At 49.4% G+C, this 144179-nt stretch overlaps 2 protein-coding genes across 4 annotated transcripts in view; both read left to right on the top strand.

The window, feature by feature from the left end:
- LOC144607267 (E3 ubiquitin/ISG15 ligase TRIM25-like) overlaps positions 1 to 1083 on the top strand; it is a 14523-nt gene extending 13440 nt beyond the window's left edge. The window contains exon 6 of the mRNA XM_078423992.1: positions 1 to 1083. This exon is cut by the window's left edge and continues 1336 nt beyond it. The gene's annotated coding sequence lies outside the window, so the exon portion shown is untranslated.
- A 49136-nt stretch (positions 1084 to 50219) lies between these two features.
- On the top strand, positions 50220 to 142662 carry nrtn (neurturin). 3 transcript variants are annotated; one of them, XM_078423516.1, is made up of 3 exons: positions 50220 to 50293; positions 129283 to 129484; positions 142216 to 142662. In XM_078423516.1, exons 2-3 carry the CDS (start codon positions 129310 to 129312, stop codon positions 142659 to 142661), a joined length of 621 nt encoding a protein of 206 aa, XP_078279642.1. In that variant the 5' UTR covers positions 50220 to 50293; positions 129283 to 129309; the 3' UTR covers position 142662. The 3 variants fall into 3 exon arrangements, with proteins under 3 accessions (XP_078279642.1, XP_078279644.1, XP_078279643.1); XM_078423518.1 differs by lacking the exon at positions 50220 to 50293 and adding an exon at positions 108486 to 108529; XM_078423517.1 differs by lacking the exon at positions 50220 to 50293 and adding an exon at positions 109060 to 109155.
- The last annotated feature ends 1517 nt before the right edge of the window (positions 142663 to 144179 follow it).

Genomic DNA, 144179 nt, shown 5'->3' with positions numbered 1-144179 from the left:
CTGGAGAACATGGATAGGTGACGTTTCGGGTCGGGACCCTTCTTCAGTCTCGATCCAAAACGTCACCTATCCATAAGTTCATAAGTCATAGGAGCAGAATTAGGCTGTTTGGCCCATTGAGTCTACTCTGCCATTCAATGATGGTCGACCTATTTTTTCCTCTTAACCCCATTCTCCTGCCTTCTCCCCATAACCCTTGACAAAATTATTAATGAAGAACCTGTCAATCTCCGCCTTATCAATACCCATTGACTTGGCCTCCACAGCCGTCTGTGGCGATGAAACCGAAAGATTCACCACCCTCTGACTAGAGAAATTCCTCCCCTTTCCTGAGGAACATTATCCATGATCTCCAGAGATGTTGCCTCACCTGCTGAGTTACTCCAGCACTTTGTTTCCTTTCGTGTATTAACCAGCATCTGCAGTTCTTTGATTCTACATCCTAATCCTCACAGTGGATTTCCACAGTAAAACACAGGAAACTTAACCCAGCTGCCAGCAGCATTCAGGGAAAGTTCAAATACTGACGGCGTCTAATCAGGGAGCAAAATCAAATGGGTGGTGCAGCGGTAGAGTTGCTGCCTTACAGTGACCTGGGTTCGATCCCAACCACGGGTGCTGTCTGTACGGAGTTTGCACGTTCTCCCCGTGACCTGCCTGGGTTTCCCCCGAGATCTCCGGTTTCCTCCCACACTCCAAAGACGTGCAGGTTTGTAGGTTAATTGGCTCGGTAAATGTAAAAATTGTCCCTAGCGGGTATAGAATAGTGTTAGTGTGTCGGGATTGCTGGTCGGCGCGGACCCGGTGGGCCGAAGGGCTTGTTTCCACCCTGTATCGCTAAACTAAACTAAAACTAAATATCTTGACAAGCAAGAAAATGCAAACAAAAGTGGTGACATCGAGAAAGTATTGATTAGTTGGTTGCCCCAGTCACAGATTATCGATTGTTTTATGACTTTTTTTTAGTTTAGTTCAGAGATACAGTGTGGAATCAGGCCCTTCAGACCTCCGAGTCCACGCCGACCAGCCACCCCCACACACTTACACTATCCTACACACACTAGGGGCAATTTACAATTTTACCAAAACCAATTAACCGACAATCCTGTACGTCTTTGGAGTGTGGGAGGAAACTGGAGATCCTGGAGAAAACCCACGCAGGTCACGGGGAGAGAACGTACAAACACCGTACAGACGGCACCCGTAGTCGGGATGGAACCCGGGTCTCTGATGCTGGGAGGCAGCAGCTCTACCCGCTGCGCCACCAGGCCGACAGCATGTTTCATTTAAAATGGGAAGAACAGATTACCCAAAGATGACTTTAGGTTTAGACTTCCATTGACTGATTCTTAAAAGCAAATAAAGTACGATTTGCGAGCCTTCATCGTGTGAACATCTTTTGAATCCATCCGGACTTTAGCCCATGTTCTTGGCTTGATGTTCTACCATATCCCACTGCATTTGTTCATGTTTAGTATCTGAAGTTTAAGCTTGTTGTCCTTCAACCCTCCTGAGCTTATTGAATTATTGTCCTTGAGAACTTTCCAGTGGAAAGTTTGAGTGGAACGTTCTCAAGGACAATAATTCAATAAGCTCAGGAGGGTCTCCTTCCAGATTCACTGTCTTCCCCATCAGGATTATTACCGACTATCGGGCGGTCACGGTGGTGCAGCGGTAGAGTTGCTGCCTTACAGCGAATGCAGCGCCGGAGACCCGGGTTCCATCCCGACTACGGGTGCTATCTGTACGGAGTTTGAACGTTCTCCCCGTGACCTGCGTGGGTTTTCTCCGAGATCTCCGGTTTCCTCCCACACTCCAAAGACGCACAGGTATGTAGGTTAATTGGCTCGGTAAATGTAAAATTTGTCCCTAGCGTGTGTAGGATAGTGTTAGTGTGCAGGGATCGCAGGTCGGCGCGGAATACTCCGGCACTTTGTGTCTTTTCTTAGTAAGCCAGCATCTGCAGTTCCTTGTTCCTACGGGGCAGCTTTTGAGTGTCAAGGACGTGGTGGCCTGGTGGGGCATCATAAACGTTCCACGATCTCCACCTGCCAATGTGGTATCGCCAGACACTCTTTCTAATCTATTGGAGCGAGCAATGGGGATTTGATCATTTTGAGTTTATTTGGAGTGAATTTGTTTCGCATTCTTTCAATGAACACCAGAGGGCGGTGTTGCTTCTCTGAAAGCATCCTAACATTCGGTCACAATCTGACACGGTGGCGCAGCGGTAGAGTTGCTGCCTCACAGCGCCAGAGACCCGGGTTCGATCCCGACTACGGGTGCTGTCTGCACAAAGTTTGTACGCTCTCCCCGTGACCGCGTGGGTTTTCTCCGGGTGCTCTGGTTTCAGAACCAGGGGGGTCACACAGTTTAAGAATAAGATGTAGGCCAACAGACAATAGATGCAGGAGGAGGCCATTCGGCCCTTCGAGCCAGCACCACCATTCAATGTGATCATGGCTGATCATTCTCAATCAGTACCCCGTTCCTGCCTTCTCCCCATACCCACTAACTCCGCTATCCTTAAGAGCTCTATCCAGCTCTCTCTTTAATGCATTCAGAGAATTGGCCTCCAATGCCTTCTGAGGCAGTGAATTCCACAGATTCACAACTCTCTGACTGAAAAAGTGTTTCCTCATCTCCGTTCTAAATGGCCTACCCCTTATTCTTAAACTGTGGCCCCTGGTTCTGGACTCCCCCAACATTGGGAACATGTTTCCTGCCTCTAACGTGTCCAACCCCTTAATAATCTTATATGTTTCGATAAGATCCCCTCTCATCCTTCTAAATTCAAGTGTATACAAGCCTAGCCGCTCCAGTCTTTCAACATACGACAGTCCCGCCATTCTGGGAATTAACCTAGTAAACCTGCACGCCCTCAATAGCAAGAATATCCTTCCTCAAATTTGGAGACCAAAACTGCACTAGGCAATAGACAATAGACAATAGGTGCAGGAGTAGGCCATTCAGCCCTTCGAGCCAGCACCGCCATTCAATGCGATCATGGCTGATCACTCTCAATCAGTACCCCGTTCCTGCCTTCTCCCCATACCCCCTCACTCCGCTATCCTTAAGAGCTCTATCCAGCTCTCTCTTGAAAGCATCCAACGAACTGGCCTCCACTGCCTTCTGAGGCAGAGAATTCCACACCTTCACCACTCTCCGACTGAAAAAGTTAGGCCATTTAGGACTGAGATGAGGAAAAGCTTTTTCACCGAGAGAGTTGTGAATCTGTTCAATTCTCTGCCGCAGAAGGCAGTGGAAGCTGATTCACTGGATGTTTTCAAGAGGGAGTTAGATCTAGTTCTTAGGGCTAACGGAATCAAGGGATATGGGGAGAAAGCAGGAGAGCTTGTATGTAGAGGGTAAAATTGCCCAATCATCCTGATCTGTGAACTATTACCAATGGTTCCCACACTGTGTCTCTAAACCACACGGAGGGCTCTTCATGTGCAGGAAGGAACTGCAGATGCTGGTTTAAACCTGGATAGACAAAAAGTGCTGGAGTAACTCATCTCAGGCAGCATCTCTGCATTTCGGGTCTTCTTTTAGTTTAGTTTAGAGATACAGCGCGGAAACAGGCCCTTCGGCCCACCGGGTCCGCGCCGACCAGCGATCCCCGCACATTAGCACTATCCTACACCCACTAGGGACAATTTTTACATTTACCAAGCCAATTAACCTACAAACCTGCACGTCTTTGGAGTGTGGGAGGAAACCGAAGATCTTGGAGAAAACCCACGCGGGTCATGGGGAGAACGTGCAAACTCCGTACAGACGGCGCCCGTAGTCGGGATCGAACCCGGGTCTCCAGCGCTGCATTCACTGTAAGGCGACAACTCTACTGCTGCGCCACCGTGCCGTTCTCCAGTCAGAAGAAGGGTCTCGACCCGAAACGTCACCCATTCCTTCTCTCTGGAGGACTCTTCGTATTACCCTGCAGCGGCTTGGCAAACAGGTTCTCCCCGAATGTATTTATCACTGCACTGGAGAGCAACTGCAGTACTCTACATATATGAAATATTCACCTGGTTTAAACCATTTAATTTACGCATGATCTATTTTTATACCTTGCTTCTGGTCATTGGTGAACTCGGCATGTTACTGTCTGAAGTCTGAGTCCCTGCGCGAGATACAGTCCCATTTCTGTGCTGTACGCTGACGCATTCTACCAACAAAAATATCTCTTATATTTATCTTTAACTAGACCAAGTGCACCCATTGGGCCCAAACCTCTCCTGCATTGGTGCAGCACCCTCTCGTCATCCCCCCACCCCTTCCCTCTCCCATCCTCCCTCCTCCCCCTCCTTCCTCCCCCTCCCTCTCTCCTCCCCTCCCCCCCACTCCATCCCCCTCACCCCCCCCTTATCCTCCCCCCTCCCCCAGGAGATAGATTTAAATTTAAAAATGTGAATAACTTTAAAAATATAACACCGATTTCAATGAAACTTCTTCCATTAGCACCAAAGGGGACGACGGTGAGAATGGTGGGCCTAAAGTTGTATTGTTTTGGCTGTAGTTCAGGAACAAACAAACAAGAGTCTTAGTATATAGGTGACAGTGCTATTTGAGAGCATGCGGAAATGAGGTCATAAGTCGCAGGAGCAGAATTAGGCCATTCGGCCCATCAGGTCTACTCCGCCATTCAATCATGGCTGATCTATCTCTCCCTCCTAACCCCAATCTCCTGCCTTCTCCCCACAACCCCTGACACCCGTACTAATCAAGAATCTATCTATAAGAAAATAACTGCAGATGCTGGTACAAATCGAAGGTATTTATTCACAAAATGCTGGAGTAACTCAGCAGGTCAGGCAGCATCTCAGGAGAGAAGGAATGGGTGAAGTTTCGGGTCGAGACCCTTCTTCAGACTGAATCTATCTATCACTGCCTTAAATATATCCACTGACTTGGACTGCTAGAAACTGCTGATGGGGTTGGTAAATACAAGTTCTTCCACCACCAATCTTCCACCCTCTTGACTAAATAAATTCCTCCTCGTCTCCTTCCTGAAAGAACGTCCTTTCATTTTGAGGCCCTGCATGTATTCAGTGGGGCAGGCCCCTGAATCTCACGCATTGATTAGCACCATCTCTGCTGCAATGAGCGCTGTAAATAAAATCAAACAAAGAAGTGAAGAAAAGCAATTTTGCAATCATAAAGATATTTGTGATAAAATCAACAGGCTATCTATCCCCCAGTGGAAATGGTGTGTGAGGTATTTAAAACACCTAATAGCCCTCCTCCCAACCCTTCCGAATTTGGCGGAAAGTTTCCGCTTTCTTATTTCATTTCCGCCATTCCGATTTCGCCTCACATTTTTCCGCAAAGCAGTCGGTAATTGCAATTTGTCAGTTCGGTCGCTCGGGGTTCCGCGAGAAACACCCCCCCCTCGACGCGCCCTGGAAGTCACCCCAAAAATGTGGCACCCAAGCTGGGCAAGGCAGCCAATCTCAACCTCATCGGGACTTCCACAACCGATCGGTGGGTTGAATTTGCAACCTGCGACCGGGGCTCTGGAACTCCAGCCCAGCCGGAGCCAGCACATCTATCCCCAAAGCCGACTTCCTTGGCCGGCTGGATAATGGGGTACTGATTGAGAATGATCAGCCATGAGCACATTGAATGGCGGTGCTGGCTGGAAGGGCCGAATGGCCTAGTCCTGCAACTATTGTCTATTGTCTAAACCAGCAAAGTTCTGGAACCAAGAGTGCCAGAAATTAGTGGTGGAACTGTAGTGAGTAAATATTAAATTGAAGTGTAAGATTATATAACTATATTCATTAATTAAGACGGGGTCAAAATATAAAGCGCAGCAGAAAAGCCAATTATCGCCTTTTTGGGCTGAATATCAATTATTGTGTGAATTTACTTCAACAAGCACTTCCGTGTGCTTAGTCGAGTCGCATATATATCAAGTCTTTCTTCATAACATGGTCATAGATTTTATGACTATTGTTCTTTTATTCAACACCAAGAGAATTGGGATGTGTAAGGAGAAAGCAAAATGGAAAAAACAAAACAATTTTTTCTTTGTGTTGCAAAAAGTATTTCTGTTCATTAACCTTTCTGTAAAGAGCAGAATATACTCATGATAGGCCTGACATTGTACATGTAGTCCAAGAACTACAGACTGTTGGAAATAATAGTCGTTTATCACACGTGAATGTAGCTCAACGTGCATACACTTTTTGGGGGTTTTTTTCTCTGAAAAGTTGCATGGCGCGCCATATTATGAATTTTGATGTAAAATTCTGAATTTTGGACATCAAAATTATGAATTTGTAAAATCAAATGTTGGGAGGTCTGTAATAGGCTGTTCAATTTGGAGGCCGAAGAATCCTCAGAATATGAATTGAATTTAAATTAGTTTTTATTAGCCAAGTGTGTACACACACAAGGAATCTGCCTTGGTGCTCTGCTCACCAGTAACAACGCCACATACAGTAAACAATTAAGAACAAAATGTTATCATCTCCAGAAGAATTAAAATTTGTGCCCCCTCATAGTTGATGGTACATGGATAGGAAAGCTTTAGAAGGACATGGGCCAATCGCACGCAGTAGGTTGGGGTATCTTGGTCGGCACGGACTCGGTGGGCCGAAGGGCCTGTTTCCACGCTGTATCCCTAAACGAAACAATCAGGATTACGTGATTATGCTCGTGCGTGAGGCATGAGGTCATAAGTGATAGGAGCAGAATCAGGCCATTCGGCCCATCAAGTCTACTCCGCCATTCAATCATGGCTGATCTATCTCTCCCTCTCAACCCCATTCTCCTGCCTTTGACCTACGCAACTGAACTGTTATGTTTGCTTCACGAAAACAACAAGAAACAATCAATGGCAAATTAATCAATTAAAGTCTCTTGCCCGGAGTCGGGGAATCGAGAATCAGCGGACATAGGTTTAAGCTGAGGGAGGGGAAAGATTTAATAGGAACCTGAGGGGTAACTTTTTCACACAGAGGGTGGTGGGTGTTTGGAACGAGCTGCCGGAGGAGGTAGTTGAGGCAGGGACTATCACAACGTTTAAGAAACATTTAGACAGGTACATGGATAGGACAGGTTTGGAGGGATATGGGCCAAACACAGACAGGTGGGACTAGTGTAGATGGGGCAAGTTGACCGGTGTGGGCAAGTTGGGTGGAGTGGCCTGTTTCTACGCTGTAAGACTCTGACTCAATGTAACCCTTATTTTAAAGTGCCTTAGGGTATTGTGAGGATGTAATATTGTAAGGAATGGAACGCTAATAGCTATACCTCATGATGTTGTTGAAAACTTTGGTGATTCACATGCTCGGTATTGCAGGGAAATAGCAGGGACATAGTTGAGCTGCTAATCACCGTTCACACTTGGCGGGTTCGTTCAGGGGGGTGACGTGTTGGCTCGGTGCCTGCGGTTCTCAGCTACCAAACGCAATGTAGACATCTCCCAACACAAAGTGCGGTGAAGACACCAAGTGCTCATCTCCCAGTCAACAGCCCCAAAGACATTCACGTGGGTCGGCTAAACGTGCGGGGGGGGGGGCGGGGGGAAGGGAACTGCAGATGCTGGTTAACATCGAGGACAGACACTAAATGCCGGAGTAACTCAGCGTGACCAAGCAGCATCTCTGGAGAGAAGGAATGGGTCTGAAGAAGGGTCTCGACCCAAAACGTCAAGAGTCTGAAGAAGGTTCTCGACCCCAAAACGCCACCCATTCCTTCTATCCAGAGATGCTGCCTGTCCCGCTGAGTTACTCCAGCGTTTTGTGTCTGCCTTCAGGTTTGTAGGCTAATTGGCTTCGCTAAAATTGTACATTCATAAGTTCCTAAGTGATAGGAGCACAATTAGGCCATTCGGTCCATCAAGTCTATTCTGCCATTCAATCATGGCTGATCTATCTTTCCCTCTTCACCCCATTCTCTCCATAATCCCTGACACCCGTACAAATCAAGAATCTATCTATCTCTGCCTTAAAAATATCCACTGATGGCCTTCACAGCCTTCTGTGGCAAAGAATTCCACAGATTCACCACCCTATGGGTGTGTGTAGGATAGCGTTAGTGTGCAGGGATCGCTGGTCGGTGCGGACTCGGTGGGCCGAAGGGTCTGTTTCTGTGCTGTATCTCTAAACTAAACAGCTTTACTGGGCAATGGGGGGGAGGGGAGTGGGGTGGGATATAGCTCTACACATCATGCTTCGAACATCACCTCAAAGCTAGAAAATCAAAAACAATGTTTGAATAGGAAAAAACTGCAGATGCTGGTTGAAACTGAAGGTGGACACAAAATGCTGGAGTAACTCAGCCGGTCAGGCAGCATCTCGGGAGAGAAGGAATGGGTGACGTTTTGGGTCGAGAAGAAGGGTCTCGACCTGAAAAGTCACCCATTCCTTCTCTCCCGAGATGCTGCCTGACCCGCTGAGTTACTCCAGCATTTTGTGTTTACAATGTTTGAATTGACATTTGATTATGTGGGTACCTCTATTTTTTCTTTATAAAGTTTTTGTATTTTATACCGAACGATAGAATCTACAAACTTTTTTTAAAAACGAATAAAACGTGTTTTATTTACTTCTGTGTCGAATATTTTTTTTGGAGAGTGCAGTGGTGTGAAATTCTCTGTTGTGTGACAGAATAATGTAAGTGCTGGGGTTACCTATTGGGTTATGAAGCTACACTTTGGCACGCTGGAGAACACAAGGCTGCACCCGGTTCTGGATGTGAATGTGCTAACTTTCACGTGTGTACCACTTCAGTCGGCACAGCGCGTAGAGTTGCGGCCTCACAGCGCCAGAGACCCGGGTTCCATCCCGACCACGGGTGCTGTCTGCTGTTCACCCAGTGACCACGAGGGTTTTCTCCAGGTGCTCCGGTTTCCTCTCACACTCATAACGACGGGAAGGTTTATAGATTAATTGGCCTCGGTAAAATTGTTCGTCGTCTCTAGTTTAGTTTAGAGGTACAGCTCGGAAACAGGCCCTTCGGCCCGCCGAGTCCGTGCCGACCCAACGATCCCCACACACTTATACTACATCATACACACACTAGGGACAATTTACAATTCACGCTAGTGTGTAGGATAGTGCAGTGTGATCGCTGGTCGGCACGGACTCGGTGGGCCGAAGGGCCTGTTTCCGCGCTGTATAACGTATAAAATCATTAAAAGGACTGGGCAAGTTAGATGCAGGGAAAATGTTCCCAATGTTGGGGGAGTCCAGAACCAGGGGCCACACAGTCTAAGAATAAAGGGGAGGCCATTTAAAACTGAGATGAGAAAAAACTTTTTCACCCAGAGAGTTGTGAATTTGTGGAATTCTCTGCCACAGAGGGCAGTGGGGGCCAATTCACTGGATGAAATTAAAAGAGAGTTAGATAGAGCTCTCGGGGCTAGCGGAATCAAGGGATATGGGGAGAAGGCAGGCACGGGTTACTGATTGTGGATGATCAGCCATGATCACAATGAATGGCGGTGTTGGCTCGAAGGGCCTAATGGCCTCCTCCTGCACCTATTTTCTATGTTTCTATCTCTAAAGTCCCACATCATCATGAGACATAAATGGTCCTTCAGGGCACAATGGACCTGAAGGCAACACACCAACCAGATTGAGGACAGAGTACAGGGTGTATCGAACGTGACAGGACAAAAATAAAACATTTATCTGCAGTGTTTCATATTTTGTTGACTGTAATAGTTTGTATTTCCATAGTAATCAGCGGCCTTGACTGGCGGGTCTCAGCCTGTTTATAAGTGATGCACAAGAATTCCCCTTTGGTGGAGCTTGCGTTTTAGCCGTGATGATACTGGTGAACTACCAAAATAATGTCCGCAGTCAATGATCACACTCCTCTTGTGCTGGATCATAGAGTGTGATACAGTGTGGAAACAGGGCCTTCACCCCAACTTGCCCGCACCGACCAACATGTCCCAGCTACACCAGTCCCCACCTGCCTGCATTTGGCCCATATCCCTCCAAACCTGTCCTATCCATGTACCTGTCCAAATGATTCTTCAACCTTGTGACCGTACCAGCCTCAACTGCCTCCACTGGCAGCTGGTTCCATATACCCACCACCCTTTGTGTGAAAAATATCACCATTCGGGTTCCTGTTAAATCTTCCCCCACTTCCTCACCTTAAACGTCTGTCCTCTGGTTCCTGATTTCCCATCTCTGTGCAGGAGACTCTGTGTGAGTCCACCCCATCTATTCTCATGGTTTTTGCGCACATGTCATTTTGTCATTTATGGTTTTAAATTATTTTTTAGTTTAGTTTGGAGATACAGCACGGAAACAGGCCCTTCGGCCCACTGGGTCCGCGCCGCCCAGCGATCCCCGCACATTAACACCATCCTACACCCACTAGGGACAATTTTTACATTTACCAAGCCAATTAACCTATAAACCTGCACGTCTTTGGAGTGTGGGAGGAAACCGAAGATCTCGGAGAAAACCCACACAGGTCACGGGGAGAACGTACAAACTCCGTACAGATAGCACCCGTAGTCGGAATCGAACCCAGGTCTCCGGCGCTGCATTCACTGTAAGGCAGCAACTCTACCGCTGCGCCACCGTGCCGCCCTAATCTCTGTTGGGATTACAGTATTGAGTGTAAATCTCCCCTCTCCCCTTAATTTACAAAACAATCTATGTGCAGGAGAGTTTTCGTTTGAAAGATCTTTTAAAATGTGATGAGGGCAGATTGCCCTGAAGTCAAAACAACCTTGCCTCTTGCAATCACTGTCCAGTTTGGTTGGATTTTTAAAAAAACTTGGAGTAATACCAAGCAGTCATAGAGCCTCATTAATATAGCAAAATGTCCCAGAGCACTCTGGAGGAGTTAGCAAACAAAAATAGTCAGGAAAAATGAATGGTTTTATAGGGCGGTAGAGACGAGGTTCAAGGTTTCACGGTCAGTTCATTGTCACGTGTACCAGTTAAGGTACAGTGAAATTTGAGTTACCATACAGCCATACTAAGTGAAAAGCAACAAGACACACAGCCACATAAAAGTTAACACAAACATCCACCACAGTGAATTCCACATTCCTCACTGTGATGGAAGGCAATAAAGTTCAAACTTCTTCTTCTTTGTTCTCCCGCGGTCGGGGCTGTTGAACCGTCCGCAGTCGGGGCGATCGAAACTCCCCGCGTCGGGACGGGTTGAAACTCTCTCCGCGGCGTGGAGCTCCCGAGTTGGCCTCTTCTTACCAGAGACCGCGGGCTTCCCGACGTTAAAGTCCACAGGCCCCGCGGTTGGAGCTCTCCACAGTAGATCCCCAGCAAAGGATCGCAGCTCCGCGATGTTAATGTCTGCCCCGCGCCCGCGGCATGAAGCGCCGGGCCGGTCTCCAGGAAAGGCCGCTTTGCCTTTCCTCGATGTTAGGCCGCAGTGGGGACGGAGATACGACACGGAGAAAAATCGCATCTCAATAGACAACGGACAATAGGTGCAGGAGGAGGCCATTCGGCCCTTCCAGCCAGAACCACCATTCAATGTGATCATGGCTGATCATTCTCAATCAGTACCCCGTTCCTGCCTTCTCCCCATACCCCCTGACTCTGCTATCCTTAAGAGCTCTATCCAGCTCTCTCTTGAATGCATTCAGAGAATTGGCCTCCACTGCCTTCTGAGGCAGAGAATTCCACAGATTCACAACTCTCTGACTGAGATATCTCCGTCGAGGTAAGAGATTGAAAAAATATTTCCCCCAACCCCAACCCCCACGTAAAACACACCAAGGACCACTAAAACATACTTTATAACACGAACTAAAAATAACAAAAAGAAGAAAGGACAGACAGACTGTTGGTTCGAGGTTCGATCCCGACCACGGGCGCTGTCTGTGCGGAGTTTGTACGTTCTCCCCCTGACCTGCGTGGGTTTTCTCCGGGTGCTCCGGTTTCCACCCACACTCCTAAGAATCATCGGTTTGTAGGTTAATTGGCTTCTTTCTGTAAATTGTGAATTGTCCCTAGTGTGTGTAGGATAGTGTTAGTGTGCGGAGATCGCTTTACATTGTGGAACTCCCCTCAAACCCTCTCAACCACCTTTCTCTTGTTCTTTGTCACCATTGTAAACGTTAGAGACACAACGCAGAAACAGGCCCTTTGGCCCACCGAGTCCGCGCCGACCAGCGATCCCCGCACACTAACACTATCCGACACACACTAGGGACAATTTTGCATTTCTAGCAAGCAAATTAACCTACAAACCTGCACGTCTTTGGAATGTGGGAGGAAACCGAAGATCCCGGAGAAAACCCACGCAGGTCACGGGGAGAACGTACAAACTCCGTACAGACAGCACCCGCAGTCGGGATGGAACCCGGGTCTCTGGCGCTGTGAGGCAGCAACTCTACCGCTGCGCCATCGTGCCGCAATTATGCAATTTGTGATTCCTTATGAGAGTGTTAGCGCTTGCTTCAAACTCAAAGCCAGAACCAGGGGTCACACAGTTTAAGAATAAGGGGTAGGCCATTTAGGTCTGAGATGAGGAAAAACTTTTTCATCTGGGTGAATCAATGGAATTCTCTGCCACAGAAGGCAGTAGAGGCCGATTCACTGGATGTTTTCAAGAGGGAGTTAGATTTAGCTCTTGGGGCTAACGGAATCAAGGGATATGGGGAGAAAGCAGGAACGGAGTACTGATTGGGAATGATCAGCCATGATCAGATTGAATGGCAGTGCTGGCTCGAAGGGCCGAATGGCCTACTCCTGCACCTATTTTCTATGTTTCTATTGTGGATTTGAGTGCTTCACAGCAGCGGTGATTCATGTCAATGTGTTGTTGTTATAAACAGCATACAAGAGCCCAATAAGCAGGAGATAAATGCTAGAATCTCTTGAAGTGCTCCTGTTATAATTACTGTGTTTTTCTGCCATGCAATAGACAGGAAGGATGGTTCGGTGATTAAAAATACTGGTTCGTGAATGTGATTTATAAATACACCGGTATTGGTTTTTTTTGGGGGGGTTGCTAGGAGACACAAGGTTGGAGATAGACACACAAAAAAGCTGGGGTAACTCAGCGGGACAGGCGGCAACTCTGGAGAGAAGGAACGGGTGACGTTTCGTGGTCGAGACCCTTCTTCAGACTGGTTGGAGCTCGTGGGGACCGGGGCTGGGATCGTGGTGCCTTGGGCTGGTAAAGTCAATAGACAATAGACAATAGACAATAGGTGCAGGAGGAGGCCGAATGGCCTACTCCTGCACCTATTGTCTATTGTCTATTGTCTATTGAGGCCATTCAGCCCTTTGAGCCAGCACCGCCATTCAATGTGATCATGGCTGATCATTCTCAATCAGTACCCCATTCCTGCCTTCTCCCCACACCCCCTGACTCCACTATCCTTAAGAGCTCTATCCAGCTCTCTCTTGAATGCATTCAGAGAATTGGCCTCCACTGCCTTCTGAGGCAGAGAATTCCACAGATTCACAACTCTCTGACTGAAAAGGTTTTTCCTCATCTCAGTCTAAATGGCCTACCCCTTATTCATAAACTGTGGCCCCTTGTTCTGGACTCCCCCAGCATTGGAAACATGTTTCCTGCCTCTAATGTGTCCAACCCCTTAATAATCATATACGTTTCGATAAGATCCCCTCTCATCCTTCTAAATTCCAGTGTATACAAGCCTAGTCGCTCCAGTCTTTCAACATATGATAGTCCTGCCATTCCGGGAATTAACCTAGTAAACCTACGCTGCACGTCCTCAATAGCAAGAATATCCTTCCTCAAATTTGGAGACCAAAACTGCACACAGTACTCCAGTTGCGGTCTCACTAGGGCCCTGTACAACTGCAAAGCGTAAAACACAAGCAAAAATACTGTCTGGAGAAGAGTCTCGACCCGAAACGTCACCCATTCCTTCTCTCCAGAGATGCTGCCTGACCCGCTGAGTTACTCCAGCATTTTGCCTCTATCTCGGAGAAAGCCCGCCATTGGTGGAGCGGGAGCGCGTGGCCGCTGGCTGGGCGAGGTCACGTGGGGCGCGGGGCGGCGACGTCACCCTTTGTCCCTTATTTGGGAGTGAGTCAAGTCAAGTCAATTTTATTTGTACAGCACATTTAAAAACAACCCACGTTGACCAAAGTGTTGTACATCAGTTCAGGTACTGAGAAACCAACACACAGTGGCACACAAACATAACAGCACATACATAAACAGTTCACAGCGCCCCCTCAGAGGGCCTCAAACGCTAGGGAGTAGAAATAGGTTTTGAGCCTGGACTTAAAGGAGTCGACAGAGGGGGCAGTTCTGATGGGGAGAGGGATGCTGTTCCACAGTCTAGGAGCTGCAACTGCAAAAGCGCGGTCACCCCTGAGCTTAAGCCTAGACCGCGGGATAGTGAGTAGCCCCAAGTCGGCCGACCTGAGTGACCTGGAGATAGAGTGGTGGGTTAGAAGATTTTAGATATGGGGGAGGGGGATGGGGGGGGCTTTGTAGGTGAATAGGAGGAGCTTGAAGTTGATTCTGCACTGTACTGGGAGCCAGTGGAGAGAGGCCAGAGTTGGGGTGATGTGGTCCCTTTTACGGGTACCCGTCAGGAGTCTCGCTGCGGCGTTTTGGACCAATTGCAGGCGGGACAGTGGTGATTGGCTGAGTGAGGGAGTTGGCGGGCCCAGGCGGGCAGCTGGCTCGGGCAGAGCCCTCTTCCGCCCTGCAGGGTGCCCAGCGGTCCCTGGACGTGCGGGTCGACCAACGTGCCCGCGGCCCTCTCCTCGCTCGTCCACCTGCGAGGCCGACATTGAGGGGGCGCGGTAGAACAGTCCCGGGGCCAGATGTTACCAGCGGATGCTGGGGATGTGAAGGACGCTTCGAACACGTGCTGGAACCCTTTCCCACCCGTCCACCTGCCATGACACAGCTCACAGTCGAGTATCCGGTTCAAATCTGGCAAAGTGCACAGGGCCCATTATTAAAGTTTCAAACGCTCTATCGTTGAAGCAGCCTGTTCAATATCCCGTGACTTCATCTGCTCTCAGTGGCAGTGTGAGAGGCTCCTTGTAATGTAAACCTAGACATGGAAAACACCAACACTCCCTTCCAAACATTGAACGTAACAGTGCAAGAAACTTGTGTGAAACCAACTCTCTCCTTAAATTGTCTGTGGAAAATTGCAATCATCCCGCCTTTCAAAAATAATCCTGTCAGAAATCACAGGCTTTTATTCAATTTTGTGTCCTGTTGTGGTTGAACTCCACGCAATGGCATTCCGGAATAAAATTCCCCGGCTTCCTCCCACATCCCCAAAAGACGTCTGGGATTGTAGGTTAAGATGCACTGGGAGCAGCCGACTGACCGGCCGGGCCACACCGCCGGGAACGCAGAGAGACCCGGGTTCAATCCCGCCGACGGGCGCTGTCTGCACGGAGTTTGCACGTTCTCCCCGTGACCTGCCTGGGTTTTCTCCGGGTGCTCCGGATTACTCCCACACTCCAAAGATGTACGGGTCTGTAGGTAAATTGGCTTTGGTAAAATTGTAAATTGTCCCGAGGGTGTGTCGGATGGTGTTAGTGTGCGGGGATCGCTGGTCGGCATGGACTTGGTGGGCCGAAGGGCCTATTTCCGCGCTGTCTCTCTAAACTAACCTAAACTAAACTAAACTAAACTAAACTGTTCCTGATGCCATTTTGTTGAGTTGTCATAAAACAATAAATTCTGTCAGCAATTAGTAGGGGTTGCCAACTTCCTCACTCCCAAATAAGGGACAAAGGGTGACGTCGCCGCCCCGCACCCCACGTGACCTCACCCAGCCAGCGGCCACGTGCTCCCGCTCCAACAATGGCGGCCGCCCGGGCCGGGAGGCGGGTTGCTACGCAACCCCCGTTAGGCGGCGCCCGGGCCTACACCGTCCGAGACTACAGCAGCCCCCAGGCTACAGTGTCCGGGCCTACAGTGTCCGGGCCTACAGTGTCCGGGCCCACAGTGTCCGGGTCTACAGTGTCCGGCGCTACAGGGTCTGGGCCTACAGTGTCCAGGCCTACAGTGTCCGGGGCTACAGTGTCTGGGCCTACAGTGTCCAGGCCTACAGTGACCGGGCCTACAGTGTCCAGACCTACAGTGTTCGGGCCTACAGCACCGTCCAGGCCTAATACGGGACAAGGGCGGTCCCATACGGGACAAACCCAATTTAGCCCAAAATACGAGATGTCCTGGCTAATACGGGACAGTTGGCAACCCAAGTAAGAAGACAAGAATCCTCTGCCAGATAGATAGTCCACATCTCCCAAACGCTTTGGAGGAGGAGGCAGTGTCCTTGGTTGAGTGGAGACCTCGACAATTGACTGTCTGCTGGGCTGAGAGTTCATTTTGCAGGTAGATTGGCAGATTAGCAGCCAAATGCAGTCAGGCAGCAGCCAGCATTTAAAGATATTCAGTCACAATTGAAGCCTCCATTGCCTTGGGATGTGACTGCCAAAACCGAAGGGATTCAGTGTACAGCAAACTTGCTGTCAGTGCATCTCCATTTACAAGCCCCTGTCAGGAAACAGTGGAGTGTGTTGATGCTGTTTTGAAATGAATAAACTCACGACGGACCATGACAGGTCAGATATGGAGAGGATGTTTCCACTTGTGGGAAAAATCCAGGACTAAGGTCACTATTTAAAATTTCAGAGAGAGATGATTCAAAGTATTTTTAGAATTTAGACTTTTGGAGAGACAGCGCGGAAATAGGCCCTTTGGCCCACCTGAAACCGCACCGACCAGCGATCCCCGCACACTGACACTATCCTATACACACACACACACACACGCGCACACACACACACGCGCACGCGCACGCGCACGCGCACGCGCACGCGTACACGCACACGCACACGCACACTCACACATGCGCACGCACACGCACACGCACACGCACACGCACACGCACACGCACACGCACACGCACACGCACACACACGCACACACGCACACACACACACACACACACACACACACACACACACACACACACACACACACACACGCACACACACTAGGGAAAATGTTACAATTTTACCAAGCCAATTAACCTACAAACCTCCAAGTCTTTGGAGTGTGGGAGGAAACCGGAGCACCCGGAGAAAACCCACGCAGGCCACGGGGAGAACGTGCAAACTCCGTGCAGACAGCACCCGCAGTCAGGATGGAACCCGGGACTCTGGCGCTGTGAGGCGGCAACTCTATCGCTGCACCACCGTGCTTGGCTAAAGGGTGAAAGCAAGATGCTAATTTTCTTTTTAATTCCCTCCTTGGTCAGAGACCAAACTCCCTCTTGTGGCACTGCGGACAGCTGAAGGTCTGGGTCGGGTGCTTTGCTCAGTGTGTGTACGGAGCGGTGATCTACGGCGAGCACACACTCACGTTAACTCACTCCACACGCCCGTGGGAATGTATCACGCTCACTCAAGTATCATCAGCGCATTGGGAAGGTCGAGAACGTTGGAGATAATCTGGGTAGCACTCTGGAACAGATCGGGTAGATGCACAGAGTCTCTTGTCCAGAGTAGGGCAATCGAGGACCAGAGGCAACACGTTTAAGGTGAAGGGGAGAAGATTTAATAGGAACCTGAGGGGTAACCTTTTCACACAAAGGGTGATGCGTGTACGAAACGAGCTGCCAGAGGAGGTAGTTGAGGCTGGGACTATCCCAACGTTTAAGAAGCAGTTAGACAGGTACATGGATAGGACAGGTTTGGAGGGATATGGACCAAATGCGGGCAGGTGGGACTAATGTAGTTGGGACATGTTGGCCGGTGTGGGCAAGTAAGGCCGAAGGGCCTGTTTCCACGCTGTGTGACTCTATGACTCTCAGAAACCAAAACTGAGATGACACTGTGCATGTAGCATCTTTCTATCCAACTCAGGGCAGGTCCCATCACACAATCTATGCTGTCCGCCTGATTCTGATCACCATTTCAATGGCCAGCCAGCGTTACATGCACCTTCTGTTTTGTCTTTGTACAGAACGTCGCCGCAAGGTTTAATTTTTCGATCGCCAGGGTGGCGGGCATGGATGGCATGCTGATGTAGTGCTGGGAGGAAACGGCTGTGATGGTCAGAGAGTCAGAGAGTCACAGAGACAGAGACACAGAGACACAGAGACACAGAGACACAGAGTCATAGAATCACAGAGTCACAGAGACACAGGGGCACAGAGACACAGGGGCACAGAGACACAGAGACACAGAGACACAGAGACACAGGGGCACAGAGACACAGGGGCACAGAGTCATAGAATCACAGAGTCACAGAGACACAGAGACACAGGGACACAGGGGCACAGAGACACAGAGACACAGAGACACAGAGACACAGAGTCACAGAGTCACAGAGACACAGAGACACAGTCACAGAGACACAGTCACAGAGACACAGAGACACAGAGACACAGAGTAACAGAGACACAGAGACACAGAGACACAGAGACACAGAGACACAGGGACACAGAGACACAGAGACACAGAGTAACAGAGTCACAGAGTCACAGAGTCACAGAGTCACAGAGACACAGAGACAGAGAGACAGAGAGACACAGAGTCACAGAGACACAGAGACACAGAGACACAGAGACACAGAGTAATAGAGTCGTAGAGTCACAGAGACACAGAGACACAGAGACACAGAGACACAGAGACACAGAGACACAGAGACAGAGAGACACAGAGACACAGAGACACAGAGACACAGAGACACAGTCACAGAGTCACAGAGACACAGAGACACAGAGACACAGAGACACAGAGTCACAGAGTCACAGAGTGATACAATGTGGAAACAGGCCCTTCGGCCCAACTTGCCCATGTTGGCCCCTGGTGACCGTGTGGGTTTTCTCCGGATGCTCCGGTTTCCTCCCACACTCCAAAGATGTGTGAGTTTGTAGGTTATTTGGCTTCTGTAAATTATCCCTAGTGTGTGTAGGATAGAACAGGAATATAGGGGTGATCGCTAGTCAGTGCGGACTCGGTGGGCTAAAGTCCTCTTTCCACAGTGTATCTCGAAACTAAACTAAACTAAACTAAAGATAGACACAAAAAGCTGGAGTAACTCAGCGGGTCTGGCAGCATCTCTGGAAAAAAAGGAATAGTTGACGTTTCGGGTCGAGACCCTTCTTCAGACTGAGCGTCAGGGGAGAGGGAAACGAGAGATATGGACGGTGATGTAGAGAGATATGGAACAGATGAATGAGAGATGTGCAAAAAAGTAACGATGATAAAGGAAACGGGCCACCGTTAGCTGTGGGCTAGGTGAAAACTAGTTACAGACAATGCGACTCAACAAGACGACGTTGAAACTGGTACGACTTGGGTGGGGGGAGGGGACGGGGAGAGAGAGAGAGAGAGAGGGGATGCCAGGGCTACTTAAAAATGAAACTATTTCCTGGGGTATCGGAATCAAAATTGTCTACACTTGGGTGCAGGGTGACGTTATTGAATGGAGACGTTGGAAAAATCTTATCATTGAGAGCCAGCAAACCTCACACCCGTTACTAATCGTCTAGCTTTCCTTCCCCAATCCCACACTCAGTCTGTGGAAGTATCCTCACCGAAGTGTCTGAGAGATCTTGGACACACGAACGTATTTTGATAAAGCCTGAAATGAACGGTTTCTGATCAGAGTCATGCCACCAGGAGTCCCATGTGGAATGTAGGGTGGCGTGGCGGTAGTGTCACTGCCTCACAGCGCCGGAGACCCGGGTTCCATCCCGACCACAGGTGCCGTCTGTACGGAGTTTGCACTTTCTCCCCCGTGACCTGCGTGGGTTTTCTCCAGGTGCTCCGGTTTCCTCCCACAATCCAAAGACGTGCAGGTTTGTAGGTTAATTGGCTTGGTAAATGTAAAAATGGTCCCTAGTGGGTGTAGGATGGTGTTAATAGGTGCAGGAGGAGGCCATTCGGCCCTTCGAGCCAGCACCACTATTCAATGTGATCATGGCTGATCATTCTCAATCAGTACCCCGTTCCTGCCTTCTCCCCATACCCCCTGACTCCGCTATCCTTAAGAGCTCTATCTAGCTCTCTATTGAATGCATTCAGAGGATTGGCCTCCACTGCCTTCTGAGGTAGAGAATTCCACAGATTCACAACTCTCTGACTGATAAAGTTTTTCCTCATCTCCATTCTAAATGGCCTACCCCTTATTCTTAAAATGTGGCCCCTTGTTCTGGACTCCCCCAACATTGGGAACATGTTTCCTGCCTCTAACGTATCCAACCCCTTAATAATCTTGTACGTTTCGATAAGATCCCCTCTCATCCTTCTAAATTCTAGTGTATACAAGCCTAGTCGATGTGCGGGGATCGCTGGTCGGCGCGGACCCGGTTGGCCGAAAGGGCCGGTTTCCGCGCTGTATCTCTAAACTAAAGTTCAGTCTGAAGAAGGGTCTCGACCCGAAACGTCACCCGTTCCTTCTCTCCTGAGATGCTGCCTGACCCGCTGAGTTACTCCAGCATTTTGTGTCTGCCTTCGATTTTGAACCAGCATCTGCAGTTATTTTCCTACACTTCTAAACTAAACTTTAATCGGCTTGGTATAAAAAAAAGTTAAAAAATAAATTGTCCCCACTGTGCGTGTAGTGGTGGTGTCAATGTGTGGGGATCGCTGGTCGGCACGGACTCAATGGGCCGAAGGGCCTGTCTCTCAACTAAAACTAAACTAAACTGAATAAGCTGCGGATGGTGTTTCTGAACAAGAGTGTGTGTTGGTCACAGGGGAAGGGTTGAGCAGAGCCTTGCTCTTCCTCGTCTGTGTCAACGTCTGGTATACGAACACTGACAGCCCGCCCGCCAGGTTTAATGATGACGCTAATGCAGGGGGAACTCTGGAGAGAGAGGATGCAGCTCAATGAGGCAGGAGGACTTAAATTAATTATACAGTTGGGTAGAGGAAATATTAGATGACGAAAGACTGGTGGAAACAGATGGTGAAGCTTCGCTGGAGAGTTAGACAAGGTTGGACAAGATTAGTACGGTGTCTCGGAGGTTACAGGGAGAAGGCAGAGAGAGAGAGTGGGGCTGAGAGAGAGAGAGATAGAGCAGCCATGATTGAATGGCGGAGTAGATTTTCAGTTTGGAGATATGGCACTCAAACAGTGGCGCGGCGGTAGAGTTGCTGCTGCCTCACAGCGCAGAGACCCGGGTTCGATCCTGACCACGGGCGCTGTCTGTACGGAGTTTGTACGTTCTCCCCGTGACCCGTGTGGGTTTCCTCCAGGTGCTCTGGTTTCCTCCCACACTCCAAAGATGTACAGGTTTGTAGGTTAATTGGCTTTGGTAAACATTGTGTGCAGGACAGTGTTAGTGTGCAGGGATTGCTGGTCGGCATGGACTCGTTGGGCTGAAGGGTTGTATATTCCACGCCATATATCCAAATGAAACTAAACTAAACTGAGCTGAAATAAGCTAAACTAACTTAAACTATAAGGTGAGATTTGAGTCTCACTCAAAAGGGTCCCGACCCAAAACTCCAAACATCACCCATCCATGTTCTCCAGAGATGCTGCCTGACTCACTGAGTTACTCCAGCACTTTGTGTAAGAAAATAACTGCAGATGCTGGTACAAATCGAAGGTATTGATTTCACAAAATGCTGGAGTAACTCAGCGGGTCAGGCAGCATCTCAGGAGAGAAGGAATGGGTGATGTTTCGGGTCCAGACCCTTCTTCAGACTGATGTCCTTTGTGTCATTATTTGGCAAATAAAATGTTTTTGAAAGGAATTTTATAAGTTAAATGTTGAGGGAGGTAGAAAAGGTAAACATTCCAATATTGCAAAACAGACGAACAAGTAAATAGAAGGTAGGCACAAAATGCTGGAGTAACTCAGCGGGTCAGGCAGCATCTCTGGAGAGAAGGAATGGGTGATGTTTCGGGTCGAGACCCTTCTTCAGACTAGAGGTTGACTCGTGAGAAGTTAAATCTAGTTAACTAGGAGTCTGATGAATATTGACGTATTTAAGCCATTTAATTTCTGCATGATCTATTTTCTTCAGTCTGAAGAAAGGTCTCGTCCCGAAACGTCACCCATCCCTTCTCTCCAGAGATGCTGCCTGGCCCGCTGAGTTACTCCAGCACTTTGTGTCTATCTTCGGTTTAGACCAGCATCTGCGGTTCTCCTTCCTGAACAAGGAGATAGGAGACGGAGAACGCAAGTTAATATTGTCAAGTGAATCTGAAGAAGATGCCAAGATTGAGAGAGAGAGAGAGAGGGATGTTTGGAAGTTAGCAGCCCATTATCATTTGGGATATACAAAACACCGGGCAGCCAGAGTGTTTGGAGGGATTCCCTTTGATGGTTTGTGGATCTTTTCTTGTCCTTGGCTTCTCTCGTGTTCTTAGGTTCCCATCGGAGTTGGTAGTGCCTGCAGGTTCATCCACTGCGAAAGGCAGGGAGGTCATGTTTCCCTCTCATCCTACCCGCTGTCAGATCAGATGGAAAGCCCATTGTCAGCCGGACACTCTGACTGACAAGCTGGTCTTTGTGAGAGACGTATTGCCTTGTGTGGCCATTGTCCCGCTCATCAATGTTGCAGGTGGAGCTGAGGCAGAGGTGGACTTGATGTCATCTCCGGTTACCTCCCACCTTCAGTATCCAAAGGCTGTTTGTTACCGGAGTGGCGCTCTGGCCTTGTCTCGATGACAAAAGAACATCTCCGGCTTCTGGTGCTCAGGGTGACACCTGGTCTGGTTTCAGTTTGAAGCGAGCCGTTCAGTAGAGGGTTTGGGGCCTGGAGGTGTGGGTTGGAGGGGGGGGGTGGGGAGGGTGACTTCTAGAGTCGCCAGAGAAAGGCAAGGGGTCACCGTCTACCGATTGTGTTTCCGCAAATAACGGCGAGGGGCTTATGTGTGCACACAGGTGGGAGATCAGAGGCTTCTGAATGTAGTCTGCCCCCCACCCTGGCACGAACACCAGATCTGCAGGGAAGGAACTGCAGGGAAAGGCATAGAGTCATAGATTGAATCAGTGTGCAAACAGGCCCTTCAGCCCAACTTGCCCACACCGGCCAACATGCCCCATCTACACTGGTCCCACCTGCCCACACCGGCCAACATGCCCCATCTACACTAGTCCCACCTGCCCACACCGGCCAACATGCCCCATCTACACTGGTCCCACCTGCCCACACCGGCCAACATGCCCCATCTACACTGGTCCCACCTGCCCACACCGACCAACATGCCCCATCTACATTAGTCCCACCTGCCCACACCGGCCAACATGCCCCATCTACACTGGTCCCACCTGCCCACACCGACCAACATGCCCCATCTACACGGGTCCCACCTGCCCACACCGGCCAACATGCCCCATCTACACTAGTCCCACCTGCCCACACCGGCCAACATGCCCCATCTACACTAGTCCCACCTGCCCACACCGACCAACATGCCCCATCTACACTAGTCCCACCTGCCCACACCGGCCAACATGCCCCATCTACACTAGTCCCACCTGCCCACACCGACCAACATGCCCCATCTACACTAGTCCCACCTGCCCACACCGGCCAACATGCCCCATCTACACTAGTCCCACTTGCCTGCGCTTGGTCCATATCCCTCCAAACCTGTCCTATCCATGTACCTGTCTGACTGTTTCTTAAACAATGGGATAGTCCCAGCCTCAACTACCTCCTCCGGCAGCTCGTTCCATACACCCACCACCCTTTGTGTGAAAACGTTACCCCTCAGATTCCTATTAAATCTTTTCCCCTTCACCTTAAACCTGTGTCCTATGGTCTTTGATTCCCCTACTCTGGGCAAGAGATTCCCATGATTTCATACATGCTGGTTTAAGCTGGAGATGGACACAAAATGCTGGAATAGCTCAGCGGGACAGGCAGGATCTCTGGAGAGAAGGAATGGGTAACGTTTTGGGTCGAGACCCTTCTCCAGAGAGAGAGTCAGGGGAGAGGGAGAGTAGAAGTGTGGAAAGGTGTAAAGAACAAATGTTTGACAGGTATGAAAAGGACAACTCAAAGCCAGCAACGATGATCAAGGAAAGGTGGACCCCACAATGGTCCATTGTTGGCTGCGGTGATGGTGATAACGGATATGAATATTGATTTCTCTGACTTCAAGTGACCCTTGCAACCCCTCTCTCCCTCCGACCCTCTAGTCTCCGACTGATAGTTCAAGTATTGTATCAAGTATGTTGGAAGGAAGTTCAGGTACTGGTTTAAACAGAAGGTAGACACAAAACTCACGTAACTCAGCGGGTCAGGCTGCATCTCTGGAGAGAAGGAATGGGTGACGTTTTTGGTGGAGACCCTACTTCAGACTAAGAGTCAGGGGAAAGAGGAATGAGGGATATAGTCGGTACATAGCACCAAGTCTCTGTACACTGTACAACTGCACACTGTGGTCAGTGTGAGGCTCCACTGCTTTCAACCAAAATGTAGTGATTTTCACATTTATGGCGTGTGACAAATTGAGAAATTTTGGAGATGTTATAATTGTGCTTTGTTACAACAACGGATGTTAAAATGGAAGCCATGACAAGTTGGAAAGGAGGAAATAACTTAGATTAGACATTCTTGCTATTGAGGGCGTGCAGCGTAGGTTCACGAGGTTAATTCCCGGAATGGCAGGACTGTCATATGTCGAAAGACTGGAGCGACTGGGCTTGTATACGCTGGAATTTAGAAGGATGAGAGGGGATCTTATTGAAACATATAAGATTATTAAGGGATTGGACAGGCTAGAGGCAGGAAACAAGTTCCCGATGTTGGGGGAGTCCCGAACCAGGGGCCACAGTTTAAGAATAAGGGGTAGGCCATTTAGAATGGAGATGAGGAAAAACCTTTTCACTCAGAGAGTTGTGAATCTGTGGATTTCTCTGCCTCAGAAGGCAGTGGAGGCCAATTCCCTGGATGCTCTCAAGAGAGAGTTAGACAGAGCTCTTAATGATAGCGGAGTCAAGGGAGATGGGGAGAAGGCAGGAACGGGGTACTGATTGTGGATGATCAGCCATGATCACGGTGAATGGCGGTGCTAGCGCGAAAGGCCGAATGGCCTACTCCTGCATCTATTGTCTATTGTCTATAAAATGCTGGAGTAACTCAGTGGGACAGGCAGCATCTTTGGAGGGAAGGAATGGGTGACGTTTTGGATGGGAACGGGGTTGGCTCGGGCCACTCTGATGAAGGATTCCCACCCGGAACTTCACCTATTCTTTCACTCCAGCGAAGCTGCCTGGCCCGCTGAGTTACTCCAGCACTTTCAGTCTACCTTCCCTTTGTCCAGTGTCTGTACACTGTGGACGGCTTCTTTGGAAGTCTTTCCGCTGACTGGTTGGCATGCAAAATAAACCAGCAAAGCCTGTTTAGATTCATGAGGCAGCAACACCAGGAGGTGAAGGATCAGTGCGTGCGGTGATCGAGTCAGAGAGTCACAGAGCACGACCGACATGTCCCACCTGCCCGCGTTTGGCCCACATCCCTCCAAACCTGTCCTATACCTGTACCCGTCCAAAGGTGTCTTAAACGTCGCCTGCTTAAGTACCTGCCTCAACTACCTCTTGTAGTTTTTAGTTTCGTTTAAAGTCACAGCGGGGAAACAGATCCCTTCGGCCCACCGGGTCCGCGCCGACCAGCGATCCCTGCGCGTTAACACTATCCTATACTCACTAGTGATCCCCACACATTAACACTATCCTACACCCACTAGGGACAATTTTTACATTTATACCAAGCCTATTAACCTACAATTAACCTACAAACCTACAAATCATTCTGAAGAAGGGTCTCGACCCGAAACGTCACCCGTTCCTTCTCTCCTGACCCGCTGAGTTACTCCAGCATTTTGTGAAATAAATACCTTCGATTTGTACCAGCTTCTGCAGTTATCTTCTTTCAAACCTGCACGTCTTTGGAGTGTGGGAGAAAACCGAAGATCTCGGGGAAAACCCATGCAGGTCACGGGGAGAACGTAGTCGGGGTGGAACCCGGGTCTCCGGCGCTGCATTCGCTGTAATGGCGCAACTTTACCGCTGTGCCACCGTGCCGCCTCTCCGGGGCAGCTCGTTCTATAGCACGCAGCTTTATTTTACTGTACCTCGGTGCACGTGACAATAAACTAAAACGAAGCGAAACTTTTGTTTGATCTGGGGGGTTAATAAAAGGGAGGAGATTTCGATCCGGGATGAATCAGGTGTTGCTGATGTAGTAACAGGTAGCTGGGACTCATGCACTGAGTAATAGTATATCAGCGGTCCACCTCATTACTTGTGCTTATTATCAAACTCTCCTGGAGATGTCTTGTTGTGGAAACAGCATCCAAACTGGATGGTGCAGGTGGTTGTATATAACAAATCATCCTAAACCTCCCCCCAGAGTATAAAAAATGTCCGGCAAAAAATCCCGGTCCTTGTCAGATTCTGCTGGCCAGATATTAATCCCTTGAGAATTGGATCTAATTCTTTTGTGGTTTTTTTTTTAAGCATTGTGCAATTTTAATATATTTGTTACAGTAAAGCTGTTTCAGGCAAGGGACCAACCACCTGTGGGAAAGGATACTTCCTCCTTGAATTCCCTTGATTTATGAGGTGCCCATTTCATCAAGTCGACTTTTTACAACATCCTGCAAGTCGTCTAACAAGTGGGGGAAAGATTTAATGCCGCGTCAGATTTCATGGATCTCTGTTTGAGGTGAAGTGGGGTGGGAGGGGGGGGGGGGGTGGAGGTGGGGGGGGGGGTGGGGGGGTGGGGTGGGGTGGGATAGGGCGGGGGAAAGATTTCATAGGAACCCGAGGGGGGTGACTTTTTTTACACAAAGGGTGGTGGGTGAACGGAACGAGCTGCCGGAGGAGGTATAATAAGTAGTATAAGAAAATAACTGCAGATGCTGGTACAAATCGAAGGTATTTATTCACAAAATGCTGGAGTAACTCAGCAGGTCAGGCAGCATCTCTGGAGAGAAGGAATGGGTAGTTGAGGCAATGTTTAAGAAACGTTTGGACAGGTACATGGACAGGACGGGTTTAGAGGTTGCCGGGTGGCGCGGCGGTAGAGTTGCTGCCTCACAGCGCCGGAGACCCGGGTTCCATCCTGACCACGGGCGCTGTCTGTACGGAGTTTGCACGTTCTTCCTGTGACCGCGTGGGTTTCCTCCGGGTGCTCCGGTTTCCTACCACACTCCAATGACGTGCAGGTTTGTAGATTACTTGGCTTCTGTAAATTGTAACTAGTCCCTAGTGTGTGCCTAGGGTAGAACTAGTGTGTGGGGGTGATTGTTGGTCGGCATGGACTCGGTGGGCCGAAGGGCCTGTTTCCCGCGGTGTATCTCTCTCAGAGAAACGCAGCCTGGAGAAGGGTTCCAACCTGAAACGACACCCACCCTTTTTTCTCCAGAGATGCTGCCTGAGCCGCTGAGTTACTCCAGCACTTTGTGTCTATCTGTGCTATAAACCAGCATCTGCAGTTACTTCCTGCAAAGCGTCGGCTTAGTGTGGGAATTCCTGTGGATATCGCCAGGGCAGGTCTCTGTTTGAAGGAGACGGAGGAATGTCTTTTGAAGGCGGAGTGGGATCTGTTACTTTACCCCAGGCACTCGGTCCCCGCCCACTGCAAGTCTGGGCTGAGCCTCGCCCACATGGGATGTCACAGGAGCACCCCTCTGTACCGCTGGAGGCCAGGAATGCTGGATTCGCCTATCCACCCCTCCTGTACAACACGCCCCTCACATGTAAAGCGGTCCTTCTGCAGTTGTACAGGGCCCCTGGTGAGACCCTCATCTGGAGTATTGTGTGCAGGTTTGGTCTGCTAATTTGAGGAAGGACGTCCTTGCTGTTGAGGTAGGTTCACCAGGTTAATCCCCGGGATGGCGGGACTGTCATATGAGGAAAGATTGGAAAGACTGGGCTTGTATTCACTGGAGTTTAGAAGGATGAGAGGGGATCTTATTAGAAACATATAACATCATTAAGGGACTGGGCAGGCCAGATGCAGGAAAAATGTTCCCCATGTTGGGGGAGTCCAGAACCAGGGGTCACACAGTTTAAGAAAAATAAGGGATAGGCCATTTAGGACTGAGATTATGAAAACATTTTTTACCCAGAGAGTTGTGAATCTGTGGAATTCTCTGCACAGAAGGCAGTGGAGGCCACTTCGCTGGATGTATTCAAGAGAGAGTTAGATTTAGCTCTTCGGGCTAACGGAATCAAGGGATATGGGGAGAAAGCAGGAACGGGGTACTGATTGTGGATGGTCAGCCATGATCACAGCTCTAAGGGCCAAATAACGTACTGCTGCACCTATTTTCTATGTTTCTATGTTTACCCAGGGGAGGGGAATCAAGGACCAGAGGACAGAGGCTTAAGGTGAGATGGGCAAGATTTAATAGCAACCTGAGGGGCAACATTTTCACTCAGAGGGTGGTGGGTGTATGGAACGAGCTGCCAATGGAGGTAGTTGAGGCAGGGACTATAACAGCATTTAAAAGATATTTGGACGTATAGGAATGGTTTAGATGGGTTTAGAAAGGTTCTAGAAACATAGAAACATAGAAAATAGGTGCAGGAGCAGGCCATTCGGCCCTTCAGGCCAGCACCGCAATTCAATATGATCATGGCTGATCATCTAGAATCAGTCCCCCTTTCCTGCTTTCTCCTCATATCCCTTGATTCCGTTCACCCTAAGAGCTAAATCTAACTCTCTCTTGAATACATCAATGGGTTTTACAATGGTTTTAGATGGGTTTAGTGGTTTAGAAATAGTTAGCAGTCACATGGGACTAACCTAAATGAGGCACCTTGGTCGGCCATGGACAAGTTGGGCTGAAGGGCCTGTTGCTGTGCTCTGTGACTCTATGACTCAATGACTCAATGACTCAAGGACAACCCTACCTAGAACTGGAAAAGCAAATGTGCAGCAAAGAAGTCCATTCTTCCATTTTGCCATACATATAGGAGGCCATTCAATGCTAGCTCACAGGGCACTGGCATTCACCCATTACCTCCCCCCCCCCACAGCTTCCTCCACTCATCCACACATAAGGTGACAATATAAACTCAACTTACCAGCCCGCCTGTCTTTGAGATGTGGGAGGTAACTGGAGCTCCCAAAGGAAATTGAGCGTGAGTCTGAAGAAGGGCCCTGACCCGAAACGTCACTCATCCTTTTCCCCATAAGATCATAAGAGATAGGAGCAGAATTAGGCCATTCGGCCCATCAAGTCTACTCCGCCATCCAATGATGGCTGATCTATCTCTCCCTCCTAACCCCATTCCCCTGCCTTCACCCCATAGCCCCTGACGCCCATGCTAATCAAGAATCTATCTATCTCTGCCTTAAATATATCTACTGACTTGGCCTCCACAGCCTTCTGTGGCAAAGAGTTCCACAGATTCCCCAGCGATGCTGCCTGACCCGCTGAGTTGCTACAGCTCTACGTGTCGATCTCACCACACAGTCATAGCCCCGGTCTTCACCCTCTATGTTCCTCCAGTGTAAAACTAGAACCAAAATATGTCCAACACTGACTTCAGATTAAAATGGCATTATCAGAATATCATTCATGGACAAATAGGCCTGATATATTCCAAGGTATTTATTCACAAAATGTTGGAGTAACTCAGCAGGTCAGGCAGCATCTCAGGAGAGAAGGAATGGGTGACGTTTCGGGACGAGACCCTGCTTCAGAGAGGACAGAGGAACTATCTAAAGTTGGAGAAGTCAATGTTCATACCGCTGGGCTGCAAGCTGCCCAAGCAAAATATGAGGTGCTGATCCTCCAATTTCCGGTGGGCTTCACTACGGCACTAGAGGAGGCCCATGACAGAAAGGTCAGACTGGGAGTGGGAGGGGGAGTTAAAGTGCTCAGCCACCGGGAGATCAGGTTGGTTAAGGCGGACTGAGCAAATGATATATTCCAAGAAGCATAACCAACAAGGTACCAAGGCGGCACGGTAGCGCAGCGGTAGAACAGCGAATGCAACGCCGGAGACTCAGGTTCGATCCTGACTACGGGTGCTGCACTGTAAGGAGTTTGTACGTTCTCCCCGTGACCTGCGTGGGTTTTCTCCGAGATCTTCGGTTTCCTCCCACACTCCAAAGACGTACAGGTATGTAGGTTAATTGGCTTGGTAAATGTTTTTTTTTTAATTGTCCCTAGTGGGTGTAGGATAGTGTTAATGTACGGGGATCGCTGGGCGGCACGGACTTGGTGGGCCGAAAAGGCCTGTTTCCGGCTGTATATATATGATATGATATGATACATCAGTCCATATCATTCCCAATCTCGTTCTTGGTATCCCAACACTTAACCTAGGGTGGCGCAGCGGTAGAATTGCTGCCTCACAGCGCCAGAGACAGCAGGTTCGATCCTGACTACGGGTGCTGTCTGTACAGAATGTGTACGTTCTCCCCGTGACCTGCGTGGGTTTCCTCCGGGTGCTCCGGTTTCCTCCCACACTCCAAAGACATACAGGTTTCCCTCTCCCCTGACTCTTAGTCTGAAGAAGGGTCTCGACCCGAAACGTCACCTATTCCTTTTCTCCAGAGATGCTGTCTGACCCGCTGAGTTACTCCAGTTTTTTGTGTCTATCTTTGGTTTAAACCAGCGTCTGCAGTTCCTTTCTAAACTAATTATATCAGATTAACATAACTGTAGCCATATCTGATGGGTAACTTTTGACTTTAGGATTTAGACTTTAGAGATACAGCGCGGAAACAGGCCCTTTAGCCCACCTTAAGGATAGCGGAGTCAGGGGGTACGGGGAGAAGGCAGGAACGGGGTACTGATTGAGAATGATCAGCCATGATCACATTGAATGGCGGTGCGTACAGGCTCGAAGGGCCGAATGGCCTCCTCCTGCACCTATTGTCTATTGTCCATTGTCTATTGAGTCTGTGCTGATACACTAGGGGAAATTTGTGATATTCATCGAAGCCAATTAACGTGTAAACCAGCACGTCTTTGGAGTGCGGGAGGAAACCGGAGCACCCGGAGAAAACCCACGCGGTCACGGGGAGAACGTGCAAACTCCGTACGGACAGCGCCCGTGGTCGGGATGGAACCGGGGTCTCTGGCACTGTGAGGCAGCAACTCTACCGCCGCACCAAAGCTGATCTGAATGAATGTTATTCCGCAGGAAGGGAAGAAACACCTGGAGCCATTTCAGGTTAATCCCAAAGCCTGAATAGATAATTTAAGAGATATGGTTGTGCTTGCTGCTACATGGCCCACTGGCTCTAGCTTCCATTACACCAAGAGCTGCCTCTCACCTTTACTCCAATGAGCCAAGGTTCAATTGTTACTGCAAGTTAGAGCATAAAATCGCTTAATCATCCAGATCTGTGAACTATTACTAATGGATTCATGTCAGGGGGTTGCATAGAGCAGCACACAGCAATCTGGAAGTGACTCTCTAACCCTTTAACAGGGGTTTCACACCGACCGAGCAGTAACTCTTAATTTACCATTGTTTTTTCCAGACAATACTCCAAAATGCAGCCTGAACAATAACCCCGAGAGGATCCAATTACTCGTTTTGACACGCAGTCAAACACCTAGAAGATACATGGCGGCATTTGATCTGCACTGTCGAAAACAGCTTTACTTTGACTGGAGGCTTCAGGAGGGGAGACAGTCATGTAAAAGAAAAAATCCCTTTTTCTCTCCCCACTTTTGCTAATGGATCACAGCAGGCTCAATGTACACACACATATTCCCTGCTGAGATGTTTAACTCCGCGATCAAACGCATCTGCCCTTTCTCAGGAGGTCTCCCCGGGTTTGTTGATATCAATGGAGCGCTGGCTCTGGTGGCGGGGGTCTGTGTCTCTCCACCCCCCCCCCCCCCCCCCCCCCCCCCGGCTCCCTCCAAAAACACCAGCGGCATGTTTACACTGTCACTTGAATGATCATTTCCCAAGTTCAGAAACGAGAAGTCTCGCCGTTTGCACCGTTTGTAATCAAAGGATTCCTTTCCCCGGCTGATAAAATCTAAGAGTGTAGACTGTGTGTGTGTGTGTGTGTGCCAGGGTCCGTGTGTCTCCCGTCCTCCCCCAAAGTTGCAAGGTTCCCTGCGCTTCGCCGACATTGCGTTCATGAAATCCCATCGAAACTTTAACTAAAGAAGGCAAGAGAAGCAAAACAAAGCAGGGAGCGATGGTGGACGTGGACTATCGCAGGGACTGTCGCGACGTTTAAGTAACATTTTAGACAGGTACATGGTGGGCCAAACGCAGGCAGGTGGGACTAGTGTAGTTGGGGCATGTTGGTTGGTGTGGGCAAGAGGGATGTGGGCCAAACGCAGGTGGGACTAGTGTAGGTGGGGCATGTTGGTTGGTGTGGGCAAGAGGGATGTGGGCCAAACGCAGGCAGGTGGGACTAGTGTAGCTGGGGCATGTTGGTCGGTGTGGGCAAGAGGGATGTGGGCCAAACGCAGGCAGGTGGGACTAGTGTAGCTGGGGCATGTTGGTCGGTGTGGGCAAGAGGGATGTGGGCCAAACGCAGGCAGGTGGGACTAGTGTAGGTGGGGCATGTTGGTTGGCGTGGGCAAGAGGGATGTGGGCCAAACGCAGGCAGGTGGGACTGGTGTAGGTGGGGCATGTTGGTCGGCGTGGGCAAGTAGGGCCAAAGCCAGGGCCTGTTTCTGCGCTGTGTGAGTCTATGACTCTAGCACTATGGTCCCACACCTGAGGGGATGGAGAGAGAGGGAAAGCAAGGGCTACTTGAAGTTAGGGAAGTCAATGTTCATACCGCTGAGGTGTAAGATGCCCAAGCAAAATGTGAGATGCTGTTCCTCCAATTTGCGCTGGGCCTCACTCTGACAGTGGAGGAGGCCCAGATAGGGTTGCCAACTGTCCTGTATTAGGCGCGGACGTCGCTGAAGGCCCGGACACTGCAGGCCCGGACACTGCAGGCCCGGAAACTGTAGGCCCGGACACTGCAGGCCCAGACACTGTAGGCCCGGACACTGCAGGCCCGGACACTGTAGGCCCGGACACTGTAAGCCTGGACACTGTAGGCCCGGACACTGTAGGCCCGACACTGTAGACCTGGACACTGTAAGCCCAGACAATGCAGGCCCGGACACTGTAGCGCGGGGATCGCTGTAGTCCTGTACACTGTAGGCCCAGACCCTGTAGGCCCAGACCCTGTAGGCCCAGACACTGTAGCCCGGGGATCGCTGTAGTCCTGTACACTGTAGGCCCGGACCCTGTAGGCCTGGACACTGTAGGCCTGGACACTGTAGCCCAGGGGTCGCTGTAGTCCCGGACACTGTAGTCCCAGATATTGTAGGCCCGGACATTGTAGGCCTGGACACTGTAGGCCTGGACACTGTAGCCCGGGCACTGCAGGCCCGGACACTGTAGGCCTGGACACTGTAACCCGGGCGCTGCTGTAGTGCCGGACACTGTAGGCCCGGGCGCCGCCGAATGGAGGTTGCGTAGCAACCAGCCTCCCGGCTCAGGTGGCAGCCATTGTTGGAGTGGGAGCACGTGGCCACTGGCTGGGTGAGGTCACGTGGGGCGCGGGGCGGTGACGTCACCCTTTGTCCCGTATTTGGGAGTGAGGAAGTTGGCAACCCCTAGGCCCTGAACAGAAAAGTCAGTGCAGGAATGGGAGGGGGAGGTAAAGTGTTGAGCAACTGGGAGATCAGATAGGTTCAGGCGGATGTCGATGTAGGTCAGAGTTCTCCCCACTTGCCTGGGTACGCCAGGGGGTCAGAGAGGGTTCACTGCTCCTTCCAATCTCCTTCAGTGATGCTGGTTGACACAATCATAAGCAAGGTAAGTTTATATAAATGCTATTAGTGTACAAGCTGTGTCATGCACTGAAATTAATGAAGGTCTCGACAAAGATTAATACTATCTAGCAGACAAGTTCCAGGTTTCCGTCACTGATAGAACTAAAGTCAAGTGTGGAACAGTTTGACATTCCGCTTCTAGAGACTGGTCATTCTAATGGTCCCGCAAGATCCAAGCTCCTAGTTCATGCCAAATAAAGAGCAGCGTAGATCAGAGAGAAGCCTTTCATGTTTTTGACCCCAGGTCAAGGCCAAGTGGGACATGACATACCATCGTGGAAAAACAAGGAACTGCTGATGCTATTCCTGCCAGCATTTTATCGGGGTCAATCGCAGCACGGTTTGGAAACAGCTCCATCCAAGGAATTGCAGGGATAGACACAAGAGCTGGAGTGACTCAGTGGGACAGGCAGCGTCTCTGGAGAGAAGGAATGGGGATGGTTTTTGGGTCGAGACCCTTCTTCAGTCTTCAGACAAGAGAAATTGCAGAGAGTTGTGGACGCAGCAGCCACTGACTCCATCTACACCTCACGCTGCCTCGGCAAGGCCAGCAGCCCAGACCATCACACACACAACCCAACCTCCCTTCCATTGACTCCATCTACACCTCGCGCTGCCTCGGCAAGGCCAGCAGCATAATCATGGACCAGTCTCACCCCGGCCACTCCCTCTTCTCCCCTCTCCCATCAGGCAAGAGGTACAGAAGTGTGAAAACGCACACCTCCAGATTCAGGGACAGTTTCTTCCCGGCTGTTATCAGGCAACTGGACCATCCTCTCACCAACTAGAGAGCGGTCCTGAACTACTATCTACCTCATTGGAGACCCTCGGACTATCTTCGATCGGACTTTACCTTGCACTAAACGTTATTCACGTTATTCCCTTTATCGTGTCGCTGTACATGTGGACGGCTCGATTGTAATCATGTATTTTATTTCCGCTGCCTGGTTAGCACGCAACCAAAGCTTTTCACTGTACCTCGGTACACGTGACAATAAACTGAACTCAGACCAAAGGTGGATACGAAGGTCTGGAATAACTCAGCAGGTTTTTCTAACCGGGCTATTTGTCCAGTGGCTGCCACCATAAGTGTTTTCATGTAAAGCCAAACTCAGAATTCACCCGTCTTCCTGCAGTTGAGTTTCGGGTTTCTCAACACTGACATCAAACTGCAATTCCATGTAGGAAGGAACTGCAGATACAGGTTCACACTGCAGATAGACACAAGATTGCTGAAGTGGGGTGGCATGGTGGCGCAGCGGTAGAGTTGCTGCCCTACAGCGCCAGAGACCCGGGTTCGATCCTGTTGACAGGTGCTGTCTGTATGGAGTTTGTACGTTCACCCTATGTCCTGCGTGGGTTTTCTCCGGGTGCTCCGGTTTCCTCTCAGACGTACGGGTTTGTAGGTTGATTGGCTTGGTATCATTGAAAATTGTCCCTCAGGTAGCAAATTGCGTGTATGATAGTGTAAGTGTGCGGGGATCGCTGGTCGGCGCGGACTCGTGGGCCGAAGTGCCTGTTTCCGCGCTGTATCTCTAAACGAAACTCAACAGGTCAGGCAGCATCTCTGGATAAACGGAAGAGCTGACGTTTCGGGGTCGAGACCCTTCCTCAGACTGAGAGTCAGGGGGAGAGGGAGACTAGAGGCATGAAAAGGTACAAAGAACAAATGAATGAAAGGGATGAAAAGTCTAAGCCAACACCGATGATCGAGGAAAGGCAGAGCCCACAATGATCCATTGTTGGCTGTGGGGAAGGTGATAACGAGGAGGACCAAACAGTGAAGCTAAGCTGGACGCAGCTGCGATTCCTTTGTTTGAAAGGTTTCTATCACAGAGAGCTTTAAAGCACCATGATTAATTACTGGCCGCTAATTTCTCAGTTGCAAAGGCATTTACTTCAGAATAAATGCAGCTGTTTCTGGACATTCTTTGTAGCCTCTCCACACCACACCAGCCCCCAGCATCTACAGTAACCTTCCCAACTTGCCACCATCGTTTAGTTTAGAGATGCAGCGCGGAAACACGCCCTGCGGCCCACCGAGCCCGCACCGACCAGCGATCCCCGCACACTAACGCTATCCTACACACACACACCAGGGACAATTTGCAATTTTACCAAAGCCAATTAACCTGCAAACCTGCCTGGGAGGAAACCGGAGCACCCGGACAAAACCCACGCAGGTCATGGGGAGAACGTACAAACTCTGTATAGACGGCACCCGTAGTCGGGATGGAACCCGGGTCTCTGGCGCCGTGAGGCAGCAACTCTACCATGCTGCTCCTGGTTTACAAAAATCATTTAAACGTTTCTTGCATTCTTTGTTCTTTTCACCAGGTTGCACCAGACTTTGCCAGGCTGAGATTGATCGGCTCACACAGGGCGCTGGAGAAAGATCACCGAGGAACATTTGCATTCAAAACAAGCAGCAACAAGAGGTGGAACAGACTGATGTGAGTGGCTTCGTACGGTACAACTCTGAGCTGTTCACAGTCACTGTCTGCCTTCTGTTTTGGTCTCCAAATTTGAGGAAGGATATTCTTGCTATTGAGGGCGTGCAGCGTAGGTTCACCAGGTTAATTCCCGGAATGGCGGGACTGTCATATGTTGAAAGACTGGAGCGACTAGGCTTGTATACACTGGAATTTAGAAGGATGAGAGGAGATCTTATCGAAACGTATTGGACACGTTAGAGGCAGGAAACATGTTCCCAATGTTGGGGGAGTCCAGAAACATGTTCCCAATGTTGGGGGGCCACAGTTTAAGAATAAGGGGTAGGCCATTTAGAACTGAGATGAGGAAAGACATGTTCAGTCAGAGAATTGTGAATCTGTGGAATTCTCTGCCTCAGAAGGCAGTGGAGGCCAATTCTCTGAATGCATTCAAGAGAGAGCTAGATAGAGCTCTTAAGGATAGCGGAGTCAGGGGGTATGGGGAGAAGGCAGGAACGGGGTACTGATTGAGAATGATCAGCCATGATCACATTGAATGGCGGTGCTGGCTCGAAGGGCCGAATGGCCTCCTACTGCACCTATTGTCTGTTGTCTATTGATTAATCCAAAGCCCAACTTTCAGACAATATACACTTGTGCTCTTGAATACAGACACAAAGTGCCGGAGTAACTCAGCGGGTCAGGCAGCATCTCTGGAGAGAAGGAATGGGTGACGTTTCGGGCCGAGACCCTTCTTCAGACTGAGAGTCAACCGCATCCCCTTTGATGTTTCCTTCTCACTTACACTTCCTTATCTCTGTGTCACTCTCTCTTCCCTGACTTTCAGTCTGAAGAAGGGTCTTGTCCCGAAACGTCGCCCATTCCTTCTCTCCAGAGATGCTGCCTGTCCCACTGAGTTACTCCAGCATTTGTGACTATCTTCGGTGTAAACCAGCATCTGCAGTTCCTTCCGACTCAGTTCTCCTGCTCTTGGTGTTTGTGTGTACACCACACCATCTTCTCTCCTTTAGTTGAGATAATTCTCCACTCTCCCCCTTGCACTCATGTACCCGGTACTTTACATCTTGTTGTGACCGAGGTTAAGCCTCGTGTTTGTAATCCAAGACCCTGTTCACATTATTTGTTGTGAGATGTCATGCTGTGATAGAATGCATCTGGGACCAGTCAGTGAGGACAAATGGCCCTCATGTTTGATCAAAGTAATGGAACCAGAGAACCACGGTGGTGCAGCGGACCAAAGATAGTCCAAGGGTCCCACAGGGTCATAACAAAAAGGAGTAGACTTAGGCCATTCGGCCCATCAAGTCTACTCCGCCATTCAATCGTGGCTGATCTATCTCTCCATCCTAACCCCATTCTCCTGCCATCTCCCCATAACCCCCGACACCCGCACTCCAATGAGGTACTCCGGGCGGCACGGTGGCGCAGCGGTAGAGTTGCTGCCTTACAGTGAATGCAGCGCCGGAGGTGTGCATTTTCACACTTCTGTACCTCTTGCCTGATGGGAGAGGGGAGAAGATGGATTGACCGGGATGAGACTGGTCCTTGATTATGCTGCTGGCATTGTTGGTTTGTACATTCTCCCCATGACCATGTTGGTTTTCTCCATGTTTGTGGGTGAATTGGCTTGGTACAGATATAAATTGTCCCCAGTGTGTGTCGGATCATGTTAGTGTACAGCGTGATCGTTGGTCGGCACAGACCCGCAATGTATCTCTAAAGTCTAAAGGCAAACGACCCTAGTTTCATTTTAGTGTGGGAGGAAACCGAAGATCTCGGAGAAAACCCACGCAGGTCACGGGGAGAACGTACAAACTCCGTGCTGACAGCACCCGTGGTCAGGTTGGAACCCGGGTCTCTGGCGCTGCGAGGCAGCAACTCTACCGCTGCGCCACCGTGCCGACCTTTGCTCAAAACCAATTCCGCTGCAAGGTTGCAATGCAAACGAGCAAGAGAACAGGAGGATGATCAACGTTGACACCAAGCGCTACGAATGGGGGATAGCAGATCATCGATGGGACTGTGCTTGGGAAGGGACTGCAGATCAAGGAGGTGCAGATGCCGAAGAAGGGTCTCGAGAAGACGAGATACGATCTTAATGCACAGAGTCTCTTGCCCAGAGCAGGTGAATCGAGCACCAGAGGACATAGGTTTAAGGTGAAGGGGAAAAGATTTAATAGGAATCTGAGGGGTACCTTTTTCACACAGAGGGTGGTGGGTGTATGGAACGAGCAGTTGAAGCTGGGACTATCCCATTGTTTAAGAAGCAGTTAGACAGGTACATAGATAGGACAGGTTTGGAGGGATATGGACCAAACGTGGGACAAGTGTAGCTGGGACGTGCGGGCAAGTTGGGCCGAAGGGCCTGTTTCCACACTGTATCACTCTAAGGGTCTCGACCCGAAACGTCGCCCATTCCCTCTCTCCAGAGATACTGCCTGTCCCGCGGAGTTACTCCAGCGCTTTGTGTCTATCTTCAATGGAACTACATGTGGGAAGCCCAATATAATGCTGTGAACTATGTTCCATGTTCAGCACAAGTAGCCAAGGGCAATCTTCAATCCACACAGTTCAAAAGCAAGAGTGTTAAATTAAATGTAATCCGTCTGTGGGATGTGGGATTCAGCCAGGGGGGTGTGGGTCTGTGAGGGAGATGCTGGTTGCCTGTTTGAGGCACACACTGGCTTCTTGCCCACACTTGCCGATTTCCCCTCGTTACCAGTTCCCCTTCCCACCCTCACCCCCCCCCCCCCCCCCCCCCGCCCCATAAAAAAAACCATTCCCCTGGATTTCAACAAAGCTGAAACTGGCAGTGGCAAGTGTAGAGCAATGGAAAAGAGAAAATGTAAAGGCAATTTTCAGAACAAGATAGACAATAGACAATAGGTGCAGGAGTAGGCCATTCGGCCCTTCGAGCCAGCACCGCCATTCAATGTGATCATGGCTGATCATTCTCAATCAGTACCCCGTTCCTGCCCTCTCCCCATACCCCCTGACTCCGCTATCCTTAAGAGCTCTATCCAGCTCTCTCTTGAATGCATTCAGAGAATCGGCCTCCACTGCCTTCTGAAGCAGAGAATTCCACAGATTCACAACTCTCTGACTGAAAAAGTTTTTCCTCATCTCAGTTCTAAATGGCCTACCCCTTATTCTTAAACTGTGGCAGATAATCTGAGCTCCGAGACCACAAAACACCCGTGTCATATAAACCCCCCCCGCCCTCTGGAAAACCTGCCGTTGAATATAAAGAACCATCTTTGCCTCTGAACCTGAGGATGACATTCCTGCCTTTGTTACCCCCCAATTATAGACTGCCCCTCATTTGTACATGCATTCCTAATACTAATATTAAAACAGTCTTGATCTATGATAATATCTGGAGAAAAGCTAAGAACAAAATACTTCCTATTGAGGACTCAGTGCAGGATTCCATTGGAACAATTGCCATTGCAATCCCATTGTGCAGACTGCCAGTGTACTGACCCCTTCATTCATATGTATAGGATGCCATTATACATATTCCCTGAGGAGCAAAATGCTTCTTCCCATTGAACGCCATTGTGTTGGATTGCTGATCAAAGTATGGCATTGATGTACAGTATCCTGTTTCTACAGTAGTCCTCACTAATTACGTTTTAATGGTGAATGCAGCCACTCCAGGGGTAATTGTGAGTGACCTTCTGGAGATTAACTCCCTTTAGCGTAACAGCCCTTTCATTTTGGAGCTCCTTCTTTTTGGGTAACTTTCAGCGATCCGTTGTATGATTAAACAGCCCAGTGAACAGGGCAGTGCAAACTGTCTGCTCTCCGAGCTGGATGTCGAGGCAGAACATCGTTGGGCCCACACCGTTTGTGGTTGCAAGGCTGAAACTGGCACGTCGTGAGCTGTGGTCCAGAAAGCACATCCGGTGCATTGGAAATTGTGACATTCCAGGGACTGGCGACCGCGGACTGAGGCGCTCGATGTCCGAAGAAGGGTCTCGACCCGAAAGACCAGTCTGAAGAAGGGTCTCAACTAGGGTTGCCAACTTTCCCACTCCCAGATAAGGGACAAAAGGTGACGTCACCGCCCCCCCGCCCCACGTGACCTCGCCCAGCCAGCGGTCATGTGTTCCCGCTCCACCAATGACGGATTGCTACGCAACCTCCGTTAGGCGGTGCCCAGGCCTCCGGGCCTACACTGTCCAGGCCTACAACCGCCCCCAGGTCTACAGTGTCCGGACCTACAGTGCCCGGGCCTACAGTGCCTGGGCCTACAGTGTCCAGGCCTACAGTGTCCGGGCCTACAATGTCCGGGCCTACAGTGTCTGGGCCTACAGTGCCCGGGCCTACAGTGTCCGGGCCTACAATGCCCGGGCCTACAGTGCCCGGGCCTACAGTGTCCGGGCCTACAGTGCCCGGGCCTACAGTGTCCGGGCCTACAATGCCCGGGCCTACAGTGCCCGGGCCTACAGTGTCCGGGCCTACAGTGCCCGGGCCTACAGTGTCCGGAACTACAGTGCCCGGGCCTACAGTGTCCGGGCCTACAGTGCCCGGGCCTACAGTGCCCGGGCCTACAGTGTCCAGGCCGACAGTGTCCAGGCCGACAGTGTCCAGGCCTGCAGTGTCCAGGCCTACAGCGCCCCCCCCGGGCCTAATACGGGACAAGGGCGGTACCGTACGGGACAAACCAATTTAACCCAATATACGGGATGTCCAGGCTAATACGGAACAGTTGGCAACGCTAGTCTCAACCCGAAATGTCACCCATTCCTTCTCTCCAGTGCCGCAGTCTGGCCAGCTGAGTTACTCCAGTATTTTGTGCCGATCTTCTGATGATTAAACAGGTGAAGTGTCAGGACGCCAGGTCATCGAGTTGATGACCGACTCCGCAAGGCTCACGTTGCCTGCGTATTTTGTTACTGGGATAGACGTGCTTGTCTTACCCTAGTTTGTTACCATCCACTCTTGCTATTGAGGGCGTGCAGTGTAGGTTTACTAGGTTAATTCCCGGAATGGCGGGACTGTCATATGTTGAAAGACTGGAGCGACTAGGCTTGTATACACTGGAATTTAGATAGATGAGAGGAGATCTTATCGAAACGTATAAGATTATTAAGGGGTTGGACACGTTAGAGGCAGGAAACATGTTCCCAATGTTGGGGGAGTCCAGAACAAGGGGCCACAGTTTAAGAATAAGGGGTAGGCCATTTAGAACGGAGATGAGGAAAAGCTTTTTCAGTCAGAGAGTTGTGAATCTGTGGAATTCTCTGCCTCGGAAGGCAGTGGAGGCCAATTCTCTGAATGCATTCAGGAGAGAGCTGGATAGAGCTCTTAAGGATAGCGGAGTCAGGGGTTATGGGGAGAAGGCAGGAACGGGGTACTGATTGAGAATGATCAGCCATGATCACATTGAATGGCGGTGCTGGCTCGAAGTGCCGAATGGCCTCCACCCGCACCTATTGTCTATTGTCTGTTGTCTAAATACCTCACGCTGTAAGATCACCCAAAGAACCTTTTCTTGAATGGAGAAGGACAGGTGATGTTTCGAGCCGGGACACTTTCTCAAACTGAAAGACGTTGAGTCTGAAGAAGGGCCCTGACCCAATACATCACCTATCCTTTTCCTCCACAGATGCTGCCCAACCCACTGAGTCACTCCAGCACTTTGGTATAAACCAACATCTGCAGTTCTTTGTGTCTACTGAACTATTCTTGTATGTTAAATTTCAGTTGTTGTTTTAGAGATACAGCGTGGAAATGGGTCCTTTGCTCATCGAGTCCGCACCGACCAATGATCGCCTATAAGCTATTTCTATCCTAAGGAACTGACTGTTCACTTGCCGCCTAATATATCCCACCCCTTGACAGGTGCCATTGTAACAAGATAATCAATGTTATTCACTTCGCCTGTCTGTGTTCATAATGTTTTGGCTGATCGGTGTATATCTCCTGTATTATAAATGAAACTCGATCGCAGAGAGCTCTGGCCGTGAGTTGTGTTTACAGCACAGTGGGACACAGTGAACTGGAGGCTGACACTTCAGAATAGTTAATCAGATAACTTCTGGTGGTTCATGAATTTTTGATATGCTTGGACCTGGTGCATTAAAAAGCCAGGTCCTTTGTAGACTCAATGGGACCGTGCACAAGGGCATCTTAAACTCTGTGGCCCTGTTGTTGTTGGTGAGTGCTCTCTCCCTGCGAAACACAACTGCCCACAAACAAAGCACATCTGTACTGGCCCTGCGTAGACAACAGACAATAGACAATAGGTGCAGGAGGAGGCTATTCGGCCCTTCGAGCCTGCACCGCCATTCAATGTGATCATGGCTGATCATCCAGCTCAGTAACCTGTACCTGCCTTCTCTCCATACCCCCTGATCCCTTTAGCAAAAAGGGCCACATCTAACTCCCTCTTAAATATAGCCAATGAACTGGCCTCAACTACCTTCTGTGGCAGAGAATTCCACAGACTCACCACTCTCTGTGTGAAGAAATGTTTTCTCATCTCGGTCCTAAAAGACTTCCCCCTTATCCTTAAGCTGTGACCCCTGGTTCTGGACTCCCCCAACATCGGGAACAATCTTCCCGCATCTAGCCTCTCCAACCCCTTAAGAATTTTATATGTTTCTATAAGATCCCCCCTCAGTCTTCTAAATTCCAGCGAGTACAAGCCTAGTCTATCCAGTCTTTCTTCATATGAAAGTCCCGCCATCCCAGGGATCAATCTAGTGAACCTTCTCTGTGCTCCCTCTAAGGCAAGAACGTCTTTCCTCAGATTAGGAGACCAAAACTGCACACAATACTCCAGGTGCGGTCTCACCAAAGCCCTGTACAACTGCAGTAGAATCTAAATAGATCACAATAGAAAATAGACAATAGACAATAGACAATAGGTGCAGGAGTAGGCCATTCGGCCCTTCGAGCAAGCACCACCATTCAATGTGATCATGGCTGATCATTCTCAATCAGTACCCCGTTCCTGCCTTCTCCCCATACCCCCCTGACTCCGCTATCCTTAAGAGCTCTATCTAGCTTTCTCTTGAATGCATTCAGAGAATTGGCCTCCACTGCCTTCTGAGGCAGAGGATTCCACAGATTCACAACTCTCTGACTGAAAAAGTTCTTCCTCATCTCAGTTCTAAATGGCCTACCCCTTATTCTTAAACTGCGGCCCCTGGTTCTGGACTCCCCCAACATTGGGAACATGTTTCCTGCCTCTAAAGTATCCAACCCCTTAATAATCTTATACGTTTCGATAAGATCTCCTCTCATCCTCCTCACATCTGTACTGGCCCTGTGTAGGAAGTACAACACAAAAACATACCGTCCCTGTACTCAATGAAAACTAGACCCAGCAGCAACACATTGAGAAGACAAGCTTTCTACTTCTTTTTTGGCAAACGGCTATTGGCAAATGTTAAAATCTAAAGGACCAATTTGGTTTTGACAAGAAGGGTCCCGACCCGAAACGTCACCCCATCCTGTTTCTCCAGAGGAAACAGCCTGACCTGCTGAGTTACTCCAGCACTTTGAGTCTATCTTTGGTGTAAACCAGCGTCTGCAGTTCTTCGTTTCTGCATTGGTACTGATCAGGCAGTGCTCGGTTTAATTCAATCTCACAAGTTGTTAAGTGACGGGAGGAGAATTAGGCCATTCGGCCCATCAAGTCTACTCCGCCATTCAATCATGGCTGATCTATCTCTCCCTCCTAACCCCATTTCCTGCCTTCTCCCCACAACCCCTGACACCCGTACTAATCAAGAATCTATCTATCTCTGCCTTAAATATATCCACTGACTTGGCCTCCACAGCCTTGTGTGTCAAAGAATTCCACAGATTCACCACCCTCTGACTAAAGAAATTCCTCCTCATCTCCTTCCTAAAGGAACGTCCTTTAATTCTGAGGCTGTGACCTCTAATCCTAGACTCTCCCAGAAACATCCTCTCCACATCCACTCTATCCAAACCTTTCACTATTTGATAAGTTTCAATGAGGTCCCCCCTCATCCTTCTAAACTCCAGCGAGTACAGGCCCAGTGCCGACAAACGCTCATCATAGGTTAACCCACTCATTCCTGGGGTCATTCTCATAAACCTCCTCTGGACCCTCTCCAGAGCCAGCACGTCCTTCCTCAGATACGGGGCCCGAGATTGCTCACTGTACTGCAAATGTGGATCTGACCAGCGCCTTGTAGAGCCTCAGCATCACATCCATTATTCACTGTTCAGCCCCCGGTACCGCAATGTGTTTAGAGGGTTGTGTGCGATGGAACACATTCTACCGTCTGAGGTGGGCTCAACGTGCAAGCAATATGGGAATGTCACCTGCTAAAGGCTTCGGCCTGGGCAAGTCCTGCCCTGGGATTCCTGGGATGGCAGGACTTTCATATGAAGAAAGACTGGATAGACTCGGCTTGTACTCGCTGGAATTTAGAAGATTGAGGGGGGATCTTATAGAAACTTACAAAATTCTTAAGGGGTTGGACGGGCTAGATGCAGGAAGATTGTTCCCGATGTTGGGGAAGTCCAGAACAAGGGGTCACAGTTTAAGGATAAGGGGGAAGTCTTTTAGGACCGAGATGAGAACGTTTTTTTTTCACACAGAGAGTGGTGAATCTGTGGAATTCTCTGCCACAGAAGGTAGTTGAGGCCAGTTCATTGGCTATATTTAAGAGGGAGTTAGATGTGGCCCTTGTGGCTAAAGGGATCAGGGGGTATGGAGAGAAGGCAGGTACGGGATACTGAGTTGGATGATCAGCCATGATCATATTGAATGGCGGTGCGGGCTCGAAGGGCCGAATGGCCTACTCCTGCACCTATTTTCTATGTTTCTATGTTTCCCCCTCACAACCCGCTCCTGCAATGTGTACGGCCATCTTCTGTGTCCGTTGTTCAAGGTGTGGACTCTTATCCATCGGCGAGACCAAACGTAGACCGGGCGATCGTTTCGCTGGACACCTTCGCTCAGTCCGCCTGGACCTACCTGATCTCCTTTAAAACCCCCTCCCATTCCCAATCTGACCTCTCTGTCCTGGGCCTCCTCCATTGTCAGAGTGAGGCCAAATGCAAATTGGAGGAACAGCACCTCATATTTCGCTTGGGCAGCTTGTACCCCAGTAGTATAAACATTGATCTCTTTCACTTCAAGTAATCCCCTCTCTCTCCATCCCACCCCACCCCCAGTCACACAGCTTTTCGTTCTCACCTCGCCACAGCCTGTTACCTTTATCGTTGTTACTTTTAACATACATTTCATTCATTCTATGTCTTTCTACATTCGTTTTATATCTGGGGCGGTCACGGTCACGGTGGCGCAGCGGTAGAGTTGCTGCCTCACAGCGAATGTCAGCGCTGGATACCCGGGTTCGATCCTGACTACGGGTGACAAGAAACAATTAGAATAGAAGGAGTATGCCATTCGGCCCTTCGAGCCAGCACCACCATTCAATGTGATCATGGCTGATCATCCACGGGCTGATCACCCGTTCCTGCCTTCTCCCCATACCCCCTGACTCCGCTATCCTTAAGAGCTCTATCTAGCTCTCTCTTGAATGCATTCAGAGAATTGTCCTCCACTGCCTTCTGAGGCAGAGAATTCCACAGATTCTCTGTACTGTTTGTACGTTCTCCCCGTGACCTGCACCCCAAAGACGACGTGCAGGTTTGTAGGTTAATTGGCTTGGTAAATGTTAAAAATTGTCCGCAAAAAGTGTGCGGGGATCGCTGGTCTGCACGACCCAGTGGGCCGAAGGGAAGGGCCTCTTTCCGCGCTGTATCTCTAAACTACCCTGTAAAAGTTGTTAACTGTGTAAAACTGTAAAACCTGTTAACTGTAAAAGTTAAAATAAGCTCAGGATTTAAAAAAAAAATTGTCTACGTGCAAACATCTGGATGAAAGGTGAGATGTTACTTGCAGGAAGTTTTCAGATAATTGGAGCCTGTGATCGGGGTTTAGCGTTGGAGAGGTAGGTACCTGCTGAGTTACTCCAGCATTTTGTGTCTACCTTCGATCTAAAGCAGCATCTGCACACATTACCATGGACAGGGGTGGATGCACTTGGTCTTTTGCCCAGCGGAGGTGAATCCAGAACCAGAGGACATCGGGTGAAGGTGAGAAAGGAAAGATTTACCAGGAATCCGAGGGGCAGTATCTGTATGGAACATGCTGCCGTAGGTGGTAGTTGACATCGGTGCAATAACGGCATTTAAAATGATCGGCTTTACCTTGCCCCAAACGTTGATTGTGGATGATCATCCATGATCACATTGAATGGCGGTGCTGGCTCGAAGGGCCGAATGGCCTCCTCCTGCACCTATTGCCCATTGCCCATTGCCCATTGCCCATTGCCCATTGCCCATTCCTTCTCTCCAGAGACGCTGCCTGTCCCGCTGAGTTACTCCAGCACGTTGTGTCTACTTTTTCGGTGTATAAACCAGCACCTGCGGTTCCTTCCTACAATCCTGAGATAGAAACACAGAAAATAGGTGTAGGAGCCGATTAGGAGAAGGGGAGATGCAACGAGACCTGGGTGTCGTGGTGCACCAGTCATTGAAAGTAGGCATGCAGGTGCAGCAGGCAGTGAAGAAAGCGAATGGTATGTTGGCATTCATAGCGAGGGGATTTGAGTTTAGGAGCAGGGAGGTTCTACTGCAGTTGTACAGGGCATTGGTGAGACCACACCTCGAGTATTGCGTACAGTTTTGCTCTCCTAATCTGAGGAAAGACATTCTTGCCATAGAGGGAGTACAGAGAAGGTTCACCAGATTGATTCCTGGGATGGCAGGACTTTCATGTGAAGAAAGACTGGATAGACTCGGCTTGTACTCGCTGGAATTTAGAAGATTGAGGGGGGATCTTATAGAAACTTACAAAATTCTTAAGGGGTTGGAGAAGCTAGATGCAGGAAGATTGTTCCCGATGTTGGGGAAGTCCAGAACAAGGGGTCACAGTTTAAGGATAAGGGGGAAGTATTTTAGGACCGAGATGAGAAAGTTTCTTTTCACACAGAGAGTGGTGAATCTGTGGAATTCTCTGCCACAGAAAGTAGTTGAGGCCAGTTCATTGGCTATATTTAAGAGGGAGTTGGATGTGGCCCTTGTGGCTAAAGGGATCAGGGGGTATGGAGAGAAGGCAGGTACGGGATACTGAGTTGGATGATCAGCCATGATCATATTGAATGGCGGTGCAGGCTCGAAGGGCCGAATGGCCTACTCCTGCACCTATTTTCTATGTTTCTATGTTTCTATGTTTCGAGCCCGCACCGCCATTCATTGTGATCATGGCTGATCATCCACAATCAGTAACCCGTTCCTGCCTTCTCCCCATATCCCTTGATTCCACCAGCCCCTAGAGCTCCATCTAACTCTCTTTTGAGGTAAAGTAACAGAAGTGATTTCCTCTTGAAAATCTAGTGCGAGATCCGAGCCAGCACAATCCCAGTGGAACAGTTTACAATTCTTACTGAAGCCAATTAACCTGCTGATCTGCAGACAGTGATCAGTCTGAAGAAATGGTCTCGACCCGAGGCGTCACCCATTGCTTGTCTCCAGAGATGCTGCCCGACCCGCTGGGTTACTCCGGCATTCTGTGTCTATCTTCAACCCACAGATCGTTCCAATGCGGGAGGAAACCGGAGCATCAGCCTGATGTTGTCAAGCTGGGAAGATGAACAAGGATGTTGCCGGGACTAGAGGGTGTGAGCTACAGGGAGAGGTTGAGCAGGCTGGGTCTCTATTCCATGGAGCGCAGGAGGATGAGGGGAGATCTTATGGAGGTGTACAAAATCATGAGAGGAATAGATCGGGTAGATGCACAGAGTCTCTTGCCCAGAGTAGGGGAATCGAGGACCAGAGGACATATGTTTAAGGTGAAGGGGAGAAGATTTAATAGGAATCTGAGGGGTAACTTTTCCACACAGAGGGTGGTGGGTGTATGGAACGAGCTGCCGGAGGAGGTAGTTGAGGCTGGGACTATCCCAACGTTTAAGAAACAGTTAGACAGGTACATGGTTAGGACAGGTTTGGAGGGATATGGACCAAACGCTGGCTGGTGGGACTAGTGTAGATGGGGCATGTTGGCCGGTATGGGCAAGTTGGGCCGAAGGGCCTGTCTCCACACTGTGTCACTCTGACTCTCAAAGACACCCGGAGAAAACCCACGCGGTCACGGGGGGGGGGGGGGGGGAGACGTGCAAACTCCGCACAGACAGCGCCCGAGGTCAGGATCGAACCCGCATCTCTGGCGCTGTGAGGCAGCGACTCCACCGGCTAAAGTCTCACCCCCGCCCGCTCCCCCTTCGCTCAGCCCCCGCTGTCGGTGGGATTGTGGACGGGGGGGGGGGGGGGGGTGTGTAGAGACGGGGTGAGGTGTGGGGGGGTTCCCCCCTGGTCTGGTCTGTCGCTCCCCCTCTCCCCCCTCTCCCCCTCTCCTCTCCCCCTCTCTCCCCTCCCCCCCTCCCCCTCTCTCCCTCTCCCCCTCTCTCCCTCTCCCTCTCTCTCTCTCACCCTATCCCCTCCCTCTCCTCTCCCTCTCCCCCTCTCTCCCCCTCTCCCCCTCTCCCTCTCTCCCCCCCCGGCAGTGATGCGCTCCCGGCTCAGACAGGAGCGGCCAACGCGTCCAAACTCTTGTTAGTAACTCGACACTATGTTCATCCCCCCACATCCCCCCCCCACCCCATCAAACACCTTCCGCAGCCTCACCCAGGGGCTGCCCGGTTATAGGGGGGAGCGTGGGGGAGAGGGGGAGAGAGAGAGAGAGAGAGAGAGTGAGTGAGTGAGTGAGAGAGGCAGGGGGACAGAGAGAGAGCAGCGGTTCAGACACGCAGCTCCAGCGCCAGCGAACGCTCGACACTCAGTAGAAGGGGAATCCCACACCGTGACCCGAGAGGAGAGGGGAGAGGAACGGGGAGAGGAGAGAGGGGAGAGAGGAGAGGATAAGCGGAGAAAGGAGGAGAGGAGAGAAGAGAGGAGGGGAGGAACTGGGAGAGGAGGGGAGAGAGGGGCGGAGAGGGGAGGGGAGGAGAGGGGAGGAGAGGGGAGTGGAGTATTCAGTCACCAGCGCTGGCATCTCAGTGATCATTGATCTGCCACCAACTCGCCCGCCAGCCCCGCGCAATAAGTGGAGGGGAGAGGAGGACAGAGAATTGAAGTGAGCCCTGAATCTCCCCCTCACTCCCTCCCTCCCTCCCTCCCTCCCTCCCTACCCCCCTACCCTACCCTACCCGGCCCTACCCCGGCCCGGACCACACTGCGGGCGATGGTTCCCCGCCGGCTGAGCGGCTACAAGTTGGATGCCCGCGGACACAGCGCCTGGGACCGGCGACCGCAGCCAGCGCCCAGTAGCCAGTGAACATCCCATCCCATCCATCCCTCCCTCCTCCCCTCCCCTCTCTCTCACTCTCTCTCTCTCTCTCTCTCTCTCTCTCTCTCTCTCTCTCTCTCTCTCTCTCTCTCTCTCTCTCTCTCTCTCTCTCTCTCTCTCTCTCTCTCTCCCTCCCTCCCTCCCTCCCTCCCTCCCTCCCTCCCTCCCTCCCTCCCTCCCTCCCTCCCTCCCTCCCTCCCTCCCTCCCTCCCTCCCTCCCTCCCTCCCTCCCTCCCTCCCTCCCCCTCCCTCCCCCTCCCTCCCTCCCTCCCTCTCCCCGCTCCCCCTCCCCTCTCCCCCTCCCTCTCCTCCCTCCCCTCCCTCTCTCCCCTCCCTCTCTCCCCTCTCTCCCCTCCCTCCCTCTCTCCCCTCCTTCCCTCTCTCCCCTCCCTCTCTCCCCTCCCTCTCTCCCCTCCCTCCCTCTCTCCCCTCCCTCCCTCCCTCCCCCTCCCTCCCTCCCTCCCTCCCTCCCTCTCCCCGCTCCCCCTCCCCTCTCCCCCTCCCTCTCCTCCCTCCCCTCCCTCTCTCCCCTCCCTCTCTCCCCTCTCTCCCCTCCCTCCCTCTCTCCCCTCCTTCCCTCTCTCCCCTCCCTCTCTCCCCTCCCTCCCTCTCTCCCCTCCCTCTCTCCCCTCCCTCTCTCCCCTCCCCTCCCCTCCCCTCCCCTCCCCTCCCCTCCCCTCCCCTCCCTCTCTCCCCCATGACTTGTCAGAAGAAGTCTTGTACAACCCCGGACTAAACAGCAGCGCCGGAGCAAAACTGGACACCGCGGCCACAGGTAAAGACGCCGCCAGTCCCGTCTCTCTCTCTCTCCCCCCACAGCCGCTGCCTGTCCGTCCCGCTGCGTTACTCCGGCTTTCTGTGTCTGTGTTCGGTGTAAACCAGCATCTGCAGTTCCCCCTCTCCTCTCCCCCTTCCCTCCCTCCCTCCTCTCCCCTTCCTTCCCTCCCTCCCTCCTCTCCCCCTTCCTTCCCTCCCTCCCTCTCCCTTCTTCCCTCTCCCTCCTTCTCCTCTCCCCATCTCTCCCTCCTTTCCTTCCTTCCCTCCCTCCATCCCTCTCCCCCTTCCTTCCTTCTCTCCTCTCCCCCCTTCACTCCCTCCCTCCCTCCCTCTCCCCCCTTCACTCCCTCCCTCCCTCCCTCCCTCTCCCTCCCTCCCTCTCCCCCCCCTCACCCCCTCTCTCCCCCTCCATCCCTCCTTCCCCCCTTTCCTCTCCCTCCATCCCCCCTTTCCTCTCCCTCCATCCCCCCTCCCTCTCCTCCTCTCCCCCTCTCCCTCCCTCCCTCTCCCTCCCTCCTTACCCCCTCTCTCCCCCTCTCTTCCCCTCTCTCCCCCTCCCTCCCCCTCCCTCCCTCCCCCCCCCTCCCTCCCTCCCCCCACTCTCTCCCCCCACTCTCTCCCCCCACCCCTCTCCCCCCACCCCTCTCCCCCCACCCCTCTCCATCGCTCCATCCCTCCATCCCTCCCTCCCTCTCCCCCTCTCCCTCTCTCCCTTCCCTGTCCCGGGTCACTGGCGTTTGTGGGTCTGGGAGCGTTTATCAGCGGGACGAGGAGCCGCGGTCGCTGTGCGGGACAAGCCGGAGATGACAGCTCGGGGTCTCCCCCCCCCCTCCCCGCCGACTGTTCGCTCCCCCCCCCCCCTCCTCCTTCTCTACATTGACACACACACACAGACACACACACACACACACATAGACACACATAGACACACACACACACACACACACACACATACACACACACATGGACACACACATGGACACACACACACACACATAGACACACACATAGACACACACACACGACAGGGAACAGAGGGAAACTCCAACACTCAGAGGCACTTTATCCCCCAGCGCTGGCAGCTGAGCTGTGTGAATAATTGATCACTGCGATGCACGTTAGAGTTCAATCTCACTCGGCGGCCCCGCTCCCAGGTCCTACTTTATGAACGGCTGCCGTGTCCGGGTCTCATCGCTCCTCTCTCTCCCCACCTCCTCCCTCCTCCCTCCCCCCTCCTCTCTCCCCTCCTCCCTTCCTCCCTCCCCCCTCCTCTCTCCCCCCTCCTCCCTCCCCCCTCCTCTCTCCCCTCCTCCCTTCCTCCCTCCCCCTCCTCTCTCCCCCTCCTCTCTCTCCCCCCCTCTCTCTCCCCCTCCTCTCTCCCTCCCTCTCCCCCTATCCTCCCTCTCCCCCCCCTCCTCTCCCCCCCCTCCCCCAGTGCCTGGCACAGCTGACAGAGCAGAGAGTGAACCACAGTAATATAAAACAGATCCTGCCAAACAAGGTACCCCATCATTACTCTCCGTATCCGGGAGCTGGTGGGGTGGGGGGTGGGTCACAGATGCCCGGGCTGTCTGGCAGGGGCTGCCATTACTGCTTAGTGTAGCTGCCACATGAGCGGGCAACTTACCCACACCGAGAGACCCCACTCCAGGGAAACATTCACCAATGACACTGGAGCAAGAAGCTCGTGCCCAGCTGAGAGAGGGGCAGGCGGGCGATTACTGAGGGTACGCCCCTCCCCAACTCTCCCCCCCCCATCTACAGACTTCCCCAGAGCTAGGGCCCAATACTAGACTGAAAGGAAACCCTCTACCCCCAACACTCTCCTCAGCCGGGTCCACCAAACCCATTGGTCTCTTTTGGGGATTGGCTCCTTCCCATTGCCCCGTTTCAGCAAATGGCCCACTCTTTGTGTACCTCGGGCTCCCCCTCCCCTTCCCATCCCATCCCTCCCCTTCCCCCTCCCACGACTCCCATCCAATCCCATCCCTTCCCATCCCTCCACTATCCTTCCCATCCCATCCAATCCCATCACTTCCCATCCCTTCCCACCCCATCCCATCCCTTCCCATCCCATCCCTTCCCATCCCATCCCATCCCATCCCATCCCATCCCATCCCATCTCATCTCATCCCATCCCATCCCATCCCATCCAATCCCATCCCATCCCTTCCCATGCCTCCACTACCCATCCCATCCCACCCTATCACTTCCAATCCCTTCCCATCCCATCCCATCACTTCCCATCCCTTCCCATCACCCCTCCCCCACACCATCCCTTCCCTTCCCATGACTTATCTTCCCATCCCATCCCATCCCATCCCATCCCATCCCATCCCATCCCATCCCATCCCATCCCACCCCATCCCATCCCATCCCTCCCCATCCCACCCCTCCCCTTCCCCCTTCCACCCCTCCCATCCCATCTCATCCCACCCCATCTCATCCCACCCCTTCCCATCCCTCCCCATCCCATCACATCCCATCTTATCCCATCACTCCCCTTCCCCCTTCCACCCCATCCCATCCCATCCCACCCCACCCCAAGCCCTCACCCCCATCTCCCCTCTGGAGAAGTCCCTACGCTGGTGGCCCCTTCACCCATTGCTCGCGATCACCATGCAACCCGTTGCTGGGGAAGCCGCTGTGTGCATTTGGCCTGGGGTTTGTGACGTGCGCTGATTTGTATTTGAAGTGTCTGAATTGTAGAGGCCGGAGTACCGTGGGCAGTAGATCTGGGGCAGACTGCAAGCCCTGTGATTGTTCTATTCAAGAGGGTGAGAGGTAATGGAAATAATGTCTTTCTGAACAAAACTGAATCGCTGTGATCCCTGGCAGCGAGCTCTGATGCTGACTGACCAGGTGTGCCCAGGTACCTGACGGGTAACATAAATGGTCATCATCATAAATGGTTCGGCGGGAGCGTTTAATTTCCACACCCGTCTCCAAACCGGTTGCACTCTTTAGAGAGTGGCTCCCATAAAAGACCATCTCTCCTGCCCGACCAACGCCACTCAAAATATCATTCAGCATTTACCCCCCCATGCCACTTTGAGAGTATTTAGACAGTTCTGGTGGGTGAGAGGTAGAGGGGTACAGACCGTGTGTAGGCATTTGGGGGGTTTACTTTAGGAAGGAACTGCAGATGCCGATTTACACCGAAGACAGGCACAAAAAGCTGGGGTAACTCAGCGGGGCAGGCAGCATCTCTGGAGAGAAGGAATGGGTGACGTTTCTGGTTTGAAGGAGTGTGTCCACCCGATAGGTCACCTATTCCTTTTCTCCAGAGATGCTCCGCTGAGTTTTGTGTCTATCTTCTGGAGATCAGTTCAATTTGGCACCCTTTGTTGATTATTACGGGTGTCAGGGGTTGTGGGGAGAAGGCAGGAGAATGGGGTTAGGAGGGAGAGATAGATCAGCCATGATTGAATGGTGGAGTAGACCTGATTTACCGAATGGCCTAATTCTACTCCTGTCACTTCTGACCTGAGAGGCATTGCGGTCAGCACGCACATGGTGGGCTGAAGGGCCTGTTCCGTCACGTGGCTGTGAGTGCGCTGGGCGTTGGTTCAGATTAACGGACAAAGGGAGGATTATCTACAACTAAACCAAATATTATTGCTCACAGTATCACTGGGGTTTATATTGACTGGATGCCTTGAAGCTGAAGCAGAGCAATGTCAGGCTGATGGATGACACTTGTACGTTAACAAACGCTTACAAAAGATCTTATAAAAGATTGCACGTGTATTTGTGTGGCAAGATTTCATATGGGCGCCCAATAGACATTGCAGTCATCGTGCGGTGAGGTGTGGGATGGAGGGGGTGTGTGGTGAGAATTTGTAAACTTTAGGCGTCCGCTGAAAGAATCGTACTTATGAACGTGCGGCACGGTGGCGCAGCGGTAGAGTTGCTGCCTCGCAGCTCCAGGGACCCGGGTTCGATCCCGACCACGCACGCTGTCTGTGTGGAGTCTGTGCGTTCTCCCCGTGACCCGCGTGGGTTTTCTCCGGGCGCTCCGGTTTCCTCCCACACTCCAAAGACGTGCAGGTTCGTAGGTTAAGAAAATAACTGCAGATGCTGGTACAAATCGATTTATTCACAAAATGCTGGAGTAACTCAGCAGGTCAGGCAGCATCTCGGGAGAGAAGGAATGGGTGACGTTTCGGGTCGAGACCCTTCTTCAGACTGAAGAAGGGTCTCGACCCGAAACGTCACCCATTCCTTCTCTCCCGAGATGCTGCCTGACCTGCTGAGTTACTCCAGCATTTTGTGAATAAACAGGTTCGTAGGTTAATTGGCTCCGTTAAAAAAAAATTTAAAAATCGTCCCTGGTATGTGCAGGATAGTGTTAGTGTGCAAGGATCGCTGGTCGGCGTGGAGTCGGTGGGCCGAGGGGCCTGTTTCCACGTTGTATCTTTAACGTCTAAAGTCCTAACGAATGAATTGAGTCAAGAGTATTTTATTATCATAATGTCTGGATACGGAACAATGAAATTCCCACTTGCAGCAGCACAACAGGTACGGAAACATAGAACTCAGTAAAAGTCAGTCTGAAGAAGGGTCTCGACCCGAAACTTCACCCATTCCTTCTCTCCCGAGATGCTGCCTGACCTGCTGAGTTACTCTAGCATTTTGTGAAATAAATACCTTCGATTTGTACCAGCATCTGCAGTTATTTTCTTATACTACTCAGTAAAACCCTTAATAAACAACAATAAATTATTCAGTGTGCATGTATGCATGTATGCATGTATGCATATGTGTATGTATGTGTGTGTGTATATATGTAGTGTAAGAAAATAACTGCAGATGCTGGTACAAATCGAAGGTAGACACAAAATGCTGGAGGAACTCAGCGGGGCAGGAAGCATCTCGGGAGAGAAGGAATGGATGACGTTTCGGGTCGAGACCCTTATGCATGCGTGTATGTGTGTGGAAATATAACACCGACAAATAAATAGACAAAACATTACCCTCCCATCCCACTTACTCATCCCAATACAAACCTTGAAGCATTTGACTCCTGCAGCCAACACCCATGTTATGAGTCTGTGGCAACAACCTTCACTTTTTATATTTTAACTCTATTTGCAGAGAGAGGCTGTCTTTGGAGGAAGGATGTAAATGCTGTAGTGAGGGTGAAGAGGTGTGCACATCTATGTTCAGAAGTGATAGGAGCAGAATTAGGCCATTCGGCCCATCAAGTCTGCTCCGCCATTCAATCATGGCTGATCTATCTCTCCCTCCTAACCCCATTCTCCTGCCTTCTCCCCATAACCCCTGACACCCGCACTAATCAACAATCTATCTATCTCTGCCTTAATGATGGCCTCTGTGGCAAAGAATTCCACAGATTCACCTCCCTCTGACTAAAGAAATTCCTCCTCATCTCCTTCCTAAAGGAACGTCCTTTAACTCTGAGGCTGTGCCCTCTGGTCCTAGACTCTCCCACTAGTGGAAACATCTTCCACGCATCCACTCTAACTGGGCCTTTCGCTATTCACTATGTGGCTTAGATTGGAGTGTGTTAGCTGTCATGAGAGACTGGACAAACTTGCACTGTGATCTCTGGAGCGTCAGAGTTTGAGGGGTCACCTAACAGAAGTAGATAATATTAGAAACCCAGAAACAAAGAAAAATAGGTGCAGACGAAGGCCATTCGGCCCTTCGAGACAGCACCGCCATTCAATATGATCATAGCTGATCATCCAAAATCAGTACCCCGTTCCTGCTTTCTCCCCATATCCCTTGATTCCGTTAGCCCTAAGAGCTATATCTAACTCTCTCTTGAAAACATCCAGTGAATTGGCCTCCACTGCCTTCTGTGGCACAGAATTCCCCCACGAAATTATGAGAGGTGGTAGATAATCAGAATAGACAATAAACAATAGACAATAGGTGCAGGAGCAGGCCATTCGGCCCTTCGAGCAAGCACCACCATTCAATGTGATCATGGCTGATCATTCTCAATCAATACCCCGTTCCTGCCTTCTCCCCATACCCCCTGACTCCGCTATCATTAAGAGCTCTATCTAGCTCTCTCTTGAATCTTTTGCTCAGGTGGGAATGTTGAAGACTAAAGGTTAAAAGTGAGAGTGAGGAAATTCAAGTGAAATTTGCTCGATTGTATTACACTCACAGGGAAGCTGACGGAAGCCGACACAATAGTAATATTTAAGATGCATTTAGATGGGAGGAAGAGGGATACAGAACATGCACAGGCAGGTGGGATTAATTTGGCAATCATGGTCAGTATGTAAACGGTGGGCCGAAGGGCTGTATTGTACTGTATTGGTCCTGTGCTGTAACGTTATGTGACTGTCATATGTTGAAAGACTGGAGCAACTAGGCTTGTATACACTGGAATTTAGAAGGATGAGAGGGGATCTTATCGAATCAGGTTATTAAGGGGTTGGACACATTAGAGGCAGGAAACATGTTCCCAATGTTGGGGGATTCCAGAACCAGAGGCCACAGTCTAAGAATAAGGGGTAGGCCATTTGGAACGGAGATGAGGAAAAACTTTTTCAGTCAGAGAGTTGTAGATCTGTGGAATCCTCTGCCTCAGAAGGCAGTGGAGGCCAATTCTCTGAATGCATTCAAGAGAGAGCTAGATAGAGCTCTTAAGGATAGCGGAGTCGGGGGTATGGGGAGAAGACAGGAACGGGGTACTGATTGAGAATGATCAGCCATGATCACATTGAATGGTGGTGCTGGCTCAAAGGGCCGAATGGCCTCCTCCTGCACCTATTGTCTATTGTCTATTTTCTATTGTGATCTATTTAGGTTCTATGAGATTTTGAGCCAGATTCTTCTTCAAACATAGCTTTTCTGATCATGGAGTCAAACAGCGTGGGAACAGGCCCTGCCCACACAGACCAACATGTCCCGTCTACACAGCGTTTGGCCCATATCCCTCTAAACCCGCCCTATCCATGTGCCTGTCTAAATGTTTTTTAAACATTGTCTCAATTACCTCTTCTGGCAGCTCGTTCCATAAACCAACCACACTTTGTGTACAAAAGGTCTGCCTCAGGTTCCTATTAAATCTTTTTCACCCCTCACCTTAAACCGATGTCCTCTGGTTCTTGAATCCCCTACTCTGTGTAAAAGACTGTGCATTGACCCTATCTAGACCCCTCATGAGTTTTGTACCCCTCTATAAGATCGCCCTTCATCCTCCTGCGCTCCAAGGAATAAAGCCTTGGACGTGCTCAACCTCTCCCTGTAGCTCAGGCCCTCGAGTCTTGGCTGAGTTACTCCAGCATTTTGTGCCGATCTTCGGTTTAAACCAGCAACTGCTGTACCTTCCTACAATAGACAATAGACAATAGACAATAGACAATAGGTGCAGGAGGAGGCCATTCGGCCCTTTTGAGCCAGCACCGCCATTCAATGTGATCATGGCTGATCATTCTCAATCAGTACCCCGTTCCTGCCTTCTCCCCATACCCCCTGACTCCGCTATCCTTAAGAGCTCTATCTAGCTCTCTCTTGAATGCATTCAGAGAATTGGCCTCCACTGCCTTCTGAGGCAGAGAATTCCACAGATTCACAACTCTCTGACTGAAAAAGTTTTTCCTCATCTCAGTTCTAAATGGCCTACCCCTTATTCTTAAACTGTGGGCCCTGGTTCTGGAATCATCTCTGCAGCCATCCCAGATTAACGGTATCTCTCTTACAACAGGGTGACCAAAGCTGGACACAGTACTCTGAACGTGGTCTCACCAAAGTCCTGAACATGACCTCCCAGTGGGGTGGGTGGGATAAGATAGGAGATACCTGGACCATTTTGTATAAGCAAGGTACTGTGCTATTCACTGGTGAAACATCATGGAACAGATGAAAACTAATGAAGGTTAACTACACTCTGGCAGATTGCTGACTCATTGACCGTAATCCTAGGTTACGATGACTGATTAACCTAAAAGACTCTAGCAATTTTCTTTATTTCTCTTTCTTTGATTGAACCAGTTTTATTCCAATTTAATTCAGCATTTCAACAAAACAAGTTCTATTTATTTCTCCAATCGTTGCCATTTTTGCGCAGCTGGAGTATATTTCTGGTCAAAGTTGCCATAGTCATTCATGATTTTCATCGTACTGATATAAACGTTAATGCAGGCGGCTGGTAAAGGATACTGCAGGTTATTTTAGTTTTAGTTTAGAGATACAGCGTGGAGACGGGCCCTTCGGCCCACCGGGTCCGCGCCGACCAGCGATCCCCGCACATTAACACCATCCTACGCCCACTAGGGACAATTTTTACATTTACCGAGCCAATTAACCTCAAACCTGTACGTCTTTGGAGTGTGGGAGGAAACCGAAGATCTCGGAGAAAACCCATGCAGGTCACGGGGAGAACGTACAAACTCTGTACAGACAGCACCCGTAGTCGGGATCGAACCCAGGTCTCCGGCGCTGCATTCGCTGTAAGGCAGCAACTCTACCGCTGCGCCACCGTGACCGCCCCAGTTATGGGTCAGTTACAGATATGGGCAGAGAAATGGCAGACAGACTTTAATGTGGGCAAGTGTGAGGTATTGCCTGTTGGCAGGTCAAATGTTAAGGGAAAGTAAGCAGTTCATGGCAGGACCCTGATCAGCATTGACACGGTGGTAGACCTGCTACCTCACAGAGCCAGAGACCCCGGTTTGATCCTGACTATGGGTGCTGTCCGTACGGAGTTTGTACGTTCTCCCTGTGACCACGTGGGTTTTCTCCAGGATCTCCAGTTTCCCCCCACACTCCAAAGAAGAACAGGTTTGAGGAACCTTCTTCAGTCTGAAGAAGGGTCTTGACCCGAAACGTCACCCATTCCTTCTCTCCAGAGTTGCTCAGCCTATCCCGCTGCGTTACTCCAGCATTTTGTGCCCATCTTTGGTTTAAACCAGCATCTGCAGTTCCTTCCTACAGGTTTGTAGGTTAATTGGCTTTGGTAAAAATTGTGAATTATCCTTAGTGCGTAGGATAGTGTTAGTGTGCGGGGATCGCTGGTCGTCGCGGACTCGGTGGGCTGAAGGGCCTCTTCCTGCGCTGTATCTCTAAAGTGAAGATGTACAGAGGAGGCCTGGGACCCCTGTCAATAGCTTCCTGAAAATAGCAACGCGTAGATAGAGTTGTAAAGAAAGGGTATTGGAAAATAGAAAATAGGTGCAGGAGTAGGCCATTCGGGCCTTTGAGCCAGCACTGCTATTCAATATGATCATGGCTGATCAACCAAAATCAATATCCCATTCCTGCTTTCTCCTCATATCCCTTGATTCCGTTCGCCCTAAGCGCTAAATCTAACTCTCTCTTGAAAACATCCAGTGAATTGGCCTCCACTGCCTTCTGTGGCAAAGAATTCCACAGATTCACAACTCTCTGGGTGAAAAAGTTTCTCCTCATCTCAGTCCTAAATGGCCGACCCCTTATTCTTAAACTGTGTGACCCCCTGGTTCTGGACTCCCCCAACATTGGGAATGTTTTTTCCTGCATCCAGCCTGTCCAATCCCTCAAGAAATGTATATGTTTGGAACGCCTGTATGGAATGCTTGCCTTCAGCGGTCAGGGCACTGAGTATAAGATTCAGGAAGTCACGTTACAGATTTATAAAATGTTTGTTCAACTGCATCTGGAGGATTGTGTGAAGTTCTGGTCGACCCTGTTACAAGGAGGATGTGGAGGCTTTGGAGGGGATGCGCTAGAGAGTTGTCAGGATGCTGCCCGGATTAGAGGGTATTAGCTATCAGGAGAAGCATGTCGGAAATAGAAACTGCAGATGCTGGTTAAAATCGAAGGTAGACGCACAATGCTGGAGTAACTCAGCGGGACAGGCAGCATCTCAGGAGTGAAGGAATGGGTGACGTTTCGGGTCGATTCGACCCGAAACGTCATCCATTCCTTCTCTCCAGAGATGCTGCCTGACCCGCTGAGTTACTCCAGCATTGTGTGTCTACCAGCTGTCAGTGGAAGTCGGACAAGCTTGGACAGTTTTTCCCTAGAATGTCGGAAGCTAAGAGGAGATCTGATTGAAGTTCATAAAATTCTGAGGCATAGATAGAGGAGACAGAAAGAATCGTTTTATATATGATGGTGACGTCTAAGAGGCTTTCAGGTAAGCACATGTGCAGTGAATGGCCAGGTATAAATTAAATGCAGGAAGATGGGGTTAGTTTCATCTAGCTTGATGCCCGGCACAGACCTTGTGGGCAGAAGGCCCTGTTCCCCTGCAAACACTGTTCTATGTGCGGTCTACGTGTTGGATGTGTTTAAGTGACGGCACGGTGGCGTAGAGGTGGAGTTGCTGCCTTGCAGCGCCAGAGACCCGGGTTCGATCCCAACTACGGGTGCTGTCTGTACGGAGTTTGTACGTTCTCCCCGTGACCTGCGTGGGTTTTCTCTGGGATTTAGAAGGATGAGAGGAGATCTTATCGAAACGTATAAGATTATTAAGGAGTTGGACATGTTCGAGGCAGGAAACATGTTCCCAATGTTGGGGGAGTCCAGAACAAGGGGCCACAGTTTAAGAATAAGGGGTAGGCCATTTAGAACTGAGATGAGGAAGAACGTTTTCAGTCAGAGATTTGTGAATCTGTGGAATTCTCTGCCTCAGAAGGCAGTGGAGGCCAATTCTCTGAATGCATTCAAGAGAGAGCTAGATAGAGCTCTTAAGGATAGCGGAGTCAGGGGGCATGGGGAGAAGGCAGGAACGGGGTACTGATTGAGAATGATCAGCCATGATCACATTGAATGGTGGTGCTGGCTCGAAGGGCCGAATGGCCTCCTCCTGCACCTATTGTCTATTGTCTATCTTCGGTTTCCTCCCACACTCCAAAGACGTGCAGGTTTGTAGGTTAATTGGCTTGGTGTAAATGTAAATTGTCCCTAGTGTGTGTAGGATAGCGTTAGTGTGCGGCAATCGCCGGTCGGCGTGGACTCGATGGGCCGAAGGGCCTATTTCCGCACTGTATCTCTAAACTAAACTAAACTATACTAAAATGGGCCAAAAACAGGATCTTGTAACCTGAATGATTCAATGTCCACTTACCTCCAGTTTAACCATTTATCTCTCACTTTTTACTTTTCATCCTTTGGTTTCCTGATGTCGGGGTAAAATCCACAATTTACCACCTTGCTTCGGTGAGTTAGTTTGGAGATTTGCAAATTTGGGAAAGCTTATTTTGGGAAAGATTGCATGATTTGTTGAACTTGGTGATTTTGCCGAAGTTATGTGTTCCAGTCCGATTATCGATGTACAGATATCGAGGTGTACAAAATCATGAGAGGAATGGATTGGACTGAGGACATAGGTTTATGGTTGGGGGGTGGGGGAGATTTAATAGGAACCTGAGGGGTAACTTCTTTTACACAAAGGGTGGTGGGTGTATGGAACGAGCTGCCGGAGGAGGTCATTGAGGCAGGTACTATCATAACATTTAAGAGACATTTGGACAGGTACATGGATGGAACAAGTTTAGAGGGATATGGGCCAAGCGCAGGCAGGTGGGACTAGTATAGCTGGGACATGTTGGCCGGCGTGGGCAAGTTGGGCCAATGGGCCTGTTTCCACGTTGTTTGACTCTCTGACTCAATGAATAATTTTGGATTCATGAAATTGAAAGGATCCTGTAACGTGATATATTTTCTGAAAGAAACGTTTTATGTTCACGTCAGTAAAATGTGTTGGACAGAATCCGGCTTCGTTCTTCTTGCTCCGTGTTGCTTGTGCTGGAGTAACTCAACGATCAGGCAGCATCTCGTGAGGACATGGATAAGCAACGTTTCAGGTCAGGTCCCTTCCTCAGTCTGAAGAAACGTCACCCATTCCTTCTCTCCAGAGATGTTGCCCGTCTCGCTGAGTTGCTCCTGCATTTTGTGTCGATCTTCACTATTAAAATGGCCAGAAGTTCATCTATAAATATGCTGGAAAATTAGAAAAGGTTTAGGAGAAAAGGTACATGTTCTGTTGTGCTGCTTTTGTGCTGTAAGAATGTAATTGTTCTATCTGGGACATATGACAATAAAACACAAAAAACTGGGGTAACTCAGCGGGTCAGTCAGCATCTCTGGAGTGAAAGGAATGGGTGACGTTTCTGGTCGAGACCACTTCTTCAGACCAGAAACGTCACCCGTTCCTTCGCTCCAGAGGTGCTGCCTGCCCCGCTGAGTTACAATACAATACAATACAATATACCTTTATTGTCATTGTACGGGGGTACAACGAGATTGGGAATGCGCCTCCCATACAATGCAATCATTTAATTAGCTAGTCAGTATTAATTTAAACAACCCAATGAAACAAATTGTAACAGTTTTAAAACAGAATAAAGTGCAAGTAGATCTGTGCCGGTTCACTGTGCGATGTGACCATCCGGCTCAGCAGGACCGGTTCATGGCAGCTATGGCCCTGGGGATGAAGCTGTTCCTGAGTCTGGAGGTGCGGGCGTAGAAGGCCTTGTATCGTCTGCCCGATGGTAGAAGTTCGAACGGACTGTTGCAGGTGTGTGAAGAGTCTTTGTGGATGCTGGTGGCTTTTCTGAGGCATCGTGTGTTGTAGATGCCCTCCAAGGCTGGTAGCTGTGTTCCGATGGTCCTCTGAGCTCTATGGACTGCCCGCTGAAGAGCTTTCCTCTCTGCCTCCGTGCAGCTGAGGTACCACACAGGGATGCCATGTGTTAGGATGCTCTCTATGGTGCAGCGGTAGACTCCAGCATTTAGTGTCTATCTTCAGTGATAAACCTGCATCTGCAGTTCCTTCCTACACATGACAATAAAGCCCTCTTGACACTAATGATCATTTTTCTGATGTTTCCGCTGGCTTCCTTGCCGAGCCGGGGGCAGGAGATTGGGAGAACACACATGGAAATCCCAGGCGCCAGACTATTGTATTATCACGCAGCCTTGTCTGTTTGCTCGGGAGCCCATCCACAAACATCCTAAAGCAATCTCCTCTCTCTCGTAGTGGTTGAGTCACGAGCCTTGCCTGGGAAAGGCAGCAGTTGCACATTCCCAGGGCAGAGGGCGCTGGTGCTGAACAAATCAAGAAGGGTCTGAAGACCTATCCAGTCTGAAGGAGGGTCTCGACCCGAAACGTCACCGACCCCCTCTCTCCAGACATGCTGCCCGTCCCGCTGAGTTACCCCAGCACTACTTGACAATCTTCGGTTCAAACCAGCATCTGCAGTTTCTTCCTACACAAAGGTCTTGCCATCAATTGTTCATCTTCCCCTTCACAAGTTCATAAGACACTTACGAGCGGAATTAGGCCATTCGGCCCCAAAGAGTCTACTCCGCCATTCAATCCTGGCTGATCTATCTTTCCCTCTCAACCCCATTCTCCTGCCTTCTCCCCACAACCCCTGACACCCTTACATTTGACCTCCCAAGGGCAAGACCTCACATTCGTCCGAAGAAGGGTCTCGACCCCGAAACGTCACCCATTCCTTCTCTCCAGAGGTGCTGCCTGTCCCGCTGAGTTACTCCAGCGTTTTGTGCCTGCCTTCTTTGCTTTAGATTTTCGAGATACAGCGCGGACCAACTGAGTCCACGCCGACCAGCGATCACCCTGTGCACTAACACTATCCTACACGCACTGGGGACAATTTATAATGTTACCAAAGACAATAAACCTACAAACCTACAATCTCCGTACAGACAGCACCCGTAGTCAGGATCGAACTCGGATCCCTGGCGCCGTGAGGCAGCAACTCTACCGCTGCGCCACCATGCCGCCCAGTAAATAAAGAGTTATTCCGGCACTTTGTATTTCAGCCACCTAGTATTTCATTGCTGCACTGAAATTACTTCTGAGATTGCTGTACAATAACAGTGACTAAACTCCAATTATAAATTAAATTTATTGTCTGTGAAATGAGCTTGGGACATTGTGAAGATGAAACACCGGTTCCCTTCTTTTAAATTGCAACGTGCAGGACTTAAACTAACTCGCTGTAAAACCGAACCCCAGATTTATTTCTCAATAATGTATCCCTGCCGCTCCTGCCCATTTGCCAAGTTATTTTAATATTTTCAACATTTATTCCATTAGGTCATTTGGAAATCTTTCCGTACAATCTTTATCATATGTCATCTGGGAATACATATAAATTATGCCGTCGTTTAGCTACTTCTTCAAAAGAGCTGCAGTCCATTAACGAGGCTTGAACAGCATTATCCCCATGCAGACCGACGGACACTGATAGTTTGCAGTGCGGAGCTTCCAAGGATTGTCTATTAGGCTCATTGATCTTTCTCCAACGTTTTCCTCCTTTCCCAAACTTCACGGGTACACTGGAGGCAGACACAAAATGCCGGAGTAACTCAGCGGGACAGGCAGCATCTCTGGAGAGAAGGAATGGGTGACGTTTTCGGGTCGAGACCCTTCTTCAGACTCTTTCACGGAGACACTACTCAGCTAATTCCCAGCAGTTTGCTTTAGGCGTGGTCTGGAACCTGTGCTTTTGTAAATGGGTCGTCCTTTTCAGAGCAATATAAAACTTTAAATTGGAGGAACAGCACCTCATATTTCGCTTGGGCTGCTTACAGCCCAGTGGTGCGAACATTGACTTCTCCAACTGCAAGTAACCTTGCTTTCCTTCTCTCTCCATCCCTCCCTTTCCCAGTTCTCCGACCAGTCTAACTGTCTCCGACAGAAGGATGAGAGGGGATCTTATCGAAACGTATAAGATTATTAAGGGGTTGGACACGTTAGAGGCAGGAAACATGTTCCCAATGTTGGGGGAGTCCAGAACCAGGGGCCACAGTTTAAGAATAAGGGGTCGGCCATTTAGAACAGAGATGAGGAAAACTTTTTCAGTCAGAGAGTTGTAAATCTGTGGAATTCACTGCCTCAGAAGGCAGTGGAGGCCAATTCTCTGAATGCATTCAAGAGAGAGCTAGATAGAGCTCTTAAGGATAGCGGAGTCAGGGGGTATGGGAAGAAGGCAGGAACGGGGTACTGATTGAGAATGATCAGCCATGATCACATTGAATGGCGGTGCTGGCTCGAAGGGCCGAATGGCCTCCTCCTGCACCTATTGTCTATTGTCTATTGACTACACTTTATCTTTTTGCTTTGTTGTTGTTATCTTCTCCCAGCTAACCATGATCTATTCTACATTTTCCCTGCTCTCCATCCCCTTTGTCCTATTTTCACTCCTTACACTTCCTTATCACTGTATCTCCCTCCCCCCTGACATCAGTCTGAAGAAGGGTCTCGACCCGAAACGTCACCCATTCCTTCTCTCCAGAGATGCTGCCTGTCCCGCTGAGTTACTCCAGCATTTTGTGTCTATCTTCAGTGTAAGCCTTTCCATGCGGAACCTTATCCTAATGCAGATGTTTGGGCGGCACAGTGGCACAGCTGGTAGAGCCGCTGCCTCACAGCTCAAGGGACCCGGGTTCAATCCTGACCTCGGGTGTGGAGTTTGCATGTTCCTCCCGTGACCGCGTGGGTTTCCTCCGGGTGCTCTGGTCTTCCCCCACATCTCAAAGACCTGTGGGTTTGTAGGTTAATTGGCCTCTTAGATTCCCACTGGCATGGAAGGCATTTAGGTTAGTGTCACGTGCACCGAGATGCAGCAAAAAGCTTTTTTGACATGTGAGAAAGTGGGATAGCATAGAACGAGTGCACGTGTGATCGCTGGTCGGTGTGGACTCGTTGGGCCGAAGGGCCTGTTTCCGCGCGATGTACCGCAACTAACATGAAGCAAGTTCCCTCATTTTTACAAATGTAAGATCCCAAGATATGAGACATCATCTAATAAGGACGTAACAATATGTTTTGATTGGTAGAATACAAAACACAAACTAGGTTCCTACAGTTCAAGTCAACTAAAAATTGTTTATAACAACTATAAACAGAAATATGAGCCACAACAAATTGTATCTGATTTGTGTATAAATATTAAAAGGATGAGATTGAAAGAATGGTGGAGTTGCAGCCTCACAGTGCCAGAGACACGGGTTCCATCCCGACTGCGGGCATTTTCTGCACGATGTTTGTACGTTCTCCCCGTGACCGCGTGGGTTTTCTCCGGGCGCTCCGGTTTCCTCCCACATTCCAAAGACCTACAGGTTTGTAGGTTAATTGGCTTCGGTACAATTGTAAATTGTCCCCAGTGTGTGTAGAATAGTGTTAATGTGCGGGGATCGCTGGTCGGCGCGGACTCGGTGGGCCAAAGGGCCTGTTTCCCTGCTGTATCTCTAAACTAAATTAAAATTGAAGTTTAATCACTGTTATTGTGTAGCAATCGCAGAAGTAATTTCAGTACAGCAATGAAGTACCCAGGTGGTTGAAACACAAAGAGCTGAAGTAACTCAGCAGGTCAGGCAGCATCTCTGGATGACATGGATGGGCGTAGTTTTGGGTCAAAACTGTTCTTCAGGCTGAAGATTGGTCCCCCCGACCCAAAACATCACCCATTTATGTCTGGGGCAGACACAAAATGCCTGTAACTCAGCAGGACAGGCAGCGTCTCAGGAGAGAAGGAATGGGTGACATTTCGAGTCGAGGCCCTTCTTCAGACTAATTTTGTTTTCAGACTCGATTTTGATTTGTACCAGCATCTGCAGTTTATTTCCCTACCCATTCATATCCCCCAGAGATGCTGCCTGAGCTGATGACTTATACCAGCATCAGGAATCTGCAATTCCTTCTAACTCATGATCGGTTCATTTGTTTAGACTTTCAACATTACTTTCGACATACAGCGTGGAAACAGGCCCTTCAGGCCACCATGACTGTGCTGACCAGGGACCACCCCTGTACACTAACACCACACACTAGGGACAATTTACAATTTCACCGAAGCCAATTAACCTACAAACCTGTGAGTCTTTGGAGTGTGGGAAGAAACCGGAGCACCCGGAGAAAACCCACGCAGGTCACGGGGAGAGAACGTACAAACTCCGTACAGACAGGCACCCGTAGGCAGGATGGAACCCGGGCCTCTGGCGCTGTGAGGCAGCAACTCTACCGCCGCGCCACTGTGCCGCCCAATGCAGGTAAAAGTGGTTGATCTGGCTTCTAAGGATTCAATGGATTAGCAAGGTTTGGTGTGAATGAAGCTAACCTGGGCAAGGCCACCGAGTAATAGTCACAGCAATAATAGTAACAGTAATAGTCACAGTAATAGTCACTGAGTAATGGTCACAATTCTGTGGAACAGGCTCACTACAAATATGGACACAAAATGCTGGAGTAACACAGCGGAACAGATCGATGAACAAACACCATCCCCCTTGATGTCTCGTTCTCACACCTCACAGTTCCTTATCACTGTGTCATTCTTTCCTCCGTGACTCACGGTCTGAAGAAGGGTCTCGACCCGAAACGTCGCCCATTCCTTCTCTCCAAAGATGCTGCCTGACCCGCCAAATTACTCCAGCATTTTATGTCTACCTTCAGTGTAGATCAGCATCTGCAGATCCTTCCTACTCACTACAAATATAAATGGCTTGGTTAGAGATACAGCATGGAAAAGGACCCTTCGGCCCACCGAGTCTGCGCCAACCAATGATCGCCCATACACGAGTTCTGTTCCACACATTTACAGAAGCCCGATTAACCTACAAACCTGCACGCCTTTGGAGTGTGGGGGGGAAACCGGAGCACCCGGAGAAAACCCACGTGGTCACAAGCTGAACGTACAAACTCTGTAGACAGCACAGGTAGTTAGCATCAAACCCAGGTCTTTGGCGCTGTAAGGCAGCAACTTCACCGCTGCGCCACCGTGCGGCCAAACGGAGCTGTGGAGGACTGGTTTCTGATGGTCTGTGATATACTACCACTCCTTGCTTTGCTGCTATTGACTCAGAATGGGCTGAGTACCTTCAGGGTCGTATTTCACATCTGCAAGATGTTGAGTCTGCCATCTGCTCAGTCCCGGCTGTGTGTAGGTGCCCGAAACTGTGTCCAAACCCCTTCCAGACTGCTTGGCTCATGTACTCTTTTTGTTTGTCCTACTATTCAGTTTAGTTTAGTTTAGAGATACAGTGTGGAAACAGGCCCTTCTGCCCACCGAGTCCGGGCCGACCAGCAATTTACAGGACAATTCACCAAGGACAATTTACAGAAGCCAGTTAACCTACTAAATTGATTTATTCACAAAATGCTGGAGTAACTGAAGAAGGGTCTCGACCCGAAACGTCACCCATTCCTTCTCTCCCGAGATGCTGCCTGACCCGCTGAGTTACTCCAGCATTTTGTGAATAAATCGATTTGTACCAGCATCTGCAGTTATTTTCTTATATTATTTAACCTACTAAATTGCATGTTTTTGGAATGTGGGAGGGAACTGGAGACAACTGCATTGTCTTTCCGCTGACTGGTTAGCATGCAACAACAGCTTTTTACTGTACCTCGATACACGTGGGTGGCTCGGTGGCACAGCGGTAGAGTTGCTGCCTTACAGCGATTACAGTGCCAGGGTCCTGGGTTCGATCCCAGCGCTGGGTGCTGTCTGTATGGAGTTTGTACGTTCTCCCCGTGACAGCTTCTCTCCGAGATCTTTGCTTTCCTCCCACACTCCAAAAACGTACAGGTTTGAATGTAAATTGCCTTGGTATTTATGTAAACATTGTCCCTAGTGTGTGTAGGATAGTGTTAATGTGCGGGGATCGCTGGTCGGTGCGGACTCGGTGGGCCGAAGGGCCTGTTTCCGCGCTGTATCTCGAAACTAAACTAAACGTGACAATAAACTAAGCTCAACGTACCCAAATGTTGTGGAAATCCACAATTTCCAGCTGATTTAGCGAAGACAAATGTAAAGGCATGACTGAAGATTAAATTGCCATTTTTCAAGTTGCAGTAGCAGGTATTAAATGGTGCGGGCAGGATCTCTGCAGTGTAGAGTGTAGTCTGCAGCTGGACACTGTTTCCAATCAAGGATCTTATAGAAACATATAAAATTCTTAAGGGATTGGGCAGGCTAGATGCAGGAAAAATGTTCCCCATGTTGGGGGGAGTCCAGAACCAGGGGTCACACTTTAAGAATAAGGGGTACGTTATTTAGGACTGAGATGAGGAAAAACTTTTTCACCCAGAGCGTTGTGAATCTGTGGAATTCTCTGCCACAGAAAGGCAGTGGAGGCCGATTCACTGGATGTTTACAAGAGAGTTAGATAATTGTAGCTCTTAGGGTTAACGGAATCAAGGGATATGGGGAGAAAGCAGGAACGGGGTACTGATTGTGGATGATCAGCCATGATCATATTGAATGGCGGTGCTGGCTCGAAGGGCCGAATGGCCAACTCCTGCACCTGTTTGTTTCTACGTGTCTAAGTACTTTCTCCATCTGCAGAAACTCACCGAAGCTTCACGAAGCGACAGTTTTAAACGCTGTTCTGATCGGTTAAATTGCCCACATCTATTTGGCCGCCGATTTAGCAATGCATTACAATCTCGATCTCGCGGAAAGCAAAGAGGTAAACTGTCATGAAAAGTAGAAGTATCACTATGGTTACCGGGGCGTTTAACGAAAGTCATAGCATCAGCAGAGATATTGTGAAAGGCTCACGGTATACATTCTGCAAGAACTCGTTCTCTAATGCTGTCAGACCCTTCCAGCAAATTGCCATCTAATTTTGGAAACACTTACTGTAATATATATATATTTTTTGTAGGGAGCAGTGGAGGGGAAAAAAATACCAATATTGCAAATTTTCTTTTGACAAATTAGCGAGTTATAATATCTTTAGATTGCACGCGTATCAGTTGTGCTACAGTTTATAATCAGTGAGGATAACATTCATAGAAACATAGAAACATAGAAAATAGGTGCAGGAGTAGGCCACTCGGCCCTTCGACATCATTCTGTTCAGTCCGAAGAAGGGTCCCGACCCGAAACGTCGCCCATCCCTTCTCTCAAGAGATGCTGCCGGTCCCGCTGAGTTACTCACTCCAGCATTTTGTGTCTATCTTCAGTGTAAACCAGCATCTGCAGTTCCTGCCTACACAAGATTCTGCTGCATTCAGTGACACTGTACCTTAACAGGTGACTTACATATGCAGTGACTTACAGTAATACTAGTTAACAGGCACTTTGGGTCAAATTGCCCAATCTGACCAACATGCCCCATCACTAGCCCCACCTGCCTGTGTTTGCAGGTCACGGGGAGAACGTACATATATTACAGTAAGTGTTTCCAAAATTAGATGGCAATTTGCTGGAAGGGTCTGACAGCATTAGAGAACGTACAAACTCCTTACAGTGCAGCACCCGTAGTCAGGATCGAACCTGAGTCTCCGGCGCTGCATTCCCTGTAAAGCAGCAACTCTACCGCTGCGCTACCGTGACCTGCGTGGGTTTTCTCCGGGTGCTCCGGTTTCCTCCCCACACTCCAAAGACGCGCAGGTTTGTAGGTTAAATAGCTTGGTATAATTGTAAATTGTCCCTAGCGTGTGTAGGACTAGTGTGCGTGGGGTGACTGCTGGCCGGCGCGGACTCAGTGGGCCGAAGGCAGGGGTCGCCAACTGGCCTGTATTAGCCGGGACATCCCGTATTTTGGGCTAAATCGGTTTGTCCCGTATGGGACCGCCCTTGTCCCGTATTGGTAGGGGGTTGCCAACTTCCCTATGGTATGTTGGCATTCATAGCAAGAAGATTTGAGTTTAGGAGCAGGGAGGTTCTGCTGCAGTTGTACAGGGCCTTGGGGAGGCCGCACCTGGAGTATTGTGTGCAGTTTTGGTCTCCTAACCTGAGGAAAGACGTTCTTGCCTTAGAGGGAGTACAGAGAAGGTTCACCAGATTGATCCCTGGGATGGCGGGACTTACATATGTGGAAAGACTGGATAGACTGGGCTTGTACTCGCTGGAATTTAGAAGACTGAGGGGGGATCTTATAGAAACATATAAAATTCTTAAGGGGTTGGAGAGGCTAGATGCGGGAAGATTGTTCCCGATGTTGGGGGACTCCAGAACCAGGGGTCACAGCTTAAGGATAAGGGGGAAGTCTTTTAGGACCGAGATGAGAAAACATTTCTTCACACAGAGAGTGGTGAGTCTGTGGAATTCTCTGCCACAGAAGGTAGTTGAGGCCAGTTCATTGGCTATATTTAAGAGGGAGTTAGATATGGCCCTTTTTGCTAAAGGGATCAGGGGGTATGGAGAGAAGGCAGGTACAGGCTACTGAGCTGGATGATCAGCCATGATCATATTGAATGGCGGTGCAGGCTCGAAGGGCCGAATGGCCTACTCCTGCACCTATTTTCTATGTTTCTATGTTTTCCTCACTCCCAAAGAAGGGACAAAGGGTGACGTCACCGCCCCGCGCCCCACGTGACCTCGCCCAGCCAGCGGCCACGTGCTCCTGCTCCACCAATGGCGGCTGCCATTGGTGGAGCGGGAGCACGTAGCCGCTGGCTGGGTGAGGTCACGTGGGGCGCGGGGCGGTGACGTCGCCCTTTGTCCCGTGTTTGGGAGTGAGGAAGTTGGCAACCCTAGCCGTCGGGCCTGTTTCATAGAAACATAGAAAATAGGTGCAGGAGGAGGCCATTCGGCCCTTCGAGCCTGCACCACCATTCAATATGATCATGGCTGATCATTCAACTCAGTATCCCGTACCTGCCTTCTCTCCATACCCCCTGATCCCTTTAGCCACAAGGGCCACATCTAACTCCCTCTTAAATATAGCCAATGAACTGGCCTCAACTACCTTCTGTGGCAGAGAATTCCACAGATTCACCACTCTCTGTGTGAAAAAAAACGTTCTCATCTCGGTCCTAAAAGACTTCCCCCTTATCCTTAAACTGTGACCCCTTGTTCTGGACTTCCCCAACATCGGGAACAATCTTCCTGCATCTAGCCTGTCCAACCCCTTAAGAATTTTGTAAGTTTCTATAAGATCCCCCCTCAATCTTCTAAATTCCAGCGAGTACTAGCCGAGTCTATCCAGTCTTTCTTCATATGAAAGTCCTGCCATCCCAGGAATCCCAGAATTCCGCGCTGTGTCTCTAAACTAAACTAAACTAAACTAAACTAAACTAAACTAAACTAAACTAAACTAAACCAAACTCCTAAAAAAAAAAGTGCTTCCTTGGTTCGAAGTCTCTTCTTTCATGGAAGACTCTACCCTGGGGAATCTCTGTGTCTCTACCCTGGGGAATCTCTGTGTCTCTCCCCGGGCATCTGACCCAACATGACCCCGCCCTTCCACAGAGCATCACAACTGCAGAAGCTGCGAGCTTTCAATCCTCTTGTTACAAAATCGAAAGTCTTTGTTTAAACGAGTTTACGCTGGGTGACTAAACATGGGCCTCGAAATAAATCTGAGAGCAATGGTCTGTTTACATTCGCCAGCCCGGCTTTGAGTTCAAATTGTTGAGTTCGCAAAGCTTCAACTCGCTGGGAATCAACAAAATTTTCTCGTCTTGCAATTCCGACAGGCCGTAACACTTCATTAAATCTTCGTAATTGTATCCCTGCCGCGACAAATATTGTCCATTTGACCGGGGTATTGACTGATTAAACCACTACCGACATAAACAGTTCCCATCTGATTGGAAATCTATTGGTCTCTGGACACCGATTCGGCCTTTTGCTGGTGTAAACATTTCCTTTCTCGTTGCGATCAACAGAACTGAGGATTTTAATTCTATCAACCTTGCAGTCGAGGCAGGGGAGCGTGGTTGGAGTGTAAGGGGTGAGACCAGCGGAGGCAAGGGTGCAGAGGCTTTGTAGCCAGTCCCACCGCGAGGCTCCTGAGGGGAGCGGGAGTCTAAAGGCAGGCCCAAAGGAGGGCAACCAAAGAACTTGCCAACGCCGCCGAACGGAGCAGTCACTGGCTGTGGCTGAAAAGAAGAGATGGTGTCTTCGCTGCCACGTGACCATCTAGAGGCTAACCATAAGACACACACCCAGGTCTGGTCACCCTGCCTCGACTGAGGGTGTCTTGTGATAAAAGGCCGAAACACCCAGTGATGTTGAGGTACACAACTGAAGATGTGTCTGAACCGTAGCAACATCACCTGGTGGTCACCCCCAAGAACAACACCAGTCAATTGTAGTGCAAACCTTAGGGATTGTAACATCCAGTCCTACTAATCAATCTCCCACTGAATTATTCCTGTTTGAACAGCTTCATCAGTGCTTCGTGGAGTTTAAACTCTCGGCTTTCGAGGTACAGAGCAGAACCAGGCCCCTCGGCCCCCCGAGTCCGCACCGACCAGCGATAGAAACATAGAAAGTAGGCGCAGGAGTAGGCCATTCGGCCCATTGAGTCCGTGCCAACCAGCGATAGAAACATAGAAAGTAGGCGCAGGAGTAGGCCATTCGGCCCTTCGAGCCAGCACCGCCATTCAATATGATCACGGCTGATCATCCGAAATCAGTACCCCGTTCCTGCTTTCTCCCCATACCCCCTGATTCCGGTGGCCCTTAGAGATATATCTAACGCTCTTAGAGATACAACGCAGATACAGGCCCTCTGGATCTCCCCGTACACCAGCAGTGTCCCACACTAGAAACAATTTACAACTCTTTGGAGAGTGGGAGGAAACCAGGGCCCCCGGAGAAAACCCAGGCAGTCACTGGGAGAACGTGCAAACTCCGCACAGACAGCACCCGTGGTCAGGATCGAACCTGGGTCTTTGGTGGTAACTCTACCGTTGTGCCACCCCATTTGAAAGTATTAATGAAGCATGAGGGTAACTGTTTTATACACAGGTTGCTGGATCCTTCAGCAGGTCAGGCAGCCTATCTGGAGAAAATGGGGAGGGAATGTTTGGGTAGGAAGGAACTGCAGATGCTGGTTTACACCGAAGAAATGCACAAAATGCTGGAGTAACTCAGCAGGACAGGCAGCATCTTATGGAGAGAAGGAATGGGGGACGTTTTTGGGTCGAGACCCTTCTTCAGACTTTGGGGTCAGGTCTGGCGGAATGGCGGGACTGTCATATGTTGAAAGACTGGAGTGACTAGGCTTGTATACACTGGAATTTAGAAGGATGAGAGGAGATCTTATCGAAACGTATAAGATTATTAAGGGGTTGGACACGTTAGAGGCAGGAAACATGTTCCCAATGTTGGGGGAGTCCAGAACAAGGGGCCACAGTTTAAGAATAAGGGGTAGGCCATTTAGAACTGAGATGAGGAAAAACTTTTTCAGTCAGAGAGTTGTAAATCTGTGGAATTCTCTGCCTCAGAAGGCAGTGGAGGACAATTCTCTGAATGCATTCAAGAGAGAGCTAGATAGAGCTCTTAAGGATAGCGGATTCAGGGGGTATGGGGAGAAGGCAGGAATGGGGTACTGATTGAGAATGATCAGCCATCATCACATTGAATGGCGGTGCTGGCTCGAAGGGCCGAATGGCCTACTCCTGCACCTATTGTCTATTGTCTATTGAAACGTCACCTATTCATTTTCCTTAGAGATGCTGCCTGACCCGTTGAGTTACTTCAGCATTTTGTGTCTACCTTTGGTAAGAACCAGCATCTGCAGTTCCTGTTTATTACAAAGTGTAGTTGCTTTGCAAGGTCTGATAGGTTCCATGATGGCTGAGATGAGGACGTATGATGGCTTTGATGTCTTCTGTACAGGGTAGCAGCCCAGTGTGAAAATGTTTGCAGAATATTCTCGGCCGCACCAGAGAAACACTGGTACTTTGTTGTTAGTTGTGTAATTCTTAATTGTGTGCACGTTCTCAGCAATTGAAAGCCTTCAGTGTTGCCGACAAAACTTCTTTAATTCCTTAGGTTATTGTCACGTGTACCGAGGTACACTGAAAAGCGTTTGTTGCCTGCTATCCAGTCAGTGGACAGACAGTGCATGATTACAGTCGAACGAACCTGGACAGCACAGGTTTAGTGGGATACGGGGCCAAACGCAGTCAGGAGGGGCCAGTTCATAAGTTCTAGGAGCAGAATTAGGCCATTCCAGCCATCAAGTCTCCACCGCCATTCAATCGCGGCTGATCTATTTTTCTCGGGGTCTCTGGCGCGGTGAGGCACCAACTCTACCGCTGCGCCACCGTGCCGCCACTAAGAAGTGTGGCGTGTGGAGATCTCTGCATTAGTTCGTGTTGAACTTAATTGGCTTCTGTAGATCGTCCCGAGTGTGTTGGGTAGAACTAGCACAAGGGATGATTGCTGGTCGGCACGCTCACAGTGGGCCGTGGGGCCTGTTTTCCGCGCTGTACCTCTAAACTAAACGTACCGATTAGGTGAAGCCCCGCGCTCACTTCTACGCCCCGCTCTCTCTCGGCCTTGTTTAGTCCATCGATTCGTGGTTGCAGTTTTTCCCCTGTCGATCCCATTCTCCTGCCTTCCCCCCATTGTAGATGGGGCAGGTCGGTCGGAGTGGCCAAAGATCAGAATCAGAATCAGAATCAGAATAGCCTTTATTGTCATCCAAACAAAAAACAAGTCTTTTGGACGAAATTCCATTACCCACAGTCCAACAATAAGAGCAATTAAAAATAAGCAATAACACACACAATCACAAAGCAACACAAAACAAAAAAAAGAAACATCCATCACAGTGAGTCTCCTCCAGTCACCTCCTCACTGTGATGGAAGCCCACAATGTCTTTTCTCTTCCCCTGCCGTCTTCTCCCGCGGTCAGGCTGTTGAAGTTGCCAAAGATGAACCGAAGGGCCTGTTTCCACGCTGTATTACTCAATGCTGACTCTTGGCTCATGGCATCTGGTCTGTTTAAGCTGGCGATTTACCTATAAACACGTCTAAAGGGGCTGTCAGACCAGTTGTTATTCAAAAGCAGCTAATCTCTACCCTTGCTTTAAAAATAAGTTTTTGGAAGTTCAAATGATGGAAAAGCTGTCTTTCATTGGCAGGACTCGAGGGTGTGAGCTACAGGGAGAGGTTGAGCGGGCCAGGACTCTATTCCTTGGAGCGCAGGAGGATGAGGGGCGATCTTATAGAGGTGTATCAAATCATGAGAGGAATAGATTGGGAAAACACGCAGAGTCTCTTGCCCAGAGTAGGGGAATCGAGGACCAGAGGGCATAGGTTTAAGGTGAAGGGGAAAAGATTTAATAGGAATCCGAGGGGTAACTTTTTCACACAAAGGGTGGTGGGTGTATGGAACAGGCTGCCAGAGGAGGTAGTTGAGGCTGGGACTATCGCAACGTTCAAGAAACATTTAGACAGGGACATGGATGGGATAGGTTTGGAGGGATATGGACTACTGTATCACTCCTCACTGATGTGAAGTAACATGTCAGCAGTCCTCTAGTTATCGAAACTTTCCAAGGACAGCAAAGACAATTCAGTCCACCCTCTACCTCTGAGCTTAGATTGTTAGTCAACTGGTAGTGTCATGTGCAAACGTGTCAGTTTATACCTTCCTCCCACCGACTTAAACATGTTTATCATCGGCAAAGGGCAGCGCGGTGGCGCAGCAGTAGAGTCGCTGCCTCACAGGGCCAGAGACCCGGGTTCCATCCCCACTACGGGAGCTGTCTGTACAGAGTTTGTACATTCTCCCCTTCTCCCCGTGACCTGCGTGGGTTTTCTCCGGGTGCTCTGGTTTCCTCCCGCACTCCAAAGACGTGCAGGTTTGTAGGTTAATTGGCTTGGTGTAAATGTAAATTGTCCCGAGTGTGTGTGTGTGTGTGTGTGTGTGTGTGTGTGCGTGCGTGCGTGTGTGTGTGTGTGTGTGTGTGTGTGTGTGCGTGTGTGTGTGTGTGTGTGTGTGTGTGTGTGTGTGTGTGTGTGTGTGTGTGTGTGTGTATGGTGTGTGTGTGTGTGTGTGTGTGGGATTAGTGTCAGTGTGCAGGGTGGTCGTTGGTCGGGGCAGACTCGGTGGGCCGAAGGGCCTGTTTCCGCGCTGTATCTCTAAGCTTAACTAAACTAAACGACCTTGCGGGTCTCAGTTTGGGAGCGGCCTGCTGTACAAGTGATTCGAGCTCCTCTCCGCATCTGTTTTCACTGCAGACGCATTTCCACAAAGAAATGATCTGATGTTCTTTTGATCTTTGGTTTTTCTCAGCAAAGCGGGAAATAGGAAACTTTTCATTCCGTCGGTCTGACTGGGATTTGATATAACCAGGTTCCAGCGGTGAGTGGGCAGGGTCTCACACTCACCGTCTCACCCGTCGCCCGCGGCAACCCGAGGTGGGAGGCTTTGGGGCCTTCAATAGTCACATCTGGCCCTTTGTCTCTGTAGACTATTCCTCACAATCACTTGGACTTCAAAGTCCTGAGCCTGCATCGACTCACGTTACTGCTGCAGAAGACCTGCGAGACGACTAAAGGAATCTACCAGGATGCTGCATAGGGTTTGCCAACTTCCTCACTCTCAAATAGGGGACAAAGGGTGACGTCATCGCCCCGCGCCCCACGTGACCTCACCCAGCCAGGGGCCACGTGCTCCCGCTCCACCAATGGCGGCCTCCCGGGCCGGGAGGCAGGTTGCTATGCAACCCCCGTTAGGCGACGCCCTGGCCTACACTGTCTGGGACTAGAGCGGCCCCCGGGCCTGCAGTGTCCGGGCCTACAGTTCCAGGCCTACATTGTCCGGGCCTAAAGTGCCGTCTGGGCCTACAGCGCCGTCCGGGCCTAATACAGGGCAAGGACGGTCCCGTACGGGACAAACAAATCTAGCCCAAAAGACGGGATGTCCCGGCTAATACGGGACAGTTGGCAACCCTACTCACGTCCCATGTCAGGGAGAGAGCTGGCCTGTTGTATTTTACTAATAAACATCTCGCCAAATGAAGACAAATAAAAGTTTCATTTAATTTTTTTTACCGTAAATCCATAGGACAGTTCCACCTACTCACAAACACTTTTTCTCTAATTTATTTACCGGCTTGACAGCAGCCGGGTTTAGTTTAGCTCAGAGATACAGTGAGGCAACTGGCCCTTCGGCCCACCGAGACCGCGCCGACCAGCGATCCCCTCGTACGTTAGGGACAATTTGCAGAAGTCAATTAACCTACAAACCTGCACGTCTTTGGAGTGTGGGAGGAAACCGGAGCGCCCGGAGAAAACCCACGCGGGTCACGTGGAGAACGTACAAACTCCGTAGTCGAGATTGAACCCGGGTCTCTGGCGCTGTGAGGCAGCAACTCCAGCGCTGCTCCACCGTGACTGTTACTATTATTACTGTGACTATTCCATCGTGCCGACCACGATTGGCATTGCTGCTTCAGCGTGACGTGTTGCTACAGAACCATCTGTGCTGCAGTGTGCCCCAGAATTGGAAATGCTGCACTGATGCTGATTTGTCGGGACATTGGGAAAGCGTTGCTGGGCTCAAGGCTTCATCGCCGTTCAATAAGATCATACCGAGGACATCCCCCGGAGGCTGATGGCTGACAGCTTTTGCATTTTGCAGCTCGTTGGCGCGCACACGAAGGCACAGCGAATCCCTGCCGGGAGAGAAGGGAGTAGGAGTGGGTGAGAGAGGGAACCGTATCTGTGCAAGGACGTGCTGGCCCTGGTGAGGGTCCAGAGGAGGTCTGCAAGAATGATCCCAGCAATGAGAGGGTTAACCTATGACGAGCGTTTGTCGGCACTGGGCCTGTACTCGCTGGAGTTTAGTAGAATGAGGGGGGGACCTCATTGAAATGCACCGACTAGTGAAAAGGCCTGGATAGAGTGGATGTGGAGAGGATGTTTCCACTAGTGGGAGAGTCTAGGACCAGAGGTCACGGCCTCAGAATTAAAGGACGTTCCTTCAGGAAGGAGGTGAGGAGGAATTTCTTTAGTCAGAGGGGGGAATTCTGTGGAATTCTTTGCCATGGAATTCTTTGCCATTAAAGGCAGAGATAGATAGATTTTTGATTAGTGCGGGTGTCAGGGGTTTATGGGGAGAAGGCAGGAGAATGGGGTTAGGAGGGACAATAGACAATAGACAATAGGTGCAGGAGGAGGCCATTCGGCCCTTTGAGCCAGCACCGCCATTCAATGTGATCATGGCTGATCATTCTCAATCAGTACCCCGTTCCTGCCTTCTCCCCATACCCCCCGACTCCGCTATCCTTAAGAGCTCTATCTAGCTCTCTCTTGAATGCATTCAGAGAATTGGCCTCCACTGCCTTCTGAGGCAGAGAATTCCACAGATTCACAACTCTCTGACTGAAAAAGTTTTTCCTCATCTCAGTTTATCTCAGTCCAGGGAGAGATAGATCAGCCATGATTGAATGGCAGAGTAGACTTGATGGGCCGAATGGCCTGTTTCCGTGCTGTATCTCTCACGTTCTCCCCGTGACCTGCGTGGGACAATTTTACAATTTGTACTGAAGCCAAGTAACCCACAAACCCGCGCCTCTTTGGAGTGTGGGAGGGAACCGGCGCACCCGGAGAAAACCCACGCGGGTCACGGGGAGAAGGTACAAAAACCTCGTACAGACAAGCGCCCGTGGTCAGGATGGAACACGGGGTCTCTGGCGCCGTGAGGTGGCAACTCTACCGCTGCAGAAACATACAGACAATAACTTTGGACTGTTTTTGTACAACACTAAATGTGAACAGAAATGAACAGACTAGCGAGAGAAGGCACATCTCCTTAGCTGGGGTTACAGAGGGTTCAGTACATGGTCTGGCCGCTTATTTTCCATTGTTGTGTCACTCTTGGACGCAAACTTTACTAGCACTGACAGACTAAACGAAACAGAATGTACAAAATAAAATTAATCTGCACAGACATTAACAGTCCAGTGTTTATGTCGAGACTATTTGCTGCAAATTGGCCTACCTTGGGTATTGATATATTAATACCAGCAGTTCTGCTGGAATAAATGTTCACTCGTTATATGCGGCAGAATCTTCCCTGGCTGACTTTCTTGTATGTGCAGGAAGGAACTGCAGATGCTGGTTTACACCCAAGGTAGACACCGAATGCTGGAGTAACTCAGCGGGACAGGCAGCATCAAAGATACTAGAGCAGAGCAAGTTAGACCACTCGACCCTAAAAACCGTAGTATGTCACGGCGCCATTTTAGTCGGCAGAAACTTGCAGAAACATTTAAAAGGAAAAGTACCGAAAATCTGTGAGTTGATAGATGAGATATATTCTGCATTTTTATGATATCATCACACATACTGTTCCTCCACAACACTGATTACACTGCGAGAGGCAGAGCGAACGACGGGGTTTGCTTACTAAAATGGCGGACGTTATGCTCCTTTGCGTACTACATTTTGACGGAGTGGTCCATCTTGCTCCTCTAGTATCTTTGGGCAGCATCTCTGGAGAGAAGGAATGGTTTCCTGTGGAAATCCTAAAGTTCTCCTGTGTGTGTGTGTGTGAGAGTGTGCGCGTGTGTGTGTGTGTGCGTGTGAGTGTGTGCGTGTGTGTGTGTTAGTGTGTGCGTGTGTGTGTGTGTGTGAGAGTGTGCGTGTGCGTGTGTGTGAGAGTATGTGTGTGTGTGAGAGTGTGTGTGTGTGTGTGTGAGAGTGTGCGTGTGCGTGTGTGTGAGAGTATGTGTGTGTGTGAGAGTGTGTGTGTGTGTGTGAGTGTGTGTGTGTGTGCGTGTGTGTGTGTGTGTGTGTGCGTGTGTGTGTGTGTGTGCGTGTGTGTGAGTGTGTGTGTGTGTGTGAGTGTGTGAGAGTGTGTGTGTGTGTGTGCGTGTGTGTGTGTGCGTGTGTGTGCGTGTGTGTGTGTGAGTGTGTGAGTGAGTGTGTGTGAGAGTGTGTGCGTGTGTGCGCGTGTGTGTGTGTGTGTGTGTGTGTGTATGTCTGTGTGTGTGCGTGTGTGAGCGTGTGTGCGCGTGTGTGTGCGTGTGTGTGCATGTGTGTGCGTGTGTGTGTTGAAAGTTTTACCGACCTGTAGATTTTAGAGTTTATTTTAGACTTGAGAGATACAGGGCGGAAGCAGGTCGTTCAGCCCACCGAGTCCGCATCGACTGGCGATCACCCCCTACACTAGCTCGATCCTACACACCAAGGACAATCTACAATTTACAGTCACAATCACGATCATTCTTTATTAGCCATGTATGTGTTTTGCAACATACGAGGAATGCCATTTGCCACACAGAGGCCAATTAACCTACAAACCTGGAGACAGAGAGTCATACTGTGTCTGGAGAGAAGGAATGGGTGACGTTTCGGGTCGAGACCCTTCGGGCGTGTCAGAATACATTGTGATTGCTTTGGACTTGTGTCTGAAATGGGAATTAAGGAGGAACATGATAGATTAGATCTGCCCTTTTAGATCAGGAAGCATTACAGTATACTTGGTCAAAACATATACCATTTATGCTTTAATGGGCACTATTTATATTCATGAGTAAATTCATGTATTTTTATGCATTGTTTACATTTCCTTGAGAAATTTCTGCCAGAACAAATCTTCTGTAATAACGAGAGACAGCTTAGAAATACTTAAAGTTTCAAGTACTGGGATGTATCTCTAGGGTTGCCAACTGTCCCGTATTAGCCGGGACATCCCGTACTTTGGGCTAAATTAGTTTGTCCCGTACGGGACCGCCCTTGCCCCGTATTAGTGGGGTTGCCAACTTCCTCACTACCAAATAAGGGACAATGGGTGACGTCACCGCCCCGCGCCCCACGTGACCTCACCCAGCCAGCGGCCACATGCTCTGGGCCCAGGCGGCCGCCATTGGTGGAGCGGGAGCACGTGGCCGCTGGCTGGGTGAGGTCACGTGGGGCACGGGGCGGTGACGTAACCCTTTGTCCCGTAATTGGGAGTGAGGAAAGTTGGCAACCCTACTAATAACGGACAAGGGCGGTCCCGTACGGGACAAACTAATTTAGCCGAAAGTACGGGACGTCCTGGCTAATACGGGACAGTTGGCAACCCTAGTGCCGCCCCATTCTTTCAGGTTTGCAAAGTACTTACACAGTACCTGCAGTTACTTTCATTGTAGGGAGGAAAATGCCTATTGGAGTTTAATGGAACTCCAGGGTAAACTTAATCCCCCTACATCTAACCCAGAAATGCCTTTACTGTACAATCGTTTCCTTTTACCACCTCTAGAGAACATCTTATGTTACTCCTGAATGATTTACTTGAGTCAGATCTTGTTAAGTGTTTTAATGCTTCTCTTTTGTCGTCTGCCGGGAACGATCAGATTTAGTAAAACAACTGCATGATTTGTCAATACAATCCCCTGAATGTTATGGATTATGTGCAGGAAGGAACTGCATGTGCTGGATTAAACCGAGGATAGACTCAAATGACCGGAGCAACTCAGCGGGTCAGGCAGCGTCTCTGGCAGAGAAGGAATTGGTGACGTTTTGGGTCGAGACCCTTCTTCAGACTTTATTTTGAGGTGCCTTGGACAATGTTCGTGGAGGGATTGAACCACTGGGGATAGCATGTAGTTAGTTGAGGCGTGGGGAAATTATTCCAGTGCAGTACAGGAGCAGGCAGAAACAATGGGTCTGTCGGGGCAGTCGTGTTAATGGATTTTGGGGAGAAGGTGAAGCCAGGCAGTGCGGGGCTGGGGAATGATAAGGTTGGAGGCTGTGGAGGGCAGACATCCGGAAGTGATAAAATCAGAGATAGTCTGCAAAATGATGGCTTGGTGCTCATCTAGGCTTGCCAACTTTCTAACTCCCAAATAAGGGACAAGGTGACGTCACCACCCCGCGCCCCACGCGACCTCACCCAGCCAGTGTCCACGTGCTCCCGCTCCACCAATGGCGGCCGCCCGGGCCTGGAGACAGGTTGCTACGCAACCTCCGCTCGGCGAACACTCTCCGTTAGCCTACACTGTCTGGGACTACAGCGACCCCCGGGCCTACAGCGCCACCCCGGGCCTAAAGCGTCCTGGCCTACAACGTCCGGGCCTACAGCAGCACCTGGGCCTACAGCAGCCCCCAGACCTAATACGAGACAAGGGCAGTCCTGTACGGGACAAACCAATTTAGCCCAAAATATGGGATGTCCCGGCTAATACGGGACAGTTGGCAACCCTGTGCTCATCTGTGGGCTCCAGGGGAGAGTAGGAGGAGGTGTCCGAGAGCTGATATCTGGCCTCAGAGTCCCGACCCGAAACGTCACCTATTCCTTTACTCCTGAGATGCTGCCAGACCCGCTGAGTTACTCCAGCATTTTGTGTCTACCTATATAATGGATTATGCTTTATTGGAGAAAACTTTAAATCTTAAAGTTGGGCGGCACGGTGATGTAGCAGTAGAGATACCTACTGCCTTGCAGCGCCAGAGACCCGGGTTGGATCCTGACTACGGGTGCTGCCTGTACGGAGTTTACACGTTCTGTACGGAGTTTACACGAATTTGAGATACAGAATAACATTTGTATCTCCCCAACTTAATGTGAGGAAAAAGTAAATAAGATAAACAGAAAATTATATACTTTTCAACTTGCGTTTCTGGACGCATGCAATGACAGACGACATGGCTTAAAGTTGAGGGAAATCACGATATGGACTGTTTTCTAGGAACATAAACCCCCTCTGTAACGTAGGAACCTCCTGCACTGTCTCTGCCACAGAAGGCTGTGGACTCCAAGCCAGTGGATATTTTTAAGGCGGAGATAGATAGATTCTTGATTAGTACGGGTGTCAGGGATTACAGGGAGAAGGCAGGAGAGTGGGCTTAGGAGGGAGAGATAGATCAGCCGTGATTGAATGGCAGAGTAGACTTGATGGGCCAAAAGGCATAATTCTGCATCTATCACTTATAGGGGTTGCCAACTATCTCACTCCCAAATACGGGACAAGGTGACATCACCGCCCCGCGCCCCATGCGACATCCCAGCCAGCGGCCACGTGCTCCCGCTCCACCAATGGCGGCTGCCCGGGCTTGGAGGCGGGTTGCTACGCAACGCAACGCAATCTCTGTTAGGCGGCGCCCGGGCCTCCAGACCTACACTGTACGGAGCTAAAATGTCGGAGACCTAGAGTGTCGGGACCTACAGTGTCGGGACCTACAGTGTCGGGGCCTATAGCGTCCAGGCCTACAGCGCCCAGGCCTACAGCGTCCAGGCCTAGAGTGCCCAGGCCTAAAGCGCCCAGGCCTATAGCGCCCAGGCCTACAGCATCCAGGCTTGCAGCACCCACCGGGCCTAATACGGGACAAGGGCGGTCCCGTACGGGACAAACCATTTTAGCCCAAAATACGGGATGTCCCGGCTAATACGGACAGTTTGCAACCCTAATCACTTATGACCTTATGACCTTATGATCTTATGATCTAGCTAGTGACCATAGATTAAGCTAATTCCGCTCCAAGAGATTGTAGATACTTGATAAAAATGATCGAGGAAACTGTCGGACATGATGAATACTTTAAATGCTGAGGTAACTGGGAAGTTAACAAGTGGAACGAGCGTTATTGACGTTTTATTGCTAAGGAACTATTAAATCCTTCAATTAATTACTGGAGTGCATCTTTAAAGAGCACAGGATTAATAGGTTAAATGGAAGCATTGCATATATTTCTTTTTCATAAATCAGTATTTTGTTTAGTTTAGTTTAGAGATACAGCGCGGAGAAAGTCACTCGGGCCACCAAGTCCGCACCGACCAGTGGTCCCCGCACATTAACACTATCCTACACACACGGGACAATTTACACCTATATCAAGCCAATTAACCTACAAACTTTGGAGTGTGGGAGGAAACCGAAGATCTTGGAGAAAACCCGCGCGGGTCACGGGGAGAACGTACAGACTCTGTACAGACAGCGCCCGTAGTCGGGATCGAACCCGGGATCTACGGCGCTGCATTCGCTGTAAGGCGGCAACTCTACCACTGCGCCACCGTGCCGCTCACTGTTAGTATTCCAGATCTCCTAAATTTAAGTGGTCAGTGTACAGAGTCGGGCTGGAAGCAAATTCCAACGTTTCACGTGTCAGCAGTGCGGTCATTGTCAAGTGAGTTAATGGCGTTGAGCTAACATGAAACAGGTGTTGCCAGCAAAGAGATGAGAGCAGTAAATTAAATCAGGCCCAGTCACCAGGCCCAGAGTAGGGGGATCGAGGGCCAGAGGACACAGGTTCAAGGTGAAGGGGGAAAGATTAAATAGGGATCTGAGGGGTACCTTTTTCACACAGAGGGTGGTGGGTGCATGGAACGAGCCGCCAGAGGAGGTAGTTGAGGCTGGGACTGTCCCAACGTTTAAGAAACAGTTAGACAGGTACATGGACAGGACAGGTTTGGAGGCCAAGTCACTGGATATTTTTAAGGCAGCGATTGATAGATTGTTGATCAGTAGGGCGGCACGGTGGCGCAGCGGTAGAGTTGCTGCCTTACAGCGAATGCAGCGCCGGAGACTCAGGTTCGATCCTGACTACTCCGTCTGTACGTCCTCCCCGTGACCTGCGTGGGGTTTCTCCGAGATCTTCGGTTTCCTCCCACACTCCAAAGACGTGCAGGTATGTAGGTTCATTGGCTGGGTAAAATGTAAAAATTGTCCCTAGTGTGTGTAGGATAGCGTTAATGTGCGGGGATCGCTGGGCGGCGCGGACTCGGTGGGCTGAAGGGCCTGTTTCCGCGCTGTATCTCTAAATCTAAATCTAAAATCTAAAGTACAGGTGTCAGAGGTTGTGGGGAGAAGGCAGGAGAATGGGGTTAGGAGGGAGAGATAGATCAGCCATGATTGAATGGCGGAGTAGACTCGATGGGCCGAAAGGCCTAATTCTGGTCCTATCACTTATAACCTTGTGATCTCACACTTGGCTTTAACTGGCCTGAACAAGTATGAATCGAAGGCTGAGCATTGTTATGGGCTTTCTAGCACCTGAACAGTGAGGTCCATCACCACACTTTGGTGGTTTTAATCTGCCTCATGTTCATGCCTACGTTTTTGGTAAACTTTACACAGAGTAGGGGTGCCAACTTTCTCACTCCCAAATAAGGGACATGGTGACGTTATCCCACCTGACCTCACCCAGCCAGCGGACACACGCTCCCACTCCACCAATGGCGGCTGCCCCCCCGGGAGGCGGGTTGCTACGCAACCTCCGTTAGGTGCCGTCCAGGCCTCTGGACCTACAGTGTCCGGAGCTAAAATGTCGGAAATCTAGAGTGTTGGGATCTAAACTGTCGGGACCTACAGTGTCCGGGCCTACAGTGTCCAGGCCTACAGTGTCCGGGCCTACAGTGTCCAGGCCTACAGTGTGCGGGCCTACAGTGTCCAGGCCTACAGTGTCCGGGCCTACAGTGTCCAGGCCTACAGTGTGCAGGCCTACAGTGTCCGGGCCTACAGTGTCCGGGCCTACAGTGTGCAGGCCTACAGTGTCCAGGCTTACAGTGTGCAGGCCTACAGTGTGCAGGCCTACAGTGTCCGGGCCTACAGTGCCCCCGGGCCTAATACGGGGCAAGGGCCGTCCCGTACGGGACAAACCAATTTAGTCCAAAATATGGGATGTCCCGGCTAATATGGGACAGTTGGCAACCCTAGCCACACACCAGGGACAATTGACAGAAGCCAACCAACCTGCAAACCTGCACAACCTTGGAATGTGGGAGGAAACTGGAGCACCCGGTGAAAACCCACGCCGGTCACGGGGAGAACGTACAAACTCCGTACAGACATCACCCGTGGTCAGAATCGAACCCGGGTCTTTGGCGCTGTAAGGCAACAACTCTACCGCTGCGCCACTTTCTCGACTCCACTTCTCCCGCATCGCCCCCCCCCCCTCCCCCCTCCCCCCGACCAACTTTCAATGTAAAGTAGGGTCCCGACCCGAAATGTCATTAGTAATGACATTGAGTTAGATAGAGCTCTAGGGGCTAGCGGAATCAAGGGATATGGGGAGAAGGCAGGCACGGGGTACTGATTGTGGACGATCAGCCGTGATCACAATCAATGGCGGTGCTGGCTTGAAGGGCCAAATGGCCTCCTCCTGCACCTTTTTTCTATGTTTCTATATTTCTAATACTATTTTATTATATGAAGTCTGGTCATCTTGTGTCGCCAGTGTGGATACCACAAGTCAAGGAGATGAGAACCCCTTTCTGTTCCTCACTGGGTCGGTGCCTCAGGGGGACTAAAAATCCTGCCCAGTCTTCCAATAATTCATCTCATGGTTATTTGTCACCCCGGTGTCATCCTTGGTGCGCGCAGCGTTATTGATTGGTCAGAGGATCAGCTTTAATAGACCCCATGTGTGCAATATGTTGAACTAAACGCAGGTCAGCCAGCTTGCAAGAAGATTAATGTTCTGGAGATCTCCATCTACTCCCATTCAAAGGTCATACCCATCAATCACCTCGCCACATCATCCTGGATCAACGCGGGCCGAATGGCCTCATTCCACTGCTCTGTTCATGGTCTCATGGTCTTATTCTGAGGAGATTGATTTTAATGTGGAGTGCAAGTTTAGAATGTTTTGTGCCATTTTCCACATTGTAACTAGGATCACACCAGGAGTTTGAATAATCGAGAGATAGAGAGAGATAGAGATAGAGAGAGAGAGAGAGAGAGAGAGAGAGAGAGAGAGAGAGAGAGAGAGAGAGAGAGAGAGACAGACAGACAGAGAGAGAGAGAGAGAGAGAGAGAGAGAGAGAGAGAGAGACAGACAGAGAGAGAGAGAGAGAGAGAGAGAGAGAGGGAGAGGGAGAGAGAGAGAGAGAGAGGGATATAGAAAGAGGGATATATATATATATATATATATATATATATATATATAGAGAGAGAGAGAGAGAGAGAGAGAGAGAGAGAGAGAGAATGGAGGGAGAGAGAGAGAGAGAGAGAGAGAGAGAGAGAGAGAGAGAGAGAGAGAGAGAGAGAGAGAGAGAGTGAGAGAGAGAGTGAGAGAGAGAGAGAGAGAGAGAGAGAGAGAGAGAGAGAGAGAGAGAGAGAGAGAGAGGAGATATATATAGAGAGAGAGAGTGAGGGGGAGAGAGAGAGTGTGTGAGAAAGAGAGACTCATCGAACTGAGAATTTTGCATAAGCAAAATGAATGTAATGAAATATTGTACAGGTCAGTAAACAGACTAAAGACTTAGATGCTGAAGTTGTGAGCAGTTCATTGAGTTTAAGTGCCGTTGCAATTAGGGAACAGGATTAAAATGGAGAGTGCTGGAACAATCTTCACCAAAACACTCGATGCTGTTACCGTGAAGCTTTTACAAGGTGTTGGAGAAATGTCTAAAATTGGCAGAGGGTTAAAGGTGGTGCAGGGAGCTGGCACATGATGGTGCCTGATGCTGAGATTAGCACTACATTAATGCTTGTAGCGACCCTTTTATTAAAAGAATGTTAACTCATAATGATAAAAAATATGTTGGATATGAGTCACCAGCTGAACATAATCCTTCTGAAGAGGGGTTGTTGAAAGATTGGATTACCACACGTAATTATCCTTGGTTAGCAAGGCAAGTGAGCAATTCTCCAAGACTCGCACGTTTTCCTTTTCCTCGTGCTGTATGGAGTAAATTGGATCCCTCCACATTATCCAGAACAAGGGGTCACAGTTTAAGGATAAGGGGGAAGTCTTTTAGGACCGAGATGAGAAAGTTTTTTTTCACACAGAGAGTGGTGAGTCTGTGGAATTCTCTGCCACAGAAGGTAGTTGAGGCCAGTTCATTGGCTATATTTAAGAGGGAGTTAGATATGGCCCTTGTGGCTAAAGGGATCAGGGGGTATGGAGAGAAGGCAGGTACGGGATACTGAGTTGGATGATCAGCCATGATCATATTGAATGGCGGTGCGTACAGGCTCGAAGGGCCGAATGGCCTAATCCTGCACCTATTTTCTATGTTTCTATGTTTCTATGAAGTAAATGGGCTTGCGATGTTAAATTAGTTCACCATATGTACCCTTAGCCGCAGCGGTAGAGTTGCTGCCTCACAGCGCCAGAGACCCGGGTTCCATCTTGACCACGGGCGCTGTCTGTAACGGAGTTTGTACCTTCTCCCCCGTGACCTGCGTGGGTTTTCTTTGGGAGCTCCGGTTTCCTCCCACACTCCAACCTCTTATAGAAACATATAAAGTTATAAAAAGACTGGACAAGCTGGATGCATGAAAAATGTTCCCAATGTCGGGGGAGTCCAGAACCAGGGGCCACACACAGTCTAAGAATAAAGGGGAGGCCTTTTAAAACTGAGGTAAGAAAAAACTTTTTCACCCAGAGAGTTGTGAATTTGTGGAATTCTCTGCCACAGAGGGCAGTGGAGGCCGATTCACTGGATGAATTTAAAAGAGGGTTAGATAGAGCTCTAGGGGCTAGTGGGATCAAGGGATATGGGGAGAAGGCAGGCAGGGGGTTTATGATTGTGGGTGATCAGCCATGATCACAATGAATGGCGGTGCTGGCTCGAAGGGCCAAATGGCCTCCTCCTGCACCTATTTTCTATGTTTCTATGTTTCCAACGACGTACAGGTTTGTCGGTTAACTGACTGAGGTAAAATTGTCCCCAGTGTTAGAGTACGGGTGATCGCTGGTTGGCGTGGACTTGATGGGCCGAAGGGCCTTTAACGTGCAAAGGTGGTGCAATGTAAAGTGACTGGTTTAAAGGAGTAAGTTGTCAGGGGCATGAAACAATAAGGTGATATTGTACCAGGAGGTACAAGGAACTGCAGGTGGAGGTTTTCAAAATAAAGTGCTGTTGTAACTCAGTAGGTCAGGCAGCATTTGTGGAGAACATGGATAGGTGACGTTTCACAGAGTGCTGGAGTAACTCAGCGGGTCAGGCAGCATCTCTGGAGAACATGGATAGGTACGTGAAGAGACTGAAGAAGGGTCCTGACCCGAAGCGTCACCCATCCACGTTCTCCAGAGATGCTGCCTGACCCGCTGAGTTACTCCAGCACTCTGTGAAACGTCACCTATCCTCGTTTCTCTATCTCTCTCTTTCTCTCTCCCTCTCTCCCTCTCTCCCTCTCTCCCTCCCTCCCTCCCTCCCTCTCCTATTGTAATCCTAGGTACAATGTGGAAAAAGGCACAAAACATTCTAAAAACTTGCACTCCACATTAAAATCTATCTCCTCAGAATAAGACCATGAGGCCATAAACATAGGGGTGGAATGAGGCCATTGGGATGATGCGGTGAGATATTTGACGTGTAACATTGTTTTGCTGCCGTGTGTGGTGGCCAGCAGTAGGAGGGACTGTTCGGTAACTTTTGTACCTTCGTGGGCCACACTTGTGTACTGCCTAGTGAGGTGTGCCGTGTGATGTTACCGGCTTGCATGCAAAACAAATCATTGCACTGTGCCTACGTACCCATGACAATGAACTATCATTGACGCATAAGATGGCATAAGATCATAAAACATAGGAGCAGAATTAGGCCATTCGGCCCATCGAGTCAGCTCCGCCATTCAATCGTAGCTGATCTATTTTTCCCGCGGTCTCTGGCGCGGTGAGGCAGCAACTCTACCGCTGCGCCACCGCGCCGCCCCTACAAAGCGTGGCGGGTGGAAGTCTCTGCATCAGCTAGTGTTGAACTCGCTTAATTCACTTCTGCAGATCGTCTTAAAGATAGCGGAGTCAGGGGGTATGGGGAGAAGGCAGGAACGGGGTACTGATTGAGAATGATCAGCCATGATCACATTGAATGGCGGTGCTGGCTCGAAGGGCCGAATGGCCTACTCCTGCACCTATTGTCTATTGTCTATTTTCTATTGTCCCTAGTGTGTAGGATAGAACTAGCGTACGGGATGACCGCAGGTCGGCACGGACCCGATGGGCCGAAGGGCCTGTTTCTCGCACTGTATCTCTAAACTCCTTCTTCTTTCGTGTCCGCCATCCGTGTTTCAAACGTTGACATCGCTGTCATCGTCTGCCCTGAAAAGGGCGCAGGCTTCCGGCGACAGGCAGTGGGAGCCATCACTTGTACAATAGATGATGGTGGTTAGCAGAATGAGCTCAGGACACACGTCCAGTTTCCAGCCCGGCCACGCGGAAGCTTCTGCTGCGGGTCCATCTCTAAACTAAACGTGCTGACGAAGTGAAGCCTTCTGCTCACCTCCGCGCTCCACTCTACCTCGACCGCGTTTGCTCCCTAGATTCGTGGGTGCTGGTTTCCCCGGGGGCCATTTTAACCTTCACTCAGTCCCTCAGCGCGGACTCTGAATTTCCAGGCCACTCCTCACTCCTGCATCGACGCACTTTGCATTCCAGCGCTGCCACGATTAATTTCTCCAAGCTGTGGCATGCAGGGGCTGGAGATTAAACTGTCCTGCCTGCGGGCATTAACCTGTTACTTCAATGGCCTCCAAATGGATTCCTGATCATTCAACAAACATGATAAGTGGCTTCTGTAGGTCGTGGCCAGAGCTGTGTGTGTGTGTAATGTGTCCAGGTGCTGAACAGACCGCGAGGGGCCAGAGTATCTATACTCACAGTGTGGGTAACACTTCATTTCAACTGCCAGCCATCAGGGACTGTATAATGTACCTGCAAGCACTTCATTTCTGAACTGCTCGCACTCATTAAAATTTCTGCTTCTCAGGACTTATGCAAAAAAAAATTAATCAAAACATTTATTCAGTCAACAAAAATAATATTTACAATACAATAAAACAAAACAGGACCCACCACCATAATGCAATACAAACAGATATACTAAATGGACTACTATACAACCATTTATTCACACAATGCTGGAGTAACTCAGCGGGTCAGGCAGCATCTCAGGAGAAAAGGAATGGGTGACGTTTCTTGACATCAGTCTGAAGAAGGGTCTCAACCTGAAACGTCACCCATTCCTTCTCTCCTGAGATGCTGCCTGACCCGCTGAGTTACTCCAGCATTTTGTGAATAAATACCTTCGATTTGTACCAGCATTTACAGTTATTTTCCTATCCTACTATACAACCATCAAGTCAAGTTTATTTGTCACATACATATACAAGATGTGCAGTGAAATGAAAGTGGCAACACCTGCGGATTGTGCTAAACTACAAAACAGAATAGAAAAAAGATTTTAACACAAAAATAAATTAATACAGTAAATTAAATGAGTCCCTGGTGATATGAGAGTTAACAGTCCTGATGGCCTGTGGGAAGAAACTCCGTCTCATCCTCTCCGTTTTCACAGCGTGACAGCGGAGGCGTTTGCCTGACTGTAGCAGCTGGAACAGTCCGTTGCTGGGGTGGTAGGGGTCCCCCATAATGTTGCTGGCTCTGGATCTGCACCTCCTGATGTATAGGTCCTGCAGGGGGGCGAGTGTAGTTCCCATGGTGCGTTCTGCCCAACGCACTACTCTCCGCAGGGCCTTCCTGTCCTGGGCAGAGCTGTTCCCAAACCAGATTGAGATGTTCCCGGACAAGATGCTTTCTACAGCCCCAGAGTAGAAGCACTGAAGGATCCTCAGAGAGACTCTGAATTTCCTCAACTGTCTGAGGTGGTAAAGGCGCTGCCTTGCCTTACCCACCAGTGTGGCAATATGTGTCGTCCATGTCAGATCCTCTGTGATGTGGACTCCCAGGTATTTAAAGCTGCTCACCCTATCCACACCATGTTACACTCCTTGTCCAGGATCATTCCCCCCCCCCCTGCGGTCCCGGAAATCCCGCTGGGTGCCCGTGGACAGTGCGGAGACCCTCTCTAGTGCCACCCGGGCGCAGACGTAACCCCGGAAAAGGGGCAGGCAGCCGGCTCGGGCAGAGCCCTCTTCCGCCTGGCGCCGTGACTCGTGGATGGCCAGCTTGACCAGGTCCAGGAGCAACCCGCCAGGACACGGGATTTATACAATGGAGGTTTGAGATCAGTTTAGTGTACCGAGCGAGGTACAGTGAAAAGCCTTTGTTGCGCGCTATCCAGTCAGCAGATAGGCAATACATGATTGCAATCGATCCATTTACGGTGTACAGACACGTTTATTGATAAGGGATTAACATTTATTGCAAGGTAAAGCCAGCAAAGCCCGATCAAGGACAACCGATCAAGGATAGTCCGAGGGCCATCAAAGAGTTTTTAGTTTTAGAGATACAGCGCGGAGTCACCTGGCCCACCGTGTCCGCGCCGACCTGCGATCACCCACCGTGTCCGCGCCGACCTGCGATCACCCACCGTGTCCGCGCCGACCTGCGATCACCCACCGTGTCCGCGCCGACCTGCGATCACCCACCGTGTCCGCGCCGACCTGCGATCACCCACCGTGTCCGCGCCGACCTGCGATCACCCACCGTGTCCGCGCCGACCTGCGATCACCCACCGTGTCCGCGCCGACCTGCGATCACCCACCGTGTCCGCGCCGACCTGCGATCACCCACCGTGTCCGCGCCGACCTGCGATCACCCACCGTGTCCGCGCCGACCTGCGATCACCCACCGTGTCCGCGCCGACCTGCGATCACCCACCGTGTCCGCGCCGACCTGCGATCACCCACCGTGTCCGCGCCGACCTGCGATCACCCACCGTGTCCGCGCCGACCTGCGATCACCCACCGTGTCCGCGCCGACCTGCGATCACCCACCGTGTCCGCGCCGACCTGCGATCACCCACCGTGTCCGCGCCGACCTGCGATCACCCACCGTGTCCGCGCCGACCTGCGATCACCCACCGTGTCCGCGCCGACCTGCGATCACCCCGCACACCAGCACGATCCTACACACACGAGGGACAATCTTCAATTTTCTGAAGCCAATTAACCTACAAACCTGCACGTCTCTGGAGTGCGGGAGGAAACCAGAGCACCCGGAGAAAACCCACGCATGTCACGGGGAGAACGTACAAACTTCGTACAGACTGCGCCCATAGTCGGGATCGAACCCGGGTCTCCGGCGCTGCATTCGCTGTAAGGCAGCAACTCTGCCACTTTCCGGGTTCGATCCTGTCTACGGGTGCTGTCGGTACGGGGTTTGTACGATTGCCCCCATGGCCCGCGTGGGTTTTCTCCTGGAGCTCCGGTTTCCTCCCACACTCCCAACATGTACAGGTTTGTAGGTTAATTGGCTTCGGTTCAAAATTGTACATTGTCCCTAGTGTGTGTGGGATAGCGTTGGTGTACCAGGTGATCGCTGTTCGGCGTGGACTCGGTGGGCAGAAGGACCTGTTTCCGCTCTGTATCTCTAAACTGTACTAAGCTGAGCTTCACGAATCACTGGTCACCACTCACCTACACGGCTGATGGCGTGGGTTAACGCGCAACCACGCTGCAAGTCAGTTCCGCAGTTCCTGTAGGACTCTCAGCTTCACCCACAACGTCCCCAGAACAAATCCTCTCACCATTAATTCCTTTCCAAAGAATAAAACCGGAAAATGACTCCTTAAATTTCAATATAATTGAATGGTGGTGAATCTGTGGAATTCGTTGCCACCGAAGGCCGCGGAAGCCAAGTCAGTGGATATTGTTAAGGCAGAGATAGATAGATTCTTGATTAGGGTGGTCACGGTGGCGCAGCGGTAGAGTTGCTGCCTTACAGCGAATGCAGCGCCGGAGACCCGGGTTCGATCCCGACTACGGGTGCTGCCTGCACAGAGTTTGTACGTTCTCCCCGTGACCTGCGTGGGTTTTCTCTGAGATCTTCAGTTTCCTCCCACACTCCAAAGACGTGCAGGTTTGTTGGTTAATTGGCTTGGTAAATGTACAAAATTGTCCCCTATTGGGTGTAGGATAGTGTTAGTGTGCGGGCCTCACTGGTCGGCGCGGACCTGGTGGGCCGAAAGGGCTTGTTTCCGCGCTGTATCTCTAAACTAAAACTAAATTAGTACGAGTGTCAGAGGTTATGTGGAGAAGGCAGGAGAATATGGTTAGGAGGGAGAGATAGATCAAGAGAGAGCTGGATAGAGCTCTTAAGGATAGCGGAGTGAGGGGGTATGGGGAGAAGGCAGGAACGGAGTACTGATTGAGAGTGATCAGCCATGATCGCATTGAATGGCGGTGCTGGCTCGAAGGGCTGAATGGCCTACTCCTGCACCTATTGTCTATTGTCTATTGTCTATTGTCTATTGAATGGCGGTGCTGGCTCGAAGGGCCGAATGGCCTCCTCCTGCACCTATTTTCTATGTTTCTTTGTTTCTGTGATTGAATGGCGGAGTAGACTTGATGGGCCGAATGGCCTAATTCTGCTCTTATTCCTTATGACCTTACGACCTTAGTGTGGATGGGGGCATGTTTGCCGGCGTGGGCAAGCTGGGCCGAAGGTCCTGCATCCACACTGTATCACTCTGTGACTCTGCGTGATGGACGCAGGACGCAGTCCTGAGCTGAGGCCTACACAGCTGCTGCCGTAGTTATGGTGTTGAGTTGTGAGATGTATAAGTGTCCTGCCATGTGTGCAACACTCCATCAATATTCATATGCAGGCTCCCAGGGTGGAATCGGGGACCTGGGTTATACGTGCTTGCACCTGCAGAGGCTCAACGAGGCAGCGGAAACGCTGAGTTACACACAGGCAGGGACAGGCAGCCCGCCAGGCACTGATAACAAGCCTGTGGGGCGGCAGAGAAACAGGCAGCACTTGCTCAACAATAACCTGCCCCCCCACCTCCCCCCCACCCCCACCCCCCCCCCCCCACCCCGCCACCTCCAGCCCTCCCCCCCACCCCTCCCCCCCCCCTCCCCCCCACCCCCCCACCCCACCCCCACCCCACCCCCACCCCCAACCCCCGCCCCCACCCCCGCACCCCCCCTCCCCTACCTTACAGCTGCCTTACAGCGAATGCAGCGCCGGAGACCCGGGTTCGATCCTGACTACGGGCGCCGTCTGTACGGAGTTTGTACGTTCTCCCCGTGACCTGCGTGGGTTTTCTCTGAGATCTTCGGTTTCCTCCCACACTCTATAAAGACCTACAGGTTTGTAGGTTAATTGGCTTGGTAAATGCATTCAAGAGAGAGCTGGATAGAGCTCTTAAGGATAGCGGAGTCAGGGGGTATGGGGAGAAGGCAGGAACGGGGTACTGATTGAGAATGATCAGCCATGATCACATTGAATGGCGGTGCTGACTCGAAGGGCCGAATGGCCTCCTCCTGCACCTATTGTCTTTTGTCTAAATGTTTTTTAAAAATTGTCCCTAGTGGGTTTAGGATAGTGTTAATATGCGGTGGGCCGAAGGGCCTGTTTCTAAATAATAATAAAGTGAACTAAGCTAAATAATAATGGCTATTGACATTGGAGCTGGTTAATCAGAGATAAATTTTAAAACAAAGAATCGTAATGAATTTAGTTTAAGCAAGCGTCATATTCCAACCATTCATTGTTTTCTGGTACTTTATAACTTTGGTCTTTAGGTGAAATAGTTTAAAGATGGTAAAAGCCTTTAATGACCGATCTCAGAATGCTTTCTTTCAGAGCAGGTCTAGGTTTTTACATCATAACTCTTGAGTTGTGTAGTTTTAAATGTGAAATCTAATTTTTATGATGCAGCTGCCTCCCTTTAAATTACAGAAGGTTGTTTATGACTATATTATGGAGTTTATCGTACCAATGTGTTTCATAGTAGGGATTATTGCCACAGAGGTCTTGTATAACTGTGTGCTTAAGGTCTCTGTGGAGCCAAACACACCATTCAAGAGAACATTGTTCCACCAAGTATTCCCCGTCTTTCAGGCTCTCTGGCAGATGTAGGACTGATGTTACACACTCCACGATCCTCCATTTCCCTAAACCTCTCTTCATAACCAGAATTAGGCCATTCGGCCCATCAAGTCTACTCCGCCATTCAATCGTGGCTGATCTATCTCTCCCTCCTAACCCCATTCTCCTGCCTTCTCCCCATAACCTCTGACACCCGCACTAATCAAGAATCTATCAATCGTTGCCTTAAAAATATTCACTGACTTGACCTCCACAGCCGCCTGTGGCAAAGAATTCCACAGATTCACCACCCTCTGACTAAAGAAAGTTCTCCTCATCTCCTTCCTAAATGAACGTCCCTTTAATTCTGAGGCTGTGGCCTCTGGTCCTGGACTCTCCCACCAGTGGAAACATCCTCTCCACATCCACTCTATCCAAGCCTTGTTGGAAAGCAATGATTGATTTGAATTGAATAAACTTTATGAGCCACGTATGTACACACACAAGGAATGTGCCTTGGTGCTCCGCTCGCAAGTAACAACACGACGTACAGTAAACAATTAAGAATAAAACATAAAATATTAAAACATACGCAGGTTGCTGCAGATTGGGAACCTAGCTTGCCGTGGACTGATCACGGATCTCGGGAAGGACTTTGAGCGTGCCTTTACCAGCTCTGTAACTACCTAGTCAGAAGGTTCGGGTTTATTATTTCCATGTGCACTGACGTACAATGAATGGCGACTCTTGCAGATAGAACCGGGGGATGGTTGGGTGGGGGGGGAGTCTTACTTTCCTACCTTCGGGGAATGAGGGCTGGGCGAGGAGAGGGTCGAGCGGTCACGGGATGACGGGGACGGAGGCGACGGCAGCAACAGGGCTTTGTGGCTGACTGCAGCCCGGACTTTGCAAAGGCACCAAAATGGCGCCCCCTCGCATAAAGACTCGGTGGGCTGCTCTGTACATTCTGTGCAAACTGGGGGATTGTGCGTGCGTGTGGTGATAGTCTTTGCTGATCTGTATGCAAACATAAAAAGCATTTCACTGCACCTTGGCGTACGTGATTGAACTGAATATTGAATTGAATTGAACAGATTTTATTAGCCAAGTATGTACACATACAAGGAATGTGCCTTGGTGCTCCGCTCGCAAGTAACAACACGACCACACAGTGAACAATTAAGAATAAAGCAATATGATTTAAACATGTGAAGAATGAAATAAAAAAACAAAGCAAAAGGAGGCTTTTGGTTATTGAGTCGAGCTGCTGCTCGTGGGAAGAAGCTGATTTTATGTCCGGCTGTGGCTGCTTTGACAGTCCGGAGTCGCCTTCCAGAGGGAAGTGCTTCGAACAGTTTGTGGCCAGGGTGAGAGGGGTCAGAGATGATCTTGCCCGCTCGCTTCCTGGCCCTTGCAGTGTACAGTTCGTCGATGGGGGGAAGGTTGCAGCCATCAACCTTCTCGGCTGATCGAACAATTCGTTGCAGCCTCCGGATGTCGTGCTTGGTGGCTGAACCAAACCAGACCATGATGGAGAAGGTGAGGACGGTCTCTACGATGGCAGTATAAAACTGAACTCTCCACGTGATAGTAAAAGAACCATGGAACTATTGAAAGGCTTTGTTTAGCAAATGCCATGGAATCAATTTAGATAATACTATACATAACTACAATCAAGCCAAACTTGTTCAGTGGGTAGGGCCAAGGGAAAGATACAGATTACGGAGGTCTGTAAGCAAGTCAAAGGCTTGCTTAAAAGGGCACAATGTGCTGGAGTAACTCAGCGGGTCAGGCAGCATTTCTGGAGAACACGGATAGGTGACGTTTCACAGAGTGCTGGAGTAACTCAGCGGGTCAGGCAGCATTTCTGGAGAACACGGATAGGTGACGTTTCACAGAGTGCTGGAGTAACTCAGCGGGTCAGGCAGCATCTGTGGAGAACATGGATAGGTGACTTTTCGGGTTGAGGCCCTTCTTCAGAATTTCTAACGATATGATACAATCCGATAAAACGTTATTCATTCCCTGAGGGGGCTGGTCTGCCAACAGTCACAACACACAACGAGGTACACGAAAACCTGAAATTGAAATTAAGTTCAAAGTGAGAGAAAAAAAGAGAAAAAGACAAGCGGCTGTTGGCTGGCTGCCGCGCGCACAGCGCCCGAACGAACAAACAAACAGACAGACAGACGCAGGCTTATCCCCCAGGCAGAGCATTCTAAAACTAGAGTGCCCCCCCCACTCTCCCTTTGTTCTCCCACCGTCCCTCACGCCGGTCCCCCCACGTCGGGTCCCCATTGTCTTCCCCTCCCCCCCACCCACGCTCATCGACCGCAGATCGTGGGTCGATCGCGAGGCCCCCCCACCGCTGAGGCATGAGACCGAGACTGCCTCAGAGGGCAGTGGAGGCCAATTCTCTGAATGCATTCAAGAGAGAGCTAGATAGAGCTCTTAAGGATAGCGGAGTCAGGGGGTATGAGGAGAAGGCAGGAACGGGGTACTGATTGAGAATGATCAGCCATGATCACATTGAATGGCGGTGCTGGCTCGAAGGGCCAAATGGCCTCCTCCTGCACCTAATATCTATTGAGACCCCACTGCCACTTTAGACGGTAGAGATACAGTGTGGAAACAAGCCTTTCGGCCCACCGAGTCACCCCGTAAACCAGCACTACCCCTACACACACAATTTACAATTTTCACCAAATCCAATTAACCGACAAACCCGTACGTCTTTGGAGCGTGGGAGGAAACCGGAGCACCCGGAGAAAACCCACGCGGGTCACAGGGAGAATGTACAAATTCCCTACAGACAGCGCCCATGGTCGGGTTCGAACCCGGGTCTCTGGCGCTGTGAGGCAGCAACTCTACCGCTGCGCCACCGTGCCGCCACCTATGGAGTTAACGTGGATGAACGAGAATTGTTTTCCTTTTTATCACAAAGGAAACTGTAAATGAAAGTGTGGAACACCTGTCTAAAATGGCTCCTTTCCAAAGGGGCCTCTGGATTTCTGAACTGCATTTCTTGAAGCCAATATAACCAGCTGCAGGAGGCACTCAGTAGGTCAGTCTCTGCTTCCTGAATTGAAGGCATGTGCTTCTTATCCAGGTAGTAGTAAAATAGAAAAATGAAATGTGAAATTAAATGGCAACAAAACACCAAAAATTAACTTTGGGAGCTGCTTCACATAAACCTGAGGATGTTATTTTATTCCCGTTTATAACTGGCGTAAACTCAAGTCCCTGGTATGTCGGCTTTGGAGATACAGGCCGTCCTGCCCACCGAGTCCGCGCCGACCAGCGACCATTCTGTTCACTAGCACTATCCCACACATTCGGGACAGTTTACAATTAGCAGAAGTCAATTAACCTACAAACCTGCACGTCTTTGGAATGTGGGAGGAGACCAGAGCACCCGGAGAAAACCCACGCAGGTCACAGGGAGAACGTACGAACTCCGTACAGACAGCACCCGGAGTTAGGATGGAACCCGGGTCTCTGGCGCAGTGAGGCGGCAACTCTACCGCTGCGCCATCGTGCCGCCCCAACTGAACGCCACTGGTCTTTTCCGTGTGGTATGGGTGTCACTGGATAACTCGACAGTGCTGTAAATATGCACAAAGCAAGCTTCTGATAATAAACTCTTTATAAGTTGTTTAAGTGTAAAACTGTGCAGAGGAACATGAAGCTTTGCAGCTTGCACATGGCTGTGGCATCAAAAATGATAAACAATTAGGATCATAGAGCTACTCAACATGGAAACAGGCCCTTCGGCTCATCGCGTCTATGTCAACCAAGATCTCCCATCCAAACTAATCTCATGGAAAGGTGGCCCAGTGGTAGAGTTGCTGCCTTTCATCACCGGAGACCCCGGTTCGATCCTGACTACGGGTGCTGTCTGTACAGAGTTTGTATGTTCTCCCTATGACTCTATTAGTACGGGTGTTAGGGGTTATGGGGAGAAGGCAGGAGAATGGGGTTAGGAGGGAGAGATAGATCAGCCATGATTGAATGGCGGAGTAGACTTGATGGACCGAATGGCATAATTGTGCTGCTATCACATGACTTTAAGACTGCGTGGGTTTTCTCCGGGTGCTCCGGTTTCCTCCCAAATTCCAAAGACATGCAGGTTTGTTGAGTTAATTGGCTTCTGTAGATGAGGCCTGGTGTGCAGGATGCAAAAGTGGAACAACATAGAGCCACTGTTTGGATGATCGGTGTGGACTTGCTAGTCTGAAAGGGCAGTTTACACGCTGTATCTCTAAATAAATCACATAAATACTCTGTGTAGGAAGGAACTGCAGGTGCGGGCTTAGACCGAAGATAGACGCAAAGTGCTGGAGTAACTCAGCGGGTCAGGCGGCATCTGTGGAGATAATGGATGGGTGACGTTTCGGGTCGAGATGCAATGGAAACTCCAGGCTTAAATAGTTACACGTATATATTCCTTGTGGGGTTGCCTGGGGTGACTGAGGTAGCTCCAGACGGTGCAGACTGAGGTAGCTCCAGACGGTGCAGACTGAGGTAGCTCCAGACAGGGCATTTTGTGTGTCCGTCTTCGGTTTAAACCAGCTCCTTCCTACGCAGAATTTCTGCTGTTTGATTTAGTCCCACATCATTGATTGGTAGAATTTCCCTTTGGGTGATGGAGTTGATTTTTAACGGCCAGGACTTACAGTGGCACTCCTAGGGATTTACTCTTTAAATTCACGGAATTCCTACTTGCGTTTAATCCTCTGGTTTTGTAGCATTACTGTTGGGAATTATCGTCGAGATTCCATGGCTTTAGAGTTTAGTTTTATAATCCAGTGTGGAAATCCAGTTTTATGACCGTACCTTTGGTTTTCCAAATCCAGTTTTACAGCATCCTATTGGGTTTTATTGACTGATTTCACGGCTCAGTCCTTGGAATTTTAAAACCAGTTTTACACTGTTATTTTGGGACTTTATAATCCAATTTTATGCCCCCAACAGAAGCATGTCTAATCTAGTGTTATGTCCTTAGTGCTGGATTGATAATCCAATCTTAATGTCAGGTATTACAATCCTACTAGTGTTTTACAATCCATTTTTAAGAGATGGTGGAAGGGTTTTAGATTCCAGCATTATGTGTAAATGTTGGATGATATCATTTGGTGTGATTGGTTACCACAGGGTCTGTAAGTCTTACTTTTACCCCCCACCCCCTCTCCCACTATTGTTGTACATGTAATCCGGTTTTATACAGGGTCGATTGGTTTGTGTAATCCATTTTACATCATCTTTTGTAATTCGGTTTCACACTCTCACTTCTTTGTGCTTTGTAGTTTAGTTTAGCTTTAGGTTAGAGAAACTGACCCTTCAGCCCACCGAGTCCGCGCCAACCAGAAACTCCCCAGGCAGTAACACTACCCTACCACACTATGTCATATGTTGAAAGACCTGAGCGACTGGGCTTGTATACACTGGAATTTAGAAGGATGAGAGGAGATCTTATCGAAACGTATAAGATTATTAAGGGGTTGGACACGTTAGAGGCAGGAAACATTTTCCCAATGTTGGAGGAGTCCAGAACCAGGGGCCACAGTTTAAGAATAAGGGGTAGGCCATTTAGAACTGAGATGAGGAAAAAAAATTCAGTCAGAGAGTTGTGAATCTGTGGAATTCTCTGCCTCAGAAGGCAGTGGAGGCCAATTCTCTGAATGCATCCAAGAGAGAGCTGAATAGAGCTCTTAAGGATAGCGGAGTCAGGGGGTATGGGGAGAAGGCAGGAACGGGGTACTGATTGAGAATGATCAGCCATGATCACATTGAATGGTGGTGCTGGCTCGAAGGGCCGAATGGCCTCCTCCTGCACCTATTGTCTATTGTCTATTGTCTACTACGGACAAGTTACATTTGTACCAAGCCCATTAACCTGCAAACCTGCAGGTCTTTGGAGTGTGGGAGGAAACCGAAGATCTCGGAGAAAACCCACGCGGGTCACGGGGAGAACGTACAAACTCGGTGCAGACAGCACCCGTAGTCAGGATGGAACCTGGGTCTCCAGTGCCGTGAGGCAGCAACTCTACCGCTGCGCCACCGTGCCGCCCAAAGTAACTCACTTCTTTTTTCCCACGAGACACAAAATGCTGGAGTAACTCAGCGGGACAGGCAGCATCTCTGGAGAGAAGGGATGAACGGGTGACGTGAGTGCATGGTGGAGTAGACTCGATGGCTGAATGGGTCCAGTTGTAGATCTTTACCACTGGATTTTCCACAGTTTGGTTTAATCCCCTTATTACTGGATTTAATGCCATCGGATTAAAGTTCATAGAAACATAGAAAATAGGTGCAGGAGGAGGCCATTTGGCCCTTCAAGCCATTCATTGTGATCATGGCTGATCATCCACAATCAGTAACCCGTGCCTGCCTTCTCCCCATATCCCTTGATTCCGCTAGCCCCTAGAGCTCTACCTAACTCTCTTTTAAATTCATTCTAACTCTCTTTTAAATTCAGATTGACATTTTTGTCATTGAGTTTGGTATTCTGGTTAAATCACCAGAATGTGACTTTTATAAAATTGTTTTATATCCTTCTTTGGGCTGCTATATTTGCGATCAAAGCACATCTATATTGTAGAGTGTATACACAATATGTGTGTATATTGCTTACATTGCGAATATTATATAATCTCTGAACATTAATTTAATCTAGATTTACAAATTCACTGTAGATTTTTATAAACTTCCTTCACATCTTGCTGTAGCGTTTCGTAATCTGTTTTGGTAATTTTACAGTAGGATTTTATCACCCAGTATAAATTCTTACTGAAAGATTTATAATTCCAGGCTCACAGCTTTCATGTAAGATCTCAGATATTGTTTTGCAGTTGTGTTGTAGGGTTTTACAATCTGATTTGAAGCCTGGCTTGGGACTTTGTGCCTTATTGCTGGGTTTTGAATTGTAGTGCCGATGCCTGACTACTCCAAAGACCCAGGTTCGATCCTAACCTTCTGGTGCTGTCTGAGTGGAGTTTGCATGTTCTCCCTGTGACGGCGTGGCTTTCCTCCGGGTGCTTCCACATCCCAAAAAGGTGAGGGATTGTCGGGTCAATTGGTCCTCAGCAAATTGTCCCGTGTGTGCAGGGAGTGGATGAGAAATTGGGATAACATAGAACTAGTTGGTGTGGACTCAGTGCACCGAAGGGCCTGATTCCAATCTGTACCTCTGGAACAATTTAACATTTTGCTTCTCGGTTTTAATTGAGCCTGTAGAAGGATCTCCACCCGAACAGGTGCCTATCCATGTCTTCCAGAGATACTGCCCGACCCGCCTGGTTACTCCAGCACTTTGTAAGGAAGGAACTGCAGATGCTGGTTTAAAACGAAGATAGACACCAAAAAAAGTTGGAATAACTCAGCAGGACAGGCAGCATCTCTGGAGAGAAGGAATGGGTGATGTTTCGGGTCGAGACCCTTCTTCAGTCTGAAGACCCTTATCTTATCGAAAAGCATAAGACTATTAAGGGGTTGGACACGTTAGAGGCAGGAAACATGTTCCCAATGTTGGGGGAGTCCAGAACCAGGGGCCACAGTTTAAGAATAAGGGGTAGGCCATTTAGAACTGAGACGAGGAAAAACTTTTTCAGTCAGAGAGTTGTGAATCTGTGGAATTCTCTGCCTCAGAAGGCAGTGGAGGCCGGTTCTCTGAATGCATTCAAGAGAGAGCTAGATAGAGTTCTTAAGGATAGCAGAGTCAGGGGGTATGGGGAGAAGGCAGGAACGGGGTACTGATTGAGAATGATCAGCCATGATCACATTGAATGGCGGTGCTGGCTCGAAGGGCCGAATGGCCTCCTCCTGCACCTATTGTCTATTGTCTATGGACCCGAAACGTCACCCATTCCTTCTCTCCAGAGACTCTGCCTGACCCGCTGAGTTACTCCAGCATTTTGTGTCCAACTCCAGTACCTTATGATTCTTTAATGATGGGTTTTATCCAAAGATTACTATGGGGTGTTATTATCCATGCTACTCGGGTTGCATAATCCAATTAAATAACCTGCTTTTGGATTAATGTCCAGTTTTGTAAAACCAATAGTACAATTTATAATCTGTTTTCTACTATTTCATAAAGCTATTTAATCCTGATTTACAAAAGTTTTATATGCGTTGAGACCTCACTGGATTTTACAGTGTGGTTTTACAACATAATATGTGTTCATATTTTATGTTTTATGGACCTGCTGTTAGGTTTTATAATCCCATTTCATATTTTTAATGTTACATTTTATCACCTGGTTTTTCACTCTTCAAGTAACCCTTACATCCCCTCTCTCTCCATCCCTCCCCCACCCAAGTTGTACCAGTTTCAACGTCGTCTTGTTGAGTCTCATTGGCTGTAACTCGTTTTCACCTAGGCCACAGCTAACAATGGCCTGTTTCCTTGTCCATCGTTACTTTTTTGCCAATCTTTCATTCATTTGTCCTATTTAGAACGGAGATGAGGAAAAAAAATTTCAGTCAGAGAGTGGTGAAGGTGTGGAATTCTCTGCCTCAGAAGGCAGTGGAGGCCAGTTCGTTGGATGCTTTCAAGAGAGAGCTGGATAGAGCTCTTAAGGATAGCGGAGTGAGGGGGTATGGGGAGAAGGCAGGAACGGGGTACTGATTGAGAGTGATCAGCCATGATCGCATTGAATAGCGGTGCTGGCTCGAAGGGCTGAATGGCCTCCTCCTGCACCTATTGTCTATTGTCTATTGTCTATCTCTCCACGTCACCGTCTCTATCTCCCGTTTCTCAATTCCCTTTCCCCTGACTCTCAGTCTGAAGAAGGGTCTCGGCCCGAAACATCACGGGGAGAACGTACAATCTCCGTACAGACAGCACCCGTAGTCGGGATCGAACCCGGATCTCCGGCGCTGTAAGGCAACAACTCTACCGCTGTGCCACCGTGCCAACTTGATTTTGTAATCCACTTTGTTGCTCTTACCTGTGAACTTGACTGACCAACTTTACATTTCTTGCTGAAGATAGGCACAAAAAGCTGGAGTAACTCAGCAGGTCAGGCAGCATCTCTGGGGAGAAGGAATGGGTGACGTTTTGGGTCGAGACCCTTCTTCAGAGTCAGAGGAGTTGGATTGACTGTGACTTAGTTCAGTAAAATGTAGTTTATTGTCACGTGTACCGAGGTACAGTGAACAGTTTCTTTGTTGCGTGCTATCCAGTCAGTGGAAATACTATACACGATTACTATCCAGCTATCCACAGCGTACAGATACAGGATAAAGGTTAACCTATGACGAGCGTTTGTCGGCACTGGGCCTGCACTCGCTGGAGTTTAGAAGAATGAGGGGGGGGGGGAACCTCATTGAAACGTACAGAATAGTGAAAGCCCTGGATAGAGTGGATGTGGAGAGGATGTTTCCACTAGTGGGAGAGTCTAGGACTAGAGGTCACAGCCTCAGAATTAAAGGACGTTCTTTCAGGAAGGAGATGAGGAGAAATTTATTTAGTCAGAGGGTGGTGAACCTGTGGAATTCTTTGCCACAGACGGCTGTGGAGGCCAAGTCAGTGAATATTTTTAAGGCAAAGATAGATCGATTCTTGATTAGTATGGGTGTCAGGGGTAGTGGGGAGAAGGCAGGAGAATGGGGTTAGGAGGGAGAGACAGATCAGCCATGATTGAATGGCGGAGTAGAGTTGATGGGCCGAATGGCCTAATTCTGCTCCTTTTCCTTATGACCTTATTTGGAGAAAAGGATCTGACTGTCCACCTTATCTACGCCCCTCATAATTTTATATTCTTCAATCGGATCTCCCCTCAATCTCCAGCGTTCATGAGGAAATATTCCAACTCCGCCTGACCTTCTAATCCAGCTGATACCCTCTGATCCAGACTTCATGTTAGCCTCTTTTCCTTTATCATCGTTACATTTTGGCATATCTTTCATTCATTTGTTCTGTTCTAAATCTCTCCAAGTCACCGTCCATATCTCTCATTCCCCCTCTACCCTGACTCTAGTGGGATACTCTCCCCTGGTTACTTGGTAACTTTGTCAGCGCCCTTTACGTGGCGACTCTTTGCATACCTTGGGTATTATGCAAGCAAAGAGTTCCACTGCGACTTGTCACAGTAAAGTATTCATTAGGTAATATGCAAGTGTTGGCTCGAAGGGCCAAATGGCCTCCTCCTGCACCTATTTTCTATATTTCTATGTATCGATTTATTCATTCATTCATTCATTCATTCTGAGTCTGAAGAAGGGTCTCGACCCGAATCAGTCAGAGAGTTGTGAATCTGTGGAATTCTCTGCCTCAGAGAGCAGTGGAGGCCAATTCTCTGAACGCATTCAAGAGAGAGCTAGATGGAGCTCTTAATGATTGCGGAGTCAGGGGGTATGGGGAGAAGGCAGGAACGGGGTATTGATTGAGAATGATCAGCCGTGATCACATTGAATGGCGGTGCGTACAGGCTCGAAGGGCCGAATGGCCTCCTCCTGCATCTATTGTCTATTGTCTATTGAATCATCACCTCTACAGAGATGTTGCCTGACCCGCTGAGTTACTTCAGCTTTTTGTATCATGTTGTATTTTACAGTTTTACTCCTGGGTTTCACGGTCTGCTTTTACACCTTGGTTGGATTTTTTAATCTCACTTTCCTCTTTGTTTTCTAATTTGTTTTTATGATCAGAATAATGGGCGCTATAATCCTTTTTTATTGCTTTACTGCTGTGCTCTGTTATCAGATTTTACACCCTTACTTTTGGATGATATGAACTAGTTCTGCACCCGAGTTCATCTTTTTCTTTACCAGTGTGTGCTGCTGGACTAAGGATCCAGTAATCCAGTTTGCCTTCATACTGTGCAACATTACAAACTGGTTCAACGGCACTTCATTCCCATCAGGCAAGAGGTGTAGAAGTGTGAGAACACACACCTCCAGATTCAGGGGCACTTTCAGAGGAACAGCACCTCATATTTCGCTTAGGCAGCTTACGCCCCAGCGGTATGAATATTGACTTCTCTAACTCCAAGTCACCCTTTACGTTCCCTCTCCCCCTTCACAGTTCTCTGAGCAGTCTGACAGTCCCCCGATTACATTTTATCACTGTGTAGGAAGGAACTGTGGATGTGGTTTAAACTGAAGATAGACGCAGAAAGCTGGAGTAACTCAGCGGGACAGGCAGCATCTCTGGAGAGAAGGGATGAGTAATGTTTCTTCAGACGTCTGAAGGAGGTTCTCGACCCGAAACTTCACCCATTCCTTCTCTCCAGAGATGCCGCCTGTCCCGCTGAGTTACTCCAGCTTTTTGTGTCCGTCTGACATTTTTTCTCTGTTTGCTTTGATGTCACCTTCTAGCTAACAATGATCTATTATAAATTTTCCTTGACATCCATCTCTTTTGATGTTTCGTTTTCTCACCTTACACTTCCTTATCCCTGTGTCTTCCCTCTCCGCTAACTCTCAGTCCGAAGGAGGTTCTCGACCCGAAACGTCACCCATTCCTTCTCTCCAGAGATGCTGCCTGTCCCGCTGAGTTACTCCAGCATTTTGTGTCCATCTACAGCGCCTTCCCAGCTGTTATCACACAACTGAACCTTCCCGTCACCAGCTAAAGAACGGTCCCCACCTGCCATCTACCTCATTGGAGACCCTCGGACTATCTTTAATCGGACCGATTAATCTTGCACCAAACGTCATTCCCTTTATACCGTATCTGTAAACTGTGGCCGGCCTGATTGTAATAATGTACATATAGTCTTTCCGCCGACTGGAGAGCACGCAACAACAAAAAGATGTTTTGGTACATGTGCCAAAAAAACAGAATTAAACTAAACTAAACTAAACCTGTGGGCGGCCTTTTTTTTTGCAATATCAGGCCGCCCACAGTTTACAGATACGGTATAAAGGGAATGATGTTTGGTGCAAGATTAATCTGTCTGATTAAAGATAGTCCGAGGGTCTCCAATGAGGTAGATGGCAGGTCGGGACCGTTCTTTAGTTGGTGATGGGAAGGTTCAGTTGTGTGATGACAGCTGGGAAGGCGCTGTAGATGGACACAAAATGCTGGAGTAACTCAGCGGGACAGGCAGCATCTCTGGAGAGAAGGAATGGGTGACGTTTCGGGTCGAGAACCTCCTTCAGACTGAAGAAGGGTCTCGACCCGAAACGTCACTCATCCCTTCTCTCCAGAGATGCTGCCTGTCCCGCTGAGTTGCTCCAGCTTTCTGCGTCTATCTTCAGTTTAAACCACATCCGCAGTTCCTTCCTACACAGTGATAAAATGTAATCGGGGGACAGTCAGACTGCTCAGAGAACTGTGAAGTGGGAGAGGGAACGTGAAGGGTGACTTGGAGTTGGAGAAGTCAATATTCGTACCGTTGGGGCGTAAGCTGCCAAAGCAAAATATGAGGTGCTGTTCCTCTGAAAGTGCCCCTGAATCTGGAGGTGTGCGTTCTCACACTTCTACACCTCTTGCCTGATGGGGATGAAGTGCCGTTGAACCAGTTTGTAATGCTCCACAGTATGAAGACAGACTGGATTACTGGATCCTTAGTCCAACAGCGAAAAGATTGCAAGAGGAAGGATGCAAACACTGGTAAAAAACAGATGAACTCGGGCGCTATGTGTTTCTACTCTCGGAGACTGCAGCCTGCATTGCTGGTGTCTTTGTGAGTGTTATTGTTTGACTGCGGTTAGCTGTGTTGGTTTGTGGTAGTGTCAGAGGCTGTGTGACTCAATGCTCAACATAACAGAGCAATGTTGTTGTAATTAGTTTTATGGCAGCGATTTTATTTTATTGCTGTTGGGTGGCATAATCTGATTGACACCTTGACGTTTTCCAATTTATTTTGAACCCAGCTATTAGTCTTTTAACCCTGCTGTTAGTCTTTTACAATCTGACAGACACAAAATGCTGGAGTAACTCAGCGGGACAGGCAGCATCTCTGGAGGGAAGGGATGGGTGACCTCTCGGGTCGAGCCCCTTCTTCAGAAGGTGGTGAGAGCAGGTATTGGGGGGGGGGGGGGGGGGGGGAGGGGAGAGGGTTGTTCTGGGAAGCCAGGTCTAACTGTTGAGCCATCCTGAGGTGTCGTGGGCATCTTTAGAAGGATGAGAGGAGATCTTAACGAAACGTATAAGATTATTAAGGGGTTGGACACGTTAGAGGCAGAAAACATGTTCCCAATGTTGGGGGAGTCCAGAACAAGGGGCCACAGTTTAAGAATAAGGGGTAGGCCAATTAGAACGGAGATGAGGAAAAACTTTTTCAGTCGGAGAGTTGTGAATCTGTGGAATTCTCTGCTTCAGAAGGCAGTGGAGGCCAATTCTCTGAATGCATTCAAGAGAGAGCTAGATAGAGCTCTTAAGGATAGCAGAGTCAGGGGGTACGGGGAGAAGGCAGGAACGGGGTACTGATTGAGATTCAGGTCGAGACCCTTCTTCCGACTGAGGGTCCAGGGAGGGGGATGGAAAGGTATGGAACAGATCAGAGCCGGAGCCAATGACTAAAGGGCCCACAATGGTCCATTGTTGGCTGCAGAGGAGACAGGAATACGAACAATGAAACTGGCAGGACGACTGGGGTGGGGGAGGGACGGAGGGAGAGAGAGAGAGAGAGGCAAAGCAAGGGCGACTTGGAATTAGAGAGACCTATATTCGCACCGTTGGGGTGTAAGCTGCCCAAGAGAAATATGAGGTGCTGTTCCTCCAATTGGCGCTGGGCCTCACTCTGTCAATGGAGGAGGCCCAGGACAGAAAGGTCAGTGTGGGAATGGAAGGGGGAGTTAAGGTGTTTGGCGACCGGGAGATCGCGTAGGCCAAGGTGGACTGAGCGGAAGTGATACCCTTGATGTTGGGCATGATGATGGGTTTTTTAGGGTTTTACCGTTTACTTCTTTATTAGTTTTATGGCCTTACTAATGGACTCTGTTTAATGTCTGCGAATTTGGCCTTGCATTTTGCCTTCATTGATGGGTTCTGTAACCTAGTTTAACGACATAAAATGATTCAAGGGTTTTATAATCTTTATTTTACAGCTTTCCTGTCTCGTTCCATAACCCTCTTTTCCGTTCATTTCACTGAGATTTAGAATCTGGATTAACTATTGGGTTCTATGCTCTTCCTAGATTGGCACCAAAATACTGGAGTAACTCAGCTTGTGGGAAGGAATGGGTGACGTTTCGTGTCGAGACTCTTCGCCCCAGAGATGCTGCCTGTCCCGCTGAGTTACTCCAGCATTTTGTGTCCATCTTCGATTTAAACCAGCATCTGCAGTTCTTTCCTACACATTAGGAAATTCCTGTTGGGGTTTTATAATCTGGCTTCAAACTCGTACTCTTGTGCATAGTACTTGTTTTAATTCTTATGACATTACGTCAGTTTTGGTTTATGGCATTGCTGTCGTCTCTGAGTGTGTTAGCGTTAGGGGTTGCCAACTAGCTCACTCCCAAATAAGGGACAAGGCGACGTCACCGCCCCGCGCCCCATGTGACCTCTCCCAGCCAGCGGCTCCCGCTCCACCAAAGGCAGCCACCCAGGCTGGGAGGCGGGTTGCTATGCAACCTCCGTTAGGCGGCGCTTAGGCCTCCGGGCCTACATTGTCCGGGCCTACACTGTCTGGACCTACACTGTCCGGGCCTACAGCGTCCGGGCCTACAGTGTCTGGGCCTTCAGTGTCGGGGCCTACAGTGTCCGGGCCTACAGAGTCTGGGCCTTCAGTGTCGGGGCCTACAGTGTCCGGGCCTACAGCGCCCCCCAGGCCTAATACGGGACAAGTTAGTGGGTCTGTGGAATCCTTTGCCACAGAAGGCTGTGGAGGCCAAGTCAATGGATATTTTTAAAAGCAAGAGATAGATAGATTCTTGATTAGTGCGGGTGTCAGGGGTTATGGGGAGAAGGCAGGAGAATGGGGTCAGATAGATCGGCCATGATTGAATGGCGGAGTAGACTTGATGGGCCGAATGGCCAAATTCTACTCCTATCACTTATGACCTTTTGACCTTATGAAGGGGTGATGCTGCCCGTCCCACTGAGTCTCCTATCACTATGACCTTGTAAGTCTCCGATCACCTTATGAATAAAGTCCTAGACTGCTCAACCTCTTCCTGTAGCTCAGGCCCTCGAGTCCTGGCAACATCCTCGTAAAACCAGTGTAGTTAATATAATCACCTGAAGAGAGACACAAAATGCTGGAGTAACTCAGCGGGACAGGCGGCATCCACTGAGAGAAGGAATGAGTGACGTTTCGGATTCGAGACCCTTCCTCGGACAATATAGTCACCAACTCAGTTTGAGGGCAATTAGGGATGGGCGATGAATGCAAGCCTGAATAAATAAGTGGAAATCTTCAGGGCTAGTGTGTGTGTTAGCTCTCGGATAAGATGTTAAATTGCGGGCACATCTGCCTGCGTAGAAGACCTTCGCTTGGAATTAGTGCAGGAAATTCCTCGTGTGTTGCTGGCAAGCATCCGTCCTCAATCCGAAACAGATGAACAGATGTGTGTTTACTCCCTGTTTGTAGGAGTGCACTGCTCAGAAACTGCTGGATGTGTTTATCCGCAGCGCAACATGGCCCTCCCTTGGGACTGCCTCCGCCATTTTATACCCTGGCCAATTTCACATTCCCTTGGCCTCCAACACCGAGTGTCCTTTCCCCTGGCGATCTGCTCCTGGTGCCACAGCGGTGGTTTTACTGCCTCTCACCACCAGTTTCACGGTAACAGGACCGACAGCGGTTCTGAACTACTGTCTGATGATCGCCACATAATGCTGGAGTAACTCAGCGGGGACAGGCAGCATCTCTGGACAGAAGGGACGGGTATCAGGTCTTCTACCTGAAACGTCACCCATTCCTTCCCTCCAGAGATGCTGCCTGTCCCGCTGAGTTACTCCAGCTTTTTGTGTCTATCTTCGGTGTCAACCAGCATCTGCAGTTCCTTCCTACACTGAACTACGATCTATCTCATTGATGCTGCCCGCACTATCCTTGATCGGACTTTCCTGCCTTTACCTTGCAGAAAACATTATTCATTTATCATGTATCTGTACACTGTAAGTGGCTTGATTGTAATCGTGTATTGTCTTTCCGCTGACTGGTTAGCACGCAACAAAATATTTTTCACTGTACCTCGGTAAACGTGACGATGAACTACACTGAATAAAACTGAAGAACTGAGAGCTTAGTTTATTTAGTTCAGTTTAGTTTAGTTTAGTTTAGAGGTACAGTGTGGAAACAAGGCCCATGCGGCTTACTGAGTCTAAGCCGGGAGCAGTTCAATAAATAGAAGTTGAAAAACACCAGATTGGCGGCAGCTGTGGAGTCGCTGCCTCACAGCGCTGGACGCCCGGGTTCGATCCTGACCACGGGCGCTGTCTGTACGGAGTTTGTACCTTCTCCCCGTGACCGCGTGGGTTTTCACCGGGTGCTCAGGTTTCCAAAGACGTGTGGGTTTGCAGGTTAATTGGCTTCTGTAAATGGTCCCTGGTGAGTGAAGGATAGAACTAGTGTATGGATGGTACGGCAGTTTAGTTACTGGTATTATAGACAATAGACAATAGGTGCAGGAGGAGGCCATTCGGGTGACCCGTGGACCTGTGGATACTATCGTAGTTTAATGCGTAATCAAAGGTCGGTGCGGACACGGTGGGCCGAAGAGCCATCGGCCCATCAAGTCTTCTCCGCCATTCAATCATGGCTGATCTATCTCTCCCACCTAACCCTATTCTCCTGCCTTCTCCCCATGACCTCTGACACCCGCACTAATCAAGAATCTATTTATCTCTGCCTTAAAAATATCCACTGATGGACTCCACAGCCTTCTGTGGCAAAGAATTCCACAGATTCACCACCCTCTGACTAAAGAAATTTCTCCTAATTTCCTTCCTAAAAGAACGTCCTTTAATTCTGAGGCTGTGCCCTCTGGTCCTAGACTCTCCCACTAGTGGAAACATCCTCTCCACATCCACTCTATCCAGGCCTTTCACTATTCTGTAAGTTTCAATGAGGTCCCCCCTCGTGCTTCTAAGCTCCAGCGAGTACAGGCCCAGTGCTGCTAAACGCTCATCATATGTTAACCCACTCATTCCTGGGATAATCCTTGTAAACCTCCTCTGGACCCTCTCCAGAGCCAGCACATCCTTCCTCAGATACGGTGCCCAAAAGTGCTCACAGTACTCCAAATGTGGCCTGACCAGCGCCTTGTAGAGCCTCAGCATTATTACATCCCTGTTTTTGTGTCCTAGCCCTCTCGAAATAGATGCTAGCGTTGCGTTTGCCTTCCTTACTACCGATTCGACTTGCAGATTAACATTTGGGGGGATCCTGCATTGGCAGCTCCCAAGTCCTGGCTAGCTCAGCCAAATAGTTTTGTAGTGCTGCACATGGAAGTGATCATTGGCTCTGCTGGCAGTGGGAGATGTGCTGGGCAGCTGCCAGAGCAAGGCCCTGGCAGAGTCACATTGGGAGTGGGAGCATGGCGTCAGGCAGTAGAGGGGGTGGGATTTGGATCACTCCATCTAGGGTTGCCAACTGTCCCGTATTAGCCGGGACATCCCGGATTTGGGGCTATATTAGTCTGTCCCGTACGGGACGGCCCTTGTCCCGTATTAGTAGGGTTGCCAACTTCCTCACTCCCATAATAAGGGACAGAGGGTGACATCACCGCCCCGCGCCCCACGTGACCTCACCCGGCCAGCGGCCCACGTGCTCCCGCTCCACCAATGGCGGCCGCGCCGTATCTCTAAACCACACGAAACTAAACTAGGCCCTGGGTGCCCTGGTGTCAATGTAAGGGAAGTTCCTTCTTACAAGGGCAACACACACATGGTATTTGGTGCTGGAAGCAATACTACAGACTGCATCATCTGACCATGGCCCTGGGCTACTGAAGCAGCCTTTTCTCACACTTGAATTCCAGCCCTCTGGAGATCGATGTCGGATTCCACTTGCCTTTTTGATTATATTTTTTCTACCCCTGCACCATCTTTTAGTGATTTGTGTTCTTGACACTTCTATCCCTTTGCTCCTTCTCCTGCACCTCCCTGGGGTCAAGGCCCGAGGTTGAAACCTTCCCATTTATCTTCCTCTGATCCTGCTGTGCCTTACACATCTCCAAGGATGAACGCCATAAATTAACTGAGCTCCCTGATCCCCTAATCCCCCCTCCCCACCCCCCGTCCATTCTGAATGCAAGGAGTTCCCCCAGGTGGTCCGGTGGGCTTCCGGGTTGACATACACCAACCACGCTGCCATCTCAACCCGCGAGGATTTACGGGATTCATCGAGTGACCAGCCCCCCCCCTCCCTCGCCCCCGACCTCGCCCCCCCTCCCCCCGCCATGACAATAAACCAAAAACTGGATGTTCAAAGCTTCGCTCCGAGCACTGGAAAACCCGGGACACATCCGTGATCTTTACTTTTGCAAACCAAACAGCCGTAAATCAGAACGTGTAAATCAGCCCTGAGATTATCCAGACGATAGACACAAAAAGCAGGAGTAACTCAGCGGGACGGGCAGCATCTCTGGAGAGAAGGAACGGGTGACATTTCGGGTCGAGACTTGAGACCCTTCTTCAGAGGTTATCCACCTTTAGAGACTTCTGAAAGTAATCATTAAGATCATGCAACAAGCCAGCATCTGCAGCTCCCCCGACAATGATTAAGAAGTTATTGGAATTCAAAATACATTTTGATAAAATGTGCAGGAAGGAACTGCAGGTGCTGGTTTACACCGAAGACAGACGCAAAATGTTGGAGTAACTCAGCGGGACAGGCAGCATCTCTGGAGAGAAGGAATGGGTGATGTTTCAGGTTGAGTCTGAAGAAGGATCTCAACCTGAAACATCACCCATTCCTTCCCTCCAGAGATGCTGCCTGACCCGCTGAGTTACTCCGGCATTTTGTGTCTATTTTAGATCAAATGTTCTTTTTAACCTCAATAACTAAAACTTTTAATATAGTTTGTGGGAAATATGGATAGAACTTGCATATTTCAGCCTTGCTGTTTAAATTCCACCATAAAAGCTTCATTTGACTGTCTTCACGAGATTTGCAAAGTTTCAGTTCATCTGATGGAATTTTCCAGAACACAATAACGGAAATGTATTCGTTTCCCTTTGGTCTCCCAAGATATCATTTTATTGAATGACATAAGTTTGAAGAAAGCCCATGCTTCTCTTGGGCAAGCTTGTATTCTTTTAATTTCTTTACATTGGCCAGAAACTCTTGATTGTGTGTTTCTATGTATTTGAGAGAGAAAGAGGCAGAGTTACAGAAACGACGACGTCCATTTTGAAGTCCTGGTCACAGAGTCTCACAGCCTGGAAACAGGCCCTTCGGCCCAACTTGCTCATGCTGACCAACGTGCCCCATCTACACTACTCCCACCTGCCTGTGTGTTTGGCCGATGTCCCTCCAAACTTATCCTATCTCCTCAAGGTTTGACTACTTTGAAGATCAGTCTGAAGAAGGGTCTCGATCCGAAACGTCACCTATTCCTTCTCTCCAGAGATGCTGCCTGACCCGCTGAGTTACTCCAGCATTTTGTGTCTACCAATTTTGAAGAAGTTCTCCCCCTCTCTCCAACGAGAGTTCTGCAACATCCTCCCTCGCTGCTCCCCCTCTGTGATTCCTCCTGCTCTCCATGGCATCTCCTTTGATATCTCGCTTTCACACTTCAACCTTCCTTATCTCCATCTCCCCTGATTCAGTCTGAAGAAGGGTCTCAATCCAAAACATCACCTATTCTTTCTATCCAGAGCTTTTGCGTCTATCCATGTACAGTACCTGTCCGAATGTTTTTTAAAAGTTGTGATAGTCCCTGCCTCAACTACCTCCTCTGGCAGCTTATTCCATATGCCCACTGCCTACTGTGTAAAAGGTTGCCCTTCAGGTTCTTATTAAAGTTTTAAAAGTACAAATTATATATCATTAAGTTAAAAATATATATTATTTATCCTTTGAACTGGGAGAATTCATTTGTGCACTGTGAAATTCCATACAGATACACCAACATGCCCCTGGTGGAAAATTGTCATATATGCCCTCTATCCTAAACATTTCTCAGTTTGGGCGACTCAGGGCAGCACGGTGGCGCAGCGGTAGAGTTGCTACCTCACAGCGCCAGAGACCCGGGTTCCATCCTGACTGCTGGTGCTGTCTGCACGGAGTTTGCACGTTCTCCCCGTGGCCTGCGTTGGTTTTCTCCGGGTGGTCCGGTTTCCTCCCACACTCCAAAGACGTGCAGGTATGTAGGTTAATTGACTGGGTAATATGTAAAAATTGCCCCTAGTGGGTGTAGGATAGTGTTAATGTGCGGGGATCGCTGGGCGGCGCGGACTCGGTGGGCCGAAGGGCCTGTTTCCGCGCTGTATCTCTAAAAAAATTAAATTAAAAAAAAGATTTTTACACGAAGGGCCTATGGAACGAACTGCCGGAGGAGGTAGTTGGGGCAGGTACTATCACAACGTTTAAAAAGACATTTGGACAGGTACATGGATGGGACAGGTTTAGAAGCATATGGGCCAAACGCGGGCAGATGGAACTAGTGTAGATGAAACTTGTTGGTCAGTGTGGACCCCTGGGGTAAGATACCCAGTGGGTAGCATCCTGAAGACAGACACAAAAAGCTGGAGTAACTTAGCGGGTCAGACAGCATCTCTGGAGAAAAGGAACAGGTGGTGTTTCGGGTCGAGCCCCTTCTTCACTCGAAACGTCACCTATTCCTTTTCTGCAAAGATGCCGCCTGTCCCGCTGAGTTACTCCAGCTTTTTGTGTCTGTCTTCGGTTTAAACCAGCATCTGCAGTTCCTTCCTACACATCCTGCCATTTGCTTTGCATTACAACAATCCTGGTCACATATTCCTGGGAAAACTAGACCCAAATGATCCAAGAAGATTTTAATAAAATGCATTGTCCACAAACCTGTTCAGTTCCGTTCAGTTTAATTTATTGTCACGTGACAATAAACTAAACTGAACGGAACTGAACAGGTTTGTGGACAATGCATTTATTTAAATCTTCTTGGATCATCTTCAGGTAAATCTGTGGAATTCTCTGCCTCAGAAGGCAGTGGAGGCCAAGTCTCTGAATGCATTCAAGAGAGAGCTAGATCTTAAGGATAGCGGAGTCAGGGGGGTATGGGGAGAAGGCAGGAACGGGGTACTGATTGAGAATGATCAGCCATGATCACATTGAATGGTGGTGCTGGCTCGAAGGGCCGAATGGCCTACTCCTGCACCTATTGTCTATTGTACAGTGAAAAGCTTTTGTTGCGTGCTAACCAGCCAGCGGAAAGACAATACGTGATTACAATCAAGCCATTTACAATGTCATGATACATAAGGGAATAACGTTTAGTGCAAGGTAAAGCCAGTAATGTCCGATCAAGGATAGTCCGAGGGTCTCCAATGAGGTAGATAGTAGTTCAGCACTGCTCTGTGGTTGTTGATAGGATGGTTCAGTTGCCTGATAAACAGCCGGGAAGAAACTGTCCCTGAATCTGGAGGTGTGCGTTTTCACACTTCTGTACCTCTTGCCCGATGGGAGAGGGGAGAAGAGGGAGTGGCCAGGGTGAGACTGGTCCTTGATTATGCTGAGGCCTTGCCGAGGCAGCGTGAGGTGTAGATGGAGTCAATGGAAGGGAGGTTGGTTTGTGTGATGGTCTGGGCTGCTGGCCTTGCCGAGGCAGCGTGAGGTGTGGATGGAGTCGGGTGATACACTTTTTAAAGCATCTTTTTAAATAAAAGCAATGAAGTTAATTTTTTTGGCCAGAAAAACAACAAAAGATTGTGCCTTTCTTCAAAAAAGGCTTCACTCTGAAGTGCCTGTCTAGTTGTGCACAATCGAGTTCAGTTTCTGTCAGATTTATTTATTCAGCTGAACCATAAGGATATTGCACTAATTACTTCCAGTGGAATGGATATTTCCAGGGGATTGAGGTGATTTTTAGTCTTTATTTATTCACCTAATAGCAACATAAACTCTTTAGTCGTCGTTATATTTATATGAAAAAATATCTCTTGGAGCTTACATTAAGAAAATATTGTTACTGAAGTGGTTTTAGGGAGTAGGATCAAATGGCAGACCACTCAGTCAGAGAGGTTTGAGTCTGAAGAAGGGTCTCGACCTGAAACGTCACCCATTCCTTCACTCCAGAGACGCTGCCTGTCCCGCTGAGTTACTCCAGCGTTTTGATACAGATACAGATACAGAGATACAGTGCAGAAACAGGCCCTTCGGCCCACCGGGTCCGCGCCGCACAGCGATCCCCACACATTAACACTATCCTACACCCACTAGGGACAATTTTTACATTTGCCCAGCCAATTAACCTACAAACCTGCACGTCTTTGGAGTGTGGGAGGAAACCGAAGATCTCGGAGAAATCCCACGCAGGTCACGGGGAGAACGTACAAACTCCGTACAGACGGCGCCCTTAGTCAGAATCGAACCCGAGTCTCCGGCGCTGCATTCGCTGTAAGGCAGCAACTCTACTGCTGCGCCACCATGCCGCAGTTTGCATCTATCTTCAGAGTAAACCAGCATCTGCAGTTCCTTCCTCCACAGGTTTCCTTGTACACAGTCTACCTCCCAGAGTTCCTGACTTTTGCAAAACAAGTTAAATTTTCATCAGTTCATATGTTCGTAAGTGATAGGAACCGAATTAGGCCATTCGGCCCATCAAGCCCGCTCTGCCATTCAATCATGGCTGATCTATCTTTCCCTTTCAACCCCATTCTCCTGCCTTTTAGATTTTCTTTTAGAGATACAGCGCGGAAACGGGCCCTTCGGCCCACCGGGTCCGCGCCGCCCAGCGATCCCCGCACATTCACACTATCCTACACACACTAGGGACAATGTTTACATTTGCCCAGCCAATTAACCTACATACCTGCACGTCTTTGGAGTGTGGGAGGAAACCAAAGATCTTGGAGAAAACCCACGCAGGTCAAGGGGAGAACGTACAAACTCCGTACAGACGGCGCCTGTGGTCAGGATCGAACCTGCGTCTCAGGCGCTGCATTCGCTGTAAGGCGGCAACTCTACCGCTGCGCCACCGTGCCGCCCATAACCTCTGACACCCGAACTAATCAAGAATCTATCTATCTCTGCCTTGAAAATATCCATCGACTTGGCCTCCACAGCCTTCTGTGGCAAAGAATGCCACAGATTCACCACCCTTTGACAAAATAAATTCCTCCTCATCTCCTTCCTAAAGGAACATCCTTTAATTCTGAGGCTGTGGCCTCTGGTCCTAGACTCTCCCACTAGTGGAAACATCCTCTCCACATCCACTCTATCCAGTTCTGCAGAAACGAGCAGGAAAAAGTGGTACCACCATCACATAGACAGGAGTGGGTCTTGCAGGGAACCCAACACCACTCTCTGTGTGTCTCTCTCTCTCTCTCTCTCAATGGCACGCATGGGGTGGGCAGTAACTAGGGTTGCCAACTGTCCCATGTTAGGGCGGCACGGTGGCGCAGAGGTAGAGTTGCTGCCTTACAGCGAATGCAGCGCCGGAGACTCAGGTTCGATCCTGGCTACGGGCGCCATCTGTACGGAGTTTGTACGTTCTCCCCGTGACCTGCGTGGGTTTTCTCCGAGATCTTCGGTTTCCTCCCACACTCCAAATACGTACAGGTTTGTAGGTTAATTGACTGGGTAAATGTGTAAAAAAAATTGTCCCTAGTGTGTGTAGGATAGTGTTAATGTGCGGGGATAGCTGGGCGGCACGGACTCGGTGGGCCGAAGGGCCTGTTTCCGCGTTGTATCTCTAAATCTAGATCTACAGGTCTTTTGGGCTAAATTAGTTTGTCCCGTACGGGACCGCCGTCGTCTCTGTATTAGTAGGGTTGCCAACTTCCTCACTCCCAAATAAGGGACATGGTGACGTCACCGCCCCGCGTGACCTCACCCAGCCAGCGGGAGCACGTGGCCGCTGGCTGGGTGAGGTCACGTGGCGGGGGGGCGCGGGACCTTGTCCCGTATTTGGGAGCGAGGAAGTTGGCAACCCTAGCAGTAGGAGTCCGCCTTGGCCACAGACAGCCACCAATACACAATATCATTCAAACACTCAGTAGATCAGAGCAGCAAACCACCCACAATGATCAAACCAAAGGAAAACTTCACCTCTTATCCTAATGTTTCACCAGCCAGTGCATGAAAAGATCAAAGCACTTGCAAGTAAATATGAGCTTTTGGATCACATGCTGACTGTTAATCTTTTTTTAAAAATCACCAAATAATGCCGCAATTAGTCACATCTGGATTTTCAATGAGTTACATCTGGCCAAGGACTGAGTTTAGTTTAGTTTAGTTTAGACCCTTTGGCCCAACGAGTTCATGCCCCATCTACACTAGTCCTCCTGCCCCACCTACACTAGTCCCACCTGCCCCATCTGCACTAGCCCCACCTGCCCCACCTACACCAGCCCCACCTGCCCCATCTGCACTAGCCCCACCTGCCCCACCTACACCAGCCCCACCTGCCCCATCTGCACTAGCCCCACCTGCCCCACCTACACTAGTCCCACCTGCCCCATCTACACTAGTCCCACCTGCCCCATCTACATTAGCCCCACCTGCCCCATCTGCACTAGTCCCACCTGCCCCACCTGCACTAGTCCCACCTGCCCCACCTACACTAGTCCCACCTGCCCCATCTACGCTAGTCCCACCTGCCCCATCTACACTAGTCCCACCTGCCCCATCTACGCTAGTCCCACCTGCCCCACCTACAGTAGTCCCACCTGCCCCATCTACGCTAGTCCCACCTGCCCCAACGACAATAGTCCCACCTGCCCCACCTACACTAGTCCCACCTGCTCCATCTGCACTAGCCCCACCTGCCTCATCTACAATAGTCCCACCTGCCCCATCTACACTAGTCCCACCTGCCCCATCTCCACTAGTCCCACCTGCCCCGTCTACACTAGTCCCACCTGCCCCGTCTACACTAGTCCCACCTGCCCCATCTACACTAGTCCCACCTGCCCCATCTACACTAGTCCCACCTGCTCATAATCCTACCCTGGCCTATGTATCTGTCCAAATGTCCCTTAAACATAGTGACAGTCCCTGCCTCAACCACCTCCTCCAGCACCTCGTTCCACATACCCACCACTCTTGGTGTAAGTAGGTTACTTTTAAATATTTGATGTTGCAACAAGCCCTTGGGTGGAAGCATTACAACCCACCAGGAAACATAGTGTTGACAACTGTATCATTTAGGTGTCATTTAGAACCTGTATATGTATTTATTATGTTAACAGGATTATTAATAAACCCAGCTTGTTCATGAATAAAGCAGTGGCTTCAACCACTTTGAAACATTTTTGATTGTGTATGATTCTTGCTTTAGTTATAGGGTCATAGAGTGATACAGTGCAGAAACAGGCCGTTCGTTCGACCCAACTCGCCCACACTGGCCAACATGACCCAGCTACACTAGTCCCACCTGCCTGTGTTTGCCCCATATTCCTCCAAACCTGCCCTATCCATGGTTTTAGCGAAACAGTGCAGAAACAGGCCCTTCAGCCCACCAAGTCCGCATCGACCAGCGATCCTCGCACACTAACACTACCCTACACACACGGGGGAGAATTTACAATTATACCAAGCCTACAAACCCGTAGGTAGACACCTTAATGCTGGAGTAACTCAGCGGGACAGGCAGCATCTCTGGAGAGAAGGAATGGGTGACGTTTCGGGTCGGGACCCTTCTTCAGTCCCGAGCCGAAACGTCACCCATTCCACAGATTCACCACCATCTCCTTTCTAAAGGCACATCCTTTTATTCTGAGGCTATGGCCTCTCCCACTAGTGGAAGCCTCCTCTCCACATCCACTCTATCCAAGCCTTTCAGCTGGCATGTTGTGGAGATCACTGTGTTCCAGGGAAGGCTAGCTTTGCTTCCACAGGAGCCTCTGAAATTAATATTAATATTGGAACTCTACTCATTGCGGTCTCTTCATTATTTGGCAGCCGTTTGCGGTCTCAACTTGACGGCCTGTATTTTTGTTTCTAAGCATGTTGGTGGTTTTCCCCTCTCACAGTGAGTGAATGTAAGTGATCTTGGTGTTAAAATGAAACACAAACAAGGAACATTCTTTTCCTGTAAGTTTTATCTTGGCAAGCCCAACGCAAGTTTTGGGAATTCTATGATTCAATTTAACCGCTTAGCTACTGTAGTATTTATGATGGACTTCAACAGAGCCGGAAATGTCAAATGATATTTCCTTCAAAGCAATTCCTTACAATTTTGCTTCACTTTAATTCAAGTTTTTGCTCTCCAGATTGTTCAGAAGATCCAGCTGTCAATAAGTTGGTGCGTTAAAGATTTATGAAGACTGAGAAACTTTTCCTTGGGTCAGTGCCCGGTAGCGCAGCGGTAGAGTTGCTGCCTCCCAGCGCCAGAGACACGGGTTCAATCCTGATCTCGGGTGCTGTCTACATGGAGTTTGTGCATTTCCCCCCTGTGACCGCGTGGGTTTTCTCCGGGTGCTCCGGTTTCTTCCCACACTCCAAAGACGTGCAAGTTTGTCGGTTGATTGGCTTCTGTAAATTGTTCCGAGTGTGTATGTTGGATAGGATATTTTCAAGCTGGAAAGGGTACAGAGAAGATTTACGAGGATGTTGCCAAGATTAGAGGAAAAGAGTTAATAGGAATCCGAGGGGTAACCTTTTCACAAAAAGGGTGGTGGGTGTCTGGAACAAGCTTCCAGAGGAGGTAGTTGAGGCTGGGAGAATCCCAACATTTAAGAAACAGTTAGACAGGTGCATGGATGGGACAGGTTTGGAGGGATATGGACCAAGCGCGGGCAGGTGGGACTAGTGTAGCTGAGGCATGTTGGCCAGTGTGGGCAAGTTGGGCCAAAGGGCCTGTTTTCACTCTACGACTCTAACTAGTGTACGGTTGATCACTGGTTGGCCTCGGACTGTGATATTCTTTGGTGAGGCAGTAAGTAAAACTCATTTATGTACTTCCAGAAACACTATTGAGTGGCCTTGAAATTCTAAAGGAAATTAAGGTCATATAAATGTCAAAAGTCTTTATTAATGTACTGGGGGACAAGACCAATTTCTGTCCCTTCCATTCCCACCGGATCCATTATGTTTCCCAACCTTCTCTCAGTCAGCAGGGATACATTATTGACTTAGGTGTGTTGTACAATTGCCATGTCCAATATAAATTTATGTGCAGGATAGTTGAAAGACAGCAGGCAGTTCATTGGTTTCAGGTTCGACTGGGCTTGTATTCACTGGAATTTAGAAAGATGAGAGGGGATCTTATAGAAACATATAAAATTCTTAAAGGCTTGGACAGGGTAGATGCAGGAAAAATGTTCCCGATGTTGGGGAGGAGTCCAGAACCAGGGGCCACAGTTTAAGAATAAGGGGTCGGCCATTTAGGACTGAGATGAGGAAAAACTTCTTCACCCAGAGAGTTGTGAATCTGTGGAATTCTCTGCCGCAGAAGGCAGTGGAGGCCAATTCACTGGATGTTTTCAAGAGAGTGTTAGATTTAGCTCTTAGGGCTAAAGGAATCAAGGGGTACGGGGAGAAAGCAGGAACGGGGTACAGATTGTGGATGATTAGCCATGATTACATTGAATGACAGTGCTGGCTCGAAGGGCCGAATGGCCTCCTCCTGCATCTATTGTATATGTTACTGTGGACTGAGTGGACGTTTTGTGAGGGGAGGTTTGAGAGCAGTAATGGAGTTTTGACCCAAGCTTGACAAGTGAAAAACATTTTGGTGTCTAGATAGAAGAGAAATGTGGAAGAATGTGTTGGAAACAGGATACAGAGACATTGAATAAAAATGACCTGCAGATACCGAAGATAGACACAAAGTGCTGGAGTAACGTAGCGGGTCGGGCAGCATTTTCAGGTGCAAATGGATAGGTGACGTTTCAGATTGGCACCCTTCTTCAGAAGCATGTAGGAAGCAACTGCAGATGCTGGTTTATAACCAGTCAACGGAAAGACCATACATGATTATCGAAACATATAAGATTATTAAGGGATTGGACACATTAGAGGCAGGAAACATGTTCCCAATGTTGGGGGAGTCCAGAACCAGGGGCCACAGTTTAAGAATAAGGGGTAGGCCATTTAGAACGGAGATGAGGAAAAACTTTTTCAGTCAGAGAGTTGTGAATCTGTGGAATTCTCTGCCTCAGAAGGCAGTGGAGGCCAATTCTCTGAATGCATTCAAGAGAGAGCTAGATAGAGCTCTTAAGGATAGCGGAGTCAGGGGGTATGGGGAGAAGCAGGAACGGGGTACTGATTGAGAATGATCAGCCATGATCACATTGAATGGCGGTGCTAGCTCGAAGGGCCGAATGGCCTCCTCCTGCACCTATTGCCTATTGCAATCGATCCAATGGGCCAATTCAGACTGGGCTGAATCAACCCAGCCACGATCCTGTAAAAATCACTGGACTGTGTGGTTTTCATAAGGTCATAAGTGATAGGAGCAGAATTAGGCCATTCGGCCCATCGAGCCTATTTCGCCATTCAATCATGGCTGATCTAACTCTCGCTCTCAACCCCATTCTCCTGCCTTCTCCCCATAACCCTTGACACCCGCACTAATCAAGAGTCTATCAATCTCCACTTTAAAAATACCCACTGACTTGGCCTCCACAGCCGTCTGTGGCAATGAGTTCCACAGATTCACCGCCCTCTGACTAAAGAAATCCCTCCTAAAGGTACAATGATGGTCGATACAATGAATGCCTCTGGTTATTGCAGTGAATGTTACTGCTCACTATCACTGTGTCTAACCCCTCCCTGCCCTTCCAGCCTTGCCTACACCCCCATTCACACGCCGAAGGCAACTTTCAACCCCTTCTGAGCAATTCTTGGATTTTCTGGAATGTTCCCTCGCACATTGCTTTCTTTTATCTTCTGAATTCCAATTTAATTGGCAATTTGTGGCGTGGAGAACATTGGGCCTTCGCCTGACAATAACCTCGCAATTGTGGCCTCTCTGCGGGGTTTTACGAGGCCACAACACTGAATAGCGTGTTGCATGTTCCAAACCACGCAGCTATCTTAGAAAACACGCCTACATTCTTTCAATGCCTCGGCAACAAAGGCCTTTCAAAACTGAAACGAAAACTGGGAAAGTTGAACATCTGAAATGAAAGCAGAAAATGCTGGGAAATGCTCAGTTGGTCTGGCAGCATCTGTGGACAGAGGAAGAGAGTTTCTGTCGCCGGTCTATGATCATTCACCTCGCATTCTTGCAGGCATGAGGGGCCGAATGGCAACCTCCAGCTTCCATTTCTTACATTCAATTGTCCAACTGTTTGACATGGATAAACTTAATGATGACTTAAATGTTAGTGGAAGTTTCACATACACCGATCGGCCAAAACATTATGACCACCTGCCTGATATGCTGTTGGTCCTCCGTGTGCAGCCCCATACGCAGCAGGGTGCGATGCACTGTGTATTGTGACACATTCCTCCCGTGACCACCATTAACATTTTCTGTGACTTGTGCCACAGTCGACCTTCTGTCGGTTCGGACCAGACGGGATAGCCTTCGTTGCCCTCGCGCATTGATGAGCCTTGGGCGCCCAACACCCTGTCTGTCACCGGTTTGTCCCTCCTCGGACCACTGTCGGTAGGTACTCACCACTGCTGACCGGGAGCACCCCACAAGCCTTGCCGTTTCAGAGATGCTCTGACCCAGTCGTCTGGCCATAACAATTTGGCCCTTGTCAAAGTCGCTTAGGTCTTTACTCCTGCCCATTTCTCCTGCATCCAACATATCAACTTCAAGAACTGACTGTTCACTTGCTGCCTAATATATCCCACCCCTTGACAGGTGCCATTGCAACAAGATAATCAATGTTATTCACTTGTTTTCGTCTAGACGAAGTGATTAACATTGATTATCTTGTTGCAATGGCACCTGTTAAGGAGTGGGATATATTAGGCAGCAAGTGAACAGTCAGTGGTCATAATGTTTTAGCTGATCGGTGTATGTAGCTAATTAATCACCAAAGGTTCAAAAGTTTTCAATGAGGTAAATGGGAGGTCAGGACCGCTCTCTGGTTGTGATAGGATGGTTCAGTTGTCCGATAACAGCTGGGGAAAAAAAAGTCCCTGAATCTGGAGGTGTGTGTTTCCACACTTCTGTACCTCTTGCCTGATGGGAGAGGGGAGAAGAGGGAGTGGTCAGGGTGAGACTGGTCCTTGATTATGCTGCTGGTCTTGCCGAGGCAGCGCGAGGTGTAGATGGAGTTCATAAGTTATCGGAGCTGAATTAGCCCATTAGTTTCACCCAGAGAGTTGTGAATCTGTGGAATTCTCTGCCACAGAAGGCAGTGGAGGCCAATTCGCTGGATGTTTTCAAGAGAGAGTTAGATAGAGCTCTTAGGGCTAACGGAATCATGGGATATGGGGAGAAAGCAGGAACAGATTTTGAATGATTTTGGATGTTAGCCATGATAATATTGAATGGTGATGCTGGCTTGAAGGGCTGAATGGCCTACTCCTGTACCCATTTTCTATGTTTCTATGTGTTGTGATATTGCAAGGACTACTTTGTTGTATCACAAGGACTACTTTGTTTGCCTGTGTGGTAACGTGTATATAAGAGAATGAGGTGATGTGGTGGTCACTCTGGTTCCAGGTGGTCCGCCCAGAGTCATAACAAAGGTATAACAGATACCGGACCACGAAGTACAACACTATGAAGTCAAGTTGATGGCAGGTGACTTGGACAGGTTGTGTGAGTGGGCGGATGCATGGCAGATGCAGTTTAATGAGGATAAGTGTGAGGTTAGGCCATTGAGAACTGGGATGAGGAAAAACTTTTTCAGTCAGAGAGTTGTGAATCTGTGGAATTCTCTGCCTCAGAAGGCAGTGGAGGCCAATTCTCTGAATGCATTCAAGAGAGAGCTAGATAGAGCTCTTAAGGATAGCGGAGTCAGGGGGTATGGGGAGAAGGCAGGAACGGGGTACTGATTGAGAATGATCAGCCATGATCACATTGAATGGCGGTGCTGGCTCGAAGGGCCGAATGGCCTCCTCCTGCACCTATTGTCTATTGAAGGGAGGTTGGTTTGTGTGATGGTCTTTGCCACGTCTACAATTCTCTGCAATGTCTTGGGATGGCGGACGGAGCAGGAGATTGACAGGACACTGTGTGGTACATTCAGTGTCAGTGCATGTTAAGAGGCACAGAAACATCAGTGATTAGAAAACGTCCCTTTTCGGACGTCCCAATATCAGTTTCATGTCCTAAAGTCTGAAAATCTAAATATCCTGCTGGACCTGTTGAGTTTTGTGTCTCCAGCGTTTTGTGTCTATCTTCGGGAGAACTATCTTTGAGAGAGGGAGCGGGAAACACATTTTAAAAAATACGGGCGTCACAGTGGCGCAGCGGTAGAGATACTACTGCCTTACAGCGCTGGAGACTGGGTTCGATCCTGACTACAGGTGCTTGTCTGTACGGAGTTTGTACGTTCTCCCCATGACCTGCGTGGGTTTTCTCCGAGATCTTCGGTTTCCTCCCACACTCCAGAGACGTACAGGCTTGCAGGGTTAATTGACTTGGTACAAATGTAAAATTGACCCCAGTGTGTTTCGGGCAGTGTTAGCGTGCGGGAATCGCTGGTCGGTGCAGTCTCGGTGGGCCGTAGGGCCTGTGTTAGTGTGCACATTGTATCACTAAACTAAACTAAACCACTGGTAGACACAAAATGCTGGAGTAACTCAGCGGGTCAGGCAGCATCACGGGAGGGAAGGAATGGGTGACGTTTCGGGTCGAGACCCTTCTTCAGACTGATGTCAGGGGTGGGGGCGGGACCCGCCCCCACCCCTGACATCAGTCTGAAGAAGGGTCTCGACCCGATATGTCACCCATTCCATCTCTCCAGAGATGCTGCCAGACCCGCTGAGTTACTCCAGCATTTTGTGTCTACCTTCGATTTAAACCAGCTTCGGCAGTTTTCTCTCCTAAACTAAACCACTTGTTTGTTTGAAACAACATCTTCAGTGCATTTGGAGACCCTTTGATGCAAGTTGTGTAACAAATTGGCCCATTTACCATTTCGGACAAATTTGGACAAATTGACACTAAACAACTGTGGACGCATGTAGCTTAGACTGAAGAAGGGTCTTGACCCAAACGTCACCTATCCATTTTCTCCAGAGATGCTGCCTGACCCGCTGAGATACTCCAGCATTCGGTGCCCATCTCTGGTTTAGTTTAGTTTGAGGATACAGCGTGGAAACAAACCCTTCGACCTACCAAGTCCACGCCGACCAGCCATCAGCCCGTACTCTGAACACTATCCTACACCCACTAGGGCTAATTTACAATTTTACCGAAGCCAATTAACCTACAAAACTGCACGTCTTTGGATTGTGTGGGGGGAAACCGGAGCACCCGGAGAAAACCCACTCGGGTCACGGAGAGAAGGTATAAACTCCGTACAGACAGCACCTGTAGTCAGGATGGAACCCGGATCTGTGGTACTGTGAGGCAGCAACTCGACCGCTGTGCAGCCTGGTATAAACCAGCATCTGCAGTTCCTTTTCGACAATAGACAATAGGTGCAGGAGGAGGCCATTCGGCCCTTCGAGCCAGCACCGCCATTCAATGTGATCACGGCTGATCGTCCTCAATCAGTTTTTTAATTACATTGGCCGTCGACACTTACTGCCCCGATGCTAATGCCGCTGCTTGTTGTCTTTTGCAGGGCCTTGCCGCTGTGTAATGCTCTAAGATGAAGGTATGGAAGGTCGTGGTGGTCGCCTCAATGCTCTTCAGTACCATATTTTCAGCTCTGATATACAGAAACGTGTCCATTCGAGGGAGGACCATGGCTCCAGCCTCGCGCGAAGAACTCCAGCCTCAGGACCCAAGGCTGCCACCCAGCCCCCAGTCTTACAAAGTGAAATGTAAGAGAACAGTAGCTTTCCCTGGCACATGTGTACAGGTACATATAGGCCAGCTGGTCGCAGCTGCGTTGTGTGGTGCAAACACATGTACTGTTAGTGTAAGAAAATAACTGCAGATGCTGGTACAAATCGAAGGTATTTATTCACAAAGTGCTGGAGTAACTCAGCAGGTCGGGCCGAGATGCTGCCCGACTGAAGAAGGGTCTCGACCCGAAACGTCACCCATTCCTTCTCTGCCGAGATGCTACCCGACCTGCTGAGTTACTCCAGCATTTTGAGAACATTTATTGTTAGATTGACACAGAAGATGTTAGATTGTATATGGCTCTATCAATCATTTCACTTGAATGGATACTGGGTAGAGTGGATGTGGAGAGGATGTTTGCACCAGCGGGAGAGTCTAGGACCAGAGGGCACAGCCTCAGAATTAAAGGATGTACCTTGAGGAAGGAGATGAGGAGGCACGGGTTACTGATTGTGGACGATCAGCCATGATCACAATGAATGGCGGTGCTGGCTCGAAGGGCCGAATGGCCTGGTCCTGCACCTATTTTCTATGTTCTTGGTCCCACTCCCCAGTTAAAACCTCTTCTCCGGTAATACTCGGAACAGAAAACTGATTAAAGAGTAAGTTACCACAGGATACTGAGGACCATTCTTCCAGTCTGGAGAAGACCCCCGACCCAAAAGGTCAACCAACCTCTCCAGAGATGCTGCCTGACCCGCTGAGTTACTCCAGCACTTTGTGTCTACCTTTGATATAACCCAGTGCCTGAATTTCTTTGTTTCTGCCCTCCTGAACTACATGCATGTTCTTATTTCTCAATCTAGGAACGTTACCTAGTTCCTAGTTTAGTTTCGTTGACTCTAGTTTATTGTCACGTGTACCGAGGAGCAGTGGAAAGCTTTTGTTGCGTGCTAGCCAGTCCAAGACCAAGTCCTAGTTCTCTGGAACTATCCACTGTAGCACAGCTGGAGGGTCAAACTTAGACTATAGACTCTGGCGATACGGCGTGGAAACAGGCCCTTTCGACCCACCGACTCCATGCAGATCAGCGATCACCCCGTACGCTACTCTGAAGAAGGGTCTTGACCCGAAACGTCACCCATTCCTTCTCGCCAGAGACGCTGCCTGACCCGCATATTGTGTCCATCTTTGGTACTAAATCACTGATACAGGTTTAAAAGCTCCCAATTATTTTGGGCAAAGTCAGATCTTGAAGCAGCTTCAAACATCCCTTCACATCTTGTGAAAGTTATTTGCATTAATAACTTCATCCCCTGTAGTTACCAATTTAACAAAGAGCTACCCTTTATGGCTGTACTATATCACAGGCAAGCTCAGGTATCCCAGCAACTGTTCAATCAGCTCCTCACACACATCCAGTTTACACAATAATTTAATCATAACTCAAACACTAAATCATAGGTTCAAGGAGTGGAATTAGGCCATTCGGCCCATCGAGTCTACTCTGCCATTCAATCATGGCTGATCTAGACAATAGGAGCAGGAGTAGGCCATTCGGCCCTTCGAGCCAGCACCGCCATTCAATGTGATCATGGCTGATCATTCTCAATCAGTACCCCATTCCTGCCTTCTCCCCATACCCCCTGACTCCGCTATCCTTAAGAGCTCTATCTAGCTCTCTCTTGAATGCATTCAGAGAATTGGCCTCCACTGCCTTCTGAGGCAGTGAGTTCCACAGATTTACAACTCTCTGACTGAAAAAGTTTTTCCTCATCTCTGTTCTAAATGGCCTACCCCTTATTCTTAAACTGTGGCCACTGATTCTGGACTCCCCCAACATTCGGAACATGTTTCCTGCCTCTAACGTGTCCAACCCCTTAATAATCTTATACGTTTCGATAAGATCCCCTCTCATCCTTCTAAATTCCAGTGTATACAAGCCTAGCCGCTCCAGGCTTTCAACATATGACAGTCCCGCCATTCCTGGAATTAACCTAGTAAACCTACGCTGCACGCCCTCAATAGCAAGAATATCCTTCCTCAAATTTGGAGACCAAAACTGCACACAGTACTCCAGGTGTGGTCTCACTAGGGCCCTGTACAACTGCAGAAGGACCTCTTTGCTCCTTTGTAAATTTACAAATCTACAACTCTCTATCTCTCCCTTCTAACCCCATTCTCCTGCCTTCTCCCCATAACCCCTGACACCGTACTAATCAAGTATCTGCCATTCTCCGCCTTAGAAATACCCATTGACTTGAACTCCACAGATTCACCTTCCTGAAATAAAAACAGAAAAATTATGGATAAGGTCAATAGATGAACAGAGGTAACAGAGTATGTTGATGGCCTTTCATATGTGCATGTTAGTTGCCACTGGAAGGACGTTGACCAAAACTGTGGACTCTAAAACTGTGGAAACTGAAACTGAGGCACGGCGGCGCAGCGGTAGAGTAGCTGCCTTACAGGGCTTACAGCGCCAGTGACCCGGGTTCGATCCTGACCACGGGCGCTGTCCATACGGAGTTTGTACGTTCTCCCCGTGACCTGCGTGGGTTTTCTCCGGGATCTCCGGTTTCCTCCCGCACACTAAAGACGTACAGGTTTGTAGGTTAATTGGTTTTGGTAAAAATCATAAGTTGTCCCTTGTGTTTACGATAGTGTTTGTGTACAGGGTGACCCTGGTCGGCGCGGACTCGGTGGGCCGAAGGGCCTATTTTCACGCTGCATCTCTAAACTAAAACTAAATTTCTCCTAGTGGGCAGATAACACCCTCCAATCCACTAGAAATGGTGAGGGGTTATGATAACTATACCAAGGGCTGATTGCCAGAAATTGTGTTCGTTTTTCATCAGATCATGAAGTTTAGTTTAGTTTAGTTCAGAAATACAGCGTGGAAACAGGCCCACCGGGTCCACGCCGACCAGCGATCCCCACACACTAACACTATCCTACACACACTAGGGACAATTTTTACATTTACCAAGCCAATTAACCTACAAACCTGCACGTCTTTGGAGTGTGGGAGGAAACCGAAGATCTCGGAGAAAACCCACGCAGGTCACGGGGAGAACGTACAAACTCCGTACAGACAGCACCCGTAGTCAGGATGGAACCCGGGTCTCCGGCGCTGCAGTCGCTGTAAGGCAGCAACTCTACCGCTGCGCCACCGTGCCACAAAGTTAATAGTAATGAATAACTACGCACACCCCCAGATTCAGGGACAGTTTCTTCCCAGCTGTTATCAGGCAACTGAATCATCCTACCACAACCAGAGAGCAGTGCTGAACTACTATCTACCTCATTGGTGACCCTCGGACTATCTTAGATCGGACTTTGCTGGCTTTACCTTGCACTGAACGTTATTCCCTTATCGTGTATCATGCAACACTATGAATGGCTCGATTGTAATCATGTGTTGTCTTTCCGCTGACTGGTTAGCACGCGACAAAAGCTTTTCACTGTACCTCGGTACACGTGACTATAAACTAAACTAACCAACTAAGCTATGTCGGATCTCAGTGACAAGTTAGAAAAAGTGACAAGTTCAATGTGTGGTTTCTGGTGAGTTTTGAATGGGGAAAAAAGAGGGTATTCTATAAATGCTTTGTGGTGGTCTTTCTTGAACTTGTAAAAACCACAAAGAACTAAACTAATGAGGAAATGAGGGAGGGTGGTGCAACAAAATGACCAGGAATGTGAAAACATTTGCATGGAGCAAATCAGAATAGTTGGAACTAAATTTATAGAAGCAAATAAAATTCTTTAAGGGTTGGACAGTTTAGTTGCGGGAAATAATGTTCCCGATGTTGGGGGGAGTCCAGAACCAGGGGTCACACAGTTTAAGAATAAGTGGTCGGCCATTTAGGACTGAGATGAGGAAAAACGTCTTCACCCAGAGAGTTGCGAGTCTGTGGAATTCTCTGCCAACAGAAGGCAGTGGAGGCCAATTCACTGAATATTTTCAAGAGAGAGTTAGATTTAGCTCTTTGGGCTAACGGAATCAAGGGATTTGGGGAGAAAGCAGGAACGGGGTACTGATTGTGGACGATCAGCCATGATCATATTGAATGGCGGTGCTGGCTCGAAGGGCCGAAGGGCCTACTCCTGCACCTATTTTTTCTATGTTTCGATGAATTGATCGTTGCCAGTCACAGAACAGCAGCAAAAGGGAAAATACCCTCCTTTACTCACTTCCAGTTGTTGAGTCACTGGGTTTTATAGCACAGAAGGAAGTCATTATGCCAATTCTGACTGAATCATCTATCTGAAAAAAATTATCCCGAACCCTTTCTCTAAATTCCTTGCATTTTTATAATCCGTTTCCCTTTTAAAGGATGGGACAGACACAATCCCTACTGCTATTTCAGTTTGAGTCGTCTCCTAATAACCTTTAGTATTAAATTAAATTGACCGAAGATAGACACAAAATACTGGAGTAACTCAGCGGGTCAGGCAGGATCTGTGGAGAGAAGGACGTTTCGGGTCGAGTCCCTTCTTCAGACATAAATTGACCTCGTCTCTCCTTTGCGTTTGTTTTATAATTCCTGGTTTACTGTCCCGGTGGAAGGTTTTCTCAGTTTAACTGAGTGTGTGTTCTCTCCGCGATCTCGCGTGGGTTTTCTCCGAGATTTTCGGTTTCTTCCCGCACTCCAAAGACGAACGGGTTTGTGGATTAATTGGCTTGGTATAAATGTGAATTATCCCCAGTGCGTGTTAGTGTACGGGGGTGGGATCGCTGGTCGGAGCGGACTCGGTGGGCCGAAGGGCCTGTTTCCACCTTTATCTCGAAAGCTAAAACTAAAACAAAAACTAAAACTCTCTTTGTCAACCACACGTGTTGACTATTTCTAAAAGCAAGGATCCTATATAATGCTATTTTACTCCAAAACGAAAATGACTGCACTGAACAAATGTTGGATAAAAGTGCTTTGGGATGTCATGTGGTCATGGTTAGGCACTGTGTACATTCTTCCTTTTGTGTTAAAGCTTTTCTCTTTAGTGTCCATGTTGCTTAGATACCTCTTCTGCAGCCAGCCACGGTTTAAGTAATATTATCAGGAAATCGCTGCCCTACTTTGCAACTCATTTTGCTTCTCATGGAAGACTTGGATTCAACTGACATTTATGCAGACATGCCGGATTAGACTATTCTCCAGTTTAGGTTGGTTTGGTTGAGAGCTACAGCGCGGCAACAGGCCCTTCGGCCCATCGAGTCCGTGCTGGCCAACAATCACCTGGACAAACTAGCGCTAAACTGCACACGGAGGACGATTTGCAGAAGCCAAATATCCTACAAACCTGCACGTCTTTGGAGTGTGGGTGGAAACCGGAGCACCCGCAGAAAACCCACGGGGAGAATGTACAAACTCCGTGCAGACAGCACCCAAGGTCAGGATCGAACCCGGGTCTCTGGCGCTGTGAGGCAGCAACTTTATGGGGGGGAAGGCAGGAGAATGGGGTTAGGAGGGAGAGATAGATCAGCAGAGTAGACTTGATGGGTCGAATGGCCTAATTCTACTCCTATTCCTTATGATATGACCTCTACCGCTGTGCCACTGTGACTCGTGGAGATAAATGGCAGATAACAGGCTGAAGAAGTTTGAAGAAGGGTGTCGACCCGAAACGTCACCCATTCCTTCTGTCCAGAGATGCTGCCTGACCCGCTGAGTTACTCCAGCATTTTGTGTCCACCTTCGATTTAAACCAGCATCTGCAGTTTTCTTTCCCATGCAAGATAACAGGCCCTTCAGCCCTCCCTGTCTGTGGCAATCAGCAATTAATCATTCACTTCAATGCTACATCAATCCTGTGTTTTATTCTCCTCTCATCACCTTCCCCCAGATTATAACAAGCAGGGGGCCACACGGTTGCGCGGCGGTAGAGTTGCTGCCTCACAGCGCCAGAGACCCAGTTTTGATCCTGACTCTGGGTGCTGTCTGCACGGAGCTTCCACGTTCTCCCTGTAACCACGTGGGTTTTCTCCGGGTGCTCCGGTTTCCCCCAACACTCCAAAGACGTGCAGGCTTGTAGGTTAATTGGCTTCTGTAACATTGTAAAATTGTCCCTGGTGTGTGGAATGGTGCTAGTCTACGGTGTGATCGCTGGGCGGCGCGGACTAGATGGGTCGAAGGGCCTGTTTCCGCGCTGTATCTCTAAAGTCTGAAGTCAACTGTACACTTGGGAACGTTTTACAGTGGTCACCCAGAACCTCTTTATGTTGAGGTGGGAAATCAACGTCACAGAGACAACGTGCGAGCTCCACACAGACAGCGCCTGAGATCATGATTCAACCTGGGTCTCCCACATACGTTTGAGTAGAGGCCTTACTAACTGTGCCGCTGTCTGCCCCAGTCCTCTGAGGGGGGGGGGGGACTTTAGTTTATTTAAGTTTAGAGATACAGCACAGAAACAGGCCCTTCGGCCCACCGAGTCCGCACTGACCAGCGCTCCCCGCACATTAACACTACCCAACACGCGCGAGGGACAGTTTCACATTTACGCCAAGCCAATTAACCAACAAAAACCCGCACGTCTTTTGATTGTGGGAGGGAACCGAGAAGAATTCCACACAGGTCACGGGGAGAACGTACGGACAAGCACCCGTAGTCGGGATCGAACCCGGGACTCTGGCGCCACAAGCGCTGCAAGGCAGCGACTCTACCGCTGCGCCACCGTGTGACTGTGTGCGTGTGACTGTGACATCGTGTCCCTCACAGTATGTGCATTCCCTCAACCAGAGCAGGGAGAGCTGGGAGTCTTTCCCCCGGCCCTCATGCCCTGCGGCAACTATTTTAATGGGGTTTTAAAAAAAAAAATTTAAATCATCTTTCTATGCACTTGCATTGTGAGTGGGAAATAGCCGAAGATATCAGCCAACTTTGAACAGTCCACACTGTGTGGGCCGCACAGAGTGACATTTATCACCGACTCAGTGCATAAAGAGGAAAGTAATTGGATTAGTCTCTGAGGTCCTTTCATGAGTGTGCGCCTTGCCTCCTTGATTACTACTCTCACTTGACCTCTGGTTTATGAGGTGAGGTGTAGTCAGCGTTGCATTGTTGAGTAAACAGTGTCCTCGTGGTCGTTGGACTGCTCCAACAGAGGCATTTATTCTTCACTGCGAGTCTTTGGTAGAGCTCCATGCCAATTATACACAATGGGAATCTGACTGTTTATGGCGTTCATAAGGTCATAAGTGATAGGAGCAGAATTAGGCCATTCGGCCCCAGCGAGACTACTCTGCCATTCAATCTTAAGAAAGGAGGGAGAGAGAAAACGGGGAATTATAGACCAGTTAGTCTGACATCAGTGGTGGGGAAGATGCTGGAGTCAACTATAAAAGACGAAATTGCGGAGCATTTGGATAGCAGTAACAGAATTGTTCCGAGTCAGCATGGGTTTACGAAGGGGAAATCATGCTTAACTAATCTTCTGCAATTTTTTGAGGATGTTCTTGCTTTTGAGGGCGTGCAGCGTAGGTTTACTAGGTAAATTCCCGGAATGGCGGGACTGTCATATGTTGAAAGACTGGAGCGACTAGGCTTGTATACACTGGAATTTAGAAGGATGAGAGGGGATCTTATCGAAACATATAAGATTATTAAGGGGTTGGACACGTTAGAGGCAGGAAACATGTTCCCAATGTTGGGGGAGTCCAGAACCAGGGGCCACAGTTTAAGAATAAGGGGTAGGCCATTTAGAACTGAGATGAGGAAAAGCTTTTTCAGTCAGAGAGTTGTAAATCTGTGGAATTCTCTGCCTCAGAAGGCAGTGGAGGCCAATTCTCTGAATGCATTCAAGAGAGAGCTAGATAGAGCTCTTAAGGATAGCGGAGTGAGGGGGTATGGGGAGAAGGCAGGAACGGGGTACTGATTGAGAATGATCAGCCATGATCACATTGAATGGTGGTGCTGACTCGAAGGGCCGAATGGCCTACTCCTGTACCTATTGTCTATTGACTATTGAGTTTAGAGATACAGCGTGGAATCAGGACCTTCGGCCCACCGGGCCCGCGCCGACCAGTGATCCCCGCACACTAACACCATCCTACGCTCACTAGGGCCAATTTTTACATTTATCACCAAACCAGTTAACCTACAAACCTGTACGTCTTTGGAGTGTGGGAGGAAACCGAAGATCTCGGGGGGAAAAAACCCACGCAGGTCACGGGGAGATGTGAAAGAAGTTTATAAAAATCCATAGCGAATTTGTAAATCTAGATTAAATTCATGTTCAGAGATTATACACAATATATATCATATTCACAATGGAGGCAGAGATCAGCCGTGATTGAATGGCAGAGTGGACTTGATGGGCTGAATGGCCTAATTCTACTGTAACCTGGACTATAAATTCTACTCTGACAGCATGAACTTGTTTAGCTGGAAAGACTGCCCTGTAGTTTGTATGCTGTGTTCATGTCTTTACTCTACATAATGCATTATGATGTGAAATGACGATCAAAATATTATGTTGCGTCTACTTCCTTCATTTGTGCTTACAAAAAGGGATTGGGCCAGAACACGATATGTATTGGCTTTAGCTGAATATCTGCAGATTGAAAGTTGTGGCTGTGGTATCTGTGGGATTCTTTGCCACAGACGGCCGTGGAGGCCAAGTCAGTGGATATTTTTTAAGACAGAGAGAGAGAGATACATAGATTCTTGATTAGTGCGGGTGTCGAAACGTAACGTATAAGATTATTAAGGGGTTGGACACGTTAGAGGCAGGAAACATGTTCCCAATGTTGGTGGAGTCCAGAACAAGGGGCCACAGTTTAAGAATAAGGGGTAGGCCATTTAGAACTGAGATGAGGAAAAACTTTTTCAGTCAGAGAGTTGTGAATCTGTGGAATTCTCTGCCTCCGAAGGCAGTGGAGGCCAGTTCTCTGAATGCATTCAAGAGAGAGCTGGATAGAGCTCTTAAGGATAGCCGAGTCAGGGGGTATGGGGAGAAGGCAGGAACGGGGTACTGATTGAGAATGATCAGCCATGATCACATTGAATGGCGGTGCTGGCTCGAAGGGCCGAATGGCCTCCTCCTGCACCTATTGTCTATTGTCAGGGGTTATGGGGAGAAGGCAGGAAAATGGGGTTAGGAGGGAGAGATAGATCAGCTGTGATTGAATGGCGGAGTAGACTTGATGGGCCGAATGGCCTAATTCAGCTCCTATCACTCATGAACTTATTACAAAACTCATCCTGTAATGTCCGAGCAGGAAGAGTGGGTTTAACGCTGGGCGTTGCTCTCCATGTTCTGTCTTCTTGGTTTACAGACAGCTCCAAATCTCGAAACATGAATTGCCCCCTGATCTTCTCGTTTAACCACTGCATCGCTGTAACAACTGTAGCAGTTGTTCAACGATCCACCGATATATTACTGTCTTGTGTGTCGAGGTGCAGTGAAGTGCTTTGTTTTTGCATATGGTTTATTATATATATATATATTATATATATATATATCAGATATGTGTAGGAAGGAACTGCAGATGCTGGTTTAAACCAAAGATAGACACAAGATGCTGGAGTAACTCAGCGGGTCAGCCAGCATCTCTGGGGAGAAGGAATGGGTGACGTTTTGGGTCAAGACATCTTCTTCGGACTTCAATGCTTCAATGCCATTCCTTCTCTTCCAAGCTGCCAGAGGAGGTAGTTGAGGCTGGGACTATCCCAACGTTCAAGAAACAGTTGGACAGGTGCATGGACAGGACAGGTTTGGAGGGGTATGGACCGGACGCGGGCAGGTGGGACTAGTGTAGCTGGGACATGTTGGCCGGTGTGGGCGAGTTGGGCCAAGAAGCCTGTATCACTCTGTGACTCGATGAGTAAAATAACAGAGATTATAACATGACAGAAACTCTAGGATATGATCTGCAGAAACTCAAGTAGAGCTTACTCCAACTACATACAAATGATGTTTGTTAAATCAATCAGTCACTTATTCTTTGTGAACTGACTCAGGTGTCTCTATTTTGGTCTGCTAGTATAATTGTTATTATATTTCATCTTTGAAGGGAGACAAGAGAGATGAACTATTCTACCCTGGGAAGTAGATTTTGACTGATTGATTGAACTTTATGTTGGAAAAATATTATTATAAAATTGTTAAGATCATGAAAAGAGTTCGTCAGGAAAAGTAAGGGCCATAGATTCAACGTTAATGGGAAATTGAGGCATAAATAAGACAACTCCAGGTCTTGATCTCCCATCTACCTCATTGCAGACTCTCAGACTATCTTTTATCGGACTTATCATATCATATATATATACAGCCGGAAACAGGCCTTTTCGGCCCACCAAGTCCGTGCCGCCCAGCGATCCCCGTACATTAACACTATCCTACACCCACTAGGGACAATTTTTACATTTACCCAGCCAATTAACCTCCATACCTGTACGTCTTTGGAGTGTGGGAGGAAACCGAAGATCTCGGAGAAAACCCACGCAGGTCACGGGGAGAACATACAAACTCCTTACAGTGCAGCACCCCGTAGTCAGGATCGAACCTGAGTCTCCGGCGCTGCATTCGCTGCAAAGCAGCAACTCTACCGCTGCGCTACCTGCGCTATCTTGCACTAAACGTTATTCCCTTTTATCCTGTATCTGTGCACTGTGGATGGTTCGATTGTAATCGTGTGTTGCCTTTCCTCTGACTGGTTAGCACGCAACAAAAGCTTCTCACTGTGCCTCGGTACACATGACAATAAACTAAACTGAACTAAATGAAACAGTGAATCCCAGTTCAGTTTTTAAAACATGGCAGCCACAGTGGGTGATTTTAGGATCAGTCAGGACCGGATGAAACATAGAAAATAGGTGCAGGAGGAGGCCATTAGACCGTTCGAGCAGCACCGCCATTCATTGTGATCATGGCCGATCATCCACAATCAGTGACCCATTCCCGACTTCTCCCCATGTCCCTTGATTCCACTAGCCCCGAGATCTCTATCTAACTCTCTTTTAAAGTCATCCAGTGCATTGGGGTCCACTGCCTTCGAAGAAGGGTCTCGACCTGAAACGTCACCCATTCCTTCTCTCCCGAGGTGCTGCCTGTCCCGCTGAGTTACTCCAGCATTTTGTGTCTACCTTCCATGAATATATATGATTGATTTGCCTGTGTGGATCTTAAAACAGCTTCGGACAATCCTTCCTCAGTTAATTTCTGTCGTCAATGGAAGCAAAGCATTCTGGCCCGAGGGGATGGAGGAGCCAGATACCCTTGCAAAATGTTTTATGAAATATTAGAACAATGACTCGAATCAGCAAGACATGGATGGCTGTCGACTATGTAAATGGGATTAGTACAACTGGCTCCTTGATGTCCAGCGTGGACCTGTTGGGCTGAAGGAAGCTTTTTAGATTTAGAGATACAGCGCGGAAACAGGCCCTTCGGCCCACTGGGTCCGTGCCGCCCAGCGATCCCCACACACACACTAGGGACAATTTTTTTGTGGAATTCTTTTTTTTTTTTCTTTTTTTTTATACAATAGGTGCAGGAGTAGGCCATTCAGCCCTTCGAGCCAGCACCGCCATTCAATGCGATCATGGCTGATCACTCTCAATCACTGGATGAATTTAAAAGAGAGTTAGATAGAGCTCTAGGGGCTAGCGGAATCAAGCGATATGGGGAGAAGGCAGGCACGGGTTACTGATTGTGGACGATCAGCCATGATCACAATGAATGGCGGTGCTGGCTCCGAAACTATAACACCGATTTCAATGAAACTTCTTCCATTAGCACCAGAGGGATGACGGTGAGTAAGGTGGGCCTAAAATTGTTGCGCTATCGTGTACCGTTTTGGCTGTAGTTCAGGAACAAACAAACGAGATTGATTCCTGGGATGGCAGGACTTTCATATGAAGAAAGACTGGATAGACTCGGCTTGTACTCGCTGGAATTTAGACGATTGAGGGGGGATCTTATAGAATCTTACAAAATTCTTAAGGTGTTAGACAGGCTAGATGCAGGAAGATTGTTCCCGATGTTGGGGAAGTCCAGAACAAGGGGTCACAGTTTAAGGATAAAGGGGAAGTCTTTTAGGACCGAGATGAGAAAGTTTCTTTTCACACAGAGAGTGGTGAGTCTGTGGAATTCTCTGCCACAGAAGGTAGTTGAGGCCAGTTCATTGGCTATATTTAAGAGGGAGTTAGATGTGGCCCTTGTGGCTAAAGGGATCAGGGGGTATGGAGAGAAGGCAGGTACGTGATACTGAGTTGGATGAACAGCCATGATCATATTGAATGGTGGTGCAGGCTCGAAGGGCCGAATGGCCTACTCCTGCACCTATTTTCTATGTTTCTATGACGAAACGGCACCATTCCTACCTCATAGGGAGGTGGGAAGGGATTCCTAGGTGTTTTCCTTCCTCCGCTTCCCTTCCCTTTCATCCTGACGAAGGGTTCCTTTTTAGTTTAAATCGAAGGTAGACACAAGGTGCCGGAGTAACTCAGCGGGTCAGGCAGCATCTCGGGAGAGAAGGAATGGGTGACGTTTCAGGTCGAGACTGTTTAGTTTAGTTTAGAAATACAGCACAGAAACAGGCCCTTCGGCCCACCGAGTCCATACTGACCAGCGATCCCCGCACACTACCAGAGAAGGCAGGTACGGGATACTGAGTTGGATGATCAGCCATGGTCATATTGAAAGGCGGTGCAGGCTCGAAGGGCCGAATGGCCTCCTCCTCCACCTATTTTCTATGTTTTCTATGTTTCTATAGATGGTGACAAGGCCCAGCCTTGATAATCTCCCTGCTTCCTTCCAGATAAGAACATGTTTAAAAGCCACGCGGACGAGGAGGGGCAGGAGTTGGTCTGGGCCTTGATCCAGAGGTACCGGCGCTCGCCGGACTGGCGGCGCAAGAGTCGGACTCACTGGCGGGCGCCGCTGCGGAGCAAGCGTGCCAAGTCGCGGGCGGCCAAGGGATGCACGCTGAAGGAGATCAACGTGACGGTGAGCGACCTGGGGATCTCGCAGGTGTCGGAGGAGGTGGTGCGCTTCCGCTACTGCAGCGGCTCCTGCGACTCGGAGAGGAAGTTCTACGACCTGACGCTGAGGAACCTGCGCAACTCCCGGCTGATCAAGAAGGAGGTGAGGGCAAGGCCCTGCTGCCGCCCCACCGTCTACGACGACGATGTCTCCTTCCTGGACGTGCACTTCCGCTACCACACGCTCCGGCAGCTCTCGGCGAAGGAGTGCGGCTGCGTTTGAAAGAAAGGTGGACCGGCCACGCGCTCTTCGGTCCTCCGTCCCTCCTCGGAAAGGAGGAGCGGCCAATGGGGGGGGGGGGGGGGAGAAAAAAACGACGACACCCACAAAAAAAAACTTTGCGCCTCGTTTTTGTGGCCCCCCCCCCCGGGGTCCTGATCCGCGGTTGCCACGGCGAGCGCTCGGTGGAAGGAGAGTCCGGGGCCGCCCGCTGTCGAGCCCGTGTTTTGGGCCACGTCCGCTCGTCCCGCGCGGGGCATTGGCCTTGTCCCGTAATTAGTACGGTTGCCAACTTTGTCGCTCCCAAATTGGGGTGGAAAAAGGGCAACTTCACGGCCCCCGCGCCTCACGCCCCCACGCGGTCTCGCCCAGCCAGCGGCCACGTGCTCCCGCTCCACCAATGGTCGCGTGGGGGGGGGGGGGGAGGGTGATGACGTCACCCTTTGTCCCGTATTTGGGAGCGACGAAGTTGGCGACCCCCCCCTAAAGGAGACAAAGCATCTCGAAGACAAGAGGGGGGGGAGGGGTCATGTCCGACCGCCCCTCTCTTTCAAAGGTTTTTAACGTTTGTGACAACCAGATTATACGTCAAGACACAGATAAAGGAGACAGAAGGTTCAGATGAGCTGGGGCCTCGCGAAGAGGCAAGTTGTGTTGGCCCCATTCTGCGGCACCGAACGTTTCTCCAACTGCGCTGCAGAGAGTAAACCTCAATGGCCCGACGCCAGGAGAGGGGAATGTGGACCTGTGTTTGCAATTGACGCTCTTGAACAAGTCCAGCCTCCATGGAGTCAGTGTCTCTCTCTCTCTCTCTCTCTCCTCCTCTTCTCTCTCTCTCTCTCCTCTCTCCTCCTCTCTCTCTCCTCTCTCTCTCTCTCTCTCTCTCTCTCTCTCTCTCTCTCTCTTCTCTCTCTCTCTCTCTCTCTCTCTCTCCTCTCTCTCTCCTCTCTCTCTCTCTCTCTCTCTCTCTCTCTCTCTCTCTCTCTCTCTCTCTCTCTCTCTCTCTCTCTCTCTCTCTCCTCTCTCTCTCTCTCTCTCTCTCACTCCTCTCTCTCTCTCTCTCTCTCTCTCTCTCTCTCTCTCTCTCTCTCTCTCTCTCTCTCTCTCTCTCTCTCTCTCTCTCTCTCTCTCTCTCTCTCTCTTTCTGTCTCTGATTCTCTCTCTTTCTCTCTCTCCCTCTCTCACTGTCTCCGTCTGTCTATCTCGGTTTTTCTCTCTCTCTCTCCTCTCTCCCCCCTCTCCCCCCCCTCCCCCCCTCTCTCTAGCACAGTCTCTCAATAGAACCAATTCTCATTAACCCAGTCACTGGTGCAGAACTACGAGCCGGCCCGCTCAGAATTTATTGTAAAGAATCGTAATGCTCTGTGTGTGTGTGTGTGTGTGTGTGTGTGTGTGTGTGTGTGTGTGTGTGTGGAATGACTGATAAGCAGATAAGCAGGCACCTGTAAATCATAATGACCTTAATCCCATGGTTTTGAGGATTAAACCAGACACATTATTGAAGCGTTGTATACGCTCGCA

The sequence above is a fragment of the Rhinoraja longicauda genome, chromosome 28 (assembly GCF_053455715.1).
Source record: "Rhinoraja longicauda isolate Sanriku21f chromosome 28, sRhiLon1.1, whole genome shotgun sequence".
NCBI classification, from domain to species: Eukaryota; Metazoa; Chordata; class Chondrichthyes; order Rajiformes; family Arhynchobatidae; genus Rhinoraja; species Rhinoraja longicauda.
The sequence above is the reverse complement of the archived record's forward strand: the minus strand, read 5'-3'. Positions and strand labels throughout refer to the sequence as shown.

Excerpts from the sequence above, each read along its gene's own strand:
- nrtn (XM_078423516.1), top strand. The coding sequence starts at position 129,310 with ATGAAGGTATGGAAGGTCGTGGTGGTCGCCTCAATGCTCTTCAGTACC. Across the intron at positions 129,485-142,215 it reads CCAGTCTTACAAAGTGAAAT|ATAAGAACATGTTTAAAAGC; the intron begins GTAAGAGAACAG and ends GCTTCCTTCCAG.